Source organism: Callithrix jacchus, chromosome 18 (genome assembly GCF_049354715.1).
Source record: "Callithrix jacchus isolate 240 chromosome 18, calJac240_pri, whole genome shotgun sequence".
Taxonomy (NCBI): domain Eukaryota; kingdom Metazoa; phylum Chordata; class Mammalia; order Primates; family Cebidae; genus Callithrix; species Callithrix jacchus.
In genome coordinates, this window is record NC_133519.1 from 48,436,785 (window position 1) to 48,580,963 (window position 144,179).

At 35.6% G+C, this 144,179-nt stretch overlaps 1 protein-coding gene and 1 pseudogene across 1 annotated transcript; both read right to left on the reverse strand.

Moving 5' to 3' along the window:
• Window positions 1-20,761: 20,761 nt before the first annotated feature.
• On the reverse strand, window positions 20,762-32,213 carry LOC128930092 (heterogeneous nuclear ribonucleoprotein A1-like; annotated as a pseudogene).
• Window positions 32,214-55,624: 23,411 nt separating this feature from the next.
• LOC128930093 (uncharacterized) lies at window positions 55,625-115,774 on the reverse strand. The gene is made up of 4 exons (XM_078355190.1): window positions 115,699-115,774; window positions 114,963-115,394; window positions 113,502-113,573; window positions 55,625-79,435 (listed from the first exon to the last, which is right to left on the reverse strand). Exons 1-4 carry the CDS (start codon window positions 115,772-115,774, stop codon window positions 79,404-79,406), a joined length of 612 nt encoding a protein of 203 aa, XP_078211316.1. The 3' UTR covers window positions 55,625-79,403.
• Between the last annotated feature and the right edge of the window lie 28,405 nt (window positions 115,775-144,179).

The following is a 144,179-nucleotide window of genomic DNA, read 5'->3' on the forward strand; positions in this document are numbered from 1 at the left end:
CCTGGGGAGAAATGCCAAATGTGGGTGAAGGGGAGAAGAAAAGCAAAGCACACTGCCATGTGTGTACCTACGCAACTGTCTTGCATGCTATGCTCATGTACCCCAAAACCTAAAATCCAATAAAAAATTTAAATAAATAAATAAATAAATAAATAAAGGAGGCTGGAAAGGTTATGATGTAGATTGGCCTATGCCAATTTTCATGCATAATAAAAATCAGTTACATGTCTTTTTCACCATGCATCTGATACTGTCTTGAAAGAAACACTTCCCATGGCATCTGTCCAGAAAAAATGCTCTCCTGATACCACACACTGCCTGTGGTGAATATGATTTTAATTTTCTGTAATTATACCTCTTTTACCATCTTCTTGGCATTTTTTCCAGTTATTTATGTACATGCATTAGTTTATATATGTTGTACATCATAAATAAAATGTGTAAGAGTTTAAATATGTTAGGTAATAAGTGAAATTTTTCCACAAAAATTAGTAAATATTAAGGCAATTAGATATTTAGTATATATTTATTGAATTTAAATCAATCAATTAATGCTAATATTTTACATTAAAAACCTGAGATGTTTCTTCAGTGGCAATACACATTTATTGCTAACTTGAAAGTGAATATATGAGACTGTTTTCTATCTGAACAAATTTCCATACATTAACCAATTAAGTGATTCTGACCATTCCCTTCTCTCCATGATTGAATTAATTTTAGATCGGTTTTGAGTTCCTTTTGACTGTGACTGATGTTCCAAGTTTGAATCTAAATAGAGAGCTTTCTTGCAAACAAGGACATGTTTAGTATGTCCTTTACAGTGATGAATATCTTGAAAACACATTTGTCATAAGTTAGCTAAATTATTACATTTCATCTTAGAGAAATGTCATACTGAGGTGATTTTTTTAAATGAAGTCATTTCTTAGATATCTATGCTGAACTTATTTTCAATGACTAAAATTTTAAAAAGTATTAATTCCAGAAATGACAAAAACTTCTTTGAATAAAATTACTAAAATCTCACTAGCTGGGAACATGCATTCATTTGAAAAATGATCATAAATGTGTGAGGCAGTTTTCTACCTGACAGGAAATAAAAATGTATTAGTTTGCAGAGATCAGATCATGCAGGGCATTGCAAGCAATATTAGGAATTTTTAAAAACTTTAACTAAAAGATAAGGAGAGGCTTCTGAAGAACTTAATGAGGGGAAATTATATAATTATCCATTTTAAAAAGATAAGTCAAGGTACAATTTGAAGACTAGACTTAGGAGTAAGAGGTGTGGATTTTGTTTATCTGGTTGGAAGTGTGTTACTATAACCCAGAAAACAGATGACTGTATCAGGATAGTGAAGTGAAGGTGAAAAGGCATTTAACAAAGACTGAAATAAATGCACTTACAGATTCAAAAGAAGTAGGAGGCAGCATGAATGACTCTCAGAGTTCAAGTTTGAGCGAGTGGGTAAGTAAGAATTGCCATTTTATGAGTATACAGAATAACAGAGAAGATGTTGGGAAGGAAATATGATGTATATATTCTAGACATTCTTGCAAATGTCCATAACTCAAAAAAAGAAGACTGGAAACATAGATCAAATGTTGCATATCTACAGGTTAATTAAAACTGTTGAATGTATGAAATCACTTTGTATGGAACAAGAAGAGATCTCTGACAAAATTCCATAAATTGCACACATTCCGAAGAAGCCAGCAGAAAAGACTAAGAAGAACCAGCCAAAGACAGAAAGGGCAAACTTAGAAAGGGTGGTATATTTGAAGATATGAAGAGAGAGCTTTTTAAAAGAGAAGTCATTTCAAAGATTCCGTAGTATTTGCTGGAGACTTAGAAGTTTCAAGTTTATTAGATTGTCTAATGGTGAGCTCACAACGAGCAACCTAGGTATAGTGTTTGGGTATAGACCAGAATGAAAGTGGCTGGGAATGGTGTATGAAGTAAAATTTATAAACCATTATCGATAACTTAATCTGGAAATTTATTGGAGAAAAATTTAAAAGTGACATGAACACAAAGGAGAGTGTTTTAAAGTGATCAAGACAGGAGAATTTTAAGTGCTAGTGAAATGTAGTCGGTTGAGAGAAAATATTATGAGGTGAAGTTGGAAGAAATATAATTTATGGCAAAATTCCCTGAGAATGTGAATGGGAATAAAATCAAGAACAGGTTTTAATAGTAAGATAATATTACTTCAAAAAATATTTAGGGGCAGGACACAGTGGCTCATGCCTTTAATCCCAGCGCTTTGGGAGGCCGAGGCAGGCAGATCATGGAGTTTAAGACAAGTCTGGCCAACATGGTGAAACTTCATCTCTACTAAAAATACAAAAAGTAGCCAGGTATGGTGGCACATACCTGTATTCCCAGCTACTTGGGAGGCTGAAGCAGGAGAATCACTTGAGTCCAGGAGGCAGATGTTACAGTGAGCTGAGATCACGCCAGCACTGCACTCCAGCATGGGTGACAGAGCAAGACTCTGTCTCAACACACACACACGCATGTGTGTGTGTGTGTGGTGTGTGTGTGTATTTTATTTGTATAGTCCGTTCTTTTCTTCTGGATAGATTCCCAGTAGTGGAATTGCTAAAAAGTAGTTCTGCTTTTTGTTCTTTATTTTTCTTTTTTTTTGCCAATCGGTTTGAGCTTATAAGGTTGCTCAGGTTAGCCTTGAACTCATGACCTCGCCTTCGCAAGCGCCACGACCTCCGGCGGGAGCCACTTTGGACCCCGTTTTCGTTCTTTAAAAGATCTCCACACTGTTTTGCATAGATAGTGGCTGTACTAGTTTACATTCCCACCAGCAGTGTAGAAGTGTTCCTTGTTCACCACATCTATTATTTTTAAATTTTTAAAAATCATAGCCAATCTTGCAGGAGTAAGGTGGTATCGCATAGTTTTGATTTGCGTTTCCCTGATCACTAGTGATGTTGAGCATTTTTTCGCATGTTTGCTGGCCATTTGTATATCCTCTTTTGAGAATTGTCTATTCATGTCCTTAGCTCACTTTTTGATGGGATTGTTTTTCTCTTGATAATTTGTTTGAGTGTCTTGTAGATTCTGTATATTAGTTCTTTGTCAGATGTATAGATTGTGAACATTTTCTCTTACTCTGTGGGTTGTCTCTTTACTCTGCTGACTATGCATTTGCCATGCAAAAGCTCTTTAGTTTAATTAAGCTCCAATTATTTATCCTTGTTTTTGCTTCATTTGGTTTTGGATTCTTGGTTATGAAATCCTTGTCTAAGCCAAGGTCCACAAGGGTTCTTCCAAGGTTATCTTCTAGAATTTTTATAGTTTTAAAGACTTGCACACACGTTTATAGCAGTACAGTTCACAATTGCAAAAATATGAAACCAACCCAAATACCCAGTATTCAATGAGTGGATAAAGAAACTGTGATATATATATGTATGTGTATGTATATATATATATATATATATATATATATATGCAAATGCCATTAATGCATTCCTTTTTTATGGCTGAGTAGTATTTCATTATATATCTGTGTGTATGTCTATGGGTGTGTGTATATATATATATATATATACACACACACACACACATATGTAACACTTTATTTATATATGTATTTCTTTTATATATACATATTATTATATATATATTTTTTCCTTTTTATGGCTAAGTAGTATTCCATTATATACGTGGGGGGGTATATGCATATATATACATATATATATATATATATATATCACTGTTTATATATATATATATATATATATGCACACACCCATACACACACACACACACACACACACACACAATGGAATACTACTCAGACATAAAAAAAGAATGCATTAATGGCATTTCCAGCAACCTAGGTGAGATTTAAAAATATTGTTCTAAGTGAGGTAACCCAGGAATGGAAAAACAAACATTGTATGCTCTCACTCATAAGTGGAAACTAAGCTATGAGGATGCAAAAGCCTAAGAATGACACAATGGACTTTGGACACTTGGGAGGAAAGGGTGGAAAAGAGGCAAGAAATAAAAGACTGCACATTAGGTGCAGTGTATACTACTTATGTGATGGGTGCACCCAAATCTCAGAAATCACCACTAAAGAACTTACTCATGGAACCAAACACCTGTTTCCCAATAACTTATGGAAATAGAAAATATTTAAGAAGCCAGGTGTGGTGGCTCATGCCTGTAATCCCAGCACTTTTGGGAGGCGGGCAGATCACGAGGTTGAGATCATGGGGTTTGAGACCAGCCTGACGAACATGGTAAAACTCGGTCTCTACTTAAAAAGAAATACAAAAATTATACAGGCATGGTGGCACACACCTGTAATCCCCACTACTTGGGATGCTGAGACAGGAGAATTGCTTGAACCTGGGAGGCAGAGGTTGAGGTGAGCCAAGAGCACACCGTTACACTCCAGCCTGAGTGAAAGAGCGAGACTCCATCTCAAAAAAAAGAAAGGTTTTCATGAAATACATCATTAGATATTGTTACTCAAAGTTGAGGAATTAAGTAAACCATCAGAAAGTTACATGTAATAGAACTGAGAAAAAAAAGAGAAAGATTTAAAAATACCTAAAAGGGAGCCTGAGAAAATGATTTTATCCGGTTCCTGCATTATAATGGCTTTGTAATGTTAAAGGTTCCATCAATGATGATATTAATGTATAATGGTCCAAATATTCCTATCTCTGAGATATTCTGTAGAAGTTCTCATTAATCAGTCTTGGACCCAAGTGCTTGGACCAGTCTTAGAGACTGGACATGGAGTAAACATGGCATATCTGCATCATAGACGGAGCTATGAAAACAAACTGGTGGGTGAGAAAATCCAGGGAATTCAGAGGTCTCATTTATTTCAAAAACGGTTTTGTAAATGAAGTGTAGTGAGAGAAATTTGGGGAGTAAGAATACACATTTCTTTTAGTAACATGTTTTACTATCCACAGCAATTCTCCAGTGTTCATCTGGATGAGAATCTCTGATCTTGCTAAACCTCATTTTACAGAAGCTCAGCAACTGGGTAACTTTTCCAAACTCACATCATAATAATGTGACTGAGTTTAGGGTGGAACACAAGTATTCTAAATTATAATTCAAGAGTTCCTAATATTACCTCTGTGTTCTCTCTGTTTCTAATTACAACTGCTATACAATTTGGATCTCTTAATGTTATATGTTAACTTGACTGTTTTTTATCAGTGTAACTCTTGTAGCTACTTCTGACTGGGACTTTAGACTGGTGTCTATGTAAGTCAACAGGTAAATGTAATGCTTTTTATGAAGACATAGATAATGTAACAAGGAAGGAAACTGGTTGACCCTTCTTAGAATATGGAAATGCATAGGCATTGTTTTAAATTCTGGACAAAGCAGAGCATTACATAAAAACTAAAATATATTCAGAGTAGTTTGTCTAGAATGGGAAAGAGATTGAAAAACACTAAATAGTTGAAGGTTTTGAGGATTTTTAACCTGGAGAAAAATAACTCAGAAGGTACATGATAAAATGGTTTATAATTATCAGAATGTTTACAGCATACCTGAAGCTCCTAAATTTTGATGAGTTTTTAAAGTGTGGATACAAGTTTGAAATAAATATTCCTTTACTAAGTGGGCAGAATTAAAATCAGAATGTGGAAGATAGAAGTAAAAAAGATTTTGACTGATTGCTCTTGGATAACAGTAGAACTGCCCTCAAAATACAATGGGATGACTTTAGGAAGAGATTTCTCTATCACTGAAATATAAAACTAATTAACAGTAAGAGATGAATTACAGATGTGAACCTGATTAGTCATACTAGGACAATAATGTTCCCTCCAATTTCTGGAAATCTAGTTTTCTATTCTTGAAAAGAGAACATTTTGGCATGTCAAATCTTATAAAATTTATTACTAAACTAAAATGTTAAACTCTACTCACTTTGAAACCCATCTTTTAATACTGTCACCTAATAATTTCTCAATATACTTTTTCCAATATCAATTGAGCTCTCACCTTACTGGGAACTGTTCCCTATTTAGAGAGCATTGGCAAAATGAAATACTTACCAAATCCACAACACTAATCATTTTAGCTTGTGCTATAATTTAACTTTAAACATTTTACCTGCCAATTTTTACTTTTCCAGTTATCTAATTCCACTTTGAAAACATATATTATATTTTGCTTCTTGCTGTTTTCTTGTTTAATATTTTCCAAAAAGAATGAAATTGAATTTTTAAAAATTACACCTAATATACGGGGCTTTTGAGTGATCTACACTTCACATAAGAGTCACTGTAAATCTTCTACATACTGACTGAAACCAACAGATATAGACCAACTGACAGCAGTAGAGTGTGATAAAAAATGCACTGAATTTAGATTCAGGCAGGAATTCATTGACAGTGACTAAACTTGTCATTAGGTCTAGTTGTTTTAGTGCTCTAATTTAGTTTCAATATCTACAAAATAAAGACAAATGATGGCTTCTGGATGGAGTCTGCAGTAATCTCTTAATAGACAACCACTCACTTCACATGGAAACTTTAGAGGCGTTTCAGAGACTTAAACTTGAACCTGTTATTCTTAGATTTAACTGGTCAGTGACTGTAGTAGTCCATTTTCACACTGCTGATAAAGACATACCAGAGACTGGGCAATTAAAAAAAGAGGTTTAATGGACTCACAGTTCCAAGTGGCTGGGGGAGGCGTCACAGTCATGGCAGAAGGTGAAAGGCACATTTCACATGGCAGCAGATAAGAGAACTAGATCAAAGCAAAGGGGATTCCCCTTATAAAACCATCAGACCTCGTGAGACTTATTCCCTACCATGAGAACAGTGTAGGAGAATCGCCCCCATGATTCAATCATCTCCCACTGGGTCCTTCCAACAACAGGAGGGAATTGCAGGAGCTACAATTCAAGATGAGATTTGAGTGGGGACACAACCAAACCATATCAGGAAGTATGTAAAATACCAAATAAATGCTAGTTTCTTCCTGCAGACATCAGAGAGCAGAAATTGGTAAAAGTAAATGCACAGTGTAAGATTATTTGTTAGAAGAAACTTGGGTTTTATTTAATTCATTAATTTATTATATGTTTATTATTATTTTCTTTTTGAGATGGAGTTTTGTTCCTGTTGCCTGGGCTGGAGTGCAATGGCGCAATCTCTGCTCACTGCAAACTCCACCTCCTGGGTTCAAGCGATTCTCCTGCCTCAGCCTCCTGAATAGCTGAGATTACAGGCATGTGCCACCACACCCAGCTAATTTTGTATTTTTAGTAGAGACAAAGTTCCCACAGTGCAGCCAGTGTCCACCATCAAAGGACTGGAAGGTGGATCTGGTAGGCTGTTTCTGACTGGCAAGGGCTGTAGCAGGTGGCTCAGGAGTGCCAAGAGGAGATCTGTTGCCAAGGCTCAAGGAGGGGAGGAGGTCTCACTTTCTGAACACTGAGAGCAGTGAAATGGGCAGAAGCAGGATTAGGGCATGCCTCCCTCCACAGGGCTGCTCTAGGGTGGTTATAGCCTGTTCGCCAGCTGGTCTCTGCCCAAGGGAGCCTCACAGCCTGGAACAGCTAACAAAGGAAATGAGGGGGCAGTGCCAGTGAATGGAGGGGGCTCCTCCAAGGCCCAGGAGCAGTCCTGGTGAGGGGGTCAGATCCCTCCAACCACCACCACAGAACACTGTCCTTAATGCTCTGAAATAAAAAAGAGCCACGAGGCAGTATAAGAACCTATCTTCCGGCCATTACACTTAAGTGTCATCTCCAGGACTGCATCCCAAATTACAATAAAAAATTCTGGGTATATATATCATGTTTAAACCAGGGCAAGAATTGAATTACAAGTAAGGATTCTCTACAGAGCCTTGTCCCACTGAAAGCACACAGAACTGAAGCCACTTGACTAAACTCAACTTACATCCCAGCAAAGGAACCACTAGCCCTCTCAGATGAAAAGGAATCAACACAAGAACACAGGCAATTCAAAAAGTACAATGTCCCTTTACCTCTGAACAGGTGCACCAGCTTCCCAGCAATGGTTCTTAACCAGATTTAAATGACTGAAATGACAAATAATTCAGACTCTATATGTCAAGGAAGCTAATCAAGATTCAGGAAAAAGTTGAAACCCAATCCAAGTTATCCAAGGAATCCACTAGTTCTTCAAATCAACTTGGTCAGACACAAATTTTAAAAAGAATTTTAAAAATGAACAAAACCTCTCACAAATATGAGATTATATAAAGAGACAAAATCTACAACTCATTGTCATTCCAGAGAGAGAAGGAGAGAGACAGGGTAATCAACTTGAAAAACACTTTTGAGAATATAATTCATGGAAATTTTTCCAAACTCACTAGGGAGCTTGACATGAAAGTTCAAGAAATACATAGAACCCCTGCGAGAAACAATATAAGAAGAGCATCCTGAAGACCCATAGTGATCAAATTCAGAAAGATCAACATGAAAGAAAAAAATCTTAAAGACAACTAGTGAGAACAGTCAGGACACCTGCAAAGGGAAAACCATCAGGTTAGCTGCAGACCTCTCAGGCAAGCCGGACAAACCAGAAGAGATTCTGAGCTCTGTTTTCAGCACTCTGAAATAAAAAAATGTAACCAATAATTTCATATTCTGCCAAACTGAGATTCACAAGTGAAGACAAAATAAAATATCTTCCAAACAAGCATGTATTAAGGGAATTCATTACTACTAGACCAGCCCTATAAGAGGTCCTTAAGGGAGTACTTAACATGGAAACAAATGAATGATACCTGCCATCACAGAAACACACTTAAGCATATAGTCCACAGACACTATAAAATAACTACACAATCATATCGACAAAACAACCCAAGATGACAGAATCAAAGTCTCATATATCAATACCAACCCTGAAGGAAAATGGTCTAAATGCCCCACTTCAATGGCACAGAGTGGCATTCTAGCTAAAAAGACAAGACCCAACTGTCTGTTGTCTTGGAAATACCCATCTCACATGTAACAATGTCCACAGGCTCAAAGTAAAGGGATGGAGAGAGATCTACCGTGGAAGCCAGAATCAAAAAAGAGCAGGAATTCTTATTCTAACATCACATAAAACAGACTTTCAATCAACAATAATAAAGAAAGGCAGGGAAAAATATTATGTAATAAGAAAGGGTTCAATTCACAGTAAGTCTTAACCATCCCAAATAGATACACACCCAACCTTGGAGCAATCAGATTCATAAAATATTCTCGACTTACAGAAAGACTTAGACAGCTACATAGTCATAGTGGGGGACTTCGACACCCAACTGACTGCATTAGACAGATCATTGAGTCAGAAAAATAACAGAAATTCCTGACTTAAAGTTAACATTCAATCAATAGAATCTACGCCCTCTAGGGAATTCTCCACACAACAACCACAGACTATACATTGTACCCATTTGCATAAGAAACATATTGTAACATTGACCACATGTTTGAGCATAAAGCAAGTCTCATTAAATTCAAAAAAATCAAAATCATATCAAGGATGTTTCTGGAAAATAGTACGATAAAAGTAGAAATCAATATCTCAAAACTGCAAAAATACATGGAAATCTAAATATTTGCTTCTGAATTTTTTTCAGGTAAACAACAAAATTATAGCAGAAATCAAAAAATTATTTGAAATTAATGAATATAGAGATACAACACATAAAAATCTTTGGAATGCAGCTAAAGGAGTGTTCAGAGGAATACTAATAGTACTAAACAACTTCATTAAGATGTTTAAAAAATCCCATTAAAAATCTAATATCACACCTAGAGAAACCAGAAGAAAATAACAAACCAACCCAGAAGCTATCAGAAGAAAAGAAAAAATGAAAATCAGAGAATTGAAGAAAATCAATATTAAAAAGTCCATACAAAAGATCAGTGAATCCAAGAAGTGGTTATTTGAAAGGACAAGCAAGATTCACATAGTGCTAACTAGATTAACAAGAAAGAATTTATTTTAATCCAAATAAGCATAATCAGAAATGACAAAAATGATATTATAACTGATCCCACAGAAATATCAAAGATCCTTGGAGGCTACTATCAACACCTCTATCAAAACAAACTAGAAAATCTAGAGGAAGTGAACAAATTGCTAGAAACACAGAAACTTGCAATATTAAATCAGGAACAAATTAAAACAAAGACCAATATCAAGTTCCAAAATTGAGTGAATAATAAAAATTTTACCAACAAAGAAAAGACTGGGAATTCACAGCCGAATTCTACCAAACATACAAAAAAATTGATACCAATCCTATTGAAACTATTCCAAAAAATCTAGGAGGAGGGACTCCTCCCTACCTCAATCTATGAAGTCAGCATTAGTCTAATACCAAAGCCAGGCAGAAACACAAAGATAAAACAAAACTTCAGGCCAATCTCGGTCAATATATATGAAAAAGCTAAAAAAAATACTAGCACAGTGAATCCAGCAGCACATCAAAACCTTTATTCAGCTTATCAGGTAGGCTTTACACCTGAGATTCCAGGTTGGTTCAAAATATGCAAATCAATAAATGTGATTCATCACATAAAAAGAATTAAAAATAAAAATTATATGATCGTCTCAACAGAGAAAAAGCTTTTGATAAAATCTAATATATCTTCATGATAAAAGCCCTCAAAAGACTAGACATCTAAGGAAGATGCCTCAAAATAATAACTATGCCTCAAAATAATAAATATGATAAACTCACATCCAATGTCATACTAAATGAGCAAAAGCTGGAACTCTTCCATGTAAGGACTGAAACAAGAAAAGGACACCCACTTTTACTACCTTTATTCAGCATACTGCTGGTAGTGCCAGGCAGTGCAGTCAGTCGAGAGAGAAAAAAAAAAAAACTTCCCAATACAAAAAAAGAAGTCAAATTCTCTCTTTGCTGATGACAGGATTCTATATCTAGAAAGCCCTAAAGACTCTCCCAAGAGGTTCCTAAAATGGATAAACTACTTCAGTCAAGTTTCAGGATACAATATCAAGGTATAAATAAATATCAGTAGCATTTTCTATAAACTAATAACATTCTAGCTGAGAGACAAATCAGAAACAATCCCATTTATAATATCCACAAAAAAATGAAATGCTTAGGAATACTTCTAACCAAGGAAGTAAAAAAAGAATTACAAAACACTGCTAAAAGAAATTAAAGACAGCACAATGAAATGGAAAACAACTCCATGTTCATCATTTAACGGAAAATCAATACCGTTAAATGGCCATACTGCTCAAAGCAATGTATAAATTCAATGGTATTCATATTAAACTACCAATGTTACTTTTATGAAATTGGAAAACTATTCTAAAGTTCATCTGGAACAAAAACAGTGCTCAAATAGCCAAAGAAATTCTAACCAAAAAGAACACAGCTAGAGGCATCATACTACCTGACTTCAAACTATACTGTAAGATTATGGGATGGTGCTGTTACACAAACAGACACATAGACCAATGGAACAGAACACAGAATGCAGAAATAATGCTGCACCCCTGCAACCATTTGATCTTCAACAAGGTTAACAAAAGCAATAGAGAAAGTACTCCTTATTCAATAAATGGTGCTGGGATAACTGGTTAGCCATATAATGAAATTGGACCCCCACCTTCACCACACACAAAAATTAACTCAAGATGGATTAAAGATTTAAAGGTAAGTCCTCAAACTATAAGAATTTTAGATGAAAACCTAGAAAAACACTTTTGGACATTGGACTTGGCAAAGAATTTTTGACTGAGTCCTCAAAAGCAATTGCAATAAAACCGAAAACTGACAAATGGGACCCAATTAAACTAAAGATCTTCTGCATAGCAAAAGAAATTATCAATATTTTCTCTCCAAAATATTTTGCAAACTATGGATCCAACAAAGGTCTAATAGCCAAAATCTATAAGGAATAAAACAAATCAACAAGCAAAAAAATGGGCAAAGGTTATGAACTTCTCAAAAGAAGGCATATAAGTGGCCCTGAAGCATGAATAAATGCTCATCATCATTAATCATCAGAAAAATGCAAGTCAAAACCACAATGAGATATCTCACATCAGTCACAATGACTATTACTAAAATATCAAAAAACAAAAGTTGCTAGCAGGCCTCTGTAGAAAACGGAATGCTTATTACACTGTTGGTGTGAATATAAGTTAGTTCAGCCTCTGTGGAAAGCAGTTTGGAGATTCCTCAAAGAACTTAACACAGAACTATGCATCCAACTCAGCATTCCCATTACTGGGTATACACTCAAATTAAAATAAATCATTGTACAAAAAGACATGTATGCTTATGTTTATCATCACACTATTCACAGTAGCAAAGACATGAAATCAACCTAAGTGCCCATCAATGGTGGATTGAATAAATAAAATTTACATATACCATAAAATACTATGCAGCTATAGAAAGAAATCATGTCACAGGCAGCAACATGGGTGCATCAGATAATCATTAACCTATGCAAATTAACATGGAAACAGAAAACCAAATACTGCATATTCTTTTTTTTTTTTTGGCCAATCAGTTTGAGCTTATGAGGTTGCTCAGGTTAGCCTTCAACTCATGACCTCGCCTTCGCAAGCGCCACAACCTCCGGCGGGAGCCACTTTGGACCCCAAATACTGCATATTCTAACTTTTAAGTGGGTGCTAAATATTGAGGGCACATGACACAAAAAAAGGAATAACAGACAATGGGTTCTACTAGATGAGGGAGGTAGAAAAAGAAGCACTGGCTTTAAAATGACCTGTTGGGTACTATGCTCAATCCCAGGGTGATGTGATCATTTGTGTCTTAAACCTCAGCCTCATGCAATATAGCTACACAACAAACCTTATATGTACCCCCGAATCTAAAATATGTGTTAAAATTATTTTAAAAATATTTTGGGCTGAGAGATAGGTAAATAAAGTTTAGATAGGTAGGGAAGCTAAATGTTTGCATAATAAATATTATTTTTATTAGAAGTACTAGAAAATTGAAATTCCCAAATATTAATAACTCACCGAAATATGTTTTAATAACTTACCCCAAAATACAACAGTCCACTTTGTTTTTCAGCTTATTTTTAACTAGTGGATACTGTGTTTTCCAAAACCAGTCATACTGGCATTGATTGAAAGCAAAGCAATTCTACTGATTATTGTTCTTGGCTAAGATTTAAGTGGTCAGAAGACTTTTGAGGTCCTTGTAGCAGATAAAAATATCCCATCTAATGGAGTTTGATAGTTTGCATAGACATTCATATTCTTTTCTGTATAGGAAGTAGAACTTACTGAGTCAAATACATTAAAATTTTTAATAAATTTCAAGCCTATTGTAAATACATTTTGTAGTCAATGCCTCTGTATGTGTGAATGTGTCAAACAAATAGAATACTGAATAACTCACATATTAATTGACTAGGAAGCAGTATGTGAAACAAGTTTTACTGAAAATCTGTTATTGATTATAGTCTAATAGAAAATCAGCAACTTATTTATCTCCTCAAACTCTTCCTCTTACTAGTGTCCTATCAAAACACATCATATGCTGCACAATTTCTGATCTTTAAATTAATATTTTATATTATATCTTTCCTTCTGTAAAAGACATCTATTAGAAAAGTAAATTTGAAAAATACATGGGTATATCTAAATACACCCACATTCTAAGTCTGCAGTATTCAACTATTAGCTATGTAAGTTAAAATGAAATTAAACAAATTATAAATTCAGTTTTCATTTAAACTAGTCATAGTCTGAGAATTCTTTAACCACATATGGCAGTAGGTACTGTTATTTACAGAGATTCATTTCATCTGTGAGAAGTTTATTAAACAGCAGCACTCTAAGACAGCATTTTATACACTGGATTTCATGATTCCTTAAAAAAAAAGTGGTGCCTCAGAAAAAGATTATACCATCTTCCAGTAAGATTCTTAAAAAAGTGGGACAAATAATACAAAATAGTTTTATTTATCTCACAATTTGAAAAAAATTAACAAAGCATTTTGAATTTCGTTCAAATTCTCCAAATGTGTTTGTTTGAGTGAAATAGCACCCTTGTTTTCATCCATAAACACATATTTATTTGCAAAGATTTATTCTATTAAACTGTTTTATTTTAGGAGGAAGAAAAAAAAAAGAGAAAGAGAAATAGCCAGAAGGAATTAAAGGATGAAGTGAAACAAGAGTAAAGACAAATAAACCAACAGCAGTGTAGCACAGACTGAGGTTCACTGACTCCAACTCCACATCTAAAATTAAAATAAAACATGAAAAAAAAAGCCTTTCCCCAGAAACGGAAGAATATTTTTTAAAGACAAAATTTCTCATACTATCCCCAATGCATCAACATCCTTATATCCTTACTAATATTTACTGCCAACAGTCATTTGTTACCAAGGTGAATACATTTGCTTATTGTCCTTGAACAATACTTTTACAAATACTGGGCTTTACATAAATACAAAGACTCAAAGAAAAAAAGAGTAAATAAAAATGTACCCAATCAACCTCCTCCAAATTTAATTTATGAAGCATTCAACTTATTGCTACCCAAATATCAAATATTTTCAACATATAAAAATATGCCTTATTTTTGTTACATTTACTTACTGCATATAATTTAATGCATGTATAGAATATAAGCAGTAATATTTTTATTTAAATGTTAATAACAAATTGACCATGTAGATCCTAAAGCATATCACAAAAGTAGACCGAATTTTCTAATCTCTGATCATTTTGAGACTCTTTGCCTTTGAAATATGAATATATATTGGATTTACTCTAATCACACAGGATGCAAATATGTAGCATTAAAGTGTCAATTGCCAAACCTGCTGTGAATATGATTAAACATTAGAAGTACAAAGCTTGAACATAAAACAGTTTTCACATCAGTGGTTTTCAATTTGCATGGAGGAAAAGATGGGCCTTGGTACATCATTCTAGGGAACTTGTATTGCAATTATTTGTTACATTTTTTTCTATAAAGTGCTAGTTATTTATTCAATACAGAATCTTCCAATATTAGAAACAAGATTTCCACTTTCTGGATGTGAATGCAAGCATCCTGGATATTGACACTCCATCCTAACATGTAAAAAGCTGAACAAACTGAAAAATCAACAACTCTTCTTATATCTATCAGAAAAATAAGGTCACAGGGCAAATTATTGCCCCAACACTGAAGAAGCAGGCAGATACAGAGAATCACAGCCTACCGAAGCAGAAAATCAAGAGCAGAAACCTCTGCAGGAATCTGTGCTGGCAGAGGAGAACCTGAACTCTAATTCATGAACTGGCAGAAGCTAAATCGTGAACAAGCCTGAGAGTCAGTCCAGGGAACCCAGTCATAGGGGACAGTTCCCACAGTTTCATGAATTTTACCTCCAGGTGTTTGACCAGCGCCTCACAGTAAATTCCAGGGAAAAATATCTCTTCTCACTTCTGTCAGGGAGAAGGAAAAACGAACACCTTTGAAATACACCTGAGTATTATCTTCTTAGCAAGGCCTGCTCTCAGGAGTTAACTATTTAAGGGAGCCTGACCTGCTGAAGTTTTATTGGAGCCTAAGTGACCCAGGGGAAAAAATAACTCCAGCCCCTCTAGCTTTCCATGTGGAAGAAGGAAAATACCCAACTCTAGCCCATGCCACCATCCTGTCCCATCTAAGGGGGTAGATGAAAACTGAGAAGCACATGTGAAGCTCACAGTCCACAGGCATAGTTCCGCTAAAAGGCTGAGACCTAATCATAGGACTGAAGAATGCTTTACATCAAGAACACCTAACAACCACATTACTACAGACTTTTTATAGCAGTTCCTTTTATTCAGTACAACATACAGCTATCAAGGAAAATGACAAGGCTCACCAAAAGGCAAAAAAAAAAAAAAAAAGCTTTAAGACAAAGTAAACATCAGAACTGGGCTTGGCAGGGATGTCAGAATTGTAAGACTGGTAATTTAAAGCAACTCTGATGAATATGCTAAAAATGTCATAAGAATAAGTAGACATCATGCAAGAAAAGATGAGCGATTCATGCAGAGAAATGAAGATCTTAACAAAGAACCAAATAAAAATAAATTAATAAAAAAGAAGAAACCAAGAAATAAAAATGTTAGAGGTTACAAGCACGGTATCCAAAATGAAGAAAATCTTTGATGGGCTTATTAGTCAGAGACTGGACACAGCTGAGGAAAGAATCTCTCAGTTTGAGGATAATGCAAAAGAAACTTCCAAAATAGAAAACAAAAAAGTACAAAAATTAAAAAGGGGAGAATAAAATAGCCAAGAACTGAGTGACAAATACTAAACAAATGATAAAGGAATAAAATACATCTAATGGGATTATGAAAGAAGGACAGAAAGAAATACATAAAGTTAAAACAATAATGACAGAATTTTTCCAGATTCATTTCAAACATCAAACCACAGATTCAGAAAGCTTAGAGAACATCAGAGAACCAGGTTAAATGCCAAAAAATTTACAACTCATGTTATTTTCAAACTTCAGTAAAACAAATGTAAGAATTACATTCAACTCCTCAGAAATTATGTGAAGAGGAGGAGTAAAATTAATTTAAAGTTTTGAGAAAAAGAAACCTTAGAATTTAGTACCCCACAAAAGTATCTTTCAAAAGTGAAGGAGAAATAAAAGCTTGTTCATACAAATAAAAATTGAGAAAATATGTTGTCAGTAGAACTGCCTTGCAAGAAATATAAAAATAAATTCTGTAGTGAGAGGTAAAATAATATGTCAGAAATGTATATATGTAATGAAAGGAAAGGATCAAAGAAGGAATAACTGAAGCCAAACTAAAACTTTTCTTTTTCTTATTTTCAACTGACTTAACAGATAATATTTTGTCCAAAGTAATGACAATGACGTATTCAATGATGTATGCTTATGTATATATCAGATATATATGTGCCTGTATATATAGACTATATATGCCTACATATACATGAAAAGAATGACAGTCATGATGCAACGGGCATGAAGGATAAATTATTATCTTTTCATTATAAGGTAACTGCACTTCCTATGAAACAGTACATTGTTAAGGGAAAGTGAAATTGTGTTAGTTGTAAATTAGTTTCCCAAACTCTAGAGCAACCACTAAAGAAAGAGTTTCAAAAAATATATAAGTATATGCTAGAGGAGAGAAAATAGAATTATATAAAAATAATTATTTAAAATCAAACAAGGCAGAAAAAAAGGAATAGAAGACAACACAAAGAAAAAGGGCAAAAACTAAAAAACAAACAACTATGGGACATACTAATACAACTGTATCAGCAACACTTTGAATACCAATGGTCTAAATGCACCAATTAAAAGAAACAGATTATCAGAGGTGATTAAAAAACAAGACAACTATATGTTGTCTACATGAAACCCACCGTAGAGACACATATAGAATAAAAGCAAACAGAAAGAAAGATATGCTGATACTAAGAGGAGATCAGCTATGAAGTCATGAAAAAACATGGAGGAAATTTAAATGCTTCTTACTAAGTGAAAGGAGCCAAACAGAAATGATACATATTGTATAGTTCTAATTATATGGCATTCTGGAAAAGGTAAAACTGTAGGGACAGGAAATAAAAGAAATAGTGTTTGCCAGTAATGAAGTGGGAGAGAAGGATGAATAGGCAGAGGACAGAGGAATTTTAGGGCATCAAACTATTCCACATGATACTGTAATGATGGATATAGGTCATTTTACATTTACCTAAACCCAGGCAATATACAACACCAAGCTTAAACCCTAAAGTGTGCTATAGACATTGAAGAATAATGATGTGTCAATATTGGCTCATCAATTATAACAAATGTATCAGTCTGGTGGGGGTGTTGATAATGGGAGAATATATGCATGTGGGGAGGTAGGAATACAGGAGCTCTGTACCTTCCTCTCAATTTTACTGTGAATCAAAAACTAGTCTAAAAAATACAATCTTTTTAAAAACTAGAAACAAAACATTCACCAGTTCTTTGGTATCATTTGAGACACTTAACCTCTTTCAATAGCATTATCATAAAACAAGGTTGTTACAATAAACTACCCCAAAGGATGCTTGGCTCTTATGTTCTCCGCTTATCTCTTAACTATAGTGGTACCTTAAAAACTCGTTTGTTAAGATAAAAATAATTTATCAGTATTGATTTACTTATATATGAAATTCACCTTGGAGAAGTGGATATTTACAAATTGGATAATCATTGTGAAAAGATGGAAAAATCTGCAGAGTACTTCATGGAATTCAGAAAAGAAAAACTTTCTTAAAGCAATTAATTGTGATGATAACAGTATCACTCAGGACAAATATGATCATTTTACTTTGATTCTATTTCTTATGTCAGAAATTTTCCTCTTAAAATTATTATTGTTTTTCCAAATTTTTTTGTTGTACTTCATGTTAACCTATGTTTTTTGGTTAAACTTTATTGCTCTGTTAGTACCTGATTTTCCAAGTGTTTTACTTACTATAATCCTGGGAACCTACAGAAAACAGTAACTAATTACACTGAGTCTCATTTGAATCAGAAAACCACTATAATTTAGACATATATGTAATTTATTTTTTGACAATATAGTTACAAGATGGCAATTATTTGTAGAATGGTAGAAATGTATCTAATCAATAAATGAATATAGTTAGCTTTATGCATTGAAACTTCCCCCAAAATGCTCTAAGTTGTACTATGAGTACAAAATTAAAGATTTAAGCACCTACTTCCATTTTTGCATGTAAAATTTTAATTACTATCTTAGTTTAAATTTATTTTTTCTCTTTAAAATAGACAGTTCAGGCTGGCTTTACCAGCTCATGCATGTAATCACAGCACTTTGAGAGGCGGAGACGGGAGCATTCTTGAGGCCAGGAGTTCAAGACCAACCTGGGCAAAATATTGAGACTCTGTTTCTAAAAAAAAAATACAAAAAATTAGCTGCATGCCAGGTTCAGTGGCATACTCCTGTAGTCCCAGTTACTTGGGAGGCTCAGGCTGGAGGATGACTTGAGCTCAGGAGTTCAAGGCTGCAGTGAGCATGATCAAACCACTGCTCTCCAGCCTGGATGACAGAGCAAGACTTTGTTTATAAATATATATATATATATGGTATATAGTTTTAATATATAAAATATATTTCACAAAGTAATATAACATAGTGGTTTATCATTATGAACCACTTACACTTTTTGGATACCATGAAGCCATAAACATGGTTTTATTAATTTATATCTACATTTAGAGTTTTTACTTGGTTTATTTATTTAGGAGAATCAGGAGGCAGACAATAAAATACAAAGAAAAATTTCATGACATCTGAAAATGCAATAATGAAAATATAGATGAAATTGGTTATTGGATTTAAATACTAACTTTAATTTTTTAAATTTTTTAAATTTTGATCTACTATCCAAAGTGAAGTTTGTTTTATAATTTGAAAAATCCTAACTGTTTGGAGGTATTTTGCTTTGATAATAAGTGCTTATTATTAATATACTAACATAATTTAATACACAAAATACACTGAGTGTTTTACAAGTGGGTAGGAGTCAACAAAGACTGTAATAGAACAAGGCAAAAGAGAAGACAAGGGTATTATGAGTATGTTTGGAATCTTCATGCATTTGTCATTCAATCAGATATACCTAATAGTTGTAAAATCTTTAATGTTTATCAACGAAAAATTAAATGATTTTCAAATGTGACTTGTTTAACAGCCTTAAACTGTATAAATATGAAAAACTAAAATAAACAGCAAAATTATTAATTCATATCATTAAAACATACAATATTTATATAGGTAAATGTTTCCATTGCATACAAAATTAATGCATGGACAAAAATGATTTACTGAACCAACAGCAGTAAAAATGACTGAGTAAAATAAATGAAACTTTTTATAACAAAAATGTAATAGCTTATGAAGTTCAAAGGTATAAGTGTTTATTTACAGCTAAAAGATAAACTTTATTATAATGCTTACTTTATGCTTGATCTCTCTGATTCTTACGTTTCTTATTTACAAAATGGAGACAGAAAAGCAATTGTTTGGTTTTTGGTAGGGAAAACATTTTTTAAAAAAATCAAAGACAAAACCAAACAGAAAAAAATACTTTGTTTCTATTTTCTTTTGTTGATTTGTTGTGTATACAGCAATCTCCATTAATCATAATGGGACAACTTATGTTATGAAGTAAGGTTATCACAAACTTAAAAACCATTTTTTATAATATATCCAGTCTAATTTTTAAATTATGAAGCTGGAACTGGCTTCTAATGTTCTAATTCAATTTACAAAGAAATAAAAATAGATTCCAGTTCAACTAATTATTTATTATATGAGGACTATACATAATTTTATTTCTAGGTTGCATGAACTCTCATATAGTTTCAAGTATTTGTTTTATACAAGTTTTTGCTTATGACTTATTTTACATTTTACACTAAATTTCTGTTAGACATTTTTTCACTGCTGCTTAAGTCATTCAGAAAAGTGTTAATCAGAAAATCATACTTAAATTTTAAAACAGAGCATTCTGAATAAGCTATAGAAACATTATTATAAATATTATGCTATTGTGCATAATCAAGAATAATATACTATCAAGAATAATATACTTTATTTTTTCTTGCTGGTACAATGTTTTTAATTTAAATATTTTATTGTTTCAAACAATAATTGAGATAAAAACATACTTGTGGGTTATATAAGTAACAGAAGAAATAATGGTAAAAAGATCATTAAAAGTGATGCAATATTAGCCTAATTTGTTCATTACATTTCTCTATGTGTTTTATTTATTCTACAGTTATGAATTCAAGTTTTAAAATGTTGCTGAAAGTTTCTATTTTATAAACTCAAAGATTAATGGCTCTTGTCATGAAAGGTTCCAACAAAAACAGAAAATTTTCTTTTGCTTTTTTTGTTGTTGTTAGCCAAATACATGTATCTATAATTTTGTATGTAAATATTATACTATTCAAATTCTGTTACCATTATCACTTATTTGTCTTTTCTCATTTTTTAAACCTAAGTTATATATGTATAAATATTTTTTCTACTATATTTTGTTTCAAAATTGTTATACATCTTCAAAATTCTTTTCTAAATTGAGCCTTAATGTTATCATTCCACTGCTGCTCATTGTAATTGTTCCTGACTGTTAAAATATATTTCTTTCTTTCTTTTTTTTTTTTTGAGACAGAGTTTCGCTCTTGTTGCCAAGGCTGGAGTGCAATGGCGCGATCTCAGCTCACCGCAACCTCTGCCTCTTGGGTTCAGGCAATTCTCCTGCCTCAGCCTCCTGAGTAGCTGGGATTACGACACGCACCACCATGCCCAGCTAATTTTTTGTATGTTTAGTAGAGACGGGGTTTCACCATGTTGACCAGGATGGTCTTGATCTCTTGACCTCGTGATCCACCCGCCTTGGCCTCCCAAAGTGCCGGGATTACAGGCATGAGCCCCCGCGCCCGGCCCATATTGCAACCTTTAAAAGAGCTATGATGAGAGTCTCAGACTAATGTCAACACTCAGTGCAAGCTAAGATGGCAAATCGAGATAGCCTCTGGAGTGCTCAAACTGTAGGCTTTTCAGAAAGCTTTTTTATTTTTATTTTTGTAAAAAGGGGTGAGTCTGAAGTTTCTCTAGACATACAACTTAAAAATCCCACAATTCAAGGACAGCAATCTTTTTCCAGAAATCTGGTATGTGCCACTACCACGTTTGTAACTCTTCCTGAGAATTTACCAAACGAGTAGAAAACTGCCCACCTGCCACTGTTCTTTGAGTTTCTCTCAATAAACTTGGTTTCAGAAGCCTGTATAAAGAGGCTGTCCTTTCTCCACTGCGCATTTTTAGCACTTTTGTCAAAGAGCAGTTAGCCATCTGTGTAAGGGTTTATTTCAAGACTCTCTGTTCTGTCTCATTGGTCTATGTGTCTATTTTTACATCAGTACTGCGCTCTTTTGATTCCTATACCTTTGTAATATAGTTTGTAGTTAGGCAATGTGATGCTTCCAGCTTTCCCCACCCCCCCCCCTCAAAATGGCTTTGCTATACTGGGTCTTTTGTGGTTCTATATAAATTTTAGAACTGTTTTTTTCTATTTCTGTAAAAAAAATTCCATTGAGATTTGGATTGCATTGAATCTCTAGCTTTCTTTGGGTAGTATAGACATTTTAATAATATTAATTCTTCCAGTCCATGAACATCAGTTCCATTTTCTTTCCATTTATTATTGTCTCCTTTTTTATGAGTGTTTTATAGTCTCAGTGTCCCAGTGTTTTACCTCGCTGATTAAAGTTATTCCTAAGTATTTTAATTATTTTTAATGCCACTATAAATGGAATTGTTTTCTTTATTTCCTCTTAAGTGTTGGGAAAACTGAGTATCCACATGCAAAAAAATAAAACTGGGTGCTTATCTTACACCATACACAGAAATCAATTCAAAATGTATTACAGATTTAAATGCAAGACATAAGTTCTGGCACAATAAATCTAGAAGAAAACATAGGAAAGCTTCATGGTATTGGGCTTCGCAATGATTTCTTTGGGTATGCTACTGAATGAATAAGCAATAAAAGCAAAATTAGAGAACTAAAATCATAGCAAACTAGAAAGCTTATGCACAGCAAAGAAAACAATTTAACAGGGTAAAAGCGCAACTTACTGTATGAAAAAAATAATTTGCCTTGGACTGCTTAACAGACATCTAAATTAGTGTTTCTATTACTCTACTTCCCAATCACTTTCCATTTTCACCAACTCAACATCTCTGAAGATTCTAATAAAATGACCCTCCTGAGTGTACTAATAAATATTAATGTCACAAAATCTAATGGACATTTCTCAGTTTTCATCAGTCTTAATTTCTTAGTAGCATGTAATTTTGTGGACCATTTTTTTTTGTTTGTTTCTGTAAGATCTGTTACTCCGTATAATCTTATTGTGCTTTCTCTCCTGTTTCTTGAAGACAAACGAGAATTATATTGAGTCACAGACCCTATAGAAACAAAATTCTTAGTGTGATTTTTGGATTCATAACTTTCTGCTTTCTTGTTTTATCAGTTAGATCCAACAAAGATAGAGAAACCAAACTGTAATTTGAACGAGGAATGCTTAATAGAATCTTCACTCTGAGATGTCTCTCTTATTGTTTTGGATTTTACTAGGCCCAGGTTATTATCTCTTTTATAAATATGAATACTGAGAAAGGCATCTTCACCAAAAGATCAAAAAATATCATTGAGAGGCTGTTTATAAGCTGAAATTGAATAAATGCAAAACCAAGAAAGTTGTGCTCAGGCATCTGGCTTGCCTTTTCCTCAAGAGTATTTGCTTTCCCAATTGAGGCAAATAAATGTAAGTTATAAGTTATAGGTTTCTTTAAAGTTATAGGTTATTTTTTTTTTAAGTTATAGGTTTCTTTATAGTAATAGGTTTTTTTGAGACAGGGTTTATCTCTATCATCCAGGCTGGGGTGCAGTGCCATGATGTCAGCTCACTGCAGCCTCCACCTCCCCAGTTCCATTATCCTGCCTCAACCTCCCAAGTATCTGGGATTACTCCACCTCTCCCAGCTAACTTTGTAGTTTTAGTAGGGGTTTCACATGTTGGCCAGGCTGGTCTTTAACAACTAGCCTCAAATGATCCACTGACTTTGGCATCCCAAAATGCGGAAATTACAGGCATGAGCCACAACACCTGGCCTATAGGTTCTTATAAGTAGTACTTACAACATTAAAAACAAAAAGAAACTGTGTTATAAATGGCCTTGCAAAAAATGGAAAAACAAAATGTAGATTTTAGTTCTGCAAAGGTCTTCACTCTAGAATTTCAGAAATAAATGTGAAGCACAATGAATTATCCCTCACTGGGATGCAACCCAACCAGTAGTGCTTCTTTTTCATTTCTGAAGACATCCGGTGATGCTCAATATCCACTACGCTTTATTGATCTTCTCGGAGTTTTCCATGGTAATAAAGTATCAGTACTCTCTCCAGGATCTAGAGAGTTTAATTGAGTTGAACTATATAGCTTATGTTTCCAATTTTTTTTGGTAGGTCACAAATGATAACCAAAAAATTGTGGGTTAGAATTCCACTATGCATTCTATCTACTCTATTAAGAATAAAGATACTAATTAAAGCCCGAAATTTTTTTCTGTCACTATAAGTCATTTGGCACTGAAAAATAATTTCTTGTCATTATAATATATTCGATTAGTCATTATCTAATGAACCACTGTGAAAAGCCCTAAATCACGTTAGTATGATCAGAATAATAAAAGTTACATATATTAAGGGTCTACTATGAAACAGATTCTATGGTAGACACTTTTTAAGCATTCTTTCAACAGAATCTCCAAGTCCCCATTACGAGTATTAAAAACACACACACACACCCACACACACACACACACACACACACCCCTGAAGCCAGAAAGTCTCAAGAATTTACTAGGATAACTAACAAGTGGCAGACCTATAAATTTATGTATATATATGTGCAGAAATACCAACGCCTATATTTTGTTTATGCTTTAGCTTTTGAGATTAAAAAAGAAATTATTCCAAATGCCCCATCATAAAGCTAAAACTTTATTCAAACAAAATAATTATTTAACAGAATTATAATAAACCTACTCATTTTGTGAAGTGTAACTATGTTATTATTTGAATCACCTCAATTTTTATAAGTGCATAAGTTAATATATTTTGTGTAGGTACATGTATGCATGCATAAGTGTTTATATATATAATTAACAGTAGTGATTATAACACGCAAACAATATTTCATTCTTCATTTACAGTTTTTGCCTCTGTCGACTGTCAATGTATGTACAAATAAACTTCAAGTCTTACATAATAGGCAGAAAATAATGAATTTTTAAGGATATATTGAGGTATGAGGATCATTACAGCAAAGCTCGTTAAAACAACTTTCTAATGCCTCTGTGAGCTGTGCGGTTTTCATAAAGCATGAAGTGTATCTAAATCATGTGTCACCTTTTGGGTAAATGCAGTGGCTGATGCCTGTAATCCCATCAATTTGGGAGGCTGAGGCAGGTAGATTGTTTCAGCTCAGGAGTTTAAGAACAGCATGGGAAATATGGAGAAACCTGTGCCTCTTCCAAAAAAAAAAAATTAGTCAGGCATGGAGGCACATACTTAGCATTTCAGCTACTTGAGAGGCTGAAGCAGGAGGATCACCTACTCCCCAGGAAGTAGAGGCTGCAGTGGATTGTGATGGTGCCACTGCACTCCAGCCTAGGCAACGGAGTGAGACCCTGTTTCAATCAATCAATCAGTCAATAGATAATTAAATACCACCTTTGACTTTCACAAAATAGAAGTTCTCAACACTAATAATATATTATAGGTGACACACTAGAAGTTACATCTGTCATACTGGTAACTTTATTTATTTATTTATTTCAAGAGAATTTAATCATTTATTGATTATACATGATAATGGATGATACACAAGCTTTATTCCCACTGATAATTTCATCTGGTACAATCATTCAATTTAGATATATTTCATAGGCCCTGACAACCATTTTTATACCCAATAAATTCATGATTCTGCTTGGTAATTCATTTTAATGGTGAACTTCTGGTCACAACAGTAACTATCAGTTCAACTACAGCATGGTTTCTGAAGACAATGGCTTCTCCACCCAAGCAAGTTGTATATAAATTCCAAATAAAACATGGCATCACCTGAAAGAATTCTAACTTTACACTCTTAAGGAAATTTACCAGGATGGCTTCAGAGTAGACTAACTTTACATGGCATATTTTTTTTAAGACATTTATTCAGCATCAAAATCAGGCTATGATATATAGCAATCAATAGTATGGGTACAAAAAACATCTACATTAAAACCCTTTGTTGGAATGTTTTGTACTTTCCACAGAAAAGAAACTAAAACAATCTGTTATCCAAGTAGTCACAAATACAGTCCATGAGTTGTTTGCCCGTAGACATGAGTATTTGTCTCACACTGTCTTCTTTGGCCTTCCACCACGATGCTTGGCTGAGTTCACAAACCTGCTGTAACCTGTAGCTGCCCCTTCACTTCTCTGCCTGTCCCCTCCTGCTAAGCTTTGTTTCCTAATTAAAATCTTCTGCCACTGCCATAGCTACTGTCACTACTGGGACCACCAGAGCCACCTTGGTTTTGTGGTTTGGCAAAATATTGAGTTCATGGTTTGACAAACTATTGGTCTCCACCACCATAGGGGCCGAAGCTTCTGCCTCTAAAGTTTCCTCCCTTCGTGGGTCCAAAATTTGAAGACTGATTATTGTAATTGGCAAATCACTGTAGCTTCCACGACCTCCAAAATTGCTTTCATCATTACCAAATCCATTGTAGCCATTCCCACCGCCACCATATCCACCACCACCACAGTTGCCACCAAAATTACCACAAACATTGAAGTTTCCTCCATGACCAAAGTTGTCATTCCCACCAAAACCACCTCCATGACCACCACCAAAGTTTTCAAAACCACCTCAAGCTCTTGGCTGGACGAAGCACCAGCCGACAATTTCTTTGACAGGCTTTCTTAACATCATAGTGGTGGCAGTTCACAGCATGGTATTTCTGAATGACAATTTTATCCACAGAGTCACGGTCATCAAAGGTTACAAAGGCAAATCCCCTTTTTGTGCCACTGCCTTGTTCAGTCGTGATTTCAACTACTTCAAAATAATATCTTTTGTGATGTTCTTCGGTGTCTTCTTTAATGCCACTAACAAATATCTTTTTCCCAGTTAAATGGGCACCTAGCCTCTGAGAATCTTGAGACAGCTCTCTGGTTTCACAACTCTTCCATCTACCTTGTGTGGCTCTGCATTCATGGCTGCATCCATCTCCTCCACAGTGGCACGTTTCACAAACCCAAAGCCCCTGGCCTGCTTGACATTTGGCTCTCTCATTATTACACAGTGTACGAGTGTTCCCCATTGCTCAAAATGGCTCATGCGGCTCTCGTCGATCATTTCAAAGCTCATTCCTTCCAATGAAGAGCTTCCTCAGTTCAGTCTCTTTAGGAGACTGACTTAGACACCATGGCAGGGAGAAGAGAGGCTTTAACGATGCTTCCTCAGCAGCAACCACAGGCAAAAAGTGTGACACTGGTAAAATTATTAAACTTCATAGAAACGTAAAGTATTTCAAGGTAACTGAAAACATAATTGTACTATTAGCATAATTTTAACATCTGTCAGAATATTCTATCCCTTTGCATAAAAACACTTTTCTATGACCCACTTAATTTTGATCTTTTGCTTAATATATAAATCAATTTCTGCACATAAAAAACTTTATCAATTTTACTTTTACCAATTTCATTTAAAAATACTTATTGGGATAGTAAAATCCAATTTAACTTTGAGTCCCTGGGGAATATAAAACAAATTTGTTTTATGTTAATTGATGTTTAAATGAAAATGTATAAGAAATCTGTAATTGAACTTTTTAATTTAAAAACAAAGTTTAGTTTTTTAAAGCTGCCATCAGTCTATTTTATTTAGACTTTCTGTTTGGTTCTATGAGGGATTATAACACATTTTTTGTATTGTCAAGAGTTCTTAAACATACAACTATTAAAAATTCATATAACATTTTATGTAATTCAAGTTTTGCAAAACTGTTACATATATTGCTATATACATGCACAAATACACACATGCACAATACATATATACATGTATATATAATTTTTGAGAAAATATTACAAATATTATATTTTGACTTGTATTATTAGGAGTTATGATGAGAACAACCTCCTCTACCTAAATATCTACATCCTTATATGAGAAGAAAAAAATATTATTCTTCTCCAATAATTTGCATGGTCAATATTATGTTGATATATAGCTTCAAAGGAGACAAAATTCTTAATGTTTAATGATGTAGTCTTTTAATACAATTAAGAAAGGAAGAAGATAGTTGGCAAAAGTACTGCATAATCCCATCTAAGGCACAATCTATAGCACATGCAAAAATCTTTCTATAAACACAATGCCGCATACTTGAAAGACCCTAACATGAGGAGTTTTTCCATTTAGGAAGCTCTCTGCAGTTATAGGTTAGTGGAAGGAAGTTACAGTGCTAGGAAGCGTTTATTTTCTCTGTAAGAAAGGAGAGAAGGTCAGCAATCAGCAAAAGGTGAAGGAGGATGTGAAGAGTTTTAGAAAGAAATGTTTTGGCAGAGTTTCCAAAAAAGAAAGTGAGTTAGAAGTACCTAGGAAAAGAACTATGCCTAGGAAGTGTAAATGTTGGAGATCACAGCAACAAACCACCCAAAAATAAACATAAACTTTTAGAGAAAATGTTATATCATATTTGAAAATGTAATCGTTGAGAAAAAAATTGTCAGTTAATATATTCAATACAAAATTATTGGTTTAATTTATATTATCCATAGCTAAAAATGGCTGAGGGGTTATTACATATATCCTATTCACAGTCTACAAATTTAAGATCTGCTTCAGGGTAAAAAAAAACTTACAAATAACTGAAACTAACTTTATGTAACTTATATTAAAGGAAATTATCAGAATACATTTGAAATTTAGTGTAGCATTTGGGCTAGGATAAGCAAATTATTTTCATTGGATAATAATAAACTCTCATTGAGATCAAATTTTTCAAGACTTTAATTGACAGCAAACCATGTTTTGTTTTTAACATTGTGTCAAATTGATCAATGTAAATTACCACCATCTTCCAAATAATAGTTCATTATGAAAAGTGAGCATTTCATCTAAAATTTTGCATCTGGTAAATATTGTATTAGGAAATATTTTAAAACATGAGAATTCATAAAAGATTTGAAGAACAAAGTATAAGTAAATGTATATACTATGAAAGGAAAATAAATCTCAGGACCCCAAATCACAAGCCAAGGGAATAGTCAAGTTGGGAACTATGTCAGGCAAACCTGCCTCCATTCATTCATTCATTCACTCATTTATTGAGACAGAGTCTCGCTCTGTTGCCAGGCAGCGGGGCATGGCACAATCTCGGCTCACTGAAACCTCCACCTCCAGGCCCTCAGCCTCCCAAGTAGCTGGGGCTATAGGCACGTGTCACCATTCCCAGCTATTTGTTGTATTTTTACTAAAGACAGGGTTTCACCATGTTGATCAGGATGGTCTCGATCTCTTGACCTCGTAATCTGTACACCTCAGCATCCCAAAATGCTCCAATTATAGGTGTGAGCTACTGTGCTCAGCCCCTGCCTCTCATTTTATTTCTAAATAAGATGGCTACAAAGTTGAAAAGCTCCATACCTCCTTCACAATTCGCCTACAAGGAAGTTCCTTATGGAAGCATATTTGATTGCTTCCTTTGCCTCACAGTTTTTGAAAAATGCAGATTCACTGAGCCAGTGCTCAGTGGAAGACTGATCAGGGACTCAAAATAATGCAATCTTTGTCTCTTATCTACTTATGACCTGGAACCCCTACTCAAGTTGTCCTGCCTTACTGGACTGAACCGATCTACACCTTACGCATATTAATTGATGTCTCATGTCTCCCTAAAATGTATAAAAGCAAGCTGCACCCTGGCCACTTTGGGCTTCTGTGGTCAGGACCGCCTGAGGCTGTGTCACAGGTTCATCCTTTACCTTGGCAAAATAAATGTTCTAAAGTGACTGAGACGTGTCTCAGATATTTGAGGTTCACAATTGGGCAACCAATGCAGGGATTCTGAGTAGAGGCTGAGGTGGCTCTGACCTTCTGCAAATCTATTGGTGCTTGGTACCAGTTTGAGCTATCTTTATGGCTTAAACCAACAGGACAATTTGCTGAGGTGTGGGAGCTCCCCTCCCTCCAGAGAATCCCTGATCTCCCCAAATTTGGTTGAGATCTAAGGTTTATTTTGCTGTACAACTTCTTTTCTGGAGTTTTACTTTCTTCCAATAAGGAAGGCAAGTTTTCCTGCTTCCATAACTATGTAAGGCAGTAACTCCTTTCTGGAGTTTGAGCTAGCTTCCAACAGGAAAGACAAGTTTGAATTTTTTTTCTGCTTCTAGAATGGTCTTAATTTCTCCTTAACATTAGTGTAGTCAGTAATCATATTGTTAGGGCATTTCTGTTGTTGGTTCCAGTCTTTCCCTCATCAAATTTGACCAATTCTACCTGACTTGGTCAAATCTGAATCAGAATTCCAAATTATGGTTAATAAGGCCTCTCTGAATTGGCTAAAATTCCTCACAGCTGCAAAAGAGTAAAAGCAAAACAAAACAAAACCATGCAGTTGGGTTGTTTTTGCTTCCTGTCCTAAAAAAGCAATTGTTCTTTTATTTACTTTTCTTTCTCCTTATTCTTCCTCCTCCCTTCTCCATTTTTGGTACCAAGAAAATCTAGAGAAGGATTCTAATCACTTGAACCCCTTAAACACCTCAAAACAAAACTGTCACTCACCCCTTTGAGGGCATTGTTTTCTTCTTGGAGTTTCAAGAGAATGGGCTGATTCTTTTTAGGTCTCAAGCTGTTCTCTCCTGTAGTTTTACTTGACCTCCTTGGCTTCTGGGGGCACCAGAGGTTACCCTGTACCATGGGAAGGTTTGAGCGTGGCGTGTAATGGTGAATGAGAACTACAAAGTTAAAGGTGGCTAAGGACAGTTTTCACGAAGTGTCTTAGCTGTTTCTTTCCTCCTAGAGAGTTCTTGTTTAGGATCCTGATTCTAAGTTAGGATTCTAATTCTAATTAAGAGGTGCATTCTAAAGATTATTCTACATTTCCTTGCCTCCTGAAATTAATTTTGATTGGCTTGTCTGAGCATTTGCAACTGAACTGTCGTTTTCATAAAAAAAGAAAGACTGAGTTTTCTCAGCTCCAAAGAAAAAGGGCATTTTGCTCCTCCCAGCTAGAAGGCACCCCTAGTGACCAGGGGCCAAGTGGGCATGTCTGGGGGTTTGACCCCCCCCCATCCCTCACAATGTGCAGTGGCCCTACAGGGAACTCCCAACAAAACTAGTTTTAAAAGGCTCTTCCAGGAAGAGCATGTGGAAGCTGATCACTCCACACTTTAAGCCCTCCTGCAGGTGCTAGACCAAGGAAGGGTAAGAGAAACTGAGACAAGGAAGAGGGCGGAAATGACTCAAGGTTGACACACTGTGGAGCCCCACCCACAATCAGCACACTTCGACTCACTCCCAGAAAACCCTTGGCCACATCTCAGTTCCTCCTTTTAAGAAAAACTATGTGGGAAACAAATCATCTAAGAATAGTAAAAGACAAGAAGAAGAACCCCCCTCGGGCACCCTATTTGGTTTTATGGTGCCCTACTTGCAGGTGGTTGGGTAAATAGAAGGGCATGCCAGGTTTTTCAATACTTCAGCTGGTTACATGTCAGGTCTGTTCTTGTACACATTTTAAACTGATGGGTAAATTGCATTAAGGAAAATTCAAAGCCTGAAGGTCAACCTGGGACTACCAAGTTTCTAAGTTCTCCATCAGTCTGTTTTCTGCCTAAGTCTATTGTTACTTTTCTACTGAGATAAAATCCACTGTTTTTTCTACTGAGATAAAATCCACTGTTTGCATCCAACCATTTATTTTGTTATAGTTTTTGCAAACCAATGAGTTTGTATTAATGTATTATGGCCAGGGTTCTGAAATAAAACTATAGGATATTTGCATGAGTGTGTATGTGTGTGTTTATGTGTATGTACACATATTTTGTTACATGTTTTTGGTCGCTAGGTACCAAATTTAGTTTAAAGAACACTCATAAATAATAATCTCAAATGCTTTTCAAGTTTATGTAACTTAAACAAAATCTTTAATAAGCTAACTTTAAAATTATTGGTAATTTTTAAAATGTGTTCAGAAATGTCAGCACATATTTTAGTTTGCATTAATTGATTAAGAGAGTTTATACTTATTCCTGCCAAATACTATAAGGTGTCAAAAATTGACGGAAGGTTTATTAAACTATAAACTCAGCCCAAAACAGATGATCCTTGCTTGTATAATTTTTGATAAATATGACATTAATATTGGCTTAATTAAAATAGCCAAATCTTGAATTATTTAGTTAAATTACCATATATTTACTCTTAAGTTTCTTAGGTAAACACCTGAAATTCACAGGCTATAAAATGGCTGGCAGGAAAATAACTTTAAATGATGACTATCGCAGTTTTCATAAATAATGCAGATAAGCTAGTAAAATAAAATAATTAAGAAAATGTAATGGGATAAATACTTGGAGAAAAAGTTGTTATAATTTAGAACCTAAAGTTAAATTAAATAATAGATTTTGATGGGTATTTTCCAATTAAAAATATATATAGTAGGAAAACATTCTTTCTAAAAAAAAACTATATATGTGTTCTTGCTAAAAGGTGAATATTTTTTGTCTAATTCAAAGCTTATTTAAAGGTTATGTATAAAACAAGGTAAAAGAAACAACGAAATAAGAAAGATGCAAAGAAAGTTATAGAAATACGGAGGCATTTTTGGTAAGAAAGCTTAAAGCAAAATAATTTTATATGAGAAAGAATCTTGTATGGTAAAATTTTACCCTAGAATAAAATAAATGGTTGTTTAAGAAAGAGGGATGCTCGGTTCAGGACAAATCATGTCCAAGTATGTCATGTATGGTCTGTGAGAGCCAAAATAAGAAGATTAAAAAAAAATAACTTTTCTATGATCTAGTTGACTATAATTAAAGAAAAGGTATTTATAATAGTCTTTCTAGAGATTGGATTTTGTTATTTTTAAACACTTATATACAAGCTTTTGTAACATATACAAGTTTTGTAAACTTATATGTAAGTTTTTAAGGTATTGTTTTACTCTTAATAAAATTACAAAATATCATGTACGTTACCCAAAGTTCAATTTTTATTGCATATCATTCTCAGCTACTGTAAGTTTTTCTTCTTCTTTCTTTCTTTTCTTTCTTTCGTTCTTTCTTTCTTTCTTTCTTTCTTTCTCTCTCTCTCCTCTCTCTCTCTCTCTCTCTCTCTCTCTCTCTCTCTCTCTCTCTCTCTCTCTCTTTCTTTCTTTCTTTCGGTTCTGGTTATTGTGACCTGATGCTAAAAATCTTTTATGTTAAAGGTCTACAGGAAGTGTTTTCTTCCAACAAAGTATTCTGGGCTCAGATTGTTCTATGAATACAAAAGTTTTCACATGTGACTCAGAAAACATCTCCTATGTCTAATTCAAGCACCGTTTTCAGTAGCTCTGACTTGCAGGTTATCTAAATGTGCTCCCCATAGGCAATAACCCTCACATTACAGAAGTTCTTTTCTTTTGCCTTTTGGTAACAGGTCTAACAAATTTTACGTTTTATCAAAATAATTCTTATGTCATTATTGTTAAGTTTTGGTTTGCCTAGAAGACAACTTTGATCATTTTTTTTTTAAATTAAGGTTATTGCATCTGTGTAACTTTTTGTATGTGCTTTTAAAGTCCTTACGTTAGTGAGTTACAGGGTTTTGACACCTGGTTCTAAAATGAACCCCAAGTCTCAGCATTTGCTATTTCCTTGATAGTCAGTATCATATTATGGCTAAAGAAAGGATTTTAGCATCAGAAAGACCTGGATTTAAATCCTAGGCTCACTACTTTCCAATTATGAAGCCTCAGGCAAGGTATTTAATCTCTATACCTCAGCTCCCTCATCTTAAAAAGTGATGGCTAAACCTGAAAAAGTGACAGCAGTTAACCTCATCTTCCAGTAGTAGAGGCCAATCAAAATAAACTGCATTCATGAGACACAGAGCCAGAAATTAAAACTACTCAATTCAAGGCCCAAGGACTGTTGTGGAAGAGACTGTAACGGCTAATTCTGAGAGATAAACTAAGTTCAGCTTCTCTATGAATTAATCATTAATGTCAAAGGCACACTGCAAGACTGCGAGACTAGCATATAGGGTCTGTGTCAGATTAACAAGGTCTCCTGGGGCACTAACCCATTTTTAACAAACGGTTATAAAGGTTATAAAAAGGTGTATGTAAAATATATCTTATAGTCAAGATTACAATTTTATAAATGGTTTATGATATTTGAAGAAAGATTTCATCGACCTTGTGCTATCTTTATTAAGGCTTATCATTTGGGAAATTAAGTCTCCTCTCTCAAAGAAAAAAAGGCGTTCTGCCTATTTTGATATCTTTGTTATCACTTTGACTAAATGAGTGACTTATTTTACAATAACCTATGGCCCTATTTTGTGATATCAAGAGTTTTAAGCTTTTTTATTTTTGACAAATTTTCAAAATCAAATTCTAACTTTGCTCCTCCTCATTAATTTTCTTCTATTAGTCTCCCGAAGTTCGAAAGAGACATTCAGTTTTCATTTCTGTATAATAAAATCATATAGAAAGAATTACCTAATGTGAAAAAGTGTTTAACCTTCTTTGGATTATGTTTTATACTGGTGCAGAGAGGTGATTGGTCACGAATCAGATTAAATGCAGATAGACTCCCTTCACATATATAATAATCAAACTCTCAAAGGACAAATGAAAAAAAAAAGTAGATCCTAAAAGCAGCAAGAAAAAAAGAAAAAATACATATAAAGGAACTCCAGTACACTCAGCAGCAACTTCTCACTGAAAACCTTACAGGATGGAGACAGGGGGTGACATATTCAAAGTGCTGAAGGAAAAAAACCCTTTCAATGAAGGATAGCATACTCAGTAAATCTATTCTTCAGATATAAAGGACAGAGAAATAATTTACTAGGCAAACAAAAGCTGAGTGAATTTATCAACACCAGAACTCCTTTTTTAAAAAGAAATACTAAAGGGAGATCTTCAATCTGAAAGAAAATGTGTAATAAAAAAACATCTGAAGGTATAAAATTCACTGATAAAAGCAAGTATGCAGACAAATTCAGAATATTGTAATAATCTGAATACATTGTGGGGCATAAAGCACTCATATTTTTAGCATGAAGACTACAAGACAAAGCTAAATAATAACTACAACAATTTTTATGAGGCAAGAATATAAAATATGCAAAATAAGAAATAAAAAAATCAGAATATGGGGGAAAGGAATGAGGTTAAAGTGTGGAGTTTTTTTTAACTGTTTATTCATTTCTTTCTTTTATTTGTGATAAAAGCTAATTCATCTGCAGTTCAAAATAACCTGATAAAATAATAACTTTTTTAAAGACTCATGGTAATCACAAAGCAAAAACCTATAATGATACTCTAAAAATAAAAAGCAAGGATTTAAAACATATTACCAAGAAAATAACCACAAAGCAGATAGAAAAAAAAGAGAGGAATAAAAGGGTTATAAAATCACCACAAAACATATAACAAAGTGGTAGTACTAAGTCCTGACCTATTAATAATAACCTCAAATGTAAACGGCCTAAATGCTCCAATACAAATCCATCCAGAGTGTTTGGATGGATTAAAAAAAAAAATCAGAACCCAACTACAGTCTGTATACAAGAAACTTACTTTACTTAAAAGACATGTATAGGATGAAAATGAAAAGAAACAAAAATAATATTGCATGCAAATAGAAACCAATAAAGATCAAGAGTAGTTATACTTAAATCAAATAGGCTTTAAGTCAAAAATGGTAAAACAGAAATAAACAGAAAGACAGAAGGAAATTATATAATGATAAATGGGAAAATGCACCAATTGTAAATATATGTTTACCCAACACTGGAATACCTATATATTTAAAACAAATATTAATAGATCTAAAGGGAGAGATTATCTTCAATACAACAATAGCAGGAGATTTCAGAATCCCACTTTCTGCAATAGACAGATCATACAAACAGAAAATCTGCAAAGAAAGATCAGAGTTAAACTACATTCTAGACTAAATAGACCAATCAAACATTTAAAATATTCTATCCAAAAGCGAAGAATACACATATTTTCTCAGCAACACATGGAACATTCTTCAGCATAAACAATATGTTAGGCCACAGAACAAGTCTTAATAAATTTTTAGAAATCAAAATTATACCAAGTAACTTTTCTGACCATAATGTTATAAAACAGGAAATCAATAATAGGAGAAACTTTGGAAACTGGACAAGTACATGGAAGTTAAACAACAAGCTTCTGAATAATGAATGAGTCACTCAAATAATTAAATATGAAATTTATAAATAACTTCAGACAAATGAAAATACAGTCATAATTTTCCAAAACCTGTTGTATACAGCAAAAGCAGTTCTAAAATCAAAGTTTTAGATTTACATGTAGGTGTTTATTGCTAAATGAGATACACCTTAATGAGATACAAGTGGCCTAAATGAGATACACCTTAACAAAATAAAAATATAAAAACGAAGTAAACCAAAAATAAGAAGGAAATAAATAATAAAGATCTAAGCAGAAATAAATAAGAGTACAAACATGAAAGATCAATGAAAAAATAAGTGTTTTTTAAAATTTTAAATAGACAAACTTTTATCTAGAATAATTTAATATAGAAAAGACAAAAATCAGAGGTGAAAGTGGAAACATTACAACAGATATCACAGAAATAGAAAGGATTATAATTATGAAAACTACAACAAAAAATTGGAAACCATAGAAGAAACAAATAAATTCCTGAACACATACAACTTATCAAAACTGAATGATGAAGAGATAGAAAATTAACACACCAATAACATGCAATGAGAGAAAAGCAGTAATGAGAAATCTCTCATCAAAGAAAAGCCCAAGACCTGATGGTTTCACTGGCTTCTACCATACATTTAAAGAACAAATGGCAACTCAAACTATTCAAAGAAATTGAAGAGAAGAAAATACTATGAGGCTGGTATTAGTCTGATACCAAAACTATACAAGAACACAAAACAGAGAAAAGTACAGGCCAATCTCTCTGATAAGCATGGATGCAAAAATCCTCAAGAAAATACCAGCAAAGTGAATCAAACAACAGATTTGAAAGCTCATTCACCATGATCAAGTGGGATACATCCAAGGGATGCAAGGATGGTCCAATATGTTGAAATTAATACATCTGATGCATCAAATTAGCAGCATCAAAGATACAAAACATAATAATTTTAGGAGATAATGAAAAAACATCCAATAAAATTTGATACCCATTTATGATAAAAACACAACAAATTAGGTACAGAAAGAATATATCACAGCACAATAAAGGTCGTATATGATAAACCACAACTAACATTATATTGATGGTGAAAAGTTGAAAGCTTTCATTCTAACATCTGAAACAAGACAAGGATGCACACTTTCAGTACTTACATTCAACACCGTGCTGAAAAACAGGCAAGCAAAGAAATGAAAGTTATCCACATTGGAAAGGTAAGAGCCAAATTATCCCTTTTCAGACAACGTGATCACACATACAGAAAAACTTAAACACAAAATAAATAAAAATATATTCCTTGTTCATGAACTATACATTTAATAGTTAAAATGTCCATAGAATCCAAAGTGACCTAATGAATCAATGTAATTCCTATCAAAATACCAATGACATTTTTCAAAGAAATAGAAAAATAATCTTAAAACATATATAGAAACACAAAAACCCTTGATAATCAAAGCAATCTTAACTAAAAAGAACAAAGCTTGAGACATTACACTACCTGATTTAAAAATATGCTACATACCAAATGTAATTAAAACAGTATGGTACTGACATAAAAACAGACACATAGATTAACAGGATACAGAACCCATAAATACATGCATATATTCATAGTTAACTGATTTCTGACTAAAAATACAATGAACGCACCCGAAGAAGAATAAAAGTAGGACTCTATCTGTCATTATAGACAAAAATCAACTCTCAGTGGTTTAACGATTTAAATGTAAGACCTGAAACTATTAAATTACTAGAAGAAAATATAGGGAAAATGCTACATAAAATTGGATTCAACAAGGATGTTTTGGATCCGACCTCAAAAGCACATGCAACAAAAGCAAAAACAAACAATTGGGATTAAATTAAACTAAACAGCTTCTGTACAGCAAAGGAAATAATAATCAGTAGACTGAAAAGACAATCCAGAGAATGGGAGAAAGTATTTGCAAACTCTATCAGGAGGTTTATATCCAAAATATGTAAGGAACTCAAACTATTCAATAGGCAAAACACAACTGATTTAAAAAAAAAAAATGGGCAAATGTGCCTGGTGCAGTGGCTTCCAACTGCAATCCCAGCACTTTGGAAGGCCAAAGCCAGAGTGTCACTTGAGCTTAGGAGTTCAAGACCAGTAAGGGCAAGCTGGTGAGACTCTCATCTCCACCAAAAAAATTTAAAAAATTATCCAGATGCAGCCAGGAGCAGAGGTTCATGCCTGTAATCTCAGCACTTTGGGAGGCTATGGTGAGGGGATCAGTTAAGGTCAGGAGTTCGAGAGCAGCCTGGCCAACATAGTGAAACCTGTATCTATTAAAAATACAAACATTAGCCTAGTGTGGTGGAGCGTGCCTGTAATCACAACTACTTGGGAGGTTGAGGCACGAGAATCAGTGGAACCCAGGAGGGGCTATGGTGAGCCAAGATTGTGCCATTGCACTCCAGCCTTGGTGACAGAATGAAACTCTGTATTAAGAAGAAGAACAAGAGGGAGAAGGAGAAGTAAAGAAAATCATCCCTTTGGGAGGCCGAGGCTTGTGGATCACGAGGTCAAGAGATCGAGACCATCCTGGTCAACATGGTGAAACCCCGTCTCTACTAAAGATACAAAAAATGAGCTGGGAATGGTGGCGTGTGCCTGTAATACCAGCTACTCAGGAGGCTGAGGCAGGAGAATTGCCCGAACCCAGGAGGCGGAGGTTGCGGTGAGCCGAGATGGCGCCATTGCACTCCAGCCTGGGTAACAAGAGCAAAACTCCGTCTCAAAAAAAAAAAAAAGAAAAGAAAAGAAAATCATCCAGGCACAGTAACATGTGCCTGCAGTCTCATAGCTCCTGGGGAGGCTGAGCAGGGAGAATCCCTTGAGTCAAAAAATTTGAGGCAGCAGGGAAGATTGCACCACTGCACTCTAGCCTGGGCAATAAAGTAAGAACCCCATTCCCCTTCTCAAAACAAAACAAAACCAGCAAATGATCTGAACAGATGTTTCTTAGAAAAACATATAAATAGCCAACAAATATTTGCAAAATTGCTCAGCATCACTAATCATTAGGAAACGTAAATCAAAAGTTCAGGTATCATCTCACCCCAATTGGAAAGGCTATTGTCAAAAAGACAAAAATGAACAAACACTGTTAAGGACATTGAGAAAGGGGAGCTTTTCATACACTGTTGGTGAGCATGTAAATTAGTACAAGCATCATAGAAAACAGCACAGAGGTGTCTCAAAAATTTAAACAGAACTAACATATAATCTAGCAATTCCATTACTTGGTATATATCTAAAAATAAATAAGTATGTTGAAGAGATATCTGCACATCCATGTTTAGTGGAGCACCATACGCATTAACCAAGATATGTAATTAAACTAAGTGTCCACCTATGGATGAATGAGTAGAAAAAATGTGACACAGGCAAGCAGTGGAATACTACTCAGTCATAAAACAGAACGAAATCCTGTCATCTGCAGCAACGTGAATACACCTGGAGGACAGTATGTTAAGGGACAAACACTGCATCATATTACTCATATGTGGAATCTAAAAGCATTGATCTCATAGAATAGAACAGTGATTATTAAGGATGGGGAGATGTTTTTGAAGAGGTTCAAAATTACAGTTAGATATGAAAAATAAGTTTTCCTGTTGCATTACACAGTAGATTGACTATAGCAGGTACTAATGTAACCTAGAAAGCAAGAAAAGAGAATTTTAAATGTTATTACCACAGAGGAATGTTAAATGTATAAAATTATGAATATGCTAATTTCCTTGAATTGATAATTATAGAATATATACATGCATTGAACCATTATACTGTACACAAAAATATGTATAATTTTATGAGTTAATTATGAAAATAAATTAATTTTAGAGAGAGTTATGACAGTTTAATTAAAATCAGATTCCAAAACTAAATATTGCATAAGTACCAAACCTGTAAAATACCATGTGTCTAATTAAAAAATGAAAACAATGTGAAGAAATCACTTGTACCAACATATTAAAATTGATTTGCAAAAATATTTTCTAGAAGTATATTTAATATTGAATAATTTTTAAATGCTCCACAATAAACAAACATTTTCATAGATAATGAGATGGCAAAAAATTGAAGGGACAGTATAACCTAAAAATAATATGAGAATGTCATTCAGATTTACCATAGAAGATACCAAAATTATAGCCATTGAAATAATAAGCTAGACACTGGGAAATATATTACAGCTGTACTTAATTATAAATAATTTCATAGAGAAGTAATGAAAATTGTCCAAATAGCTTAAGTCCTAATGTGATATGGCTCTGAATTATAATAAGACCCCAATGCAACCTTTAATTTCTTCTTGAAAAGGATTATCTTATTGTTGAATTTTGTTTGGGGCTTGCTATAAGAAATTTTGAATTGAGAAAACTGGTAAAGTTGTATTGATTAATTTTAAAAACATAATATAACTATGTAATATATATGCTGTTATGAACATATAACATTAATACGTAATATTTTAAGTTACATCAAATACAATATACATATTTGTATATATGTTATATAATAATGCATTTTACTTTATTAAAAGAAGTTATGCATATTTCAATAAAGGCAATGCTTTCTGACCATAATTCAATCAAATTAAATATAATTACTGTTATAAAATAATGTATATTGATATAACTATTATATAATAATTACATAATATGTAATATCATAATTATATATTATTGTTATAAAATATTATAATATAATTAATTAGTAGAGATGGGGTTTCCCCAAGTTTTCAGGCTGTTCTCAAACTCCTGACCTCAGGTGATCCGCCCACCTGGGCCTTCCAAAGTGCTGGGATTACAGACACAAGCCACTGTCCCCAGCCTAAATCATGTCTTCTTATTCATAGTAATTTTCTTTATTACAACACACTTGCCTGCTCAATACCAATATCATTACATGTCTTTTTATCAGTCATTGCTCTTGACAAACATACAGGATTTGGGATGTTTATGTTCAGCTACGTTTTTTATGATTTTATTAAAAATTTAAATAAACATGACTTTAGGAGATAAAACTGCTAACCCAACAGTCATTTAAATAAGTTTAAAGAGAGAAGACCCAAAGAAAATAAAAGGCAACAGTTATCTTGAATACTACTTGTAATTATGTTACTGTGGTTTTGTAAAAAATTCTTCAAACACATCATATTTTAGCAAAAGAATGGAAATTATTAAAATCATCAGGAAAAAGCTTGATTTGGGTTTTTGAGTTACAGGATAATACATTTTTATTCTGTGTTTTCCTACTCCTCTTATTCTTAGTAAAATATAAAGTTTAGCAATTTCAATTTTATTCATCAACTTCTTAAGTCCTCCCAAGCTTTGTTTAAAATTAATTTGTTAAAGAATATGGGGTACAATGTTAAATTATAGTGTTGTAATGCTCTAATAAATTAGCAATTTTCCTGCCACCTTGAGCCCTTTATATGAAAGCCCTTGATTTCTGTTAAGTGTCATTAATTAGCATTTTAATGTCGTTAAACTACTGTAAAATACTTTACATATTTTAGTGGAATATAAGTCATATTAAAATTTGTTCTTTAGAGAGCATTTGCAAAACTTAAATATATGCAAAAATTTGTAAGTGCCTTTGCAGCATATTGTAGTACTTTTGCATTAATTAATTGTGAAGATAATAGTTTCCACTAATTATTCCCAATGTAGTAACGGTTGAATATTACAAAAATAATGCTTATGTACAGAATAGAGGACAATTTATCCTGTATGCTTCTAGGAAAACAAAACAAGCCACAAACAATAAACAATAAATTATCTCACGGTTTTTTTATTTTTCTATTTTCAGTTACCTCCTGGGCATGTATTTATAAACATGAACACTGTTTAATTTTCTTGATAAAATCCAGTTTCCTTAATAAATCCCTGGGTTAAAAAACAAATCCTTAGAGTGGCTTTGCATATTGTATGGTCATTCGAAAGTCTCCCTGAAACAACTCAATGTGCTCCCAGGAAGTCCTCAGTGTTCTGAAATGCAATATGAAACCTTACTTGAGATATACCAGGCACCAGTGAGTTCAAATAAGTAAACTTAAAAAGGAAAATGGTAGACATGATTTTTTTGGATGTATGTGCATGCACACAGTAAGTTATAAATTATCTAGCAATTTGTATATAAAATATCATAGAAATGATTCTCACAAACCTGATGCATAGAAAGAACTGTAGAGTTAAACACACACAGACATATATATGTATACGCACATGACAATTAGGCTTCACAGCGAGAAAGAAATAAAGGGTAATTCGGTGACCAAGATTCTGGTTCAAATCTGCAATTAGCTAATCTTTGGCAATTTCAATGTTATTTAACATAAATCAAATCACCTTATAGAAACAAAATTTATTTTCTCCTTCCTTCCTTCCTTCCTTCCTTCCTTCCTTCCTTCCTTCCTTCCTTCCTTCCTTCCTTCCTTCCTCCCTCCCTCCCTCCCTCCCTTCCTTCCTCTCTCTCTCTCTTTCCCCTTTTTTTTTTTTTTTTTGAGACCAAGTTTCACTCTTGTTACCCAGGCTGGAGTGCAATGGCGCGATCTCGGCTCACCGCAACCTCTGCCTCCTAGGTTCGGGCAGTTCTCCTGCCTCAGCCTCCTGAGTAGCTGGGATTACAGGCGCGTGCCACCATGCCCAGCTAATTTTTTGTATTTTTAGTAGAGACGGGGTTTCACCATGTTGACCAGGATAATCTCGATGTCTTGACCTCGTGATCCACCTGCCTCGGCCTCCCAAAGTGCTGGGATTACAGGCGTGAGTCTCTCTCTTTCTACTTTTTTCTGAGATGGAGTTTTGCTTTTGTTGCTATCTCCGCTCACTGCAACCTCTGTGATTCTCCTGCCTCAGCCTCCCTAGTAGCTGGGATAACAGGCATGTGCCACTATACCCAGCTAATCTTTTTTGTACTTTTAGTAAAGACGTGATTTCTCCATGTTGGTCGGGCTGGTCTCGAACTCATGACCTCAGGTGATCCGCCTGCCTCGGCCTCCCAAGATGCTGGGATTACAGGTGTGAGACATTGAGCCCGGCCAGAAACAAAATTTCTTAGAGATAATTTAGGTACCCTTACAAATAATTTATGATTGCTTGCAACTGTATGTGAGAGGGCTATGAAACAGAGCAGTCAATTGATTCCTCAATTTTTATTTATTTATTTTTAACCTCAGTTTACTATATCATTGATGGTTCCAACTTGGAACTGTGTAAAACTATTCACATACACAATTTTGAGATGAAAATCAAATGTTCTGTTTGGGATGGATGAAGTTTGAGAGATCCTTTGTTATTAATTAATATTAATCAATGACAATTAAATTATTTTATATTGAATATAAAACTGGTTATTTGAGTCTGGAGCCCAGAAGAGACATTTTGATTTGAGGATATACATTTGAAAACTTTCTGTGCACATGTGGTATTTAGACCATAGGTAACTTAGGGTCATTGTATAAAGAGAGAAAAATGCCACAAACCAAACTTCAGGACACTACCAAATTTTGAGCTAAGAAAGAATTTAAAGAATTGACCAGCAAGATTAGAAAAATTAGAGAACGGTATACTGAAACAAGTGAACTAAATGTTTCAAAACTGACAAAGTGATTTAATAATGCAAACCTTGAAAAATGGTCATTAATTCAAAGATTTAAAATTAATTAATGCACATACCAAATGCAGACAGATGTCAATCATTAACAAGCAGAAATTGCATGGCATAGCATGAATAAACCCTGGAAGAATGAAAAAGGGAAAACAGAAGCACTTTTGAGCCTTTTCTCTAAAGGAGAGCAGATAAATGGTTCTGTAACTATAAGAGTATACAAAGTAATGACCAGATCATTAAAAAAAAAAATAGTTTGTTTATTCATATGCTTTATATGTGTAGGAGTATAGCTTAGTTTACGAGCAGAGAGATATTGTGTGAAAACAAAGCTGCTCTGAAATGCTCTCAATTTTATCAATTCCTTTGTGAAAACTTTAGAATTATAACAAAGTCAAAACCTAAGCAAGTACGTATAGTGGATTTTTGAGAAACCGTAGGACTTTGTCTTTATATTTTATTAGTATAAGCACAGAGCTTTTGTTGTTATTGAGACATTGAAAATTATTGGGAATATTCTTTCAAAAATGCTAAGAATAAATGAATAAAATGTTTTACACTGATTTTAAAATTTGATTGGATCATTCATTTAAAATTACTTCATACTAAATGTTGGAGTATTTTTCTAGAATGAAACATATAATTTTCCATTGTCTTAATGCCAAGCAACCATTGAGTATCAAATGAGTCAAACTGTGAATATTTCAAATTTATTATAATGAGGGAATCAAACAGTCCAAAAATTGGTACTGAAAGCTTTAATATTAAGAATCTATTATTTTCAAAAAGAAAAAAATTACCCCCAGGGTAGGTAGGTAAAAATACACACTTCAACTTTCCTTACATACATATTCAGGGTCTAAAATTAATATTTATTTGATAGCATCATGGCATGTTTTAATTTACATCAGACAGAATGATATTAAATGAGATAAACTGCTGAACAAATATTTAAATTATGAGAACTATTATTATTTTTTTTTTGAGATGGAGTTTTGCTCTTGTTACCCAGGCTGGAGTGCAATGGCGCAATCTCGGCTCACTGCAACCTCTGCCTCCTGGGTTCAGGCAATTCTCCTGCCTCAGCCTCCGGAGTAGGTGGGATTACAGGCACGCGCCACCATGCCCAGCTAATTTTTTGTATTTTTAGTAGAGATAGGGTTTCACCATGTTGACCTGGATGGTCTCGATCTCTTGACCTCGTGATCCACCTGCCTCAGCCTCCCAAAGTGCTGGAATTACAGGCGTGAGCCACCGTGCCCGGCCCGAGAATTATTAAATGAAGCAACAGCTAAGTTTGTCAATGTATTTTACAGATTCTAAGTAATTTGATACATTCACTTGCTCATTTTCACTGTAACAAAAAACTTTCTAGGTAAATTTCAGTTTAAACACTACTGCTTGCTTTTTATATTGAACATGGCCTTGAAACTCATGCTGTATGCATCTAAGAGTTAGATTGTGTATGTTGCATAGAAAAAGAGCAGAATACATATTTTCATCTAATTTCATTATAGAATAATTTTTTTTTTAATTTCTTCATTTACAACTAAGGTTAAGAATTGTGAGATGACCGTTACTTTGTCCAATAGGAATTTTAAGAGAGATAGAGCCTGAGATTTCCTGGTTAGTTGAAAGAAGAGAGATTTTAATTTTATTTTTGTTTTTCTTGTTAGTTAATCATGAATACATATGATTACATATAACCAGTACTATTTTATTGTGCAAATAATCAGTATTGGTATGCATTTCCTATTAATAGTTGTTATAATTCTTAGATGAATAAAATAGGAATACATTTGAACATTTTTAACCTTCATTTTAAAGACTTGTTCTACTTATTACCAGATAATTTGGGAGGGTTTCTTTCCTTTAGAAAACAGAAAGACAAACAATATTTTATGCTCCACACTAGGGATGAGGGGGCAGGTCACAATCACAACCATGTCACTTCTTCCACTTCTGCTTCTGGAAGTATCAGATATGAAATAGTTCATGCTCTTAGTTTTTAACTATCAATGGAATAGCAAATAAGTCAACATTTCTTCCACTTGGGTGGTCTTCATCAGCATTTATCTAACTTTTTTTTCTTACAACTTGTTTGTAGAATTTTGTTTTGTTTTGTTTTGAGACCGAGTCTCGCTCTTGTTGCCAAAGCTGGAGTGCAGTGGCGTGATCTTAGCTCACTGCAACCTCTGCCTCCCAGGTTCAAGTGATTCTCCTGCCTCAGCCTCCCAAGTAGCTGGGATTATAGGCTAATTTTTTATTTTAATTTTTTTGTATTTTTAGTAGTTTCACCATATTAGCCACACTGGTCTCTAACTCCTGACCTCAGATAATCTGCCTGCCTCAGCCTCCCAAAGTGCTAGGATTACAGGCGTGAACCATCCCGCCCACTCTGGAGAATATTTTTTAACATTGGTGATTATCTCATTTTAGGAGTCTACCGAAGAATATCAAATGTTCAACTCATGTTTTTTGTGGCATGAGCATTCTGAGAAGATGGCTTTTGTAACCAGTAACCCATCAGTTACCTAGAAATATCCTTACATTTTTAGATCTCCTGTTAAATTTTGAGTGATTAATAAATTGGGTCAATCTGAAATAAGACCTACTGAAATGTGAAAACTCTGACACTGATATAGCAAATTGGATTCTACTTTGGAGAAGCTGAACCTGCAAGTTCATTTCCCATGATAATCAAGACAAAACACTTATAGGTATGTGAGTGTAGGAGGGATGAGTGGTGGACTTGATTGCTCAAATTATTTTCTAACAGAAACCAACTACCATTCTTATCCCTCAAAACATAATTAAAATTGAGAGTCCAGCTATGCTGCCTCAGGAATATAGTTCCAAATTAATTAATTTACACAGGACAGTAAACTTCCTCCTTCACATGTAACAGTTGAAAATAATCTGGTAGATGATGCTATTTCAGGAGCACTAGGCTCTGCTATCCATAATGCATGTCTTCCCTCTCTGCAGTTGTTGCCATTTTCCATCCTGGGAACAATGTTTTCTTTTTTATAAAATGACCTTTAAGTTTAGCACATGACTTATGCTCTCATTCTGGGTTAAAGAAATGTTATGATGATGTTCCATGTACACAGCCATGTGCTGATATTTAACATAGAGGTTAAGTTGCAAGAATAGATGTGGTGAGACGATTTATCAGTTTCAGCCTTAGGTGCTTAGTGGGAGCTTAATACGTGTGTATGATACTCTTTTCATCATTATTATTATTAAACAGTATGATAATTTCTGAGTAGTGAAAAGGGAATTGATATCTTCATATTAGTAGGTTTCCATATAACTTAGGGTATATTCCTTCATTAATTTAATTTTAATGTCACTGAGTAGATTTGTGTGTGTGTTTCTGTGCAAACGTCCTAGAGATATTTCAGTACTTGTTAGTATTGTTAAAGTTATATATAAATGTGATTCCCTCACATACTTCTGGAACAAACACTTTTTGTGTACATAATAAAAGTATTAATTGTTGCATATTACATTTAGAAAAAAAGAAGTGTTCTTATAATTTTGAATCATTTTCCCATGGTTTAGCTCAGGCCTTCGAATTTAACAATCATGTCAAATGAAATAATTGTAATTTTGACTATTAAATTTAAGTATTTACATCTTCCTTTTTTTTCATTTTTTAATGTTCCCAATGCATAAGATTCACACAAAGAAATAATTAAGTGATAGTGTTCCTAGTGGGCACACTAATCTTTTGTCTAGAATACACCGAGAGAGCTATTGGTTTCATAGCACTTAACACAATTTTGGCTCTGTGTTAATAAGTATTCCCTATTCCTATTTTACTTATTTTAAATAGTAATCTGTGTTTAATTTTATCAAATATATTTTTAGTATATCTTGATCACATTTTTAGAATTATTGGATATTAATAGAAGGAATTTGGGACACAAATTATTTCTGTAAATTACATTAACAGGTTTTCCTCTGGCAAAAACATTTTAATATAACTTGCCTATTCTGGATATAATCTGCTAACAGTAATAAATATTTAATGGTTCTACATATTGAGACTTTTTTTTTTTTTTGAGACGGAGTTTCCCTCTTGTTACCCAGGATGGAGTGCAATGGTGTGATCTCAGCTCACGGCAACCTCCGCCTCCTGGGTTCAGGCAATTCTCCTGCCTCAGCCTCCTTTGTAGCTGGGATTACAGGCACGTGCCACCATACCCAGCAAATTTTTTTTGTATTTTTAGTAGAGACGGGGTTTCACCATGTTGACCAGGATGGTCTCGAACTCTTGACTTCGTGATCCACCCGCCTTGGCCTCCCAAAGTGCTGGGATTACAGACTTGAGCCACCGCGCCCGGCTGAGACTTTTAACCTTTTCCCTACAGAGTGCTCATTACAGCACAGACAACACTGACTTCAGTGGTAACGTACAAAACTTACACCAGTAGACAATTTACATGGGAAATTTGTTTAAACTATATAAATGCTGACTTAGTACTGTGCTATGCATAGGGCACTACATGTGCTAGCTAACTTCGTTAGCCAACACAATGAAAACTAGTTATTGTTTTCTCTTTTAGCTCTAGGGATTTTTTTTAAATGCTGGCATTATATATATGTGTGTGTAAATAATATATGATGTGATATATGTTTATATTATATATGTACATAATCACATTATATGTATATGCTATATTGTATTTACCATTTATATTATATATGTGTATATGTGTTTATACACACAAAAACATATACACTCACATTTATAATGTACATTTTTCTAGATAGGTGTGCTGGACCTGGCTGAAAATGGCTTGCTGAAGCCTATTGTTAATGTTTCTTTCCCAACTTCATTTTCAGGGATGTTATGTTGGCAGGCTGGAATTGGCTATTGTGGAAATATGTATTCTATGGAACTTGGCAACTGTCACAGACTATTGTTCCCACCAGAGCATTGGTTTTAAACATTTTAAGACATACGACTTGTTTTATAACTTCTACTTCCACCTTAAGTACTAATTACTAAGTTTCTTTTTATATACCTTTGCTATCTACTTACAAATAAAACTATAATATCTATCTGTCAAATGAAAGCTTATTCAAAAGCATTTCCCCCATTCATATAGTTAGTATGCTTTGTATGACCAAAGCTATATTTATCTCAAATTAGATGAATGGACATGGCTCTCTTGTCCTAGTATTTTTTCCTGTGATGCCTTTTTTTTTAACCAGGTCACAGACGTAAAGCCATAGAAATATCATACTTATATGTTGTATACATGTTGCTTTCATTGCTACTGAGTATTTCTGGCCATTTGCATTATTTACTTTATTCTATATTGCCCAAATATATATTTTTTCAAAAATAACATAATGTATTACTTCCAGACACTTTGGATCAGTTTCTGACTTTCCATTTTCCTCATGATTATGTTTCTATTTTATGACCACCACATTTTTTATTCTCACTTATGTCATGGAAAAATTATTAAAGCTTGCACCAATTTAGTTCATATGTCTATATGCCAATCCTTACTGTACTTTTTTCCAAAGAGATGGAAAAAAAGCTATTACATAATAGATTTTTAAAAATGTATAACTGTGGATAGTGTGTGATGCTTTTCAATGAATAACACAAGATTAGTGGGAGTTAAATACATTTACGGGAATTATCATTATTATTACCACTATCTCCAATTTGATCATTGTGTCCTCTTGGCTGTTGGCTTTTTCATCAGAATCAATTGTGAAAAAGTACTTCCAGTAATGCAATTAAATAAAATTAACATTGGCTGAAGCATAGGTATCATTAATATCTTCTAAGCATTTTTTTTTGAAAAGATATGAGAGAAATTTTAACCCACATTGTTTCAATATGTTGAAATGCTCAAAAATTGTTGAAATGTTTTATTTATTTTAATTAACTGTATTAAGCAAGTTAAAATAATTATGTTTTATTAACTATCGTTAATTAAAATAAATATTAACATTAAGTGCTGTAACAAATACATTAATTAAATATTGAAAGCATAATTAATAAATATAAATCATTAAATCAATGGTATAATTTAAAAATGTGACCTATAAAATTAAGGCAAGTTATGTTTATTCGCTACTACATGATATAAATTATTTGCAATTTGCATATCAGATTTCAAACATATATTTCATAGCCAAATGTTCAATTAAGACAGAAAAGTGCAGATAAAATAAAAATTTTATCTGAAAAGATATCTTACAGTTTAATGTTAAGAATGTTACTTAGTATTTAAAATGACGAAACAGTACAGAATGTGTTACCATTTAAAACAAATAAAATGCACATAACTAAGCACAGTTACTCATGTTAATTATGAAGCACTAAGCTCAATTGTCATTACTTTCTAAAAGCAATTCTCACAACCTGATTGTTAAATCATTAGAATGACTGAATGAAACATTGTTAGTGTAATGACAGCAATAAGGGATCACAACTCCTCATCAGCAAAAGAACAAAACTGGATGGAGAACCAGTTTGACAAATTAACAAATGCAGGCTTCAGAAGGTGAATAACAACAAACTTCTCAGAACCAAAGGAGCATGCTCTAACCCAATGCAAAGAAACTAAGAACCTTGAAAAAAGGTTAGACGAAATGCTAGGCTAAGAGAAGAACATGAACTACTTGATGGAGTTGATAAACACAGCATGAGCACTTCATGAAGCATATTCAAGTTTCAATAGCCAAATCGATCAAGTGGAAGAAAGGATATCAGAGATTGAAGATCAAATAAATGAAATAAAATGAGAAGGCAAGTTTGGAGAAAAAAGAGTGAAAAGAAATCAACAAACGCTCCAAGAAATATGGGATTATGTGAAAAAATGCAATCTACATATGATTGGTGTACTGAATGTGACAGGGAGAATGAAACCAAGTTAGAAAACACTCTTCAGGATATTATCCAGGAGAACTTTCACAACCTAGCAAGACAGTCCAACATACAAATTCAGGAAATACAGTGAACACCACAAAGATATTCCTCAAGAACAGCAACCCAAGGCACATAACCATCAGATTTGCCAGGGTTGAAATGAGGGAAAAAATGCTAAGGGCAGCCAGAGTGAAAGATCGGGAAGGGAAGGGAAGCCCACCAGACTCACAGCAGATCTCTTGGCAGAAACTCTACAAGCCAGAAGAGAGTTGGGGCTAATATTCAACATCCTTAAAAAAAATAATTTTCTACCTAGAATTTCATATCCAGCCAAACTAAGCTTCATAAGTAAAGGAGAAATAAAATCCTTTACAAACAAGCAACTGCTGAGAGATTTCATCACCACCAGGCCTGCCTTAAAGAACTCCTAAGGAAGAACTAAACATGGAAAGGAACAACCAGTACCAGCCACTGCAAAAATACCAAATTGTAAAGACCACTGACACAATGAAGAAACAGCAACAACTAATGGGCAAAACAACCAGCTAGCTTCAAAAAGGCAGGATAAAATTCACACATAACAATATTAGCCATAAATGTAAATGGGCTAAGTGCCCAAATAAAAAGATGCAGACTGGCAAATTGGATAGAGTCGAGGCCCATGGGTGTGCTGTATTCAGGAGACCCATCTCACATGTAAAGACACACATAGGCTAAAAATAAAGGGATGGAGGAAGATTTACCAAGCAAATGGAAAGAAAATAAACAGGGGTTGCAATCCTAGTCTCTGATAAAACAGGCTTTAAACCAACAAAGATCAAAAGAGACAAAGAAGAGCATTACATAATGGTAAAGGGATCAATGCAACAAGAAGAGCTAACTATCTTAAATATATATGCACCCAATACAGGAGCACCCAGATATAGAAAGCAAGTTCTGAATGACCTACAGAGAGACTTAGATTCCCACACACTTATAGAGGAGACTGTAACACTCCATTGTCAATATTAGACAGATCAACAAGACAGAAAATTAACAAGGATACCCAGGACTTGAACTAAGATCTGGACCAAGGAAACCTAATAGACATCTACAGAACTCTCCACCCCAAATCCACAGAATATATATATTTTTCTCAGCCTCACATAGCACTTACTCTAAAATTGACCACATCATTGGAAGTAAATCATACTTCCACAAATGCAAAAGAAAGGAAATCATAAAAAAGTCTTTCAGACCTCAGTGCAATCAATCTAGAACTCAGGATTAAGAAACTCACTCAAAACTGCACAACTACCTGGAAACTGAACAGCCTATTCCTGAATGACTACTGGATAAACAATGAAATAAAGGCAGAAATAAAGATGCTCTTTGACACCACCAAGAAGGAAGACACAATGTACCAGAATCTCTGAGACACATTTAAAACAGTGTCTAGAGGAAAATTTATAGCACTAAATGCCCACATGAGAACACTAAATGCCCACATGAGAAGCAAAAAAAGATCTAAAATTGTCACCCTAATGTCCCAATAAAAAGAACTAGAGGAGCAAGATCAAACAAATTCAAAAGCTAGCAGAAGACAAGAAATAAGATCAGAGAAGAACTGAAAGAGAGAGAGACACAAAAAATCCTTCAAAAAAATAAATAAATCCAGCTGGTTTTTATGAAAAGAAACAAAATAGAACCCTAGCCAGACTAATAAAAAAGAAAAGAGAGACGATTCAAATAGATGCAATAAAAAATGATAAAGGGGATATCACCACTGATTCCACAGAAATACAAACTACCATCAGAGATTACTATAAACAACTCTATGCTTATAAACCCATAAATCTAGAAGGAATGGATAAATTCCTGAACACTTACACCCTCCCAAGACTAAACTAGAAGGAAGCTGAATCCCTGAATAAACCAATAACAAGGTCTGAAGTTGAAGCAGCAATTAATAGCCTACCAACAAGAAAAAGTCCAGGACAAGATAGTTTCACGGCTGAATTCTACCAGAATACAAAGAGGACCTGGTACCATTCCTTCTAAATTTATTCCAAACAATACAAAAAGAGAAAATTCTCCCTAACTCATTTTATGAGAACATCATCATCCCGATACCAAAACCTGGCAGAGACATAATTTAAAAAGAAAATTTCAGGCCAATGTTCATGATAAAGATTGATGTGCAAATCCTTAACAAAATACTGGCAAACCAAATCCAACTTCACATCAAAAAGCTTATCCATCATGATCAAGTCAGCTTCATCCCTGGGATACAAGTTTCGTTTAACACACACAAATCTATAAACATAATCCATCACATAAACAGAACCAAAGACAAAAGCCACATAATTATCTCAATAGATTCAGAGAAGGCCTTCGACAAAATTCAACAGCCCTTTATGCTAAAAACTCTCAATAAACTAGGTATCGATAATAAAAGCTATTCATGACAAACCCATAACCCGTATCATACTGAATAGGCAGAATCTGGAAGCATTCCCTTTGAAAACTGGTGCAAGCAAGCATGCCTAGTCTCATCACTCCTATTCAACATAATATTGGAAATTCTGGCCACGAGAGAAATCAGGCAAGAAAAAGAAACAAAGCCTATTCAATGGGAAAAGAGGAAGTCAAATTAACTCTATTTGCAGAGGATATGATTGTATTATTAGAAGACCCCATCGTATTAGCCGCAAATCTCCTTAAGATGATAAGCAACTTTAGCAAAGTCTCAGGATACAAGATCAACGTGCAGAAATCGCAAGCATTCCTATACACCAATAACAGAGAGCCAAATCATGAGTGAACTCCCATTCACAATTGCTACAAAGACAATAAAAAACCTAGGAATACAAATAACAAAGGACGCAAAGGACCTCTTCAAGGAGAACTACAAACCACTGCTCAGGGAAATAAGAAAGGACAGGAACAGATGGACAAACATTCTATGCTTATGGTTAGGAAGAATCAATATTGTGAAAATGGCCTTACTGCCAAAAGTAATTTATAGATTCAATGCTATCCCCATCAAGCTACTATTGCCCTTCTTTACAGAGCTGGAAAGAACCACCTTAAACTTCATATGAAACCAAAAAAGAGCCCACATAGCCAAGACAATCCTAAGCAAAAAACAAACAAACAAATGAAAAACAAAGCTGGAAGCATCACACTACCTGACTTCAAACTATGCTACAAGGCTACAGTAATCAAAACAGCATGGTACTAGTACCAAAACAGAGATATAGACCAATGGAACAGAACAGAGGCCTCAGATGTAATTAATGCCACACATGTACAACCAACGGATCTTTAACAAACCAGACAAAAACAAGCAATGGGCAAAGGAGTCCCTATTTAATAAATGGTGTTGGGAAAACTGACTAGCCTTATGCGGAAAGCTGAATCTGGACCCCTTTTTTATACCTTATACAAAATTTAACTCCAGATGGATTAAAGATTTAAACATAAGACATAACACCATAAAAATCCTAGAAGAAATCCTAGGTAATACCACTCAGGACATAGGAATAGGCAAGGACTTCATGATTAAAACGCCAAAAGCAATGGCAACAAAAGCCAAAACAGATTAAATGGGATCTAATTAAACTTAAGTGCTTTTGCACAGCAAAAGAAACTATCATTAGAGTGAACTGGGAACCAACAGAATGGAAAAAATTTTTGCAATCTACCCATCTGAGAAAGGGCTAATCAGAATCTACAAAGAACTTAAACAAATTTACAAGAAGAAAACAATCCCACCAAAAAGTGGGTGAAGGATATGAACAGAGAATTGGCCAACAAACATGAAAAAAAGCTCATCATCACTGGTCATTAGGGAAATGCAAATCAAAACCACACAGAGATACCATCTCATGCCAGTTAAAATGGCGATCATTACAAAATCTGGAGACAACAGATGCTGGAGAGGATGTGGAGGAATAAGAACACTTTTATACTATTAGTGGGAGTGTAAATTCTTTCAATCATTGTGGAAGACAGTGTGGTGATTCCTCAAGGATCTAGAACTAAAAATACCATTTGACTAAAAATACCAGCAATCCCATTACTGGATATATAACCAAAGGATTAGAAAACATTCAACTATAAAGACACATGCACACATATGTTTACTGCAGCACTGTTTACAAAGGCAAAGACTTCAAAACAACCCAAATGCCCATAAATGACAGACTAGATAAAGAAAATGTGGCACATATACACCATGGAATACTATGCAGCCATAAAAATGGATGAGTTCATGTCCAGTGCAGGGACATGGATGAAGTTGAAGACCATCATTTTCAACAAACTGACACAAGAACAGAAAACCAAACACTGCATGTTCTCACTCATAAGTGGAACAGTAAGAATACATGGACACAGGGAGTGGAACATCACACACCGGGGCCTATTGAGGAGTGGGGGGTTAGGGGAGGGATAGAACGGGGTGGGAGAATTGGGGAGGGATAACATTGGGGGAAATACCTGATGTAGATAATGTGGGGATGGATGCAGCAAAGCACCATAGCATGTGTATACCTACGTAACAATCCTGCGCAATCCATACTGATAGCACAGGATTGTTATGTAGGTATACACATGCTAAGGAGTACATAAAGTTACATGCTAAGAGTATATGTACCCCTTAAAGTACATGGGGTACATATACTTTAAGTATGTACCCCAAACTTAAAGTATAATAAAAAAAGAAAAATATATATTCTACTTCTTCATATTTTACAAGGAGAAAGTTAAAATTCTTTTGAATCTAACTCAATAAGTATTATAAGAAAAATTTAAAACATTCCTAGTTTATTGAAATGTACTGCATAAATATGTATTTTTGTCATAAAGACTGATTTCTTTAAAATTGTTTATATTTTATTAAAGACAGTTTAGAATAAAATAATTGTTACATAGATTATGACACATGTTAATTCTTTCCAAAACCAAATATCTTTAGTGATATTTTGAAAACACATAATCTGAATTATATATATATGTATTTATTTTTTGAGATGGAGTCTCACTCTTGTTGCCCAGGCTAAAGTACAGTGGTGCAATCTCAGCTCATTGCAATTTCCACCTCCTGGGTTCAATCAATTCTCCTGCCTCAGCCTCTTGAGAAACTAGGACTATAGGTGCCTGCCACCACACCTGGCTGATTTTCATATTTTTAGTAGAGACATGGTTTCACCATGTTGGCCAGGCTGGTCTCAAATTTCTGACCTCAGGTGATCCACCTATCTTGGCCTCCCAAAGTGCTGGGATTACAGGTGTGACACTGTGCCCAGCCAGATGTATAAATTTTATTTAAAAACAAATGCTTGGCAAGTGTGCTTTCTGGGTGTAAAATAATGCCTTTTAGTAGATCAGCAAGTTGTCACAAGTATTTTTTCAAATCCTGTCTTGTCTCCATTCTCTCTATTCTTTTGTTGAATGAGACCCCCAATAACAAATATTTTAGAGGTTTCTATTTTAACGTCTGATATCTTGCTGTGGACAGAATTAAACAGTCAAGGAAAAATTTATTCAAGACTATTGCAGTAGGAGGGTCAAAACTATTGCAACAGAGAAGAAAAACTGAACTCAACTCCACTGAAATGAAATACAGGAGGAGTTTTAAATGCTAGGCTGAGGTAATGAAAGAAGTTAGAGGGGATACTGGTCACTGATTAGGCCATTTGTTTTTTCCAACTGGTGTTTATTGCAGTTGGGCTCCTATGTCCTCACTGAATCTAGGAGAGAGGGACTCTTATCATTCTTGATGACTACATTTCATAGGGAGTGCTCCTAGGTAGTAGGATTGCTGAATCATATAACTGTACAACCCAGCTCTCCCAGCTCTCAAAAAGATATTTCTGGGTTGTACAATTTATGAGAGCTGGGAGAAGATTCAAAACAAAGGGAAAAGAATATGCAATTACACATTTCGTCATGCATATACTCTAAGCAATGGGATGTCAAGCACCTACAGCCAAGAAGAAATCTATCTAAAAAACTCAACTGAATAACAAAAAAAAAATTTTAATGGACAAATGATCTAGATAAACATTACTCAAAGAAGATATAGAAATTGCCTACAGGTACAAGAAAAAATCCTGAACATCATTAATCATTAGGGAAGTGCAAATCAAAACCAAAATGAGATATCACTTTACCCCAGTTAGAATGGCTATTATCAACAAGACAAAAAAATGCTGACGAGGATGTGGAAAAGAGAAACTTTTATATGCTATCATTAGGAACGTAAATTAGTACAGCCATTACAGAAAACAACATACAAGTTTGTCAAAGAATTTTAAAAAGAACGATTATATGATTCAGCAGTCTCACTACTGGGTATACATGCAATGGAAATGATTTCATATGTTGAAGAGATACCTACACTCCCATATTGACTGCAGAACTACTTAACAATAGTCACATTATGGAATTAATGTTATTGTCCATCAGTGGATGAATGGATAAAGAAAATGTGGTACATATACACAATGGAATACTACTCAGTCATAGGAGAAAATGAAATCCTGTCATTTCCAGCAATGTGAATGAGCTTGGAAGACATTATCTTAAATAAAGGAAGCTAGGTACAGAAACATAAACTCCACATCTCACTTATATGTGGAATCTCATATGAGTTGCTGGCATAGAATTACCAAGAAGACTAGTGATTATTAGAATCTGGGAAGGGGAGGGATCATTGGGAATGGAAAAATGTTGGTCAAGGGTACAAAACTACCATTAGATGGGACTAAGTTGTAGTATTTCAATGCACAGTAGGGTCTCTATAGTTAACAATAATAAATTGTGCATTTCAAAATAGCTAGAAAAGAGAATTTTGAATGTGCTCACCATAAAGAAATGATATATATTTGAGATGATTGATATACTAATGACCCTAGTTTAACATTGTATACATATATCAAAGCATCATGCTGTACCTCATATGTACATTATGTATCAACTTAAAATAAAATAAATAAGAAACCCTTCAATAAGTAAAATAAGGGGATTGTTAATACCATTTTGGTCATTCTCTTTTCATTAATATTTTCTGTGTCATTCCTATGTCATTCTGTAATTATTTCTTATAAATTCTTTAACTGTGTCTTCCATTTTACTGGTTCTCTTTATAGCTGTGTGCAACCTGCTGATTTATCTATTCACTAAATGTGTGATATCAAAAATCTATAAGTTTATCACTGATAGAAGCTCCATTTGGAGATCCAATTTATGTATTTATGATTATTTCAGAGATTTTTGGGGGGGCATACTTTTTAAATTTAGAGGTTTTAATACTAGCTACTCTGTTCTACTTGAAAATTGTAATATCCATAGTCTTTCTTTTAAAATTAAATATTATAAGACTCACTATTCTGTGGTCTTCATCTGCAGTCTGCAGTCTTTAATACTGAATTTTAAATAATGCTCCAACTGATTCTCTCATGATAGATTATTACAATATCTGCTTGGCAATCTTCCACTGAAATCTCATGTTATTAATCATAATCTGGGGTATCTTTTAGTTTCTTAACTAGAGGTACCTTTCCTGAGAGAAGGCATGATATTAATTCCTCCTAGAGCCAAACTCTACTGTCAATCAGCTCAATCCAACCACAAGGTCCCATCTTCATGCTGGAGTACCAGTCACTCTTCTTCTACCTCATTACTGGCTATGGGCTCAATATTGTCAGCTGATAAATAGGATGCACTCTAAGGACAACCCTTTCTCCTCTTTCTGCTAACTGGTTTACTGTTCTGACGTCTGACCCAAACTCAAGATTTTTTTGACTTGTTTGTTTTGAAACAAGGTGTTGATTCTTAAAACCATTTCCTGCAGGCCAGGCATGGTGGCTCATGCCTGTAATCCCAGCACTTTGGGAGGCTGAGGCGGGTAGATCACAAGGTCAAGAGATCGAGACCATCCTGGTCAACATGGTGAAACCCCGTCTCTACTAAAAATACAAAAAATTAGCTGGGCATAGTGGCGCATGCCTGTAATCCCAGCTACTCAGGAGGCTGAGGCAGGAGAATTGCCTGAACCCAGGAGTCGGAGGTTGCAGTGAGCCGAGATCGTGCCATTGCACTCCAGCCTGGGTAACAACAGCGAAACTCCATCTCAAAACAAACAAACAAACAAACAAAACAAAACAAAAAAAACCCTTTCCTGCTTTTCCTTTGGTGGTTTTCTACAACTGAATTGCTTTAAATATCAACAGTATACTAAAATTTTCCAAATAATATTTTCTGTTTGAAATCCAAAATTCCCTGAATTTCTGCCTGGATCTGTGATTGGCTACTTAACATCTCCATCTGGATGTACAATAGGCCATCTCAAAGTTCACTTCTCAAAAAATATATCCTTACCAAGCCCAGGTATATACAATCTACTTTTCTCTACCTGATTAAAGGTGTAGAGTTGAACATTAGCAATGCAGGGGTTTAGATGTACCAACTCTTTAGTAGTCAAAAATCTGCATATGACTTTTGACTCCCCCACAAACTTGACTACTAACAGCCTATTACTGACCAGAAGCTTTACTGGTAACATAAACTTTCAGTTAACATGTTTTGTATATGTATTATATACTGTATGCTCACAATAAAGTAAGCTAGAGAAAAGAAGCTGTAACAAAGAAAATCCAAGTCTTGCTATACAACCAAATGGCTGGAAGCTGGTGTTTATAAGAAAAAGAAAATACATTATCTATTCACTAAGTGAAAGTGGATTACTATAAAGGTTTGCAACCTCTTTGTCTTCATTCTGAGTAGGCTGAGGAGGAGAACAAGAACAAAGAAGAGGGGTTGTTCTTGCTGTCTTGGGTGGCAGAGGTGGAAGAAGTGGAGGAGACAGAAGAGGAGGTGGGAGAAACAAGCACACTTGGTGTAAGCTAATAAAAATACATCTGACGTTCCTGCTTTTTCATTTCTCTAAAAATGTTGTTACATGACACTGATTCTTATTTCACCATTTCCTTTGGTTTCAGTGACCATATCATAGAAAGGTTTATGTCATAAAAGGAGTCAAAATTCATCTTGAAAAATAAGACCCTTTCCACTGGATTGTCTAATGTCAATTTATCTCTGGCACTGCGTCTATGTCTTCTTCCTCATTGCCTGACACTAATTTGAAAGCACTCATCTCTATCAAGCCATCTGCTAATTATTCTGGTGTGGTGTCTCTCAGCTCGTGAATTTCTCCAACGTCCATACCTTGAAACTCTCTCTCTCTCATCTTTTTGTCATATCCACAATTGCTTTCATGATTTCTTTGATTGGCTCTGTCATAATCCTGTGAAGTCATGAACAAAATCTGGACATAATTTCTGCAGTAGAAAATTACTGCTTGGGGTTGATGGCTTATATGACTTTTTCTGTTACACCAATGATATCTTCAATGATGTAATTCTTTTATATTTTTATAATGTTTTCTTGGTTGGTGTTTTCTTCCAGAGGGTTGACAGTCCTTTTCATAGAGTACTGTGTGTAATGATCCTTAAAGGTCCTTATGATCCACTGATCTAGAGGCTGAATTAGACATGTGTTTGGTGGCAGTAGACCACTTTGATCCATTTGTTGTTGAATTAATGGGGTTCTGGGTGGCCAGAGGCATTGTCCAATTAAAAGTAATTTAAAAGGCACACTCCAATGGCAAGGTACATTCTGATTTTGGGGATAAAGCATCACTGGAAATGATTCAGAAAAAGTGTTCTTGTTGTCCAGGTATTGTGGTACAACCAAATGGCTGTCAGCTGGTGTTAGTCTTTTTCCTTTAAGGCTCAGGAGTCAGCAGGTTTATAGACAAGGGCAGTCCTGACCACAAACATGACTGCATTTGTACAAAACAGTGGAGACAGCCCATTCCTTCCTTCCTTAAGTCTCAGTACTTGTTTCTCTTCCTCACTAATAAATGTCCTTTGTGGTATTCTTTTATCAAGAACAAAGCACTTCGGTCTGCATTAATAATCTGTTTAGGTAGATATCTTTTCTCCTAATGATTTCCTTTTTATAAAATTTTATTTAATTTTTTAATTTTATTTTTTTATTGCATTTTAGGTTTGGGGGCACATGTGAAGAACATGCAAGATCGTTGCATAGGTACACACATGGCAGTGTGATTTGCTGCCTTCCTAATGATTTTCTTAATGACTTCTGGGTACTCTGCTGCCTCTTGGTTGATGGAAGCTGTTTTTTTCAGTTGCCTTGACATTATTTAAGGCAAATCTCTTTCTAAAATTATCAAATCACACTTTGCTGGCATTAAATTATCCAGCTTTAGATCTTTTCCCTTTCTTTCACTTTAAGTCGTCATATAGTGACCTAACTTTTTCTAGAACTAGATTAATATCAATAGGTATGCCTGTCATCCAGCAATTCTATACCCACACGAAACATGCATTTTAATACAACGTAAGGTATTTTGCATAAAGTGCAAGGATTTGTGTCTTCTGGCATACCTGCAGCAACAGCTTCACAAATTTTTTCTTTTCTTACAATCGTCCTTACACTGGATTAATTGATCTTTTAAAGTCAGACAATCATAACTGCAGATCTAAATTTACAGTACATATCAAGCAATTTAACTTTTTCTTGTAATGTCATGACTTTTCTCCGCTTTTTGGGAGCACTTCCAGCATCACTAGTGATACTTCCCATGGGTTCCATGGTATAATTCAAGGCTTACAGTATTGCATTAAACATGATGAAATATATGTGAGAACTATTAAGAGATCATTTTTTACTGCAATACTTAATTTACCAGAGAGATAAACTGTTCACATGGAGATGATTAGCATCACAGGGCTTCTTAAGCAGATATGCAAAACACTTGAACTCACCACAATAACAGCAGGAGGTGGCTAGGAAATTATTACAGTAGTATAGTATGTAACACATATAATTTTATCTAGTTACAGTTTAATACTGCATTATGTTTCTTTATATTCCTCTTATCTGCAAATGGTGTGCATAGTTTGTGTGTTTTAAGTTTTGATAAATTTTAAATTTTTTCTAATAGATTTCTATATACTTGAATATACAAAATAATAAAATAGACTAATATTCATATATCCTTTATGCATTCATGACATACCTAACATCTTCTTAATTTTCTTGATAACTGTGCTTACACAGTTCATCTGTGAGATTTTTCAAGTTGTTGCAAATCTCCCAAATTTTTTCCAATATGTCTATTGAACACAATCTGCAAATAAGTCGACCTCTGCAATACAAAGGTCATTATGCAAGCATCAACTGTATTATCTAGTCTTAAGAAAGCAATCACAGGAATCTTTGCAGTAAATGTCAGGCCACATTACTCCTGTACACAATTTTGATTGCTCATAAAGACCTACCTCATGTGTCATGTAATTTCTTTTGATTTCATCCATTACTACTTTCTCTGGGGTTTACTCAACATCAGCCACACTGAACTTCTTAATGCATTGCAGCTAGGTGCGCTTTAACCTTGAGCATTTTCACTAACCACTCGAAAATCTGGAAGAGTCGTCCTTTCGGATTATCACAAAATTTGCTCCCCACTTTCCCTCAGGCTTAAGATAAAAATATCATTAGATAGTGAAGTCTTGCCTTGCCCCTGTATTAAAAGAGAATGCTTCATGCAAGTGTACACACAGGAACATGCACACACAGAAAAACAAGCAGCATAACTGAATCTCTGATTTTGCTATTCCCTTTTCATAGTGCTTAACACTACTTCACATGCTATATGTTTAATTTTTAAGTTTTTAGTTTGTGTTTTTAGTTCACTAAGAATCAAAGTACACAAGGGTAAGAACTTTCTTCTCTATTTTTCTTCAAGTTCTCCTTCTTGAAACACAAGTGCTCAACAAATGTATTAACGAATTACATGCAATAAACAGAACTAAACTATATGTCATTATTGTATGCAAATTTATGTGTTTAAATTAAGAGAAATAACAGAAAGAAAAATACCAAGTTTAGAATAGTAGTTACCTCTGGAGAGGCAGCTGTGTTGGGGTAGACGATAAATTCTGCTACCTTTAAATATTTTTAATTAAAAATTAGTTACTCTATTAAAAATAAAAATTTAAATGGGTGAATTATATATGCCCACTTAAACTTTTTAAAAAGACAAAAGATTTAATAAAAATTAATATAATCATATTTATAGATAACTATTGTCAATTTATTTTCTGTCCATTCTTTTTGTATTAAAAGCTTTTCTCTCTTCCTATGTAGAGTCATATATTTCTATAACTGCTATAATAAGTAGGCTTTTTAATGGCTTTATTTTATTTCATAATGCATATATATTAAGTTTAAATAACTTATTGTACATAAATATTTGAGTGACTTTTTTTTAGTGTATGTGTCTCAAAGAGACATTTTTAACACCAAGGAAATAGCTATTGTTAAAGTTTGTAATCTAAGGATTTGTTTTCCCACCAGCAGTCTTGCTTCAGCAGACCTTTCTCAACATATAATCATTTTGTAATTTTCAATTGTTACTTCCATAAATCCAAATTTTGCTACAGTTCAATATATAAGTAATTAATAATGTTGGTTTAAATGCCATTATTGGTCTATTTACTGTCTACATTTATTCTTTGGTGATACAATTTGATTTTCTGTTTTCATATTTTTTGGAAATGAGTTTTTCCTGTAGATTAACACTGTTTTCCTGTCTTTATAAAAAAGTATAAAATTTATCTTAACATCTAGCTTCACTTTAAAGTTAGAGCTGTTGGACAATTTTTGTAATTTTAAATTCATTATAAGAGGTGGAGAATACATTAATAAGCTATTAAATATTGATAGTGATTAAAATTACTGGACCATGTATTTATGAAAGCCATCTTTAATAACAATAAGTTCTATCTATAGTACTTAACTGACGAAGATACCCTTTAGCATTTACTTCTAATTAGAGCTTATTATTGTTTTGAAATAATTTACCTTTTGCCACCAACGACTCTTCCCAACATGTTTTTCTCAAATTTTGAACCTTTCATTATCACTTACGAAGTATGACTTAACTGTTACTCTTTTCAAAGTTCCCTAAGAGAAATTTAAAATTTTAATTTTTACCTTGAACCTGTTTGAGCAAAAAGTGTAGTACATCATTACCACATGAATTAAAATAGAAAAAAAAAATGGTATGATATAATTAGCAAAGTGCCTAAGGAGACATTTTAACTACTTCACATGTCTACTTAGCCCAAGCAAGAATAAACTGGTTCCAACTGCCACCATTTGTCATTTTTACTGCCAGCTTGGAATCGGTGTTTCTTTTCTTAACAAGTCAACTCTAAGAAAATGACATTACAAAAGTGCAACAAGGGTAGGTGATATTCTACATAATCAAGATAATGAGAACTATTTATAAAATTAAGTTAAAATGAAGAATATCTTTGCAGTTATTTATCTAAAAGGCTAAAATAGAAAAAATTCAGAAGATTAATGTGCTTGCTGATTTATATTATTTTCTTTGAGAAAACCAGAAATGACTCTATTCCAAGAAATAAGCAACAATAAGAGTAAAAGATGTGATTTATATATTGTATTTCTTTTAAGCCAAATCACACTTTCACTTCAGAGAGGACAATTCATACTTTGACATTCACAGTCTTCTTCATCCAGAACAGGACTTCATTTAAAACCATTATTTCAATAGAGTTCAAAATATATAGTCATTTTTCTCCACAGGATGTTTTCATATTAAGAACTTAAGCTGCAAAATGGCAAATGACTAAGTCAGTCACAAAGAATGTGAAGCATAATAAATGCAATCTTACAGTAACAGTGAACAGACAACAAGAAACATCTGTATCCAAGCCTAAAAGTTATTACAGTATTGACGTCAGCACTAACATGATTCTCCTATGTTCAATTTTATTTACTAAATAATACTGTCATGAAATCCAAAAAAGAAACCTTAGAGCCTCCTTCAAACGATGATAATTTTCAAAATAATTTTCCTCTGATCATTCCCTGTATCCTTTCTAAGTTGTTTGACCTCCGCAGTACTTCCTTGACTCCTGTTTCTTCTTTTGCTATTTTCCCTGCTTCAAATCATCTTGGTCAATTTCCAGGACATAAAGGACTTGCTAAGAACAGTGAAATGAGGGCCAAAATAACTGTTGTGAGGAGACTATTTGAAGCCTTTGCAGACCATTCCCCAATATAGTCAAGTCCAGGCCTTTATAAGGAACATCTTTGAATGGGTTTTAGGACAATACGCTTGAGTAGAGATCCCTAAATTTGCCCTCCGCTGGTTAGTGAGCTGATTACAATTTCATAATGCTTTGTTGTTTGTTTTCTTTAGTTCTACTGTACACTCTTAAGTGAAGGTTTAAATCCTAATAGGGCCATGGGCCCCAAGGACTACATTTACCTCTTACTCTTAGACTTGGCAAGTGTGGGTTCCTGGTCTCAAGCTGGGCAGGGATCATAGAGCATACAGTCCTCAAAGCAGGGCAATGACTACCTCAGGCGGATACCCAGCAAAAAAAATGGCAGCAACTGCCACTTGCCTTTCCTACTTCTGGCCCAGGCCAGGAGCTCAGAATCTCAATTAACAGATTTTATTAAAAATATGTCATCATGTTTCTACATTTGGTTAAGATCATATCAATACATACCCTGTTTATATTTTTTGTTAATTCATTTTTATTATAAAAGCAATATAATAGAATGTTTTTAGGTTGTAAAGAGTTAGATATGTTCATTTTTAATTGATTTCACATTGGTACCATTTCTAATTTAAAAAATTAAAATTAGTGTTTACTTGTTTTAATTTTATTGTATTTACGATTAGATGATTGCTTTTACATTTTATTCCATATTTTTTTTCTCAAATGTTAGCCTATTGCCCCAACATTGTTTTAAGGAAAAAATTTCTCTTTCTTACTGATTTTAAATGTATTGCATATTAAATAAAATACATGTCTGCTTATGGACCTTCTCGCCATTAGCTTTTTCAAAACACTGAATTCCAAATTAAAAATCCAATGAAATTCCAGTACTTCCAGAAATTCAGTACTTAAAATGCCTCTTACATAATAGTCAGCATGGATGAAATGGTTTTCACAAAAATCTCTTCACAAACTTTATCCTTTTAGACTTTATCCTCATATAGTCTACTTTCAAAAACAAATTACATCATTTAATTTTCCTAGGTAATTTCATCTCATTTACATATTGATTATAAATCAGACCCAACTTTTATAACTGAGTAACACTGTTAATATTACTGAAACTTAAAAATTCATTAAAGGCCAATACTTTTAATGCCTTTTGAGAACTATAATGTCTACAAGGCAAAATGATATTGTTTTTCATGTTCTACTGAAGAAAAAACAGTATCAACTGCTTTTTAGTTGATAAAAAGCAGATTAGTTGGTAAACACCAGGTGTGACTTACTGTACAAGCATACCTAAAGCCGGGCGGAGAACACTTTATGTTGTGATTAAAGGATCTTTAAATGCATTTCCTGTAATACCAATTCCTCAAAGCTACACCTATAACGTCAAGGAGATGCTAATTCTTAGAACTGTAATTAACAGTGTGACACTTATGAAGTAATTTTTAGAATGATTACAGTTGCTATACTTCTATTCTCCAGAAGTGCTAAGTACTGTAATTATCACCTGTTCACTGCCAGTCTTACTGCACCACAGGCTATTAACAACGAATGGCTCCACTGAACCAAAGCTTCATTCCTGATGAATTACCAGTAACTAGGGTTTTATGTCCAAAAATCGAACTGTCAGACCCTGCTTCTACGATGTGAACTCATTCTCATATACAAAATGTGTTTTAAAAAATCCAATTATTTTGGTCAGTGTGACTCTTCAAAAGTATTTTAGATTTATATAAATAATCTTTTAAAAATGACACAAATAATCTTGGAAATGTGTGTAACTCTCCCCCCAAAAAAATTCAATACATTTTAAACTTTTTCAATCATTATTTTAACATAAGGTGAAATTTGTTTGACCCATGTATACATTTATATAAACATATTAATAAACCCTATTTCTGAAACGATCAAAAAACACTAGGTAGGGTAGGTTTTGCTTTTCCCCTTTTTTCCAAAGGTAAAATAGACTCTAAAGGACTGAATAATTTCTCCAGTCACATGTCTCATAATCAGCAAGAATTTAGGCGATCTAAGTAAAAGCTACCAAAGCTTTCAAAGAGGCAATGAAAACTTTCTGTGGGAGTTTTTCATTGTCGATTAGCTTGATTATGTGATCCTCCAGACTACTGTGATGACTTCATAGTCTTTATTTCTCATAACAGAGGAAACGGAAAAACAAAGACATCTTTTTCTTTTTTTTAACTTTTCCTCTTCTGATTTTTAAATTTTTTTTAAATTATAAATGAGAAAAATTTGTGCCCAAGGCAAGAAAAGGCAGGTCTTAAGTAGCCATGGAGGGAGAACATCAGAGCCCCTGCCCTAGAAAACCAAAAGAGTAGCCAGTTGTTTTTGAAGTCAATCACCCAAGTCACCCAAAGTGGGTGTCCAGGACCATATTTCTGAGATAAGCAAGCTCCCTCATCCTCCTCTCCTTCAAGTATGTACTTTGGGCAAGACTTTGAAGTGTTTGGAAATTCTGCTTCCGCAAAGCCAGGCATTGGTGATGAGCAACATCCCCCAACCCCCTGGGCACTTTTCATCCTGGAAGGGTGAAGAGTTGAATTTAGGCAAGAGAAGAAAAACTTTCTATAATATAATCAATAATTGGAACAATTGCTGATATTTACAAATACAGTTGTTTTTACATTGACTTCAAATGGAGTAATCTTAATATATATATTTAGTCTAAACATTTACTTGTAGGTAGCTTTCGAAATTTTTTTGTAGGCATACATATCTTTTCTGAATAAAGACAGATATTTATATTCATTTTCAATTAGATCTTAGTTAATTAATTAACTTTGTTATTGCACTTGGCTAGACTCTCTAGTACAATGCCTAATCAAATTTAGGAAAGTAAATATCCTTGAACTGTTTCTTAGATAAGAACTGTTCCTGACTTAAAATACTCATCCAAAGGGATGAAAACAACCTTGAGTATTTTAATATTCAACATTAAAACTTATTAATATTAAGTTAAAATTACTATCTTTTAATGACAATGTATTTGATGCATTTTAATATTTTTATATTTAATCTTTTTAATGCTTCCATAGGTTTAGGTGAATCTATCCATTTTCTTACCTCTAATTCTTATTATTAATAATAATAATACATATTGTTTTTATTATCTAAATTTCCTGGCATCTTTTACCTAGTTTTAGTGTCTACAGAACAGAATAATCATAGCAGGAAGGAGGCAGGAGGCTGGCAGGACCAGGTGAAGACAGGCCAAAACCAACAAGCGGCACCATCAGCAACTTCTAGCTACCCTTGCTGCCCATCATCACAAGACATTCCCACCAGAGCTATGATAGTTTATGAATGTCATGGCAATGCCTGGAAGTTACCACCCAATTCCGTCGTGACAACTGGAAATTACTGCCATTTTCTAGCGATTGATGAACAACCTGCCACTTTATCTGTATGCCATTCAAGTGGGTATAAATACAGCTGTCAACTGCCCATAGGCTTTTCTGGCCACTCTGTTTATGGGCTAGCCTTGCCCTGCAAGAAGCAGTCACAGAGCTGTTAACAATGCTACCCTCTTAATAAAGCTGCTTTCTTCCATCACTGGCTTCATCTGAATTATTTCCTGGGTGATGTCAAGAAACTGCCCTGCATCAAAGGACTAAAGAGTAACCAGAGACTGTTCTATTTCTCTACAGATTGCCTTATAGATTTTGTACCCATTTTTACTGTTTTTTCATAATTAAATCAATATATTTCTATACAACCTGTATACGGATTGTTGATTATTTGTAAATTTTAATCTACATAATTTGATTAGAAAACAAATAAATATAACATGCTATTTAAGGAAATACAGATGACTTGAGTTTCAGCAATTATGCATTATACTCTTGTATCAATACTCCTAGTATCGATAATTCTACAGTTGACCCTTCAACAATATGGGTTTGAACTTATATGTGGATTTTTAAACTAAATGTAAATTGAAAATGCAGTAGTTGTGAGATGTGAAACTCACATGCAGAGAGGACTGACTTTTCATAAATGCAGGTTCTCACTGCTGGACTTATGTGCAGACTTCGTTATATACTTGGGGTCCTGGAATAAATCCTCCACATAAATTGAGAGAGAACTATACTTTATTTGGTTAATTCCTGGACATAGGGGAAAAAAAAGACAATAAATCTCTCAAAATATGACCTTTGAGAAACATATGAATCCAGAAATCATCCCAAAATTTATGGTAAACTCCACATGTACAAATATTTACTAAATCAAGTATTTTAAAATTAACTGTATTTGCTATTAAACAAAACATTTGTATATAATAATCTATTGCAACACTATTATCATAGAGAAGTTACTAGATTGTAAACCATTCATTGTACTTTAGAAGAACCTATGTAATTTCCGTAATTCTCATTTCATTTAGAAAACAACTGTGTACAATGCATACACATCCCTATGACCATATGTTATATATCATTATGTGACTGTTTCTCCCTAAGAGTTTCCAGTTCTTTGTAGGCAGACACTATGTATCACTTGTCCAAGGCATGACAGTAAATGCTTAATAAAATCTGAAACATGAGATAACTTATTTTGTATGGTGTGCTTAATTAATTTAAAATTAATTATAACTTTTCTACTTTTGCCTAGGTATTACCATTTAAAAGCCTTAAGATGATTTTGCTCTCATATTAATGTACCTTTCAAATTTTCAAGACAATTTCCACTGCAAGTACAAATCATGGCAAGTAATATAATCGGTAAACTATTTGGTATATCATTATTTTATTTTAAAGTAAAATTAGTACAATTACTCCTTTGAATATATCTAATAGAATCTAAATCATAATGCAAACATAATACCCATAATCATATACCTGATACTTCAGAAATAGGTTCTTTCTTTTTATATGGTTCCTCTTTTAGTTTCTTTTATGTTTTACATTTTTGAACTTTCTCCAGATAATGTTTATCCTATTAAAAACAATTTGAGCCTGACTCTCTTTATTATCACAATATTTGTCTGAAAATTAATGTGTTGCCACATTAATAATTTTAATATTGAATTACATGAACCTCTGTGTATTAACATTTTTCCTTCTAGATTGAGTAACCATTTAAATTATTTGTGGTACAAAATTGATCAAAATAATTATATTATAAATTTTAATTGACAAATCATTGCTGAAAGTTTATGAAAATAGAATGGATTATTAGTCATTTATTTACTCATGTTTATTACTTATTGCCAGAATAATAAAAGTATTAGCATTATAATTTTTTTCTATTTTATGTTTAGAGTAACACTGTTCAAATTACTAGATGAATACTCATAGATTTTTAGTAGTGACACTCAATTTTTTCCAACTGCTAAAAAACAAGACAATTATCACATGATGATTTATCATCAAAAAATGTTAAAAGCTATCAAAGATTCTTTTAATATTCTTAAATTTGCTAAAAGCCAAAAATAATAATGAACATGTGTTGTTGAAATATTCTCTCAGTATTCATTAAACTAATTCATTTTTCATTTTTTTCTCACCCACACTAATATTTCAAATTATCTTATAATTTGAACTTCTAGTGATTTTCTGACCCCTGAAAAATGCCCTACAGTCAGATCAGTGATGCACTGTGTGTGTGTAGTGTGTGTGTGTCTGTGAGTGTATAGTAACAGAAAGGCTGAATGTGAAATGGAAAATAAGGCAGCATCTTCATGGTGATTCACAGTAGCCTCTCCACTTTTACAACAAATACATGCTTAAAACATGTACTCCTATTGCAATTCAGAGTAAATTAATTTCTCTAAAGATATTTAGCTGGGTGTGGCAGCTCACACCTCTAATCCTAGCACTTTGGCAGGCAGAGGTGGGCAGATCACCTGAGTTCAGGAATTCAAGAACACCTGGGCAATGTGGTAAAACCCCGTTTCAACACAAATACAAAAATTAGCCAGGTGTGGTGATTTGTGCCTCTAGTCCCAGCTACTAGGGAGGCTGAAGCAGGAAAATTGCTTGAACCCAGGAGGCTGCAGGGAGCTGCGATCACAACACTATGCTCCACCCTTGGGTGACAGAGCAAAACTCCATCTCCAGAACAAAAAACAAACAAACAAACAAAAGTGATCTGAAGCCTCCAAGTACTTATGGTATATATATCTCCAGTTTGATGTTTATCAGTAGTGAGGAACTGAAATATGAGGACAATATGTTCAGAGGGCTTCAGGAATGCATCATTCAATAAGTAGTGCAATGCAAGAGAATGTCTACTAGTTCAATGACAAATAATTAGGGGAAAAAACACATTTGGAAAGAATTTTTCAACAAAGTCCCATAGTGACTATTTTATCGTATTGACTAATTTTTCTCTGTGTCCCGATCCATGTCTCATCTCAAATTGTAATTCCCACATGTCAAGGGAGGGACGTGGTAGGAAGTGACTGGATCATGGGGGCAGTTTTCTCCAGGCTGTTTTTGTGATGGCGAATTATCACGAATCTATTGGTTTCATAAGGCAGTTTTCTCTGCTCTCTTTTGCAGTTGCTCTCTCACCTGCCACCATGTAAGACATGCCTCCTTCCTCTTCCACCATGATTGTAAGTTTCCTGAGGCCTCCCAGCCTTGCAGAACTGAGTCAATTAAACCTCTTTTTGCAAATTAAGCAGTCTTGGGTAATTCTTTATGGGAGTTTGAGAACAGATTAACACATGTATCCTCACAGTTAGCCTATGAGCTAGAGATTATTCTAACTAGCATTCTTTTTTTCGATAATAAGTGTGGTCAGTTTCTAAGAGGAACTAGGTTGTGGTAGTGCTAAGGCTGAAGCTCAGATTTGTCTAAATCTAGAAGCTATGTTTCTGTTTTTTACACTGACTATACAGCTCTCCTAGAATAGACATTGTAATTTGGAAGTGTTATGTAATTACTGTCATAATACTGGTTTAAAATGAGTTCTATTCATTTTGAGATAATGATTTTATTAAATAAGTAACATGAATTTCTAACATACTAATTTCTTTAACTTCATAAATCTCATACATTGAATGAAATTAGTTTATTGGATATTATTAGTAATAGTATATTAAATGAGTTATCTATGCTGCTCTCTTGATACCATTTAAAAATTATTCATGGTTATTTCCATAGTTAATATAAATTTTATTATTTTGGTGATACCACTAATTGCATATTATATCTTAAGAAGCAATATACCCATCTTCATTTTTATTCTTTAGGATGGCAATTTTGTTAGTAAGCACTTTAGATCCTCTAGAGCTTGTGAAAAGTAGCACAAAACATATTTGATTATAGAAATCTCACACTAATCCAGCTAATCTTGGTCTCTTATTTTCCTCATATTCAGGTACCACCAGCTTTATTATTCTCATACTGTACTTTATAGAACTGATTCTAAAATGACTTCCTCACCAAACCCTACCTATCACGTAACTAAATGTATTGCAAGCTTAGGTATTTTCCTTTAATTCTTAAATACCTAACTCACAGTTTCCTATAAGGTTAAATAAAATCTAAGACTGAGACAAATATATAACATATATATGTATATGTATCCAGATATATTTGTGTATATATGCGTGTGTGCATATGTGCACATGTGCGTACGTGTGTGTGTGTGTTTATAAAATCATGCAATGGCAAGTGCAAGCCATTTGGTATTTGGCTCTGGGTTCACCTTGAAAATCAAACTCAATAAACACAATAGGCTTTAAACACCACCAGGTTTACTTAGCTTTAAGAAAGAATATAGACAAAAAAAAAAAAAAGACCCACTATCCATGACCATATTAGCACAGAAGACTCCTGTTTTTTAAGCTTAGCTCTCAATACCTCAGTTCTCCCAATTCTATACTTGTGCCAGGAATGGTAAAGAGAGAAAGTTAAGTGTGCATAGGTACCTCAACCCTGTGAAGTTAAGTCTGCGGCTCCACTATGTTTCTTACCTAGCTAACCATGTGACTCACTGAGATACATGTGTCTGGCACTATTCCCCAGATCAGCTGCTTCTCATTAATACATGTTCTTAATTACTCTATAAAAAGTTTCAAAGATTAATTACAGGTACATGGTTCAGTGCATAGCTCTGGATGGATTTTCAGTTATTTGGTATCAGGTATAAGTAAACTCCTAACAATTTCTTGAATTCATGATCATACTACTTTCCTAGGGCTGCTGTAGCATATACCATGAATTGAGTGGCTTAAAACAATATGAGTTTATCATCTCGATACTCCAGGCTAAAACATAGAAATCAGGTGTCAGCAAGGTTGGTTTCTTCCGAAGACACTGAGGGAGAATCAGTTCCATGCCTCTCTCTAGATTCTGGTATTTTGGCAATTCATATCTGTGCCTGTCTTCACTTGGCTTTCTCTCTCTGTCTGTTTCTTCTCCACTACTTACAAAAATTATTATAACTAATTGGATTTAGGGGCCACATTAAATCCAAAATGATGTTATCTCAAGATCATTAATTATAGCTATAAAGATTCCTTTCCAAATAAGGTCACATTTTGAGAATCAAGATGAACATAAATTTTGCTGAGGGGGTTAATTATTCAATTCATTACAATCATGCAATGAGAATGATCAATGGTTAATTCAATGTCCTTGTGTCTAGAGGGAAGATTAATAACCATTTTCAAATGTTTTTCTTTTAAATTATCTTATTTTTAATGAAGTCTTGAGACCACCTGAAATTGATAGGCCATAAGACCAGTGGTCTAGAGTGAGGGAATATAACTAGAAATATTCCATGTGCAAAGAAAGGAATTTTTATCATTATGCTCGATTCCATTTTCCCATCTGAAAATGAAAAATGATACCAATAATTAAATGAAAATTCCATAATAATTTTAACAAAATGAGATGGGATCAAAAATAGATGCCTATTTACTACTGAGAACTACTGTTTTCCACAATTTTTAGTTTTTCATAGGAAAACATATTCCTCATAATATTTATGCTTATTTTTCCTTTGAAATAGGAGCTGACAAAATATCAGTCTGTAAAACTTAGGAGTATGTTTACCTCACTGAATGTTTCATCTTTTTCTTAGTGAACTTTTTGAATATTTTTTTTCATAAATTCAAGCCTTAAATACCAAAATGCTATCCCTATGATGAACAATTATTTCCTTAAAATTGACAACATGACGAAATGCCAGCTGCAGCGTGGTGAGGAGATCTAACTGGTATGGAATTATTATACTGCCATATGATTTATTTTGAACCCCAACCATCATTTCACCATCCTGCTGTCTTCTTTATTGTTAGAGTGAATGCTTTCAGTGACATCTTATAAATCTTTGCCTTGGGCAATATTTTTGCAGTGTCTTAACAAAGAAGAGGTATGCCTGGCTTTCACTATCTCCAAGATTTAGAGGTACAATTTCAATTTAATGTGAAAAGTTTTAGCTGGGTAAGTTCCATTAGCCTCCTTTGTCAAGAAGGGAATATACCTATTCATTTTCGTGTACAGTTTATATATGGAGCTCCATCAACACATGAAAGGTATTATGTAGTGTTTGCAAAGATGGGAGTTTATAGTCTTTAAATGAGCTTCCCACATGCACAAAAGTCTTCTAATAATATTGATCTATATTTCTCTTGGTATGAAAATGTCAGGTATGTAAAAGTTTATGAAATAAGGTGGCTTTTTCTCCCTATTCAAGCTCCTGTTGTCCAGGTAATGGTGCTTCTACCACTTGACTGAAGCAGATATGACCTTCTTGCCTTGTCCTCACTACCTCCCCATAAAGTACTCTAGGAAGTATTTGATAAAACAACTTTAACATCTAAATGACTTCTAAAACTCACAGTACTGTATAAATTATGTATAAGAATAGCTTATAAATTAGAATGTAAAGTATCATATATAATTTTAATATTCCATTTTATGTGTCCATTCATATGTAGGCTGAAAGGAACTATGTAAACATGTTGATAATTGTCACCTCTGAGTGATGTTTTGCTTTATACATATTGATTGATTATTTTCTGAGTTTTCTACATAGAACCTATATTGCATAGATGCAGAATGCCTGAAAAAACTTAGGCTGATTAAATACTTTTTTACAGAGCAGCTTAGTAAATGTGATTAGATGAAACCTCAGTAAAGCGTGTTTCCAAAGTGTCCCGAATGAGACGCAGTGGCTCATCTTCTTTGATAGCAATATGTTCCCATTTTGTACTCAGTTATGGTACTGTGCTGGGAAAGTATTAGACGTCCTGCCATAAGGCGTGATACTTTCCCAACACAGTATCAGAATTTTAGGTTACCCAAAGAAAAAATACTATTTTTTAAAAGAAAAAAAATAGCTTTGGAATGTTTGAGGGGGGGTTTACTTACAAATAAAAAAATAAAGCTGTCATCTCTGCCATAACCAATAAAAAGAGAATTGAACTGCTATAAGTTACTTTTGAACCCACTGAAACATAATATATATATATTGTTTTTACATATCCAAGTGAATTATGATAGACCACTATATTTTAGAAGCAGTTTTTCAAATAGAAAAAAGCCTGTGAATAGACAAAGTGATGGCAACCTGAAATGTCTGATGAAACAGCTCAAATGTCAAAGCACATATGGATATCATAAAAATATAATGGAGCACTTTATCTTGTAATTTTTACTACAGATAATTTACTATCTAGATATGGTTTAGTTCAATAGCAACAACAAGATTCTGTCCAGGTTCCAATATTAGCTAAACTGTTCATTGTTTTGAGATCTCTATGCCAAATGAAGCAATTTTCAACACATGATTATTTCTATTCTATTTTATTCTTTTAATTCTATTCAATCCTTTTTTTTCACTCTAGGTTTTATCCTAAAGGAAGAAAAAAAGTCATATCAAATATTGATAATAAATAAAACACTGGCCGGGCGCGGTGGTTCACACCTGTTATCCCAGCACTTTGGGAGGCCGAGGCGGGTGAACCACGAGGTCAAGAGATTGAAACCATCCTGGTCAACATGGTGAAACCCCGTCTCTACTAAAAATACAAAAAAATTTAGCTGGGTATGGTGGCGTGTGCCTGTAATCCCAGCTACTCAGGAGGCTGAGGCAGGATAATTGCCTGAACCCAGGAGGCGGAGGTTGCGGTGAGCTGAGATCGCGCGATTGCACTCCAGCCTGGGTAACAAGAGCGAAACTCCGTCTCAAAAAAAAAAAAAAAAAAAAAAAATTAACCAAGAACAACATTTTAATTTTTTTGTGTGTTTTTCCCCATATTTTTATTTCATTAAGGTTTCATCTAAACATCTACTACACAACTATATGCTTTTGTATTTTAATATGCAAAGCACACACCATTATGTAGATGACCATCTAACCATATACAACTTGCCATTGAAGAAATTGACAGCAATAAATTGGAAAGTCACAGATAGGGAATATTTGGAGGATTGATCTCCAAGTGCAAAAATAACACCTTCTTATTTTGTTCTGATTTAAATCTAAAAATTTAATTGATTGCTTTATGTATTATCTTTCATACCATATCTAAAAGTTTAGCTTCCACCCATGAAAATAAAATATAAAGTCTTCTGAAATGAAGGCACAGTTTTCTTTATATTTTAGTTTTACAATCCTAAGAAAAATTAAAGCTGCAATAATGATATAAATTAAATTAACTTACCTAAATACCAATACATGTGCATATGCACCCATATATTTTCTACTCATGCATAGCACCCTGGATATAATTGTTTAAGTCTTCCATGAAGATTTTGCTTCTATATCTGATATATAAAGTTTTAGAATGTATATAGATTAAAGCTTCAGAAGACAGAAAGCATGAGCTCCTTCATGAATAAAATGACATTATATTGCTTAAGCAGACATTATCAAAAAGGTCAACCTCTGAAGTATAAGTGCATTAATTTGCTGCTAACATTTTATCTTCTACTTAACCCGAAATTTCTCTAAGAAAATTCAGTGGAATCAAAGTATGTTTTAGTATCTGTCATATTTTTTCTTTCCTTGTAATGAACAATTTACCAAATACTCAACAAACTAACAAATAAATAAATACATAAAATGGTCAATTTGTGCTTTATTGCGCAAATGCAACATAGACAAATCAAACCTCTGTCTTCCTAAAGATCTGGATATTATGTTTAGTAAAATTCTCTTACAAATCTAGGACCTGATTTTAGACCTCTAATTTAATGTTTATTACATGTAAGACCTATGTTCTTCTGAAGTTTGTATAGCCTATATCCCTTGACATTCTTATTTAATTCCTGAATGTTTCTCATTAATGCATATAGTTTTTAATTATTGTAATTAATAATTACCAGACTGCTTTGAAAAATTACAGTGAAATTTCAATAATCAAATTTCATTTCTTAATTTCTGGATTTCTGGAGCCTCCTAATTGCAGAATGCAGGAAACCAATTTCCTTGAGATATAGGAAAATAACAGGTCCCAGGGACATGAAAGAGGTTTGGCAAGAGTTGTTACATCATTCATTAGAAAGTGAGATTACGATTTAGATTGATAGTATGAGTGATAACCATAGCCACAGCCAGAAACATTTCTCCTGGGGAATTACCTGAAATCATCAAAAGTATTTATCTTCAAGGGAAAAATATACAGTTGTGTCATTTAATTGTTAGTATCTCTTTTGGAGAACTTTCTTTTTCATCTCTGAACTTCTAGCAGAGAGTGGTTGATTATAAATCCCTTGAGAAAAAAAGTTTATCTAGGAGGGAAAGATGTGACTTCCCAAGAAACGAAAGAGTTGAATCCTGAAGAGGTCTCAGAGTGCCCTTAGGTACTTACTAAATCAAATGCAAAACTGTTTGGTGACTGAGCACATAGCTTTCTCGAAATGTCTTTAAAATAGGCTGGAATAGATACTAAACTTTTACTTGTGAAAACTTCATTCTGGAAACAGGAGCTGAATAAAGGTTTATCTGATTTTGCATGGAAAATGTTGCTACACAAAACTACATGGAAATCAGTCAAGTAAGACTGTTTGATCTGAGTCATCCACTGGTGTTATCTGGCTTCATATGGAGGGTTAGTCTTAGGGCTTCCAGTTTTTAGCCCCTAGTTTCTTCATTCCAGCTTTACTTTTAAATTTTCAAATATTACAACTCAAAGTACATGATTTTGTTGAATATATTGTTTTGCCTAGGAAAAAAAAAAGATTGAAAACCATTGACCTACTATATCCCCTTCCTTTGATAAACAAGGAGAATGGGGCACAGAAATTGAAATGACTTTCTCAAAGACACTTCCAACCAGCTATCAGCAGAATCGGAATATTCTGTTTTTTGGAAAGCTCCTTCCTCACTGCACTTGAGAAGGGCTTCATCAATTTATAGATACCAAAATTGAAAAAGGGCTCATAAGACTGTGAAGACAAATTATTTCTAGCCCCACGATGAAGACTGAAAATCAAGCCTTGAAAGCTAAGTGCTTTTGCTGTGTTCACACTACTAGTTAGTGGTAGAAAGGATGATAAAGACTGTAGAACAACGTTTCTGCAATGAAGCTCCTCTCCTGTCCCCACTCAGGCCCCAATACCTTTCATGTCTGACTCTTCAGTTGTCAGTAACTCCTGACTCTTTAACCTCCAGTTTCTCTGGTCTCTGAATAAGAATGTAAAGCTCTGGAAATATAAATTTTTAAACCTTTCTTGAAAGAAAGGCATGTTCCTTTGAAGGGAGAACACTGGGAGCAGCCTTTTCTTCTCTGCATTTTACACACAAGAAGATTCAGATGCAAAATGTTTATTTAGATGTCAGACATCTACCATAGTGATGTATGTGATCTCTGGATAAATAAGGCAAAACAATACTAATTCTTTGGAAAAGTCAACTTTTAAAATAAAAATGACTTTTTTTCACTGCGTAATTGAATAATTTTATTTGACTTGTTGTAGGGCTTTATTTCTAGTTTTTAAACATGTGTTACTCCAACCTTATCCTCTTTTACTCATTCTCATTTCCTGAGCTCTAACTAAACTGGATGTTAGAGCTGGTCCCTATCTCCATATGTTTTGTCCACCCTGTTAGTTTCCATTTTGTCTTTTTGTGGTTACAAATATATATATATTTGTGTTGAAAATATTTTACCTAGAAAAAAAGGTGAAAACCATTGATCTACTATATCCTCCTTTGATAAACAAGGAGATAAACGAATTCCTTTAATAAAGAAATATAGATATATATTTAATATCTAACTCTTTAATCAATAACTTTCCCTTCAGCTTTTCTCTCATTGCTTTTCCTAATTTGTTTTTAAAACAATTACTGAGAAATAAATTGCAGTTAAACATATAGCCCCGTATGATTGATTGTTCCTACTTTAATGTGTGATTACTAATTTTACATAGTGTTTTAATCATGCAACCATACTATACTTAGTCTATGAAATTTTCTTTTTGTTTCTCAGATGACCATTATACAGTTCATTGTAGTTCCTTAAATTTCTAACATGTGCTATTTTGTCCTCAGTCTTACAGTTTCCTGGAGTAAGCTGGTGGAAGGCTGAAATGAAAGCACAAGAAGACGGACCTTAAGGGACCGTTGCTCCTGCACGTTCTGATGCCTCTCTTCCAACACCTACTGTCACTAATGCATTTCTCTGGATGTTGCTCTCATCACTGTGGTTCCAAAAATACAAGAAAAGAAACATTTTTCTATCAGTATCATGTTTAGTTAGCAATATTCCACAGCCATATTACAGAGACCAGAATTGTTAATATTTTTACTGGTTCAGTTTCTGCAGCCCTTTTACAATAACACACATATATGGTAATAGAGTGTCTAAATCAGGCAAAATTCAGTGTGTCTGGAGTCATCACTCCCTTGCCTCTTTATATATTTTAGGTAATCAATCCAAATTCCTGCCCTCTTTAGGATATATTTACTCTGGCTACAAACTATTGTTCTTAAATTTGAACTTAACCTGTGCCACCTGGTTTAGCAAATATATTTTAATAATTTAATCCTTGAAGGATTTTGTAAAATACATTTTAGTTGTTTTTCCTTTTTCATTTTCTAAGATGTTTGATATTAAAGATGACTTGAATTTTGTAAACGCATGCATATTAATCTGAGGTGAACTCTGAGTTTTTCGTGTAACCCATCACTTAAATAGTTAACATTGTACCCCAGAAGTCCACCTATTCTTAAAAAGTCCAGGAAATGCTACCTCTTTTGTTTCTCCTATATTTTTAATGGCTTTATTATTTTACATTTAACTTGTAAATCAGTTATTTATCTACACATTTCCACAGCCATACATCTGTATATTTGTGTGTGTGTGTAGAGAGTGTCTTTGTACATATTCTTTCTCTTGTGTCATTCTTGGAATATGGCATAAAAATTGGAGAAAAGTGGACGAAAAGACAAAAGACAAAAAAGCTAATGCCACAAAAGTCTGGAGTCTGTTACTTTAAAAAAAAAAAAGGGTTTTGGAAAGCTGAATAAGATCTGTTTACTACTTAACGGGAAAAGCTATGTCCTATGATTGCCACTTACTACAATGGTGTTTGTAACCAACTCATCCGCTATTCACAAAAAATTCATCAGATCAATAATTATTAAAATACTAGTTCAAGATGGCAGAACTTCACATTTTATCTTCTTCCTTTTAATTTCATCTCATAATAACAAATTAAAGATTTAAAATTAAAAATACATAAGATTGAAAACACCTAATCAACCTTATGTAATAAATTTATTCTCATTTTTGTATCAGCGAACAGAAACCTCACCATTTTAAGTATATAACAAAAGATTTAAGAGGTAAACTTTGCCTATTAGTCTTTATAAAATCTCAGTAAACCATAGTGGAAAAGAGATATGGAGAATACCACAAACAACATATAATAAAGACTATCTGGACAAAATGTAAAATATTAGGCCCCTTGAAATTGTCTAAATTTTATTTAAGTGATCAGGAATTAAATAATTCTGTATTCAAATAAAAATGGACCAGCATTAAATGATCTTTACGCTCAACTCAAATATTTAATTAATAGAAAAAAATGTATCTAAAGAAAGCCATCAATAAAGAATAAAACTGATGATTTAGACTACCAAACAAAAGTGTAAAATAATAGTTGTAAATTAAAAACAGTGCAAAAGTTCATTTTCTTCAGAAGATTAATAAAGTGATTCGCATTCTTTAATGGCCAGTGACAAACCAAAACAGACTATACAATGATCATTTTAATTCTAAGTATGTGAATAATATTATAGTTGCAGACGATATGCTGAAATACTTTTTAAATGTATGACTTTATGCTAATGTATGTAATAGATTGATAAAGCTATAGTTAGAAATATAAGCAATAGAACAGTAAAAGACTTATCTTTGGTATTACCATAGATATAAAATCCTAAATTAAATAAAAGCAAATTTATGGCTTTATTATTTTAAATGAAGAAGTCATTATGACTCAGTAAAAATTACTTTAGGAATTCAAAGGTATTTGAATTGATTTTTCAAAGGTATTTGAAAATCTAAAAAAAAAATGTATTCTTCTAATACAATTTATCATCTCAATGGTATAAAAAAAAATACCATGTAAATGGAATATAGCACTATTAATAATTAAATGTATTTTCCTGATTAAAATATGCTGGAACATACCTAAATGTTAGGATTATAGTTTAAATATTTCAACCACACCATATATTTGCTTTATAAATTATTCAACAAAATATTAGAAATAATTTTATTCAGATTTCTAATTTTGATAACAATACTTATTTTTCTCATGTATTTTGACAGTTAATCAGAAAGGAGCATTAAATTTAAAGTATCTTTTCTAGAAACATAGCCCTTGTAAAATACAAAATCTTTTTAGGTATTATATATTTCGATATTATTAGCTACTTATCTATTTTTGCTCTCATCTTCTCAGCTTATTTTGTGGTATAATACTCTTCATGGCATTTTGTTATGTATTTCCCAATACTCTGGTAGGTAAATTTAACTTATAAGATAAAGTTCATTTACATAGGCCTGAGATTTCACTTGCATATTAGTGTGCTATTTCTAGTGTCAACATTAATTATAAATTGTATTTTATTAATATTATATATTTATGTCAATTTTACATGAAGCAGTGGGTTTATATGATTCCAGTAAAATAAAAACTGGAACTAATGGAAAAAGAAAGATGAATTAAATGTCATTATCACAGGTGGAAAAACAACTTCATTCATATTCTATCAAGGGTAGCTACTGGTGTGTTTTCTTTTACAATGGATTGCATTTTCATAAATTTGCTTTTAAGTAACAAAGATGGAGTAGACAGATAACAAATATAAATATATAATCTACTTTATAAGATAACTACTTATTTTTTCTTCAAACAGAGCTTTTCAAAAGCACATATTCATATATTTAGTAATTGAAAGCAGCTACACAAATCTACAAGAGTTTTTAGAAGCAATACACTATGAGGGTGTATTGAAATTGGACAAAGTTAAAAATGGGGGGGGACACAATACTCTCCATTTTAATAATTAAGAATTACAAGAATACGATTTAAGAAACAGCAAAAAATAGTCAAACAGTAATTTAAAAATAAAAGTAGTATTTGTGTTTCCCACATATAATTTCTTATAATTTTTATAAGAGCAGACCAAGTTATTATGTAAAATTACTTTATGATCATTACATTATCTTATACCTTTATTCAGGCAACTTTTAGTTGCAATCATGTTTAATTCCATTTACAAAAATAAAATGATAAAACTGTCTTACTCATAATCGCAAATACTGTTTGATCTCAAAAATTGCCACTAAAATATATATAATGAAAAGTAATCAAATAAGATCAGATTGTATAGACAATATAAGTAATTTAATAGTACAATATTAAAATCTCTGGCATTCTATTTTTAAAATGTTGAAAATAAAACAATACTTACTGACGTAATCAAACTCTACAATTTGATTTGGAGATTTTTTGAAGTTTGTTTTAATGATAATTTATTTGACTACTCTTTAAGATATATATCTATTTTTATTGCCTATGTGACAAATAGCTTACTCATATTCTTTGCATATGCAATACTTTTGCTGTTAGCTTTTCTTTAGTAAAATATAACCAATAATCTATCTTCTACCTAATTCATCTTGTTCTATAAAAATACTGATGAGAAATTTATTGGGACTTCATGAATATACAGTTTAATTGAGAAATTTTATAACATTACATTCTTATGTTACATTTAGAATTTTATTTTATATTCACGACAGAAAGTTCATTTGCAAGTCTTCCACCTAATAAAATATTTTAAATGCTTGTGGCATGAGAATGTTCTTACTCAGAGCTGTCAAATGGGGTTGTGTTCAACTGTTCATCAAGGACCACAATGTTAGTGAACTCCAGATCATGATAGAAAGTATGGATTTACCACCCAGAAAAGAGTGTCAGAGATTATCCAAGGGAGGGCTTACAGGTGATGCCAGGAGCTACATAGTGACAATTTTGTCATCAGAAGCAAAAGCAGTAGCAGAATAATTTTGGTTCACTGAAAGGAGATGAATTTGTGAATGATGCCCTCCTAGATAGAAATATGAATATAAAGTATATAAAATATAGTTGTAATGAAAAAAATGCAACTGTATGTGTACATTTGACTCCAAATAGATTTTAATAAGTAGGAGCAAGCACTTATAAATAGCATTATATTTCTTCAACTATTTTTTTTTGTAATCATGCTTTTATTTCTGAATTAAATATAAGGAGCTCTGAATAAGCCAGGAAACTTTTGAAAGTGCCGGAACATTACCATAGGAGTAAGAACTTGAACAGTGCTGGTATTCAAAACAATGACCACATAAAATTTTCCACAGTGTTCTCCAAAACAATATATTAAGAAAAATTAATTTATTAATATATCCAAAAGAGGAGAGCTAACTGTATAGCTAAATAAACTCAATCCATAATCAGTTTGGAGAGGAAACATTTAAAGGAGCTTATAAATTATAAGAAAACACTAATAGATTATATACATTTTAAACAAGGCTAATAGACCAAATAAATATATTCTGGTGTTAGAACAATTAATTATGTGATGCTGGACATAAAAAACTTAAAAGCAAATTATTTTAAAGAAAGATGCCGGGTACCAAAAAACTGAAGCATAAATAAACAAATGAATTTAGAAACACTTTTAGTGGTGTAGAAAAGATTAATTCTATGGAGAAAATTCACCAGGTGCCCAGAAGATTGGTTTTGAATTTACCTTTTCGGAAGGCAAAATGATAATTTGCAAACCAATGCCAATTTATTAAACACCTAGATTCTATGCCAGCTTATCTAAAATAAATTATTTGTCCCTTGTTTGTCTTATCTAAGGTAAAACACGTGTCCCTTGTCCATCTTATCTAAGATTAATTATCTGTCTCTTGTTAGGGTATAGAAATCTTAGGAAAGTACCAAAATGAAAATAGCTGTAACTCTAAAGACTATTAAAATAAGTATAAAATAAGTAGGAAATAAACTAATCATGATGTTGATATGTAGAGTTGGTTAAGATAAAAGTATGCTAATAAATTGCATAAGTTTTGTAAGTCTGTACATTTTGTCTTCATTGTGATGTATTTGAAATAGCCAGAAGAATCATTCTTCCAAATGTTACATTATAATGAAGCTTGAATTAAATAAAATAAAGCTTCTGGTTGTTTTTATCTCATATAGGAAAATGGTTGGGGCATTAAATTAATGAGTACATTTGCCCAGTAATAACACTGAATGGATGCCTTGGCAATATTCCTGCTACAAAGCATCAAAAAGTGTTTGATAAAATTTTATTTTAGAAAATCATTAGTAAATAAAGTAGTAAGTACATGAATAAGAAAGAAAGTTCCTGCAGGTGTACTGTGGTAACAAAGATGTTCCATCATTGAGAATGACCTCTAAAGTCAGTGCTTATCATTTGAATGTCTATCACTGGTGGACTAGAGAGATTTAACATGCTGCATAGAGAACAGAGGAGGCCCCACGTGGGGACTTCATAAGGTGGAAGATAGTACAATAAGTTAATTATTATCCAGGAAAACCCTAAAGAAAACTCATATTAGGAAACCAAGGGAAAAAGCCTATGCACGTTGTAGATGCATACATTTGTTTCTTAGTGTTTTAAACTTGACTATAAGTTGAGGAGAAAATAAGAAAAATTATTATTATCTGCATGCTGGCAATCAGGTCACTTATATGATAGAAAAACCCGATGACAAATACACAAACTCAGTCTCAGAATTGTAGCTATCAAATGCAGAATACAAAATATTTAATAAATTAAAAAAAATAGGATATCAAAAGCATGAAGAAAGTACAAAAGAATTACCAAATGAATATTTATGTTTATATTTAGGAAGCCCAAATAATCTTCAATAAGATAGTTATATCAATAGAGTCGAAACTGCAAAACACAAAAGATAAGGACAATATCTTAAAAGGCGTCAATGATAAAATACAGATTACCTTTATGGAAATGACATGCTGACAGCAGATTACCTAGCTGCAATAATAAATACATAGTGCAAATAATTTTTTTAACAAAACCTTTTGTGTAAAATCATACAGTCAGGGGTATGGCCAGAATGGCCAACTAGAAGCAACACAATGAGAGAGTCCCATCCAAAAAAGCAATAATAGCATGTGAATCCTGCACCAGCTACTGAGATATGCAGGTTCTCTCATCAGAACTGACTAGGTGGATGGCGTGACCAATGGAGAGAAAGGAAGATCAATGTGGTGCAGCAGCCCACCTGAGAGCCAAATGGGGGAGGGAACACCCAACCCCCAGCCAAGGAAGGCTGTGAGTAAGCATGCTACTCAGCCAGGGAAACTGTGCCTTTTCCATGGAACTGTGCAACCCATGGATCAGAAGATTCCACTTGTGAACCCATGCCACCAGGTCTAGGGGCTCAACTCCAAAGCTGTGCAAATTCTTATATGACCAGCAACATAGCTACAGCTGGCTGCTGTCTAAGCTGTTTGAGCTACTTGGAGGAGGGACAGCAGCCAGCAGTGGGACTGACAGCTGCCTAACACACTAAGCTCCCTGGGCATGGAAAGGGAGGCAGCCATCTCTATAGGTCCAGGCCATACTTTTCCCTTACTGCAGCCAGGAAGGCTAGATGGCTTAGTCCAATAAATGTCTCCCACAGCCCAGCACACTGGCTGTGGCAGTCTGTGGTCAGAGCGACATTTCAGGGCTGATCCTGACCCTCTTTACTGGACAGGGTCTCCCTGTAGGAACTCCAACAACTCCAACCAGTGCTCAGGGTTGGAACTCTGATCTCCCTGGGTCTGAACCCCTAGGGGGAGGCACTGCTGTGGTCTCTGTGGACCAGCAGACTTAACCTTTCCTCCTAGCAGTCCTGAGGAATCTAAGCATCCCAGATGAGTGGGTTTTCCCCCAGCGAAGCACACCCACTTTACCAAGGGACAGTCAAAGTGCTTCATTCAATATGTTTTATTCCCTGTGCCATCCAACAGTGTGAGACCCTCCAACAGGGGTTGTCAGGCACCCTATACAGGAGCAATCCAACTGTAATCAGGTCGGTGCCCTTGGAGGTCAGAGATCTGAGAGGAAGGAGCAGGTACCCGTCTTTGCTGTTCTCCAGGTTCCTTGAGTGACATCTCCAGGCACAGGAGCAAACCAGATGAATAGGGAATGAAGTGAACCCCCAGCAAACCACAGCAGCCCTACAGAAGAGGGACCTGACCACTGAATGATAAACAAACAGAAAGTAACAACAACAAGAGTTCCCACAAAAACTCCATTCGAGGGTCAGCAGCCTCAAAGATAGAAATTACACAAGCTCAAGAAGATGAGAAAGAATAAATTAAAAAAATGCTGAAAACCCAAAAGGGCAGAGTGCATCTTCAACTTCAAATAATCCCAACACCTCTACAGCAAGGGTGCAGAACCGGATAGAGGATGACATGGATGAGCTGACAGAAGTAGGCTTCAGAAGATGGCTTCTTAGCTCCACTGAGCTAAAGAAGCATGTTTTTACACAATACAAAGAAGCTAAAAACCTTGATAAAAGATTATAGGAGCTCGTAACTAGAGTAACCAGTTTAGAGAAAAATGTAAATGACTTGAAGGAGCCGAAAAACATAGCATGAAAACTCCCTGAATCATACACAAGTATCAGTAGTCAAATTGACTCAGCAGAATAAAAAAGTATATCAGAGTTTGAAGACCACCTTTCTGAAATAAAGCATGTGGACAAGATTAGAGAAAAAAGAATAAAAAGGAATAAACAAAGCCTCTGGGAAATAGGGACTATATAAAGAGGCTGAACTTACAATTGTCTGGAGTACCTGAAGGAGACAGGAAGAATGGAGACAAGCTAGAAAACACACTTCAGGATGTTATACAGGAGAACTTCCTCAACCAGGCGTGACAGGCCAACATTCAAAGTCAGGAAATACAGGGAATACCAGTAAGATACTCCATGTGAAGATCCACCAAAAGACACATAATCAATAATCATCAGATTCTCTAACGTTGAAAGGAAGGAAAAATCTTAACGGCAGTCAGAGAAAAAGGTGAAGTCACCTACAAAGGAAAGCCCATCAGACTAATAGCAGCTCTCTCAGCAGAAACCCTGAAAGCCAGAAGAGAGTGGGGGCTAATTTTCAATCTTCTTAAAAAAAAATTCAACCCAGAATTTCATATCCAGCCAAACTAAGCTTCAAAATCCAAAGAGAAATAAAATCCTTTCCAGACAAGCAAATCCTGAGGGATTTTGTCACCATCAGGCCTGCTTCATGAGAACTCCTGAAGAAAGCACTAAATATGAAAAGGAAAAACAGGTACCAGCCATTGCAAAAACACAACAAAATAAAAAGACCAATGACACTGAAGAAACTGCATTAACAAGTGGGCAAAATAACCAAACAGCATCATGATGATGAGATCAAATGCGCACATAACAATACTAACCTTAAATAAATGGGCTAAATTCCCCAATTAAAAGACATAGACAGGCATATTGGATAAAGAATTAAGACCCATCAGTGTGCCATATTCAGGAGACCCATCATACATGCAAAGACATATATAGGCTGAAAATAAAGGGATAAGGAAAATTTATCAAGCAAATGGAAAGCAAAAAAAGAAAGGATTGCAATCCTAGTTTCTGACAAAACAGCCTTTAAACCAACAACAACAGAAAAAAGACAAAGAAGATCATTACATAATGGTAAAGGGATCAATTCTACAAGAAGAGCTAACTACTCTAAATATATGCACCCAATACAGGATCTCCCACAATTATTAAACAAGTTCTTAGAGACCTACAAAGAGACATAGACCCCAGCCCCCATGATACTAGTGAGAGACTTTAACAGCCCATTGTCAGTATTAGGAAAATGAAGAAGACAGAAAATTAAGAAGGATATTTAGGACTTGAACTAAACCCCGGATCAAGTGAACCTAATAGACATCTACAGAACTGTCTAGCCCAAATCAACAGTATATACATTCTTCTCAGTGCCACATGGCACTTACTCCAAAATAGACCACATATTAGAAAATAAAACACTCGTGCCTCACACCTGTAATCCTAGCACTTTGGGAGGCCGAGATGGCTCTACTAAAAATACAAAAAATCAGCTGGGCGTGGTGGCGTGTGCCTGTGATCCCAGCTACTCAGGAGGCTGAGGCAGGAGAATTGCCTGAACCCAGGAGGCTGAGGTTGCAATGAGCCGAGATTGCGCCATTGCACTCCAGCCTGGGTAATAAGAGTGAAACTCTGTCTCAAAAAAAAAAAAAAAAGAAAAAAGAAAGTAAAACACTCCTCAGCAAATGCAAAACTGGAATCATAACAGTCTCTCAGACCACAGTGAAATCAAATTATAACTCGGGAATAAGAAACTCACTCAAAACCACACAATTACATGGAAATTGAACAACCTGCTCCTGAATGACTACTGGGTAAATAATGAAATTAAGGCAGAAATCAAGAAGTTCTTTGAAACCAAGGAGAATAGAGACAACATACCAGAATCTCTGAGAGACAGCTAAAGCAGTGTTAAAAGGGAAATTAATGGCACTAAATACCGACGTCAGAAATCTAGAAAGATATCAAACTGACACTCTAACGTCACAATTAAAAGAGCTAGGGAGACAAGATCAAATTAGTACAAAATCCAGCAGAATACAAGAAATAACTAACATTAGAACAGAATTGAAAGAGATAGAGACACCAAAAAAACCCTTCGAAAAATCAATGAATCCAGGAGTTCATTTTTTGAAAAAAATTAGCAAAATAGACAAACCACTAGCTAGAGTGATAACAAAGGAAAGAGAGAAGCATCTAATAGACACAATAAAATATGATAAAACAGACATCCACACTGACCCCACAGAAATACAAACCACCACCAGAGAATATTCTAAACACCTCTGTGTAAATAAACTAGAAAATCTAGAGGAAATGGATACATTCCAGGATACACGTACCCTCCTAAGACTAAACCACAAAGAAGTTGAATCCCTGAATAGACCAATAACAAGTTTGAAAATTCAGGCAGAAATTAATAGCCTACCAACCCAAAGAAACCCAAGCAGACAGATCCATGGCCGAATTCTGCCAGAGGTTGAAAGGAGCTGTTTTCGTTCCTTCTGAAACCATTTCCAACAATTGAAAAGGTGAGACACTTCCCTAATTAATTTTGTGAACCCAGCATTATCCTGATACCAAAATCTGGTGCTCAGGCACACATGTGCAAACACACACACAACTCCAGGCCAATATCCCTAATGAACATCAGTGTGAAATCCTCAATAAAATATTGGCAAACCGAATCCAGCAGCAGATCAAAAAACTTATCCACCATGATCAAGTCAGCATCATCCCTGGGATGCAAGACTGGTTCAACATATGCAAATCAATAAACATAATCCATCATGTAAACAGAATTTAAAAAAACCATGATTATCTCAACACATGCAGAAAAGACCTGTGATGAAATTCAACATCCCTTCATGTTAAAACTCTCAATAAACTATGTATTGATTGAACATATCTCAATATAATAAGAGCTATTTATGAAAAACCCACAGTCAATACCATATTGAATGGACAAAATCTGGAAGCATTCCCTTTGAAAACTGGAACAAGATAGGGATGCCCTCTCTCACCCACTCCTATTCAACATAGCATTGGAAGTTCTGGGCAGGACAATTAGGCAAGAGAAAGAAATACAGGATATTCAGATAGGAAGAGAGGAAGACAAATTGTGTCTGTTTGCAGATGACATAATTGTATATTTAGAAAACCCATCTCAATCCCAAAAATCCTTAAGCTGATAAGCAACCTCGGCAAAGACTCAGGATACAAAATAAATGTGCAAAAATCACAAGAATTCCTATACACCACCACTAACAAGCTGAGAGCCAAATCATGAATAAACTCTCATTCACAATTGCTAAATTGAGAATAAAATACCTAGGAATACAGCTAACAAGAGAAGTGAAGGACCTGTTCAAATACAACTGCAAACCACTACTCAAGGAAATAAGAGAGGACACAAACAAATGGAAAAACATTTCATCCTGATGGATGGGAAGAATCAATATGGAGAAAATGGCCATACTGCTCAAATTAATTTATAGAGTCAATGCTATTTGCATCAAACTACCGTTGACATTCTTCACAGAATTAGAAAAAAAACTACTTTAAACTTCATATGGAACCAAAGACGAGCCCTCATACCCAAGACAATCCTAAGCAAAAATAACAAAGCTGGAGGCATCATGCTACCTGACTTCAAACTGTGCTCCGGGGCTCTAGGGACCAAAATGGCTTAGTGCTGATACCAAAACAGACATGCAGATTAATGGAACAGAACAGAGGCCTCAGAAACAGCACCAAACATCTACATCTACCTGATGTTTGGCAAACAACGATGTCTGAAAAGCAAGCAATGGGGAAAGAATCTCTTATTCAATAAATGGTGCTAGGAAAACTGGCTAGGCATATGCAGAAAACTGAAACTGAACCCCTTCCTTACACCATATTCAAAAATTAACTCAAGATGTACTAAACAGTTAAATATAAAATCCCAAATGATAAAATCCCTAGAAGAAAACCTAGGCAATGTTATTCAGGACATATTCATAGGCAAAGACTTCATGATGAAAATACAGAAAGCAATTGCAACAAAAGCCAAAATTGACAAGTGAGATTTAATTAAACTAAAGAGCTTCTGCAAAGCAAACGAAACTATCATTAGTGTGAATAGGCAACCTATTTTCTCCCTAGTGTGAATAGGGAGAAAATTTTGCAGTCTACCTACCAGACAAGATCTAATATCCAAAATGTACAAGGAACTTAAACAAATTTACAAGGAAAAGGAAAGAAACAACCCCAACAAAAAATGGGCAAAGGATATGAGGAGACACTATTCAAAAGAAGACATTTATGCAGCCAGAACACATGAAATAAAACACACCACTGATCATTATAGAAATGCAAATCAAAACCACAATTAGATACTATCTCACAGGGGTCAGAATGGCGATTATTAAAAAGTCAAGATGGTGGCGTGGTTGTGGGGCTGTGGAGAAATAGGAACGCTTTTAAACTGTTGGCAGAAATGCAAATTAGTCCAACCATTGTGCAAGATAATGTGATGGTTCCTCAAGGATCTAGAATAAGAAACAACATTTGACCCAGCAATCTCATTATTGGGTATATATCCAAAGGAATATAAATCATTCTACAATAAAAACACATGCATACATATGTTTATTGCACCACTATTTATAACAGTAATGACATGGAACCAACCCAAATACCCATCACTGATAGACTGAATAAAGAAAATGTGGTACATGTGTACCATGGAATACTATGCAACCATAAAAAGGGATGTGATCATGGTTTTTTGCAGTGACATTGATGAAGCTAGAGGCCATCATGCTCAGCAAACTGACACAGGAATAGAAAAGAAAGCATACACTGCATATTCTCACTCATAAGTCGGAGTGGAACAACAAGGACACGGGGCACAGGGTGTGGAACAACACACACCCAGTCCTGTGGGGGGTTGAGAGCAAGGGGAGGGAACCTAGAGAATGGGTCAATAGGTTCAGCAAACCACCATGGCACACAAATACCTTTGTAACAAATTTGCACACTCTGCACCTGTATCCTAGAACTTAAAGTAAAAGAAAAAAATAAAACTGAATCGTATAGTCAATAAAAATATTTTGAATAACAATAGCTCTTTTGAGACTGGCTATTATACATAAACATTATACATAAACAAGGAAAGTCTTTTGGGAGGAAGTGGGGATGTTAAAACTAGTTTGTCCATAGTTTTTTGCATTAATTTCACTGAATAACACTGACAGACAGAAAACTTATGTTTTGTATTTTGTTTATGATAAGGGTTTGTGTTTTAGAAAAAGCAGAATGACTTAATTGTTGGTTTTATGGTTATGGGTGATTGAACTAAACTGGGCCTCCATTTTTTTTAACACTTCTATAATCACCCTGTTGTTGATTAAACACAAGTTTCAGGATGCCAGAGATGATATTAAAGTAGGCATTTGGTCCTTCTAAGAGAATTTTCCAACGTCTTTGAACAAAGCCAAAGCCAATAGTATATTTTTGTTGAATTCTGAGGTCTGTTGCTTCTTTTTCATGCTCTTGACATTCTTTCTCTAAGATCTGATAATTCCAGAGTATATTCTCCTTTTCATTTGTAATTCTAAAGGACAAAATCTTCTCTTTTGGTGAAAGGGCAAGTGCACTGGCACATGTGTATCGCTGAGACCTAACTGTGTTCCATCCATCCATCATACTCAGTCTTGGTTATCACAATATTTAGCAACAGCTAGAAAAACTGGAGTAGAAATGATTATCTAAAGAGTGCCTTTTAATGCATGACATGACTTTTACACCATAAACTATGTATTATTGAAATAAATCTCCAAAATAAATTGGTGAACTTGGGATAATCCTCCAGATGTCAAAAATTGAAAAGATGACTGTTTGATAAAATGTCTCACCCAGGTGGCTCCTTAAAGTCACAAACCAGTTTGACAATCCAGCCTATCTAAATAAAAGCCTGTCTTTTTACAATAAAACACATTAAATGATGACATGATATGTCAATCACTTGCCGTGTTTCCAGTTTAATGGCTTGGAAGGTAGCAGTGCGCTGTTCAGAAAGCATGCAGACAGTATCATCAATCATGTAGGATACAATATAAAATTAAATTCTCATGTGCTGGCAAAGCTTTAACAACCAATTCTATTAAAATAAAAAGCAAACAGAAACAAAAGACTGCTTTGTAACATTTCATGATTTTTGTAGCGTGAGCACTTTGACCTTGAACTATTTCAGTCTGCTATATTTCAAGAAATATGAAGGGTATGAATTCAAGCAGCAGCTCTGTCCACTAAAATTCACACAGGTAGTCAGCAGCAAGTAACATTTTTCAGCAGGTAACAACAAAAACAAAAATTGTTGAAACAATGATAAGGTGTCCCCAAGTGAGGAAGGTTGGGAATTTGAAAGATTTTTTTTTTTTTTTTTTTTGAGACAGTCTCACTCTGTTGCCCAGGCTGGAGTGCAGTACAGTGGCATAATCTCAACTCACTGCAACCTCCACATCCTGGGTTTAAGCAATTCTCCTGCCTTAGCCTCCTGAGTAGCTGAAAGTACTGGTGTGCATCACTACACCCAGCTAATTTATACATTTTTAGTAGAGATGGGGTTTTACCATGTTGATCAGGGTGGTATTGAACTCCTGAACTCATGATCCACCCTCCTCAGCCTCCCAAAGTGCTAGGATTACAGGCGTGAGCCACCCCACCCAGCCCAAAAGTATTTTAAGAACAAAATTGTACATACTAACAAAATGTAGGCTATCAGTATTAAGAGAAAAAAAAAAAAAAGTCAGAGGAGGCTCAGCTATCTGAACAGAATTACATCTCTGGATTAAAGCTGATTTGTTCTCCCAGAGTACAAAAGAGATCTTAACTGTGGAGCAATGACTCACTGAAGACTTTTAAAATCAATCGCATGCAGAACTATACTAGAGGTTGGATTGGGATTGAGCATTCAAATGTATGCTGCAGTTGAGAGAGATGAATAAAGCATATTCTGACACCATAAGAGATAAGAAAGAAGACAGAACAACATCAGCTCAAGGTCTTTGCGTTTTGTAAAAATAACAAACAATTATAAAATCTATATTTTTTTCTGAATTTATTTTTCATTTGGTAGAGTCAGAAAAAAAGATACACAAACAAGATATGTCATAATGGGAATTAATACAGGAGATAAGTCTTTTAAAAAAGTGTTTAGTACTACTTACTATAACAAATAGCACAATGGAGGGGGATAGAGAATGAATTAGTACAATTCTAGAATTGTTTTGGCCAATATCAATGTGAAGCAGGGTAAGAGAGAAATATGTGATTAGGGAATACAAGCTGTATTTCTAAAAGTTTTGCAATCTGCCACAAACTTGCACGAATTGCATTTGAATGCTTTTACTGTCCCTGAGTTCACTCTGCTATATTATGTCTTATTTGATCTAACATTTAATAGGCTCACTGATCACGAGTATGATATTTGTAGGAAAGAGCATCAAATATTTACAAATGCTGCAGTCGACATTTTTATCCTTATCATTCTTATATGAGAAAATGTACATTTCAGATGTTGTATAGTTTATGATAACTTATGATACCAGGAGTTAGTAATTTGTTTTGTCAACTTTTTCACAAGCATGGAGGAAACTGAAATGTATGCAGAATGTAGGAATCAAAGTTTACCTCCATAGACTTTCACCTTCATTGAGATAGGGAAAAATATGTCATTTTAGGGGTCATAACATTTTTCTAAAATGTACTTTTTGAAACTCTTTTTTGAATATTTGATTTTTTTCAGACCTCTAAAGCTTCGTGGAAGCTGACAAAGAGATAGAAATACTCTTTGAAATTAGCATATGAGGACACTTTACTCATAATCTTCAAGGGGCTGGAAATTATATTGAATACATTTACTGAGAATAACTGGGGACCCAGACTTTATGCAGAACAAACTGGAGTTTCTAACTAGAAACATTTTTTTACATATTATTGATAATTTTTAAAATTCTAAAAAATAAAAAAGCAGCTACACTGACAGATGTAAGATGGAGTCTTGTGGTTTTGATTTGCATTTCTGTAATGGGCAATGATATTGAGCTTTCCATATGTTGGTTGGCCATATGTATGCCTTCTTTTGAATGTTGTCTGTTAATGATTTTTGCATACATTTTAATGGGATTGCTACTGTTTTTCTTGTAAATATCTTTAAGTTACTTATAGATACTGGATATTAGACCTTTGTCACATGCATAGTTTTATTTTCTCCCATTCTATATCTTGACTGTTTACTATGTTGATAATTTTTTTTTTGCTGTGCAGAAGCTCTTAAGTTTAATTAGATCCCATTTGTCAATCTTTGCACATTGAAATTGCTTTTGGCATTTTATTCATGAAATTTTTGCCAGTTCCTGTGTCCAGAATGGTATTGTCTAGGTTGTCTTCCCGGATTTTTATAGTTTTGGGGTTAAACATGTGAGTGTTTATCTTGTATTGATTTTTATATAAGGTATACAGATTAAGTCCAGTTTCAATCCTCTCTATTTGGCTAGCTAGTTATCCCAGTATCATATATTGAAAAGGAAGTTCTTTCCCTGTTGCTTTTTTGTCATCTTTGTCAAAGATCAGATAATTGTAGGTGTTTGGCCTTCCTTCTGAGCTCTTTATTCTGTCCTATTGGTCTATGTGTCTGTTTTTGTACCGGCTGCATGCTGTTTTGGTTACTGTAGCCCTATAGTATAGTTTGAAGTCAGGTAGCATGATGCTATCTGCTTTGTTTTTTGTACTTAGAATTGTCTGGGCTATTTAGGATCCTTTTAAGTTCCATACAAATTTTAGAATAGTACTTTTCCAGTTTTTTGAAGAATGTCATTGGTAGTTTGATAGGATTAGCACTGACTCTGTAAACTGCTTTGGGAAGTATGGCCATTTTGAGGATATTGATTTTTACCATCCATAAGCATGAAGTGCTTTTTCAGTTGTTTGTGTTCTCTCTGGTTTGAGCAGTGGTTTGTAATTCTCTTTGTAGATATCTTTCACCTCCCGTGTTAGCTGTATTCCTAGGTATTCCACTTTGTGGTTTTTGTGAATGGGATTGTGTTTCTGATTTGTCTCTTGGCTTGACTGTTGTAGGTGTATTGGAACACTTGTAAATTTCATACATTGATTTTGTATCCTAAAACTTTGCTGAAGTTGTTTATCAGTTGAAGGAGTTTTGGAGCTGAGAGTATGGAGTTTTCTAGATATGGAATGTGTCACCTGCAAACAGAGATAATTTGACTTCCTCTCTGCCTATTTGGATACCCTTTATTTCTTTCTCTTGTCTGAATGCTCTGGCCAGAACTTCCAATATTATATTGAATAGGAGTGGTGAGAGAGGGCATCCCTGTCTTGTGCCAGTTTTAAAGGGGAACACTTCCAGCTTTTGCCCATTCAGTATGATGTTGGCTATGGGTTTGTCATGGAGAGCTCTTATTATTTTGAGGTATGTTCCTTCAATAACTAGTTTATTGAGCATTTTAAACATGAAAGGATGTTGAATTTTATCAAAAGACTTTCCTACATCTATTATCATGAGGTTTTTGTCTTTAGTTCTGTTTCTGTGATGAATCTCATTTATTGATTTGCATATGTTGAGCCAACCTGGGATCCCAGAGATAAAGCCTGCTTGATTATGTTGGATTAGCTTTTTAACGTGTTGCTGGATTCAGTTTGCAAATATTTTGTTGAGGATTTTTGTGTCAATGTTCTTCATGGATATTGACCTGAAGTGTTTTTGGTTTTTGTTGTGCCTCTGCTGGGTTTTGGTATTAGAATGATGCTGGTCTCATAGAATGGGTCGGGGACGAGTCCCTTCTCAATGTTTTGGAACAATTTCAGTAGCAAATGTACTAACTCTTTTTTGTATGTCTGGCAAAATTGGGCTGTGCATCTGTCGGTCCTGGGTCTTTTTGGTTGGTAGGCTATTTACTACTGATCCAATTATAGAGTTTGTTATTGGTTTGCTCCACTAAATCAGTTTTCTCTGGTCCAGACTTGGGAGGGTATATGTTTCCAGGAATTTATCCATCTCTTCTAGTTTGTGTGCATAGTATTCATAGTAGTCTCTGATGGCTGTTTATATTTCTGCAGTGGTAATATCCCCTTTGTCATTTCTAATTGTGTTCATTTAGACCTTTTCCCTTTTCCTCTTCATTAGTCTAGCTAGTAGTCTATCAGTCAGTCTATCTTATTATTTAAAAAAATGCTCTGGCTTTATTAATCTTTTGAATTTTGTTTTTTCATGTCTCAATTTCCTTTAGTTCAACATTGATTTTGTTCACTGTCTTCTGCTAGCTTTCGAGTTGGTTTGCTCGTGCTTCTTATTAAAACATTAAGAAATGACAGATGCTGGTAAGATTGAGGAGAAAGGAAAACACTTATACACTGCTAGCTGGAGTGTAAAGTAATTCAACCATTGTGGAAAGCAGTGTGGTGATTCTTCAAATAAACTAAAACAGAACTACCATTCAACCTAGCAATCCCATTACCGAAGACACCTTCATGTGTATGTTCACTGCAGCACTATTCATAATACTAAAGATATGGAATCAACCTGAATGTCCATCAATGGCAGATTAGATTTTTAAAGATGTGGTACATATACTCCATTGAATACTATGCAGCCATAAATAGAAGGAGGTCATGTCCTTTGTGAGAATATGAATAGAGCTGGAGGTCAATATTCTTAGCCAAATAATTCAGTAACAGAAAACCAAATGCTGTCTGTTCTCTCTTATAAGTGGGAGCTAAATGATGAGAATACGTGGACACAAAAAGGGGAACAGACCCTGGGTCCTACCTGAAGGTGGAGGATGGGAGGAGGGAGAAGATCAGAAAAAATAACTATTGTTTACCAGGCTCAATACCTGGGTGACAAAATAACCTGTACAACAAACCCCCATAACATGTATTTATGTATGTAACAAACCTGCACATGTACCTCTGAAATGAAAATAAAAAGTTTTTATAAAAAAGAAAAGAGCCCACTTTTTAAATTTCTATTTTATTTGGTCTAGTCAACATGCCATGCCATGTAAAACTTTGTTATTTATTTTTGGTTGTGCTACCATACTAAGATATCTCATTTAGTAACTACATTTTTGCTTTGTGACTTCAAATTATAAATAATTGCATTGTATAAAAGTACTCTTTATTTCTACAATTTTTAATGTTAAGAAACTATATAAAATGTTATGCTAAAATACCAATATCTATTTTAAAAATTAGAATGCAGTAGAATAAATCACTCTTTTGCAAATACTTTTGCATAAAGAGTATCTTGTACTGGACAGTTGATTAACCACATGGCCTCTCTCTCAATTAGATTAATATAAGATGTTGAATTGTCATTACTAAGATTTGCCTGAAGATATAACTCTCAATATTGTCAGCAATATATTCACTGACATTAGCTGACATAGATATAAAACCGATAGTATCACTTGATAATTTTCTAGAATACCATGAGTTAAAAGATCTTAACTCTGGTCCACTAGGTAAGATTCTCAAATATGGTTTTAGAAACTAGTTCTCTTGGGAAGTTCTCAGTAGTATAATTATGGAAATTGTGAAAAAACAGTAAGGTTTTCATAAAATAAAATTTAACTAGCATCTTTATTCTGGTATTATATATTTCATAAGCTTTTGTTATCAAAATGGCTTTTATAAGATAGTCATGATTAATTTTACATGTTAATGTGGCTGAGCTAACGGATGCTGTATTAGTTCATTTTCACACTGTTATAATGTACTACCTGAGACTGAGCAATTTAAATAAAGAGGTTAGTTTATTCACAGTTCCACAGGCCAACAAGAAGCATCAGTGGGAGGCCTCAGGGAACATAACAATCATGAGTGAAGGCGGAGCAAGCCTGTCTTACGATGGCAGAGCAGGAGAGAGAAAGAGAGTGAGGGGGGAAAAGCTATACTTTTAAACCATCAGATCTCATAGGAACTCACTCACTGTCATAAGAACAGCATAGGAGGAACCCACCCCCATGATCCAGTCACCTCCCACCAGTCCACTTCTTCAACACGTTGAGATTACAATTCAACATGAGATTTTGATAGGGACACAGAGGCAAAGCGTATCATTCTATCCCTAGCTGCTGATGAATCTCATGTCTTTCTCACATTTCAAACACAGTAATGCCTTCCCAACCATCCCCTAAAGTCTTAACTTATTCCAGCATTCACTTAAAAGTCCAAATCCAAAATCTCATCTGAGAAAAGGTGAGTTGCTTCCAACTATAAGCCTGAAAAATCAAAAGCAAGTTAGTTACCTCCAACATACAATGGGAGCACAGGCAGTGCATAAATGCTTCCATTTCAAAAGGGAGAAATCAGTAAAAAAAAAAAAAAAAAAAAAAAAAAAAAACAAAAAACAAAGGAACTACACACCCCATGCAAACCCAAAACCCAGTGAGGGGTAATTAAATTTTAAAGCTCCAAATTAATGTCCCTTGATTCATGTTTTACATTCACAACTTGCTATGCAGGGGTGAATTCCCAAAGGCATAGACAGCTTTACCCTTGGGACTCTACAGGGTACAGCACTCATGACTCCTTTCACAGGCTGGGATTGAGTACCTGCAGCTTTTCCAGGAACACAGGGCAAGCTTTTGGTGAATCTGCCATTCTGGAGTCTGAAGGACAGTAGCCGTCTTCTCACAGCTCCACTCAGCAGTGCCCTAGTGGGGACCCTGTGTGGGGGCTTCAATCACGGATTTCCCATTCACACTGCCCTTGTAGAAGTTCTCCATGAGGACTTCAGCCCTACAGCAGACTTCTGCCTGGACATCTAGCCAGATGAAAATCTAGGCAGAGCTTCCAAAACTCTTGTCTTCTGTCTACCTGCAGGCCCAACGCCACATGGAAGCCACCAAGGCTTGGGGAATGTAACCTCTAAATCCACAGCCAAAGCTGTACCTTGGTCCCATTCAGCCGTGTCTGGAGCTGAAGCAGCTGGGACATAGGGCACCATGTCTGGAGCCGTAGCAGCTAGAACATAGGGTGCCATGTCTGGAGCTGGAGCAGATGGAACATAGGGTGCCATGTCTGGAGCTGGAGCAGATGGAACATAGGGTGCCATGTTCCAAGGCTGCATAGATCAGTGGGGACCTGGGCCTGGTCCAGAAAACCATTTTTTTCCTTCTAGGCCTGCAGGCCTGTGATGTGAGTCACTGTCACAAAGGTCTCTGACATGACATGGAGACATTTTCTTCATTGTCTTGCATATTAACATTCAGCTCCTCTTAACTTTAGCAAATTTCTGCAGCCATCTTAATCTTTTTCGTACGAAGTGTTTATTTATTTTATTTTTCTACGCCATGATCAGGGTGCAAATTTTCCAAACTTTTATTCTCTCCTTCTCTTTTAAACATAAATTCAAATTTCAGACCAAGTTTAAAATTCCACAGATCCCTAGAGCAGGCACAATGCTGCCAGTCTCTTTGCTCAAGCATAACAATGGTGACCTTTGCTCCAGTTCCCAGTAAGTTCCTCATCTCCATCTGAGATCACCTCATCATGGACTTCATTGTCTATATCACTATCAGCATTTTGGTCACAATCATTCAACAAGTGTCTTGGAAATTCCAAATCTTCCTTCGTCTTCCTGCCTTCCTCTAAGCCCTCCAAACTGTTCCAACCTCTGCCTGTTACCAAGTTCCAAGGTTGTTTGCATATTTTCAGGTATCTTTATAGCAATGCCTCACTCTCCTGGTACCAATGTTCCTTATTAGTTTGTTTTCACATTGCTATAAAGAACTACCTGAGAATGGGTAACTTATGAAGAAAAGAGGTTTAATTGACTTACTCTTCCACAGACTTAATGGGAAGCATGACTGGAAAGGCTTAGGGAACTTACAGTCATTGCAAAAGGTGAAGAGGAAGCAAGCCTGTCATACCACCACAGTGGAGCAAGACAGAGAGAAAGAAAGAAACAGGGTGGGGAGTGTCAAAACGTTTTGTTGTTGCTATTGTTCATCTATATTGCTATTGTTCATCTAGACTAAAGTACAGTGGTGCGATCTCAACTCACTGCAGCTTTGACTTCCCAAGCTCAGGTGATTCTCCCACCTCCGCCTCCTGAGTAGCTGAGATTACAGCCACGTACCACCGCACCTAGCAGATTTTTGTATTCTTAGTACAAATACGGTTCCACTGTGTTGTTCAGGCTTGGGGAAGTACCACACTTTTCAACTGTCAGATACTTTGAGATCTCACTCACCATCGTAAGAACAGCATGGAGGAAATCCTCTTCCTATAATCTAATCACTCCCCCCCAGGATCTTTCTTCAAAAAAGTGGAGATTACAATTCAGCATGAGATTTGGGTGGGAACACAGAGTCAAACCGTATCAGATGTTCAGAGAGCTGATAAACATTATTTCTCTATGGGTCTATGAAGGCGTTTGTGGAAGAGTCGGTAGACTGAGGGAAGAAAATTTACCTCACTAACATTAGTGAGCGTCATTCAATCTGTTAAGAATATGAATAGAACGAAAATACAGAGGAAGGGAAAATGTACTCTCTCTGAGTTGAAACATCTGTCTTCTCCTACCCTTGGATATTAGCATTCCTGTGGTAAGGCATTCACACTCAGAGTAAATTATATGACTTTCCTGGTTCTTCATCTTGCACACAAAAGATCACGGGAGCCTCTACAGCCATGTGAGCCAATTGTCATAATAAAAAAATACATTACACACCACACACACACACACACACACACACACTTACACTTCCCTCTATACCCAAAGCTGTAAGTTAATTACTTGGTACCTTTCATAAAGCTGTAAATGAAAGATCTGAATTCCAAGAGACAGCTATGTTAAAAGTGTTTTTCAACACATTTTATGGTTTATGTTTTAAATGAGACAAAGCAATAGTCAGATACTGATAATGCTAATTATGAAACACCTGCTGGATAACTCTTGGCTCTGTTTCTATGAAGAACCTTAGTACGAATATAAAAGGTTAAGGATTTTTGATGGTATTTAGATTTTCTAAAATAAAAATGATTATAGGACCCCCTAGTTATAATCTGGACATAATGTTGTATACATCAAAAGTTATTTTTATTTATTCACCCAAAGGATTACTTTATTAAAGTCAACATTAAACAACCAAGATAATAATAAAGGAAAGAATGAAAGACCATTTGCAAGACCAAGAAAAGAGCAAAGACCTGTGTAAATGTGAGAATGAAAAATAATACTATTCAAGACTCCTCTGGGGAATTACTCTTCCAAAAAATGTTGTAACATGTCAATAACAAAAGTTTGGAAACTAAAACAAATACACATGCTCAATTCATGTATTTGTGACATTAAGGTAGTCTTGATAAGTAAGTTAATATTTTGGAGTCTCTTCCCATCTAATAGAAGGCGGTAGATACATTATAAGAAATAGTAAAAGAGCTAAATTAATATGAAAAGTTTTCTGTATGTCTTAACTAACAGTTTTCTTTCTAATAAATTTCTCTTCTCATCACTATTAATAAAAACATGTACTTCTGTGATATGTGAACAAAATGAAATGATTAACTCCTAACTCTTAGAAGCCATTGTGCCTATCTATTTATCTTGACCAATACCAAGTTTATTAATGAATAAAAGATAAAGGCCAAGGTTTGGCACAGTATTACTTGCTGAAAAAGCTTGAATCTGTCAGATCCAGCTTCTAAATGTCCCCTTTCTTTAGCTCTACTCATGTTTATAATTAACGGGAAATTTCTGAATAATATGTGCAGAATTACTGTTCTTAACTGCTCTATAGTTTCATATTCTTGGGCAACTAGAAAAAATGCTGATATAATTAGCTTCCCCTTTGCTACCAGCCATTCTATTCTCTGTAAGTCCACAAATTCATATTTTATTTATAATAATGAATTGAGACACATCAGTTATACCTTACTAATAATAAATTTTAATATTCTTTCAAAATCTGAAATAAAAACTATTTTATCTAATCCTGAGATTATATCTGTTGTTGAAATATTTACAAATATCATAAACATCAAGAGTCCATTTCAGATATATGCTTTACATTTAATTGTCCTAAGTTTCCTTCCGTCTAAATTAATATCTCAGACTTTGACACTTAAAAGGCATTTCTTAGCCAGGTGCGGTGGCTCACGCCTATAATCCCAGCACTTTGGGAGGCTGAGGCGGGTGGATCGCGAGGTCAAGAGATCGAGACCATCCTGGTCAACAAGATGAAACCCCGTCTCTACTAAAATACAAAAATTAGCTGGGCGTGGTGGCGTGTGCCTGTAGTCCCATCTACCCGGGAGGCTGAGGCAGGAGAATTGCCTGAACCCGGGAGGCGGAGGTTGCGGTGAGCCGAGATCGCACCATTACACTCCAGGCTGGGTAACAACAGCGAAACTTTGTCTTAAAAAAAAAAAAAAAAGGCATTTCTAAGACAGGGCCGCCATTAAATGAATCAGCAAGTACCACCAGTATGTTAATAAAGAGGCTGGTAAAAGGTGTTCTTTCCCCGGTCATTCCCTTAGTAAGAAAGAAATGAGAGAAATGAGTCTCAGTTCTGCCTTTACTCTTGCCCCTTCCATGTACTTGATGTACTTGTTCTCTGCTTCTCCAGGGAAAGGCAACATGAACTCCTATAACCAAAACAGCAAACTATGATGACTTATTTATGAAGTTACAATCTTCCTTTCTCAGTTGATGTCTGTAGTTGGTGTTCCTCTGGTTTCTGACAAAATTTTATGAAAAGTGTTATGTTTGTTTTCTCCCCTTATTGTAACGTATAAAACTATATTATAAGAGGGCAAAGTCCAGTCCATGCTATAGAAGCATTAGTATTTTATTACCAGGCTCACTTTTTAAAATAAAATTTGGATTATTACATGGCAAATGGTTAAGAAGCATTTGGACATCCAAGAGAGATTTTTCAGTCTCTTTGGTATACTTATTTGTATTGCCACATTGTATCCAGAATATATATAAACATTATTTGCCAATTTTCATTTGTTTCCACCTTCATTATAGAAGTATTCTTCATTCTCTTTATGTGGATAATCATTCTAGTGATATGAAAGATAGTCTTTCCCGTTCCCCATGTCTAAACAAAGGATTCAAAATTTTCATATTAAGTGGCCTTATACACAATTCTTAGAGAGTCCACTATGGTGGTAGATGAGTAATAAGGGAATATTTCATTATTTTTTATTACAGAAATGGATCCATTCAATAGTCCTTTTATTGAGAAGAAAAAGTTTTCTACTTTGGTTTAGGATTCAAAGAAATAAATAATTAAGAATGTTATCCTATTTTTAAAATCAGTTTCTCTTTATAACACTGTTTTCTATAAAAGAACAGACAAATAGCAGAGTTCATTTAGCAAGAGAAAGATCTTGAAATACATTAATGTTCTATTAATGTGATTAAACTTGTTTTTGTACGATTGAAGGTACTTAACACTTTAAGACAGATGTAGTAAGTTATTTTAATAGATACACTAATAAAAAAGAAGAGAGCTTTCAATTTGTGTATCATGCTGAGCCGAAATCTGTATTTAAATGCATCTGGAGTTTTCTTTTTTAGTTGGCTAGCAATTAATCATGATTATAGTGTTTGATTGCCTGTCACCTACAGGCTATTCTAGAGAGACTGTTTTCTAAGTATCATAGTGTTCCTGGACAAAACTGAGGGTTGGGCTGCTATGTCTCGTGGCCCAATAACAAGACTCAGATGAACTGGGGAGGAAGAGCTGCATCCAGTTACAGAGAGAAGGCCTGGAAATTATCACCAGACCAACTCAAAATTACAAAGTTTTCCAGAGCGTAGGTACCTTCTAAGCTATACGTCTACATGTAAGAGTGCGTTCATCTAAGGACATAAGTGATTAACTTCTTTTAATCTATAACTAACGTTCGAGTCTTGAAGACCTTCCTCTGGAGCCTCAGTACATTTACTTAATCTAAATGAGTCCAAATGCTGGGATGAGTAACCTTACCATGTCTCATGCTAAATAATGAAGGTTTGGGGAGTTCCTTCAGACCCCCAATAAGCTTGTTTGTGGAGACCTGGGGAATTTCCTCAGACCTGCAATAAAACTTGTTTAATCCTAAATGGCTCCTGTTAAGAATTTCTTCATCATCTTGTCATTCCTTAAGGCCCAGGAAAGCCTAGGCCAAACTCTATGTGGCCTTTTGTTACATCTCAGCCTTTGCATAATGGCACTGGTTTTTAATATTTAACTTAACAACTCAGTCAGTACTGGAACAGTTGTGATGCAGGCCTGCAATAGTGAGACCCGGTCTGCCACAATGGGACCCACATTTCACTGGCATATAATTTGCTTCTGATTTTCATCATAATGTGGACTATACTTCTGGATACACACATACACACACCCACACAGAGAGAGAGAGAGAGAAAGAGAGAAAGAGAGAGAGAGAGAGAGAGAGAGAGAGATGTATATTGTAAAAGTAAAGTGATTTCAGGAAAATATCAATAATTTAATGACCTAAAAGGGAAAATTTTAAATTCCTCTATATAAGCATTATTGTAAATCCATTTAAAACATAAAACATTATTTTGGTACTGTCCTAAAATCAGTTAGTGGTACCACTAAAGACTATTCAAAAGTGACTCAGAATATGAAGATGGCTCTTAGCCACATACATAGATTCATAATTGTAGTTTTACCCAAGATATACATAATATATATCCATTTTCAGCCTCATTTAACAACAGAATGCTCCAGTATGTCTAAAGTCAAATTCTTATGTCATATAGTTATTAGTTTTACATACAGTTTTTGATCTGTATAAAACCTCTATTCTATTTCTAATCTATTACAAATACAGTTTTTAAACAGTTGCTATAAACCTAATGCTACTGACCTTAACATGATAATAGAACATTTTCACAACTGGGGTTATTTTAATTCAACAGAGTATGCAAAAAGATAGTCAATTTTAAAAAAAAAGACACAAAATGATAAGAAAAGAGATAAAGGAAAGAAAAGAGGGAAACAGGAAGAAAGAGTTAAAGAAAAGAAGGGATAGCTGCAGTAGTTCAGGGAGAATACACATAGAAAATAGCATATGTGTATCTAGTAAGGTGATTTAAGGCATGTTAGGTACGTAAAAAGAATTTCATTATTACGCTATTACAGGGAAATTCCATTTACTCAAGAACATTTGGAAACATTCATTGAATTAATATTAAGCAAATCAAACATCCTAAATTTATAAAATTTTTTAAAAATTGGTTCTCTGGCATTTCATAATATGAAATGTAAGATTAATTATGAGTTTTCATTTGAATTCCTGTTGTATCAACTTGAAAAATCTAGATTATGCTGCTAAATCAAACAACTATAAAGTACAGGAGCTTAAAACAACCTAAATTCATTTATTGCACAATTGACATGACACTGTGAGTTGGCTGGGAGATCTATTCCATACTGTTACCTCATGCTTTATAATCAAGGGATCATTTTATAAAAGTGTTTCATTTATTTGTTATGATGTGAAGTCATTTATTGTCAGCTTGAGCTTGTATTCAGGCAAATCCAAAATCTCAGACAATTGCTTATTCTAGTTACATAGTGGAGAATTAAAAAAAAAAACATATTGCTCTAATTTAATAAAAAATTAAAGTGAGAGTCAGGAAATAAGTCAATAAGGCTGCATTACCAATACAGTATATATTAATATTTATTTTGCAGACAAAAACTAAGTGGATCATAAATTAATTTGAACTATTTCATCATTGTTTCCCGAACATTATGATGAAAATAGATATAATTTTAATAGAAAAAACATATAAAAGATATCTGAATGAATAAACTGATCTCATATTTTTAAAAATAATGTGTTTTATATGTTATAACATATTTTTAAAAATAATGTGTTTTATATGTTATAACATATATGTTTATTGATAATAAAATGTTGAGTAATAAGTTTTACTAGACATTAAAAACACAAGAATGAATAAGATGTAGGCAGATTTCTTTTCCTCAACAATTTTGATTCTTAAGAGAAAACAATTTTTAGAAAATAATTTGAAATTTTGACAAGTTTTACAAAGGATGCTGTAACTTATAAAGATGAAAGTGAAGAAGCTATTTTAAAGAGAGTGACAAGAGGACCTCCATATCACAGTGACATTTGTGGTTGATACCGAAAAGATGAGACTAAGTCATTTATTGCAAGGGACAAGGTTAGTGTAAGGACAAAAACTAAGCTGGAGATATTGTTGTGCTCTACAAACTGAAAGTCAGAATTGACTATTGGTTTTAGATGCAACAGGTGAAGAGCTTAAAAGAGTTCACTGTCAATCTTATGGAACAAAGGAAGCTGAACAAACACGAAAACAAATGGCATTTCTTGGGTTCATCTGAGAATTAAAGTTGCAGGTGAAACTGCCATCTCAATATGTAGAGAGAAGAGACATCAAGAGAGACAAAACAACCACGATCTGCTTACATGGAGTACGGGCACTGGAGCCATAAAAGGGCTCTTAAACAGTAATTTTCAGGAACTACTGCAGGCTGAACGTGGACTCTTATGTCAGTGAGAATCTGCTGGAAGTCCCAGGCCCAAGGGAGTCTTGACACTTCCACACCAGGATTTTTTGGTGAGGATTCAAAAGATCACCTGTGGTTATGGCAGAAGGAAAGGAAGAGAAATCACTGTGAAATTCACTCAGAACCTTCTATATTATTCTAGGTATACAGACTTTGCCCGAGTTCTGAAACCTTATTCCTGCCCGAAAAGGTAATTTCTTCCCCCTTCAGCTATCTCTTTACTTCCCTTCTCACGTAAGGGAATGGTTTATGGGGCTCAGCGATTTAAGGAAGTAGATTAGTTGGAAAAGCTGCAGCCAGGGAACTAAAAGGGAGCAGAAGCAAGAAAGCTATGCAATTGAATAAATGCATGAAAGTCACAATCCCAAGAGACAAGCCCACTAAAAGAGATTTAATCGGAAGATTACAGAACATTCTGCTTTTCTGACACCTTATCACCACATCAACAGGGCTCAGAATCATAACAGCAGATTACACCTGAAAGAGCTGTAAGGCACAAACTGTCTTTGAGGAAGAGGTACATAAGAAGACCATAGTCCAGGGAAAGAAAAAAATAAAGTAAAAGGACTCTGGAAAACTTGGACACTTCTGGCACCTACAGGAGAGTTTACAGTTTAAGGAGTTGAATGAAGAGACTGTTTCAATAAGAAAGATGTAAACTTTTTTTTAAAGATGCTCATGGTTTGAGTGAGATGTGTCCACTGAATGTGAAAAATGGACATGATAGGTTACCTTGATCAAAGTACAGTTAATTTCACTGATACAGTGAAGATTGGAAATGAATTGGTAAACACTCGCCTACTTTATTATAAACACATGCCTAAGAGAGCCTGACATTTTACAAGGTGTTAAGTTGAATCATGTATATAGAATGATACAAGAAATCAAAAACAGCAAATGAAAACCTGTTTCTGTGTTAACAAGAAGCTGCTAGTCTTTTAATACTAAGATATGTAATGACAAATGGTCTTTCTAATTATTCTCTATGCAATAAATAAGATGAAGAACTACACATGGAAAAATACTAAACATAAAATACTATAGCTTAAAGATGAAACTTGAAGACGTAATATTGATGTTGGGTACCAGCCCCAACCCTGTTCGTGGGTGCCCTTAGTCCTGGAGGTGAGGAGGGATTGAGAAAAGGAAATCAAGCGGAAGACACAAGAGTAGAATTTTACAGCACGGGTCCAGGGGACCAACATTAGAGTGGCCTGGAGTTCTGGTTTCCACAGGCTTTTATTAGGTGTATACACTTGTTAATTGAGGAGTAGGGAGGAGATGGGGAGGCCTTGAAACTAATGTGGGCAAGATAGCCATGGGGAGAGGTGTGGTCTGCAGTATTCAGCAGCAGACCTGATTTATATGCAAACCTAGAACCCTGAATTCTACCACAGGTTGCTATCAAGGTGCATTTGCCTCAGAAGCACAGTGGATAAAGCACCACCAGGTCTGACCACATGCAATGCATCAAGGGGCTTTTACCTCATGAGCACTGAACACAGAGCAATCAAAATCCCTCCATATTTTGAGAACCTAGGCAGAGCCTGTGGCCTTCCTGTTATCACTGCCCTGCAAGTCCTTTTTTCTTGCAAGCTCCCATCTGCAAAAACCCTCCTGCATCCTGTGAGCAGAGGTCTCCTCCCTTCTCAGACATCTAGTGTAAGTCCTCTTTAGGATATCCTTATGCAGCCTCCATGTTGAGATGGCATTCGTGGGACCAAGCAGTATTTCCTGCTCTGCAACCACCCCAAGGTGTCCCAAGGTTTTACAGCGCTCTCAGATGGTCTTTACCTTAGGCCTCCTGTTGCTGCTTGATTTCTATTTTCCTGCACCCATATTTTATATGGCTTAGTTTGGGGTAAACACCTCAGTGTACAATAAGCAAAGCAAGCTTATAATTATTTAACTAGAAACAACATAGGTCTGCCCCTGGCTATCTTGACCCACAATTGATAAAAGCAGGTGATCATATTCAGCAATTTTTTACGGGATATACTAAGTAATAACAATTCAGTTTTTTATTTAAATACTTGGTGAAAATATAAAAATATTATTTTATCTTCTTTACTTTTTTTAATGTTGACTGTGCATGAATGGAATGCTCCACATGCATCTATAAAATCAAACGTATTTTATTTAGTGAACACCGAGACTGCTGAGAATTTTCCTGATTATGCCAATTTAAAGAACATTCTTTAGCTAAACAATAGACAACTAAAAGTATAAGCTTATCCATTTTAACATAATTTTCAATACATTTTCATTTTTACAACTATAAACACGTCCTCTTCACTACCTATATAACACTTGAGAAGAGAAAGTAAATATTTAAGTTTGAAGAATTTTGCATATAAATTTTGCTGTGAAATATATTAGAGGTCATAACTGTCAATGAAATCAAAACTCAATTAGAATTTATCTAATTGTCTACTGTCATGTAGCTATGACCTCAGTTGCTGATGATATCATTTAAATTTGGCTTGGCATATTATATTTACAACAGACACATATTTAAAAATTTTACTTATTTTATTAGTCTATGTGTGTTCATACGTGGTCACATGCGTGTTTGTATGTTATGCAATTTATGTGGCAAGATCATCACAAATAATTTGGATAATTCCAATATTATTTAGTGAACATATGTCTTGATATGACTACTAAGGGAAAAATATGTCTTTTTATGGTCATGCAAGTATTTCTTGCTATTACTGTATATAAGACTGAGGTATGGAAATATGGATATCGTATATATAAAAACAGGTGTTAAATATATACATACATAGGTTTGGTAGGTTTATAAATATTTTTCACGTTCAGTGGACACATTTGGCAGGAGTGAGAGGATATTGTAAAATATTGACTTATCATCCATTTAAAAAGTCATCTTTTAATTTACTCATACATTTTGGCCGGTATAGTAAAGAAAGGTTTAATTATAGGACGTTTATTTCTATAATGCATATGCCACAAAAGGTAATAGCTCAAACACATAGAAGTTTGTCTCATTCTTATGACAGTCCAAGATGAGGGCTTATGTTAAGGAACATGTCCTTTCCACATAATGATTCAGATATCCAGGTTTCTTCCATTTTTATATCATCACCATATCTATAATCTCAGAACCTCTTAAAACATGTAGGCAAGAGAATGAAGAAGATGGAATTTTTTAAAAAAAATCTCTTGGCCTGGAAGTAATACACATAATGTCTGCTTCCATTCTGTTGGTAGTAACAAGTAACATGGTCATACCAATTATAAGAGGATAGAGAGATCAGTATAGGAGAAACTGATGCAGCTGAGAAGTTACTAACCAGAAAGCTCCACGCACTTAAGAAGGGATAATAGATTTTGATGAAAAGCAATCTTTGCCACAGTGTAACCTCTGGCCAGCAAAAAACGTATTTTGTGTCTTTTTACAGAGGTCATATACACCTACCCCCTTTTCAGGAGACATGCCATAAAGTAATATTTTGTTTTTATGTCTCAACATTCAGGATCTCTGAATTATATATATGGTCATGCCTCACTTAATGACAGAGATACATTCTAAGAAATTCATTGTTTTTTTGTTTTGTTTTGTTTTTTAATTTGAGACGGAGTTTTGCTCTTGTTACCCAGGCTGGAGTGCAACGGCGTGATCTCGGCTCACCGCAACCTCCACCTCCTGGGTTCAGGCAATTCTCCTGCCTCAGCCTCCTAAGTAGCTGGGATTACCGGCACGCGCCACCATGTCCAGCTAATTTTTTGTATTTTGAGTAGAGACGGGGTTTCACCATGTTGACCAGGATGGTCCCGATCTGCTGACCTCGTGATCCACCCGCCTCAGCCTCCCAAAGTGCTGGGATTACAGGCTTGAGCCACCGCGCCCGGCGACATTCATTATTAAGTGATTTTATGACCATATGACATCATAGAGTATATTTACACAAACCTAGATGGTAAATGCTGTTACACATCTAAGCTGTATGGTATAACCTATTGCTACTAGGCTAGGAACCTGTATAACATGTTACTGTTCTGAATACTGTAGGCAATTGTGACACAATACTAAATATTTGTGTATCTAAACATATAAAAGCAACAGGAAAATATGGTATAAATTTTTTTTTAAATAATATACCTGTAGAGGGCATATATCATGAATGGAGCTTGTGAGATTGGAAGTTGCTCTGAGTGAGCCAGTGAGTGAGTGATGAGTGAATGTGAAGGCCTCAGACTCTACTGTCCACTACTGTAGACTATATAAACACTGTGCACTTAGGCTACACTAAATTCGTCAAAAATGTTTTCCTTCAATAATAAATCGATCTTAGTTTCCTATGCCTATTTTATTCAAAAATGTTTAAATATTTTATACTCCTTTACAATAACATTAGCTTAAAACACAACACACTGTATAGCTGCACAAAATATTTTCTTTATATTCTTATTTTATAAGCTGTTTCTATGTTTATTTTTTAAATTTTTATATTTTTACTTTGTAAAGTGTTTTGTTAAAAACTAAAATACAAACACATACATTAGTCTAGGCCTACACAGGATCAGGATCATCAATATCATTGCCTTTCACCTCGACATCTTGTCCCACTGAAAGGCCATCAGGGACAGTAACACATATGGAGCTGTCATCTCTTGTAAAAATGCCTTCTTCTGGAACACTCCTACAGAATCTGCCTGAGGATATTTTACAGTAGACTTTTTTATAACTATAAATAGAAGGAGAAAGAATGTACTCCAAAAGAATCATAAAAATAGTTTAACAAATATATAAATATATAGCATAGTACGTGAACAGAGTAATAATGGTTTTTTTTTGTCAAGTATTATATACTGTACATAATTGTCTGTGCTATACTATACTGACAGGGCAGTAGGTATGTTTCCAACAGCATCGCCACAAACAGATGGGCAATGCATTGTGCTATATGACATTACGACGGCCACGACATCACTAGGTGATAGAAATTTTTTAACTGTTATAATCTTATATGACCACCACTGTATATACCATTTATCATTGAATAAAATTTGTTATGTGGTGCATGGCTATACTTGTCTCTCACTGTCGGGCATAGATTTGTTTCTTTATGTTTTGACAGTCTGTAAACCAAAACACAAGCAAACTGCCCTACCTCTATCCAAGCCATTGTTTTTCAGAATAGTGACGAAAAAAGCACAATTAGCACTCAGACTAAATAAGAGAAGAATAAAGGCACACAGTAATAATTTGTTGATGACAAAGGTGCAATCTTACTGGGCAGGAAAAATGAAGATGCTAACTTGGCAGAGAGGGAAGTTTTTTTATTAGATCTCAAACTGCCCTCTAAGAGGAATCCATTACTAGTCTTTAGGAAAGATACCATTTGGGGGAGCTATGAAGCTTTCACAGTTATTTTGCAATGAGACAATTACGTAGAGCATAAGATGTCTGAAAACTTTGAGAGTCCAAACCTTTCTAATGACTAACTCCTGGAATGGCAGAATGAAAACCTTGATAAACTTGATGTGCCGTGAAACATTAACAAAAAGGAAAAACAGCTAGAAATTAAACAAAACTACGAAACAATTGAAAACTATCTTTTAACAAGAAACTACTAAACCTTGGTAAGATAGCTGTTGGTGGTATTTTAAATTGGGCCTATTCTCATCTTTTCTCCATCTTCAGCTTCCTGGCATGGTAACTGAAAAGTTCACAGCTGTGTGAGGGTATTATCACGGTTTTTACTCAGAGTTCAGCTCAGGGAAAAAACCCCTACCCCTAAGATATTACCAATGTCTCTAGATATATGCTTATAATATTACAGCTGTGTAAGTCTACAATTTAGGATGAGGCCAACAAGATCCTGGATAAAAAAATTAAAATAAGTATGTAAAAAATTAGATGGCGATAGAAAATTCTGAAAATCTTCAGTATGCTTGTGAAGATCTAGAAGGCTGTGTACATACACTTACCTGTGTACATGCCCAGTAAGACGGGGAAAACGAGAAGGAACCAGTCGTTCACTCCTTGCTTGCCCTGAGATCCTTAAAAGCAAGAAGACAAAAATAAGAGCGTCTTGTAAACAATCCGATGGTTGAAGGTGTCCCTTTACACGCTGATGTACTTGTCCACGAAAGAAGACACACGGGTAAGGAATGTAAGAAAATATTCTAAATAAACATAGGCTGACCACTAAATTATAAGAGCCTACAGATGAATCTAAATGAGTCAAAATTAAAAATAGAAATGAGAAAAGTAAGAAAAATCTATCCGTGAAGTCTGGTTTTACATTAAGGTCTAGAGCTTACATTGCGTTAATTACTATATGCAGCGGTAGAAATAGAGGCTTATTTTTTTCATGTGGATGTCCAATTGTTCTAGCATATTTCGTTGAAAATTTTATAAGTTTCTAATGCAGGAACAGAAAACCAAACACTGCATGTTGTCACTTAGATGTGGGAGCTGAATGAGGAGAATACGTGGACACATAGGGGAAACAAAACACAGTAGGGCCTGTTGGGGGAGGGAGGGAATGAGGGAAGCTGTTCTGTTTCTGGGTCCACAAGGAGGTGCAGTTTTAAAGACAAGAACTTCCCAGCACCGTGCCCCCCTCCCATCTCTCTCCATCCAGGAGATTTAATGGTTTATGTTTGAATTTCACGTTCTAGGGAAGAAACTAAGAGTCAGTCACTCCAGTGGAAGTTCTGAGGAACTCCTTTCATTGGCCTGGGGTCTTGGAGAAGGCGGGGGTTCCTCCCAGGTTAGAAGCCCCCTTCTTCCACACCCCTTCGGCCTCCATGTTTGGGTCCCTCCCAGGAACACCCCCTTGGTGGAAGCCGTCTTTCTCTCTCCTGGATTTCCCCTCTGGAGTCCCCTCCCACACTCGCTCGTGGAAGCCTGTCTTCCCCCCTAAACTCCATCTCTCTATTCCCTTCCACTCAGTGTGGAAGCTGCTTTCCTCTCCTGGGTTCCATCTTTCTGGATTCTCTCACTCGGTGAGAGTCAGCTGTTTCTTTCTCTCTCCTCCTCCTGTTTCTCTCTCTAAATAAATCACTTTCTACAAATACTTTTGAGTCCGGCCTTTACTGCGCGCTGCGCCGCAGTCTCCTCACCCATTCTTGGGCAGTGATTGACCGAGAACCTGGAGAAACGTCCTCTCAGGGGAACTGAGGGGGCACCCCTGAACCCCAATATTACATCTTCATGAGCCAGCCAGAAGAGGGGTACAGCCAGGAGAGGGGTACGCCAGGAAAAGGGCTACAGCCAGAGACAAAGACTCCAACACCGCGAGTACAACCGGCCCCATTCTGTCCTGTCTCTGGCCGCAGCCAGGCAGGGCTGTGGGGACCTCGGAGGCACCACCCAGCCCTCTTAAGCGGGGCGGGCCAGACAGAATGAAAAGTGCAGTTGTGTTCGTTTTGTTTCGTGTTTACCTCCAAGCACTCTCTCTGCTTGCCTTCTCCTCTCTCCTTCAGGTATTAGCTCTGGGAACAAAGCCTGCAGGAGCCTGTGAGGTGGAAAGGGTGAGCACCCCCGCTCTCCGCTCCTTGGCGGCGAGGAACCGCCCAGCCCGGGGGCGCAGAACTGAGCATGCGCAGCCTTCGGCCTGAGGAAAAACAGCTGGGAGGGGCCAGGCCTGAGGAAAAACAGCCGGGAGGGGCGAGGTGCAGCCCGAGCCTGCAGGGGACCGACGCGCCGCCGCCTGGCGCGTGATTTCTCCAGTCCCAGCAGGGAAAACAGCCTCCCCAGGACGTTTGCCTCCTGCTGCGGGTCCCTGTGTGGGAAGCCACTGGGGGAGTGGCCCAACCCAGCGAGTGGTTCTGGTGGGGCCAACGTGCCGATGGAAAGCCATGGGGGCGCGGGAGCTCACGGGGACCCAGCAGCGGCTGCGAACGTGGCTTTTAAACTGCCCCGGCCAGCGGCTTTTTTCCTTTGCTGGTGCAGCTGACAGTGGCAAACCTAACCTCCAAAGGGAAGGGGACAAAACCCCACAGCTTCCCTGGAGCCATTGCAGGAGGCCTAAGGAAGTACACCGCCCTGTCACCAGACTCCACAGAGGGTCAGTTCATACTAAAGGACAAGTTTATTACTTAGTCAGCCCCAGGTATCAGGAAGAAGCTCCAGAAACTGGCCTTGGGGCCGGCGCAGAGTCTAGAATCATTACTGAACCAGGCAACCTCCGTGTTTTATAATGGAGGCCAGGAGGGACAGGCTGAAAGGAACAGGAGAGCTCAGCCTCCGTCATGGCTTTCAGGCAAGCAGACCCAGGGGCTCAGATGAGGGAAGGGCTTGGGGTAGCCGCCAGCCTGGCAGAACTTGTTATCAGAGCGGTCTGAAGGGACATTTTATAAGAAATTGTCCGCAGAGGAATGGTCCACCATCTCCTCCATGCCCGCTGTGCCAAGGGAATCACTGGAGAGCACACTGTCCCAGGGGATGAAGGTCCCCAGGGCCTGAGGGGTCTGACCAGATGACCCAATGGCAGGACTGAGGATTCCTGGAGCAAGTGCCAGCAGGAGCCGTCACCCTCACAGAGCCCGGGGAAAGCTGGCCACAGAGGTCCAGGAAGTTAATCTCTTAGACACCGCATGGCCTTCTCAGTTTCTCTCCTGCCCTGGAGGCTTGGTGCTTGTTAATTCTCTCCCCTCAGACTCTCCCTCTCTAGGCCCATCCTGGGAAGGACCATTTTCGGTCATTCTATGCACTCCAACGGCAGTTAAGGTGGTGGAAATAGACTTGTGGATTCATCACACTCGGCTGAAGCCTTGGACACCTCCTGAGCAAAGTCACAGACCCTCTGCCCTGCAGCCTGCAGTTCCAGGAGACCCCTTCATCCACCTGCGAGCCATTAGATCTACATCTGCTTTTCCAACAAGATCCTCAGGGAAGCAGCCACTCGTAAGTCTAATTTATATCCTGGCATTGACAGGACTGTAACCCTCAACTTTGCTCTCTCTCAGACTCCGATTATCCTTTTCACAGTGGGAAGGGAAGCTGCTTTTTCCTAGGAAAAGTGCTGCTGTTTCGTAAACCAGTTAAGTGTTGTTTTCAGCCTAGAACTCAGGAATCAAACACGGGGCTGAAGACCTTCAAGAACCAGTATTGTGAAGCTTGTCTAACAACGGACTGTCCTGTCCTGGCTCTGCTCTCCCAGGCTCCTTTATAACCATTCTGTATTTGCTGGCCTCTGGGCCTCTCATCTTTAACCACCTGTCACATCCGTTTCTCATGGAACCATAAGGTCACAAAATCCTGCCACTGCAAGCCCAGGTGTCCTTGGCTCGTGGGCTCTATTGTGGACCTCAGGATCAACCTACACCCCTGAAAGGCTCCCCTCTGAAGGAAGCCTCAACTGCAGGGCCCCTTCTACGCCCCATTTCAGCAGGAAGTAGTTAAAGAGAATCCACACCCGTGTTCCAAGTTGGGTTTTCCTGTTGAGAGGGAGGGAATGAGGGAAGCTGTTCTCTTTCTGGGTCCACAGGGGGCGTAGTTTTAAGGGCAAGAACTTCCCAGCTCCATGCCCCCCTCCCATCTCTCTCCATCTGGGAGATTTAACGGTTTATGTTTAAATTTTGTGGGCACAGGAAGAAACTAAGAGTCAGTCACTCCAGTGGAAGTTCTGAGGAACTCCTTTCATTGGCCTGGGGTCTTGGAGAAGGCGGGGGTTCCTCCCAGGTTAGAAGCCCCCTTCTTCCACACCCCTTCAGACTCCATGTTTGGGTCCCCTTCCAGGAACACTCCCTTGGTGGAAGCCGTCTTTCCCTCTCCTGGATTTCCCCGCTGGAGTCCCCTTCCACACTCTCTCACGGAAGCCTGTCTTCCCTCCTAAACTCCATCTCTCTATTGCCTTCCACTCAGTGTGGAAGCTGCTTTCCTCTCCTGGACTCTATCTTTCTGGATTCTCTCACTCAATGTGAAAGTTCCCTGTTTCTTTCTCTTTCCTTCTTCTGTTTCTCTCTCTCTTTAAATAAAATCATTTTCTACAACACTTCTTGAGTTCCGCGTTTACTGCGTTGTGGTCTCCTCACCCATACTTGGGGAGTGATTGACCAAGAACCTAGAGAAATATCCTCTCAGGGAAACTGAGGAGGCACCCCTGAACCCCAATATTACAAGAAGAATAACTAAGAGATGAAATACTGGGTTTAGTACCTGGGTGATGGTATGATCTGTGCAGCAAACCACCATGGCACACATTTATCTGTGTAACAAAACTGGACATGCAATTAAAGGTTAAAAAAATTCTATAGTTTTTTTTTTTTGGCCATAAATGTGTGAGTCTATATTTGGACTCTATTCTGCTCCATCCTTGAACCTATGTGTCTTCTTTCTAAAACCACTGCTTGAGTACTATTACTTCATTTGAATCTTGATACCAGGCATTGAAACACAAGTGCTCCAAACTTGTTTTTGTATTTTTTAAATTTTTGTGTTTTTTTCAATTATTTTAACTGGCTACAAAATTTTTTTAATGGCTTTGTCAATTTCTTAAAAATTTAACATCTTTCTTGGATTTTGATTGGAACTATCTTGAATTGAGAGATTATGGAGAACTGATATCATAAGGGTATTGAGTCTACTAATCCACAAACACAATGTGTCTTTCCACTTATTTCTTTGATGTCACTAACATTTTGCAATTTTACATATGTGAATACTTTACATATTTTGCTGTATTTAAACTTAAGTATTTCATGTTTTAGAAATGGAATTTTAAATTTTTTATGGTTTTTCTTATTTTTTTTTATTTTTATTGCATTTTAGGTTTTGGGGTACATGTGAAGAACATGCAAGATAGTTGCAAAGTACACACGTGGCAGTGTGATTTGCTGCCTTCCTCCCCTTCACCTATGTCTGGCATTTCTCCCCATGCTATCTCTCCCCAACTCCCCACCCCATGCTGTCCCTCCCCTGTTTTCCCCAACAGACCCCAGTGTGTGATGATCCCCTCCCTGTGTCCGTGTGTTCTCATTGTTCAGCACCCGCCTATGAGTGAGAACATGTGGTATTTGATTTTCTGTTCTTGTATCAGTTTGCTGAGAAAGATGGTTTCCAGCTTCATCCATGTCCCTACAAAGGACACGAACTCGTCATTTTTGATGGCTGCATAATATTCCATGGTGTATATGTGCCACATTTTCCCTGTCCAGTCTGTCATCAGTGGGCATTTGGGTTGGTTCCAGGGCTTTGCTATTGTAAACTGTGCTGCAATGAACATTCGTGTGCATGTGTCCTTATAGTAGAACGATTTAAAATCCTTTGGATATATACCCAGTAATGGGATTGCTGGATCAAATGAAATTTCTATTTCTAGGTCCTTGAGGAATCACCACACTGTCTTCCACAATGGTTGAATTAATTTACACTCCCACCAACAGTGTAAAAGTGTTCCTATTTCTCCACATCCTCTCCAGCATCCGTTGTCTCCAGATTTTTTAATGATCGCCATTCTAACTGGCGTGAGATGGTATCTCAATGTGGTTTTGATTTGCATTTTTCTAATGACCAGTGATGATGAGCATTTTTTCATATGTTTGTTGGCCTCATGTATGTCTTCTTTTGTAAAGTGTCTGTTCATATCCTTTGCCCACTTTTGAATGGGCTTGTTTGATTTGTTCTTGTAAACCTGTTTCAGTTCTTTGTAAATTCTGGATATTAGCCCTTTGTCAGAAAAGTAAACTGCAAACATTTTTTCCCATTCTGTTGGTTGCCAATTCACTCTAATGACTATTTCTTTTGCCATGCAGAAGCTGTGGAGTTTGATTAGGTCCCATTTGTCTATTTTGGCTTTTGTTGCCAATGCTTTTGGTGTTTTGGTCATGAAGTCCTTGCCTATGCCTATGCCCTGAATGGTTTTGCCTAGATTTTCTTCTAGGGTTTTTATGGTTTTAGGTCTTATGTTTAAGTCTTTAATTTATCGGGAGTTAATTTTAGTGTAAGGTGTCAAGAAGGGGTCCAGTTTCTGCTTTCTGCACATGGATCCGAGAAATAAAGAGACAGGACACAGAAGTACAAGGAAAATGCAGCTGAGCTCAGGGGGCCACACCACCTATGAGAGGAGTCAGGCGAGGCCCTGAATGTCCAGAAGTGTGAGTATTTATTGTGTGTAGGTTAGAGGGCAGGGCAGTGAGTGAAATCATCTTTAAGGATAGTGATAGGGTCGTGAGCAATAAAACAAGTGGTCCACCCCATTAGGTCATCGAGGCAAGGGCCATGTGCAGTAAGGGGTCTACCCCCATTAGGTCACCAAGGCTTGAAGGTGGGTCGTGGGCAGTGAAGAGGGTGCAGGGCAAGCTACTATATATGGGCAAGCTACTTCTAAGAAGATTTATGGGGGGAATGCTTTAAGTCACACGGTAGTGACAGAGCTGTCAGGGTTATAGCCACCTTCTGGCAGCTTCCAATGGGTTCTATGGGAAGATGCTTTTTGAGCAGCACAGTAACAAGAGCTGTTAAAGTTCACAGTCACCAAGGTGGATTGCTGGTTTGAGGGCAGCCTCCCAGTAGAACTGGAGCAAGGTCCTACAACTCCTTTATCAGGAGGAGTGGCTCTCGCCCCAAGCCTGCCATACAGGGGGTATCTTTATGATACTGAACACTGCCGCCTGGGCCATGGATTCTTGTCCTGGTATAACTGTTTTTCCCTTAAATCCTGCTCTGCCCTGTGTCTGCTGTAGGAATTCCTCCAGTTATAAGCTGCTTATTCCTTAATTCATGCTCTGTACTGTGTCTGCTTTAGGCATTCCACCGATAATGAACTAAGATATAATTGCATATATGTTGGGAAATATTCATTAGGCACTCATGCTATGAACTAATATATGATTATATAGAGAGGATTGTATAAAGGGAAATAACTGAGTAGTAACACCATCAACTGAGACATTGTTCAGGCCTTAATTGTGCCAGGGTTCTGCTTAGCTCTCCTTTCTCGGTGCCTATATAGGGGGTTATCCACAGTCACAATCCCAAATAAGTATAATGTTAGCAATAGATTTTTTTCTTAGTGAATGTCTTCATTAGGATATCTCTATTTCCTTTCCTTCTACCTTTATGCATTTTACTAAATCATTAGTGGATTGAAAATGGTATCAATTGTTATTTCTGCCTCCAACAAAGAGGAATACATGGCTTTACCTCTTTATTTTAGCATTATGAGAATGGAAATCATTGACATTTGATTGTGAAAACAGCTTTGCATTCCTAGTATCAATCACATGTGATCATGACTAATTATCTTTTGCATATATTGTCAGATTTGATTTTCAGATATTTCATTGACAACTTTTTCATCTCTGTCCATGATTATTAGTCCCTCTTTGGTTTTATTTTTTAAATTAACTTTTATTTTAAGTTCTGAGGTACATGTGCAGGATGTGCAGGTTTGTTACATAGGTAAACATGTGCCATTGTGGTTTGCTGCACAGATGAACCCATCACCTAAATACTAAGCCTGACATCCATTATATATTCTTCTTGATTGTCTTCCTCCACCACCCAGCTCCACAAGCCCCAGTGTGTGTTGTTCCCCATTTGTTTAATCATTCTCATCATTCCGCTCCTACTGATAAGTGAGAACAAGTAGTGTTTGTTTTTCTCTTCCTGTGTTACTTTGCTGAGGATAATAGCTTCCAGATGCATCCATGTCCCTGCAAAAAGCATAATCTCATTCCATTTTATGGCTGCATAGTATTCCATGGTGTATATGTACCACATTTTCTTTATCCAGTTTACCATTGGTGGGCACATAGGTTGATTCCTTGTCTTTGCTATTGTGAATAGTGCTGCAATGAATATATGCATGCATATATCTTTATAACAGAATGATTTATATTCCTTTGAGTATATACCCAGTAATGGAATTGCTGGGTCAAATGGTATTTCTTCTAACAGATCTTTGAGGAATCATCACACTGTCTTCCACAATGGTTGAACGAATTTCCCACCAACAGCGTAAAAATATTCCCTTTACTCAGCAACCTCTCCAATGTCTGTTGTTTCTTCACTTTTAATAATTGCCATTCTGACTAGTGTGAGATGGCATTTCCTTGTGGTTTTGGTTTACATTTCTCTGATCTCAGTAATGTTGAGCACTTTTTCATGTTCTTCTACTGCATGTATGTCTTTTTTGGAAGAGTGTCTTTTTCTGTTGTTTGCCCACTTTTTAATGGGATTACTTTTTTTTCTTGTAAATTTGTTTAAGATAGGTGTAGGATAAGTTTCTGTATCCTCTGGATATTAGACCTTTGTCAGATGAATAGATTGCAAAAATTTTCTCCCTATCTTTTGGTTTTCTGTTCACTCTGATTACAGTTTCTTCTGCTGTGCAGAAGCTCATTAGTTTAACTAGATTCTATTTGCCAGTTTTTGCTTTTGTTGCAATTATTTTTGGCATTTTTGGCATGACATCTTTGTCTGTGCCTAAGTTCTAAATGGTATTGCCTAAATTTTCTTCTAGGGTTTTTATAGTTTGGGGTTTTGTACATTAAAGTCTCTAATCTACCTTGAGTTAATTTTTGTATAAGGTGTAATGGAGAGGTTCAGTTTCAATTTCCTACCTATGGCTAGCCAGTTCTTTTATAATAATCATTTATTAAATAGAAAGCATCATTTATTAAATAAGAAATTCTTTCCCCATTGCTTGTTTCTGTCAGGTTGGTTGAAGATCAGATGATTGTAACTCTGCAGTTTTATCTCCGAGTTCTCTATTCTGTTTCATCACGTATCTGTTTTGGTACCAGTACCGTGCTGTGTTGGTTACTATAGCATTGTAGTATAGTTTGAAGGCAGGTAGCATGACACTTCAGCTTTGTTCATTTTGCTTAGAGTTGTCTTAGATATACAGGCTCTATTTTGGTTCCACATAAATTTTAAAATAGTGTTTTCTAATTCTATGAAGAATGCCATTGGTAGTTTAATAGGAATAGCATTGCATCTATAAATTACTATGAGTGATATGACCATTTTCACAATGTTGATTCTTCATATCCATGAGCATGAAATATTTTTCCATTTGTTTGTATCCTCTCTGATTTCCTTGAGCAGTGGTTTATAGATCTCCTTGACGAGATGCTTCATTTCCCTTGTTAACTGTATTCCTGTAGGAAATCCACGAGCCCCACACATTGGCTGCCAGAATGTAGGGAACCAGTCCTACATCACCATAGGTACCCCATGTTAGGTGGCAACAAAGGAATGAGAAAAAGACAGATTAAGAGAGATATTGGGACCGGGGGGCCATCATTCATTACTCTGGAGGAGACAGTGAAGGCCCCGAGCTCTGATCACCCACACTATTTATTGATTACAATGACTTTGATCTATAGGGTAGGGGTGGAGTGATGGTGGGGTGAATCAGTGAGCCGGAAGTGAATCAGTGAGCGGGAACTGGTGTGTCATCCTAAGGATTGCTAACAGTGGCAGTTTGGGAGCTTCACAAAACAAGAACATGTGGTTATCTTTAGCCTGTTATCTATGTGCAGCAGATGGAACTCAGGCCTTACAAGGAGCCTTCAAGTCTGGCTATGTCATAGTGCTACAAAGGGGTTTTACATCCTTGAGCACAATGTTTATGGTAACAGAGCCGAGGTTACCCTGCACCAGAACATGAGGCATGGAGAGGCCGTCCTCCTCAGAGGCCTCCTGCGGCCTTCACAGTTCATTGTTCCTTGTTTATATGTTACTCAAAACCAATTTATGTAGGCACTCTGTAAGTCCTTTCTCTTTTGCTGCTTTTCCCAACATGTTCCTAGGTATTTGATTGTCTTCGTAGGAAATGTGACCAGGAGTTCATGCATAATTTGGCTTTCTGCCTGCCTGTTGTTGGTGTATAGGAATGCTAGCAAAGAACTTTGGTTAGATACTCCATACTCTATGAGAAGATCAATCCCAAGACACATAATCATCAGATTCTCTAAGGTTGAAATTAAAGAAAAAATAATAAAGGCAGTCAGAGAGAAAGGCCAGGTCACCTAAAAAGGGATGCCCATCAGACTAACAATGGACCTCTCAGTGGAAATTCTATGCCAAATGAGATTAGGGGCCAATACTCAACCTTATTAAAGAAAAGACTTTGTAGCCCAGATTTTTGTATCTGGCCAAACTAAGGTTCCTAAGCAAAGGAGAAGGAAGATCTTTTTCAGACAAGCAAACACTGAGGGAATTCACATTCATCACCACCAGGCCTGCCTTACAAGAGCTCCTGAAGCAATCACTAAATATGGAAAGGAAAAATCAGCCACTATAAAAACACACCAAAGTGTACAGACCAATGACACTGTGAAGCAACTACATTAACAAGCCCACAAATTTAACTAGTCAGCATCATGATCACAAGATCAAATTCACAAATAACAATATTAACCTTAAATGTGAATGGGCTAAATGCTTCCATTAAAATATATGGAATGGCAAGCGAGATAAACAGTAAAACATGTATCTCACATTCAAAGATACCCATAGGCTCAAAATAAAGGGATGGAGGAAAATTTACCAAACAAATGAAAAACAGACAAAAGCAAGGGTTGAAATTCTAGTTTCTGACAAAACAGACTTCAAACCAACAAGGATCAAGAAAAGTCCAAAAGGGCACTGTAAAATGGTAAAGGGTTTAATTCACCAAGAAGAGCTAACTCCCCTAAATAAAGATGAACCCAATGCAGGAGCACCCAGATTCATAAAGTAAGTTCTTAGAGACCTTCAATGAGACTTAGACTCCCACACAATAATAGTGGGAGATCTTAACACCCCACTGATAATATTAGATTATCAAGACAGAAAATGAAGAGAGAGATACAGGATCTGAACTTACTTCGGAATCAAGTGGACCTGACAGATGTCTGCAGAGCTCTCCTCACCAAAACAACGGAGTATGTATTCTTCTCCTCCTCATGTGGCACGTACTGTAAAATTGATTATATAATTGTAAGTAAAACATTCCTCAGCAAATGAAAAAGAACTAAAATCATAACAGTCTCCCAGATCACAGCACAGTCAAATTAGAGCCCGATATTAAGAAACTCACTCATGAATGTTTTTGATGCTTATGGATATGCATTAAGATTTGGGCATTGAAGCATTGGCTATTTATTTCATTATTGCCATCTGGGCTTGTGTGTACTCATTCTTCTTGAGAGGACTGTTCATTAATTCAAGAGAGACTGTTGATGTGACATATGCCGATAGTCACTCCATCTATTTTAGCATTAAGTCATGCCCTAAGCCCAAAAATGCTATGACTCCTACAAATTCCTAGAAACATGACCTTGGGAGACTTATGGAAAATAAAGAATTTCCTAGTTTCCCAGGAGGCAAAATTTTTCACTCTCTTCCCTCCCATCCCCCTAAGCAGAAGGAGTCTCTCTCTGTGCTGGACTACCTGGAGTTGGGGGAGGGATGATGTCTGCCACCTGTGGCCACCACAGCTGGAACCATGCTCAATCACACTTAAAGCCAATGTCCTCCCAGATAAGCACAATACTGGGGCTCACCCAAGGCCAATGACAGCTACTGTCTGTCTGCTGCTGGTGTTTATTCAAGGGCCAGGAACACTTTAGTCAACAAGTGGTGAATCCTCCTAGAACTGGGTCCATCTCACAAAGGCAGCAGATTCTTTTATAGCCCTGGGTGGGTCTAGAACTGCTCTCTAGAATAAAAGACTTATAGTCAGGGGTTTCAGGGATCTTCCTGTTTTGTTTTGTTTTGTTTTGTTTTGTTTTGTTTTGTTTTGTTTTGTTTTGTTTTGTTTTACTGTGGCTGAGCTGGGACTTACATTGCAAGACAAAGTCCTCTGTTCTTTTTTCTCTCCTTCACCCAGATAAAAATCTCTCTCACTTGCTGTGCCACCTGTAGATGAAAATGTGGTAATGCAGGCACACTCATAGCCACAGCAGCAGGTGTCACAGTGGGTTGCACCCCAAAACAGCTTCCTCTGAGAACAGCACAGCACCAGAACTTGCCCACGGAATGCAACAAGTGTGACCTGATTGCCACTCAAATATAAAAGGGACCCAAGCCACTTTAGTCAGCTGGTTGTGAATCGCCTACAACTTGGGTTCCTCCTGCTGAAACAAAGGGTTCCTCTCTGGCCCAGGGCTGGTCTAACTGCTCCCTTCATGGACACTGCAAAATTCTTTTCAGTATTGTGTTCTACTTTGACCAAGCATCATTGAGTTCCAGTGCAAAGTACCACATTCACTTATCTTTCCCTCTCCCAAGCAGATAGATTCTTTCTCTAAGCTGTGCTGCCTTGGGTTGAAGACAAGTGGTTATAAGCAATGTAACACAGGTCTTCCTCCCTTCTTCAATGCATCTTTCCTTGGTATTACGGTAAACCAGGTTCTGTGATTGCTCACCTTATTTTCTGGTTTTATGACGATGCTTTCTTGTATGGATAGTTGTTTAAATGCTGTTTAGTTTGTTTTTCTGTGTGAGGAAATCACTGGAAGGTTCTATTCAGTCATCTGCTTTTGACTGCACTATTTGAAAAGGGACTCGAGCTTCTGCAGATTTTTATATCCATGGATTTTGGAACAAATTCCCCATGGACACTAAGGGACAGTTGTATATATAATAAAGGGTCAATATTCCGACTACATAAAAATCTATTGACATTTATGACTAAACAACCCTTTTGGAATGTGGACATAACATTTAACTAGATGCTTATCCAAACAAGATATGAAAATGTCCAATAAACATATTAACAAATGGTCAGCATCCCAATAATTAGAGGAATGCAAATCAAAATTACAATTAAATATCACAACATACCTGTTAGAAAGACTATTATCAAAAACAAACACAGACATGAAAAGTACTTGGAAGGATGTGGAGAAATCGGAACCCTTATGCATTGCTGGTGAAAATGTGAAACGCTGCAGTCATTATGTGAAAAAATATGACGGTTCCTCAAAAAATAAACAGAATTACCATATGACACAACAATTTTACTTCTGGGCAGATATACTAATTGAAAGCAGGGACTCAAATATTTGTATGTTTATGTTTATACCAGCATTATTCACTAAAGCCAGAAAGGAAAAGAAACCCAAGTCTCCATTTAAGGATTGATGTATTGGTAAATATAGTATTTACATCCAGTGGGATATTATTCATCCTTAAAGAGGAAGAAAACTCTTATACATGTTACAAATGGATGGGCTTTGAAGACATTATACTAAGTGAATTAAGACAGTCACAATAAAACCCTAGATATTGTATGATTCCATTCATATGAGGCATCCTGTTTAGTCAAATTTATCCCTGTAAATGTATCCCAGAAAGTAGAAGGGTGTTTGTCAGAGCCTTGGGGAAGAGGAGAGGGAAGTTGTATTTCATGAGTATTGAGTTTTAGTCTGGGGAGATGATAAAAATTCTGGAGATGCATGGTGGCTACGATTGCACAACCATGTGAATGCACTTCATACTCCTCATCTGTAAAGTTACAAGCAGTGAAACGATACATTTCTTTACGTATATTTCAACACAAAGAAATGTGTTTCTCAGAGAAATTTTCTTTTCATTCTATCTTCCAACTTATATCTTTTAACCCATTTATATTGTGTTTTTTTTAACATGGTTCAATTAAAATATACCATCTTCTTATTCGTTTTCTCTTTTTTCCATTCAGTTTTTCATTTCCTATTTTCTGCCATCCTTTGTGTTAATGGAGCTTTAAAAATTACATTTTATCTCCCTCTTGATGTATACTTTATATCTCTTTTAAAAATGCTTTCTATGGGGTTTGCAATGTATGACAATAATTTAGTAAGTTGGGGTTGATCTTGAAATTTTATTATACCATTTCACTAGTAGTGTAAAAACCTTATAAATCAATATTGAAAATTCTCTCATTCTTTTTTATTGTTGTCATACATTTTACTTTTACATATTCTACAAACACATGATATATTGCTACTACTTTTGCTTTATGCAGTCAGTTATATTTAAGAAAAATTAAAACAACAAAACCTTTATTGTATTTATTATTTCCAGAATTATTTTCTTTGTGTGAAACCAAGTTACATACATAACTTTTTAAAATATTTATCATCAGGTATTTTTGATGATAATACATTTTCTCTGTTTCAATGTATCAGAAAAGTGTTTTATTTTTTCCATGAATTTTTGAAATACATTTAGATTTTCTTATGATTGTAGAATTCTAGCCATATATATATATAACTGCCTCACACTATCTCAGGCAAACTAGTAATGTCAGTCTTCTACCATAATATTACTATCTTCTTGAATGACAATCTTTATCCTCCAAAAATTTCACTGTATTTTAGACTAATTGTGCCCAACATGTATTGATAATTATATTTAGTCATATGTAAAAAATTGCTTTCAATTTTCTATTGTTGCACTAAAATTATCCACAAAACATAATCTCTTAAAGAACATTTATTTGGCTTCTGATTTTGTTTAGTAATTCTGATGTAGACAGGCCTCAACTGATCTTAAAAAAAACATTGCTCTTATGTCTATAGTCTTTTCAGTTAGCTGGGGATTGTCTGGTCACATGACTTCAGTCATGTCAGGAAGTTGGATATTCATATTTTGAGGGATCTACATTGTCCAAAAGGATTTGTATCTACCTGTACAATAGTTGAATCCCATGTATATGTTAGCAAATTTTGTTTTTGTTCTTTCAAAGATGCTCCTCTACAGGGAGAAGAATTTGTTACTGGTGTAAGAGCAAATCTGCACAATTTCTTCAGTCCCCTGGTCAAAACTAATGTAACATCATTTTGCAAGAGCTGAACCTATAGAATTAATGAAAGAAGAGGCAATGTAGAATTTCTTAAGGGCTTTTTACATTTTCCTGTTGCTAACTGGCCAAATGATTATGACAAACATAGTTTTTCTTTTATCTTTCCCCATAAATTTATCAAGTTGAATTGAATCATCTCTAAAACTCTTCCAACTAAAAGTATTGCAATTCTGTCAGCATAAACAATGAGTTCAAGCCATTCTACTCTTATTTAAGATGATGACAGGGATTACCTTTGGATAGTTATTGACAATGCAAAGATTGAAAAAAGTCAATTGAATATTTCTCAGTATTTGAGAATAGCTGCATAGAATTATGCCTTTAACTCTTGCTTGCTGCAATGAAATAAATGTTAAATTAACATCTTTATGTTAAAAATCAGTTTGATTAGATTTCACTTCAAAAAGTGTTTTCTTTTTTTAGCTTCAACTATGTTAATTGCATGTAAAACTAAGGCTGATAATTCAAAATATGGCTGACAGAACACTTCTCAGCAGAGAGGTAATATTTTACCTGAATAATTAAAATGGTATTTATTTCATTTACTGGATGACATTAGCAGAATGCGCATTACCGGTTTTCCAATAACATAAAATGTCTCTTCATTCTTATAAGCATGTACCATTTCAACAATTGTGACAGAGTGACACTATATTTCAAAGGCAGTTTTGCCCTAAGCAAGACTTAACATCTTTTTAAGTAGTTTAAAAAGATCCAAAGCTTATCTCCAGAGGACATCTGCTACTGACGTTACGGCGCATAAAAGACATTTGCCATCAAAATGCAGGCAGTCTACTAGCTAATTTCAAATGCATAAATGAGTGCCTAATCAAAAAAATCATCAAATATTTAAGAAAATGGACACCATAAAAGAGAGATAATCTCAACCAGATGAAGTATTTCTACCTATAAAAGAGATATTAGCTCAATCAGAACAGAGCTTCAAAATATTATATTAATATCCTACCTTATAATTACTCTATACTTTCATAGTCAATTTACTCTCTTATTCTGTTAAATAGTATTTTCACACTGCCATCTCTCTCTTCAGTCTTCCGTAACACACTCAGCACTATCTGCTGATATTGTTGATTCCTACATGAGTGAAAATGTTGAAATAGATTCCCATGACAATTCCACTCTAAGGAGCATTTGTACCTGCATCCTCTTCTGGAATTTTTCTCACTACGTATAAATGAACATTCTGTGCTTCCAGCTGAAGAGCATCCATTCAAGAACACTTGTGCCTAGATTTCTAACCTCTGATATTTCTCAATCTGTTCTTGATTCTCTCTCCTGTATCTTTTTCTTTCTTTTTTGAGACAATCTTTTTCTGCTGCCCAGACTATAGCGCATAGTGTGTAGTGAAGCCATCTCAGCTCACTGCAATCTTTGCCTCCCAGGTTCAAGAGATTCTCATGCCTCCGCCTCCCAAGTAATTGGGACTGTAGTTGCTCACCACCAGGCCCCGCTAATTTTTGCATTTTTAGTAGAGGTGGGTTTCAGCATGTTGGCCAGGCTGATCTCAAACTCCTGGCCTCAGGCAATCCACCCATCTCGACCTCTCAAAGTTCTGGGATTACAGACTTGAGCCATCACTCCCAGCACTCTTTTTTATTCTCTTCTGAATAAAATCATCAGAAAAAAGGTGGTAATAATTTCCTTAGTTTTAAAAATATTTATTTTCATATCACATATCCTGTCACCTATGACTTCTTGTTTTTCTTTGCATCAACCATCCTCAAATTGGTTATCTATGGATCTAACTTCCAGTTCCTTTCCGACTTTACATTACAATTACTACAACTAAACTTTGGTTATCATTTTATGTAAACTTCTATTGTCATAGTGTTTTCATTGTTATTAATGACCTACCTGAGGATAAGCAAAATTGTTATTTCTCCTTCCGTGTTCTAGTGAAATTATTGGCAGTATCAGACATGATTGATTGTAATTCCTTCTCTTACCCTTCATCTGCTCTTCTTGCTTACTTTTTTCTTTTTTTACTAAACACTTTGTTTTGAAATAACTGTAGATGCAGGAGCAGTAGTAGGAAATGCTAAAGATATATCCCATGCACCCTTTAGTCAGTTTCTTCTGATGGTAACATTTTGTAAAACTGTACTAGTACAATATCACAAGCAGTGTATTGATATTAATACAATCAAGATACAGAAAAGGTTTATTTACCAAAAAAGTTCTTTCTTGTTTCTCTTAAATCTTGGCAACCACTAATCGACTCTTCATTTCTATAAATCTGTTACTCCAAGAATGACAAAATGAAATCATACATTAAGTAGCCTTTTGATATCAGCTTCGTTATTAAATGCATGTTGACAACCACTGTTGTAAGAAACTAGATAAGGCACAACAATTACTGATCCATCTTCTGTCAAAGCCCATCTCTCACACACCCATTGTGGATATCACTATCAATAGCAGTGCCCAATCTGCTTAGTCCAGAGATTCTCTATCTTTCTCAATACAAGAACCCCCAACAACTACCAAAATAGTTCAATGTTGGAATAAGGGATGAGGTCTTTTTGCCATTCCAGTACTAGATGAGTCTTTCCTCTAGTAATGAGAAGTGAGAAATGATAATCAAGTTCGCAGGTTAACTCATGGAATATTTGGTGTAACTCAGAGCTATTTCTTTTCCCATTTCCATGCTGATGCTCACACATTCTCCAGTGATTATGCTGATGAGTGATGAGTTAGCCCACAGAGATAACCAGTATGTGCTTCTCCAGACACTTGGCCAATATATTGTGTTCTATTGTAATAACTACCCTGGGCTAGCATCGCTGACTCCATCTTAGCTGTAAACTCCAACCTAGCTTCTCCCTCCCTGCCACAGCCCCCACAGGTGCATAGCTGGGTCATGCTGCACTCAAAGCTTTGAAGTATTAAGAGTGGTTCACACTGTTGACAGTATCTGTAACCAACGTAACTGCATCCTGCTTGGCAAGCACACCTGCTGTTGTGTATAACTCTCTTTGAACCCCCCTTAATGATTGTATGGAAATATCCTTAGCAACCAACAATCCTGGGAACCTCCTGCCCCCTTGTTACCAGCTTCCTTATCTAACTTGCGTGTTCTGCCTATGTAAAATTCCGCTTCAACTAGGCTCCCCCGCACTATCTAAATCAAGTTATAAAGGGAAATCAAGCCCCTTCCCTGGAGCCGAGAGAATTTTGAGTGTTAGCTGCCTCTTAGGTCACACTAATAAAAAGGACTCTTAATTTGGAACTCAGTGCATAGAGCATTTCTTCTAACTTACTCGGTTATTACACTACATTCTGGAAATCAAGGTATCATTGTGATTATTATTTTTAATTTTTAATTTTTTAATTTCAGTAGGTTTTTTGGGGAACTGGTGGTGTTTGGTTACACTAATAAGCTCTTTAGCGGTGATTTCTGAGATTTTGGTGCACCCATCACCTGAGCAGTGGGCACTGCACCCAATGTGTAGTCTTTTATCCTTCCCCACCCTCACTCCTTCCTCTGAGTTCTCAAAGCACAAAGGCCCATCAATGAGTGAACAAAGAAAATGTGGTGTGTATATGTGTATATCTATCTATCTATAGATGTATATACATACACACATATGTCCACATATACATACACACACACATACCCCATGGAGTACTACTCAGCCATAAAATAGAATGAAATAATGCCATTCTCAGCAACCTGGATGAAATTGGAGACTATTATTCTAAATGAAGTAACTCAGGAATGGAAAACCAAACATCATATGTTCTCACTCATATGTGGGACCTAAGCTCTGAGGATGCAAAGGCAGAAGAATGATACAATGGACTTTTTTTTTTTTTTACTAAAACTCTTTCCCTGGTGATGTAGGTAGAGTGTTGTATTAGTTTGTTTATTTTTCTTTTTTATATATTTTATTTTTTATTGTACTTTAGGTTCTGGGGTATATGTGCATAGGTACATACATGGCAAGGTGGTTGCTGCCACCATCCCCCCACCACAGCCTTCCCTAGGTATATAGATATACCACAGTTTCTTTAACCATTCATCTTTTAGAAGACATTTGGTTTTTTTATGGCTTTTGACTATAATAAATAAAGTTTCCATAAACATTCACTTACAAGTTTGTATGTGAACCGAAGATTCAATTTTACCAGAATAAATGCCCAGGAATACAACTACTGGATCATATGGGATTTGCAGGTGTGTTTGTTTTAAAGGAACTACATCGCTGTACTAGCGTTGCCCGGAAGGAACCAGTACAAAGGGACCAGCGTTGCGCTACTATTTCACTTCCTTATAAGCAGTTTCTCTACACTGTAAACAGCATTTAAACATTAATCACATGGTGTTCGTGTATCTAATTTTAACTATTCTGATAAAGGTATAGTGATAACTCTCTGTTATTTAATTTGCATTTCCCTAATGATGTTGGATGACACTTTATGTATTTATTTGCTTTGCGTATTTCTTACTTGGTGAAATGTCTCTTCCTGTATTTGCCTCATTTTGTAGTTAAATAGTTCGGTTATTATAGTTGTGCTTTGTGAGTTTAATAATTCCAGATACTAAAATGTGTATTTTAACTACATTGCTTTCTGTTTTTCCCCTTTAAACAATTTGTTTTTCATCTTCTTAGTAGGGTTCTTCACAGAGTAGAAGTTTTAAATTTTGATGAGGTCCATAAATCTTTATTATGGTTTGTGATTTTAGTACCAAGTCTAAGAAGTGTGGCTAGTCCTAGATACTTCCTTCTATTTTCTGAAAGAGATGTATAAAATTAGTGTTAACTCTTTCTGAAGTCTTTACTAGCACTCTCCAGTGAAACATCTAGGCCTACAGACTTCCTTTTGGTAGGTTTAAAATTACAAATTACATTTCATTAATAGTCATAGGATCTATAATCTGTTTCCTGTTGGGTTGTTTCGCTGGTGGTGACTTTTCTTAAGTTTCAGAAGTTTAAATATGATTTGCCTTCTTTCATATTTCTTTGGGTGTATTCTATTTGGGGTTTACTCAGCTTCTTGAAAACATTGGTTTATATATTTTGCTAAATTTGGGACATTGTCAGTATTATTGTTTTTTGAGTATTTTTTCAGCCTTACCTCTTTTTTTTTCCTGTGGGTCTCCAAAAATATGAAAGTTGGCTTTTGGTTATCATCCCTAGGTCCTTGAGGCTCTGTTTATTATACTTCTTAGTCTGTTTTCTCTCTGTTCATATTGAGTAATTTCTGTTTTTCTGTCTTCCTATTTACTGATTCTTACCTCTGTCCTGCCCATTCTCTATTAAGCCCATTTATAGAATTGTATTTTTTTTTTATTTTACTTTTTGTATTTTTCACTTTAAAATTTTTATTTTCTCATTTATGTCTCTACTTTTGGGCTGATACTTTTTGGACTGAGACACTATTTTTTTCATTTGTTTCAAGGCTGTTTGTAATTGCTTCTTGAAACATTTTTATGGCATTGGAAGACATTCATGAGATAATTCTACCATTGGAGTTATCTTCTATTTTTTTCTTTCACTTTGAGAACTTTCTGGGTCTTGATATGAAAAGTGACTTTTATTGAAATATGGAAATGAGTTGTAAGATAGTTAAAATCCATGGATCTTATCTAACCTTTTGTTTGAGCTGGATTCTGACACTGCTCTAATAGGGGAAGGAGAAGAGTGATATTTGTGCTGTTTTGTTGGCCCAAGTGGAGGGTGAAGGTTTCCCACTCAGCCACCATTGACACCCGAGGTAGGGGCAGGATCACTTCCTCACTGCCAAGCAAAAGTGGGAGCTCTGGCTCCCCATGAGGCTTCCATTGACACTGTGTGTGTGAACCATATTGTCATTGTCCAGCAGAAATGAAACTTTTGAGATTTTATTTGGCCTTCTCGAACCAATGAAGAAAGATTGATGCATCTCCTTACTCCCTGGATACAGTGGAAATCTAGGCTTCCCACATGGTCTGTGTTAGTGGATGGCAGTGGGACCGCAGTGTTTTTCTGTGGTGTTTGGCTACAGTAGTAGAGCAGTTGCTTAAAAAAAAAAAAAAAATGCCCTAGTAGGCTGCCCTTTTCCTGGTCTTTGCCAAGAAGGAGAAACTTTCTTTGGGAAGTTTTTAGTCTGTGCCTATTGGCATATCTGCACTGCCAGCTTCTGCAACATTCAGGCTAACGTATATGATGCCAAAAGAAAATCATAGAAATCACCAGTATTCTGTTTTTGAAATAACAAGATACCTACCAAACTGCTGACTATACCCCATCAATCAGAATCTTTTCATTTTTGTTTATATATTTAGTTCAGGAGTTTTAGATATACTTAGAGGGAGGAATTGCATAAATACACCTATTCCATCTTCCAGGAAATGGAATTCACCATTTTGTTTTTCTTTAGCTCACTAGTTGATCTTTTGTATGTGTAGCTCTCATCAGCTCAACTGTATGAAAGAAGACAACACTAAAACACACTAGAGAATGTTTGGTGCTGGGTCTGTAGCTATGCAGATTGGGAATCCTGGGATCTATCACTAATGTAGTAATAAAAATGAGATGTGTAGTTTCAGAAAAACAAGAGATCAGAACTGTTGAAACCTATAGAGCCTCTCCTCAAAAATTTTGAGAGGGTACAATTCCAGAAAAAAAAAAAATGAATCCAGAAGAATTAGTGGTATGTGAGAATATTCCCTTTTCCTAAGTTTCACTTTTTATAAAAATCAAACCAGGAGTTAGACAAAAATCAGCCTATTGAGATGGAAGGGAGATGTGAGAAGTAAAATGACAACAGATTTCCTATATTGTTTAGTTAGAAACTAAGCCCTGGCCTTGCTAGAGAATTCTAAGTTTAAAAATATCTTTTTCAGTAAGGATGTTGTCGAAGTAGAATAAAAGTTGGCCGTGTAATTTTGTGAACAGTAGAGTATTGAAAAAAAGGAAGCAAAAAGAAATGACACATTTAACAAAAAGCAAGATAACATAAAATTATGAAATCTCCAGGATAAATTGTGGTATATAGAAAATAGAATATGTTGGCAACAATAATTTTAAAAATCAGTAATGTAGGCATTACAATTGTCAGCATAGAAAACATCTTGTGTTTTGTCCTTGGCCTGCTTCCAAATGCATTAGCCAATATTTATGCATATTACAGTAAAGCTTATGAATTGATAGATTATTATTCTATTTTTAAAAGATAAGATATAAAGAAGTCAGTGCCATACATGAGGTCTCATAAATCATAAGTAAAAGGCATTTGATTTTTTTAAATAAAATATTTCAAACATACAGACACATGTGTTCATCTCCAGATTTTATATATTGAAATGTATAATTGCTTCAGATTTTTCTTTCACTATTTTGTTGTGAGAGTCATGGAACGTTACAAGAGAAGTCACATTTTTGTTTATTTGTGATCTTTTTCAAACCCCTTCCCTAAAGGTAACTTTTTTTTCTGTGATGTGTATATGTCCCTTCAGCATTTTTATATTTGTAAACAGTTGAACAAAGTCAGACAGAACCTGCAGCAGAAAAGGTTAATCACTAATCTATCCTTCACTAATAATTATAATAAATGGCTATAACTATAATTTAAATATTGAGAGAAAGAAATTACAGATTTGAACAACTAACCATTTCCATAGTATTTGCAAAACACACCTAAGACATAAAGTAATACAGGAAGATAGAAAAAATAAAGGTATTCAAATGGAAATATAAAGCTGGTATAAAATACATTATCAAGTAAATTAATTCATATTAAAAATCATTTAATGTTAGTACGTTAAAAATGGGATTAATTGAGTAACCTGGAATGAAGAATATTGTTTTAAATTGTATATTGACCACCACCTGTATTAAATCCAGGCCACTGAAAAGACTGTAACTACTTTGAATTATCATTGTAATATTCATTGAGAGTATTAGGTGTGCTTGCAAAGTTATAAAGCAATTGGGATTTGATATGAAAAGTTTGATTTTCATTCCCTTGAACCAAAAATTTTATATGTTGTGCTTAATTATAATATTAAATGAAACAAAAAAAAAATCATTTCAGGCTAGGGGCGATGGTTCATGACTGTAATCCCAGAACTTTTGGAGTGAGGTGGGTGGATCACTTGAGGTCAGAAGTTGGAATCCAGCCTGGTCAACATGATGAAACCCCATCTCTACTAAAAAACACAAAAATTAGCCGGGCATGGTTGCACACGCCTGTAATCCCAGCTACTCAGGAGGCTGAGGTAGGATAATTGCTTGAACTTGAAAGGCAGAGGTTGCAGTGAGCTGAGATTGTGCCACTCCTTTAAAATAGTGTCTCCAACTATTACTGTTGCATACAGCTTTAAAAATTCCACATTAATGGAAGATAGTGTGGCAATTGCTTAAGGATCTAGAAATAGAAATACCATTTGACTCAACAATCCTGTTACTTGGTGTATACCCAAAGGATAATAAATGTGTTCTATTACAAAGACACATGCACACATATGTTCATTGTGGCACAGTTTACAATAGCAAAGACCTGGAACCAACCCAAATGGCCATCAATGATAGACTGGATAAAAAAAATGTGGCACATATACACTATGGAATACTATGCAGCCATTAAAAAGGATGAGTTCGGGGGAGGACTCAAGATGGCGCTGTGAGAACAACCCAGGATTGGAGCTCTTCTCGTTGAATCCGCAAATGGTGAGTCAGAGCGGCATTTCCAGACTGATCTTTGTTGCCCACAGAACGGGGAAACTCCCAAGTATAAAAAAGACACGGGACGCCAGGCAGTAGGTCTGCCTGGCGAAGCCGGCAGCCGGGGCGGCGGCGGCCGGCCCTACCCAGCAATCCCCACAGGGCACGCTTGTCCGGGTGCCCTGTTGAACCGGCAACCTGAGACTTGAGAGGGCTGGACTTCAGACTGAACGAGACTTGGACACTAGGCCAGCCCAGGGGATTGCAGGGATTGGGATACCCAGTGGGACGAACAAAACCGCGATTTCAAACTATCCCGAGCAGACGGTCCGAGACGCTCTGTGGGGGAGGGGCGTCCACCACTACCGAGGCAACCCACCCCACCTGAGATACACGCCCACTGCTGACGCAGCCAGCCGTTGCCAAGGCAACCCGCCCCAACTGAGATACACGCCCACTGCTGACGCAGCCAGCTGTTGCCGAGGCAACCCGCCCCAACTGAGATACACGCCCACTGCTGACGCAGCCTGCCGTTGCTGAGGCAACACGCTACAACGAAGAGACTCCGCCGCAGGGCATGGCGGAGACCACAGCAGAGCCGGCAGGAACAGCGCGAATCACACAACAGCAGGGCGGAGCCTCGGCAGCCAAACAGTGGCTAGTCTGCCTTCTAGCTGGGCAGGACACCTGATCGGACATCCAAAAATAAAGCCCAAACCCCTCAACACAGAGCATTTGAGAAAAAAAAAAAAAAAAAAGGGTTGTTTAATGAGCTCTGATGCAGCAGAATAAAACATAGCAGCCTAACAGCCCTGAATGAACAACAGAGTGCACAGCTCAGCAATTAAACCCCTATAGAGTACAAACTGTCTCCTCAAGCAGCTCCCTGACCCCTCTATATCCAAAAGACTGACATTAGGCAGGCATCATCCTGGGACAAAGAGAGCAGAAAAAGAAACTGGTAGCATCCCTCGCTGTGCCACAGCTACTAGAGGTGCAGCCCAGACAAGCAGGGTCTGGAGTGGACCTCAGCAGTCATACAGCAAAGGGGCTAGACTAGTAGAAGGAAAACCAAGCAACAGAAATACTTCATCATCAACATTCTGGGTGTCCACTCAGAGACCCAAACGAAAAGTCAGCAACTACGCAGACGACCAGCGGACAAATCCACAAAGATGGGAAGAAACCAGCGCAAAAAGGAGGAAAACACCCGAAACCAGAACACCTCGCCTCCTAGAAAGGACCAAAACTCCTCACCAGCAAGGGAGCAAAGCTGGACGGAGAATGACTGTGACGAAATGACGGAATTAGACTTCAGAAGATGGATAATGAGAAACTTTTGTGAGCTAAAAGATCATGTATTAAATCAATGCAAAGAAACTAAGAACCTTGAAAAAAGATTTGAAAAAAGATTCGAGGAAATGATAACAAGAATGGATACCTTAGAGAGGAATATGAATGAATTAAAGGAGCTGAAAAACACAATACGAGAACTTCGCAAAGCAAACACAAGTTTCAATAGCCGAATTGACCAAGCAGAAGAAAGAATATCTGAAGTCGAAGACCAACTCAATGAAATAAAACGAGAAACCAAGATCAGAGAAAAAAGCACAAAAAGGAATGAACAAAGTCTCCAAGAAATGTGGGACTATGTGAAAAGACCTAACCTACGTTTGATAGGTGTACCAGAAGGGGACGAAGAGAATGAATCCAAGCTGGAAAATACTCTTCAGGACATCATCCAGGAAAATTTCCCCCACCTAGCAAGACAAGCCAACACTCAATTGCAGGAAATACAGAGAACACCACAAAGATATTCCGCAAGAAGAGCAACCCCAAGGCACATAATCGTCAGATTCAACAGGGTTGAAATAAAGGAGAGAACACTAAGGGCAGCCAGGGAGAAAGGTCAGGTCACCCACAAAGGGAAGCCCATCAGACTCACAGCAGATCTCTCGGCAGAAACACTACAAGCCAGAAGAGAGTGGGGGCCAATATTCAACATCCTTAAAGAAAAGAACTTTCAACCCAGAATTTCATATCCAGCCAAACTGAGCTTCAGAAGTGAAGGAAGAATAAAATCCTTTGCGAACAAGCAAGTACTCAGAGATTTTGTCACCACCAGGCCTGCTTTACAAGAGCTCCTGAAAGAGGCACTACGCATAGAAAGGATCAATCAGTACCAGCCATTCCAAAATCACACTGAAAGCTAAAGAGCTTCAACATAATGAAGAATCTACAACAACTAACAGGCAAAACAGCCACTTGGCATCAAAATGGCAGTATCAAATTCACACATAACAATATTAACCCTAAATGTAAATGGACTAAATGCACCAATCAAAAGACACAGACTGGCAAATTGGATAAACATCCAAAACCCATCAGTGTGCTGTATCCAGGAAACCCATCTCACATGCAAGGATACACAAAGGCTCAAAATAAAGGGATGGAGGAAGATTTACCAAGCTAATGGAAAGTAAAAAAAAGCAGGAGTTGCAATTCTCATCTCTGATAAAATAGACTTTAAAGCAACAAAAATCAAAAGAGACAAAGAAGGCCATTACATAATGGTAAAAGAATCGATACAACAAGAAGAGCTAACGATCCTAAACATATATGGACCCAATGCAGGAGCACCCAGATACATAAGGCAAGTTCTTAATGACTTACAAAAGGACTTAGACTCCCACACAATAATAGTGGGAGACTTTAACACCCCACTGTCAATACTAGACAGATCAACCAGACAGAAAATCAACAAGGATATCCAGGGCTTGAACTCAGACCTGGAGCAAGCAAACCTGGTGGACATTTACAGAACTCTCCACCCCAAATCCACAGAATACACATTCTTCTCAGCACCACATCACACCTACTCTAAAATTGACCACATAATTGGAAGTAAAGCACTGCTCAACAAATGCAAAACAACTGAAATCATAACAAACAGCCTCTCAGACCATAGTGCAATCAAGTTAGAACTCAGAATTCAGAAATCGACCCAGAACCGCACAGCTTCATGGAAACTGAACAACTGGCTCTTGAATGTTGACTGGGTAAACAACGAAATGAAGACAGAAATAAAGAAGTTCTTCGAAACCAATGAGAACGAAGACACAACGTGCCAGAACCTCTGGGACACATTTAAAGCAGTCTCTAGAGGAAAGTATATAGCAATAAGTGCCCATATGAGGAGAATGGAGAGATCCAAAATTGACACCCTATCGTCAAAATTGAAAGAGCTAGAGGAGCAAGATCAAAAAACCTCAAAACCCAGCAGAAGACAAGAAATAACTAAGATCAGAGCTGAGCTGAAGGAGATTGAGACACGAAAAACCGTTCAAAAAATCAATAAATCCAAGAGCTGGTTTTTTGAAAAGATCAACAAAATAGACCACTAGCCAGATTGATTAAAAAGAAAAGAGAGAACAACCAAATAGATGCAATAAAAAATGATAAAGGGGAAATCACCACAGATTCCACAGAAATTCAAACCATCATCAGAGAATATTACAAACAACTATATGCGCATAAACTAGTAAACCTGGAAGAAATGGATAAATTCCTGGACTCCTGTGTCCTCCCAAGCCTAAACCAGGAGGAAGCTGAAACTATGAATAGACCAATAACAAGGTCTGAAGTCAAGGCAGCAATTAAGAGCCTACCTCACAAAAAAAGCCCAGGTCCAGACGGGTTCACAGCCGAATTCTACCAGACACACAAGGAGGAGCTGGTACCATTCCTTCTAAAACTATTTCAAACAATCCAAAAAGAGGGAATCCTTCCCAAATCATTTTATGAGACCAACATCATCCTGATACCAAAACCCGGCAGAGACCCAACGAGAAAAGAAAACTTCAGGCCAATATCCATGATGAACATAGATGCAAAAATCTTCAATAAAATATTGGCAAGCCGATTGCAACAGCAAATCAAAAAACTTATTCATCATGATCAAGTAGGATTCATCCCGGGGATGCAAGGCTGGTTCAACATACGCAAGTCTATCAACGTAATTCACCACATAAACAGAACCAAAAACAAAAACCACATGATTATCTCAATTGACGCAGAGAAGGCATTTGACAAAATTCAACAGCCCTTTATGCTAAAAACCCTCAATAAACTCGGTATCGATGGAACGTATCTCAAAGTAATAAAAGCTATTTATGACAAACCAACAGCCAATATCATACTGAATGGGCAAAAACTGGAAGCATTCCCTTTGAAATCTGGCACTAGACAAGGATGCCCTCTCTCACCACTCCTATTCAATATAGTACTGGAAGTTCTAGCCAGAGCAATCAGGCAAGAAAAAGAAATAAAGGGTATTCAAATAGGAAAGGTGGAAGCCAAATTGTCTCTATTTGCAGACGACATGATAGTATACCTAGAAGACCCCATTGCCTCAGCCCAAAAACTCCTGAAACTGATAAGCAACTTCAGCAAAGTCTCAGGATATAAAATCAATGTGCAAAAATCACAAGCATTCGTCTACACCAATAACAGACTTAAAGAAAGCCAAATCAAAAGCGAACTGCCATTCGCAATTGCTACAAAAAGAATAAAATACCTTGGAATACAACTCACAAGGAACGTAAGGGACCTCTTCAAGAGAACTACAAACCACTGCTCAACGAAATCAGAGAGGACACAAACAGATGGAGAAACATTCCATGTTCATGGTTAGGAAGAATTAATATAGTGAAAATGGCTATACTGCCCAAAGTAATTTACAGAATCAACGCTATCCCCATCAAGCTACCATTGACTTTCTTCACAGAACTGGAAAAAACCACCATGAACTTCATATGGAACCAAAAGAGAGCCCGCATAGCCAAGTCAATTCTAAGCAAAAAGAACACAGCGGGGGGCATCACACTACCGGATTTCAAACTATAGTACAAGGCTACAGTAATCAAAACAGCATGGTACTGGTACCAAAACAGAGATATAGACCAATGGAACAAAACAGAGGCACCAGAGGCAACACAACATACATACAAATATACAATCTTTGATAAACCTGACAAAAACAAGCAATGGGGAAAGGATTCCATGTTTAACAAATGGTGTTGGGAAAACTGGCTAGCCATGTGCAGAAAGCAGAAACTGGACCCCTTCCTGACACCTTACACTAAAATTAACTCCAGATGGATTAAAGACTTAAACATAAGACCTGGCACCATAAAAACCCTAGAAGGAAATCTAGGCAAAACTATCCAGGACATAGGAGTAGGCAAGGACTTCATGAACAAAACACCAAAAGCATTGGCAACAAAAGCCAAAATAGACAAACGGGACCTAATGAAACTCCACAGCTTCTGCACGGCAAAAGAAACAGTCACTAGAGTGGATCGGCAACCAACAGAATGGGAAAATATTTTCGCAGTCTACCCATCTGACAAAGGGCTGATATCCAGAATTTACAAAGAACTCAAGCAGATTTACAGGAAAAAAACAAACAAGCCCATTCAAAAGTGGGCAAAGGATATGAACAGATACTTTACGAAAGAAGACATATATGAGGCCAACAATCATATGAAAAAATGCTCATCGTCACTGGTCATCAGAGAGATGCAAATCAAAACCACATTGAGATACCATCTCACGCCAGTTAGAATGGCGATCATTAAAAAATCTGGAGACAACAGATGCTGGAGAGGATGTGGAGAAAAAGGAACACTTTTACACTGTTGGTGGGAGTGTAAATTAGTTCAACCATTGTGGAAGACGGTGTGGCGATTCCTCAAGGCCTTAGAAATAGAAATTCCATTTGACCCAGCAATCCCATTATAGTATCCAAAAGACTATAAATCGTTCTACTATAAGGACACATGTACACGAATGTTCATTGCAGCACTGTTTACAATAGCAAAGACCTGGAATCAACCCAAATGCCCATTGATAATAGACTGGATTGGAAAAATGTGGCACATATACACCATGGAATATTATGCAGCAACCAGAAATGATGAGTTCGTGTCGTTTGTAGGGACATGGATGAATCTGGAGAACATCATCCTCAGCAAACTGACACAAGAACAGAAAATGAAACACCGCATATTCTCACTCATAGGTGGGTGATGAAAAATGAGAACACATGGACACAGAAAGGGGAGTACTAAACACTGGGGTCTATTGGGGGGAAAAGGGGAGGGCCAGTGGGAGGGGGAGGTGGGGAGGGATAGCCTGGGGAGAAATGCCAAATGTGGGTGAAGGGGAGAAGAAAAGCAAAGCACACTGCCATGTGTGTACCTACGCAACTGTCTTGCATGCTCTGCTCATGTACCCCAAAACCTATAATCCAATAATAAATTAAAACAAACAAACAAACAAACAAACAAAAAAAAAACAAAAACAAAAAAAAAGGATGAGTTCATGTCCTTTGCAGGGACATGGATGAATCTGGAAACCATCATTCTCAGCAAACTGACACAAGAACAGAAAACCAAACACCACATGTTCTAACTCATAGATGGGTGTTGAACAATGAGAACACATGGACACAGAGAGGAGAACATACACACTGGGGTCTGTTGGGGGGTGGGGGTCTAGGGGAGGGATAGCAGAGGGTGGGGAGATTGGGAGGGATAACATTAGGAGAAATAGCTAATGTAGATGATGGGGGGTTAGAGGCAGCAAAGCACCATGGCATGTGTATACCTATGGTATACCTATGTAACAGTCCTGCAATATCTGCACATATATCTCAGAACTTAAAGCAAAAAAAGAAACCCACATTTTAAAAAAGTCACAAGAATAAGAAAAGTCCTACAATTTTAAATCATCCATTCTACCTAAGTTCAAAAACTGGAAGAGCATCAGGATTGAAGGAGTCCAGGTCCCTGCCAATCAAGACACCACACAGGATTAGCCACTTTACTTTCTGACTTTGTATCGATGAAAAAGAAATTGCTCTCCCATTCATGTCTGTTAATTTTGCTTTGTTTTGCTTTGTCTTTATAGAGAAATACAATCCTAAGCAATATAAGAATAGTTTTAAATTATTGTATCTGTCTCTATTAAGTTTAAAATTGTTGATATAAAATTAGTTTCTTTTTCTCTTGCCCAGTATATGGGGCATATAAGGAAGATCAGTGAGTTGAGACAAAATATAGAAAAAGAAAGTGCTTTTGTATATATTTATTTATACTTAATATGAGGCTATAGAGAGCAAGGCTTTTTAAAATCTTTCTGTT

What these genes read in the sequence shown, in the direction of transcription:
- LOC128930093 (XM_078355190.1), bottom strand. Translation starts at nt 115,774, where the DNA reads ATGACGGAGGCTGAGCTCTCCTGTTCCTTTCAGCCTGTCCCTCCTGGC. An exon ending in TAAAACACGGAGGTTGCCTG is followed by an intron (nt 115,395 to 115,698) that starts GTTCAGTAATGA and finishes GGTCCCCGTGAG; the next exon opens with CTCCCGCGCCCCCATGGCTT. An exon ending in CTTACTGGGCATGTACACAG is followed by an intron (nt 79,436 to 113,501) that starts GTAAGTGTATGT and finishes TTGGAACCACAG; the next exon opens with TGATGAGAGCAACATCCAGA.